A 144,179-nucleotide genomic window follows, 5' to 3' on the forward strand; every position below is an offset into this window, starting at 1 on the left:
TTGTCTTGCACTATCTTGTGTTGTCTTTGCACTGTCTTGTGTTGTCTTTGCACTGTCTTGTGTTGTCTTGCACTGTCTTGTGTTGTCTTTGCACTGTCTTGTGTTGTCTTTGCACTGTTTGCACCACGTTGCACACATGCACTTTATGTGGCGAGGACACATAATAGTCCTCAGTTTTCTGTTTCTGTGATTGTTGTATGTATGTTGCATCAGGGTTCTGGAGGAATGTTGTTTCATTTCACTGTGTACTGCGTCAGCTATATATGGTTGAAATGACAATAAAAGCATCTTGACTTGACTAAAAGATCCCACATATATCGATACATAACATGTACCAGTGTACCACTATTAGCATGAAATTATTTCAAAGCATGTCCACATAGTTAAGCTACATTTCAAGTTACTGCTAGAAGAATCATTTAATTTGCCATTTAGCTGTGATTTTTATTCATCATTCCATACTGAATAAAAATATATATAGAATTATTTACAAATTAGAAACATTTGGAATTTTATTTTCGATTTTATTTTCAATTTTCACATTTTTTTCTTCACAATAATACATTAATTATATAATGTAATGCAGCTGAACATCTTAACAGGTCTATTTCTCTTCATGTGTTATGCTAGATTATGTTGATCATTTTTGTGTATAAGATTGTTTTTATAGTATATATTAAACTATTTTATAGTGTAAATAGTCTATGTATAGTGTATGTATAGTGTAACTAAATCAATGCATTGATGCCATAAATAATAATGCATATATTAAATTAATTTTAACCTGTCACTGTGTATAATCACATCCTCAATTATCAACCATACCATTAAAAATCATTTACATTTTTTTTGGGACAAAAGGGTAAACCATCACTCCTTAGGACAAGAAAGAAACATTTTTCTTTTTATAGTATCTTGTGTTGAGCTATTCTATTCATATTATATAATTATTTTTATCTTTAGTATTATTATCCTTTCTTCTTAGAGAGAAAGAAAGAAAGAAAGAAAGAAAGAAAGAAAGAAAGAAAGAAAGAAAGAAAGAAAGAAAGAAAGAAAGGCATTTGCTTGTCACATATACATTATAGCACAATAAAAATTATGGACATTTTTGGGAAATGTTTGGGTCAGAGCATAGGGTCAGCCATAATACAGCACCCCTGAAGCAGAAAGATTAAAGAGCCTTAATGTACAACAATAGCAGCTTGGCAATGCTAAGGCTTGAACCCCGGCCTTCCAATTAGTAACCCTGAGCCTTAACCATTGTAGGTGACCATTTAAGTATTTATATCCTATACAGTAGTCACTTATGCTTTCATTTCATTTAATTTAACATTTTCCACTACAGCTGTAGACTTTTTAACTTCTTGTTTTTTGTTTCTTGTTCCTGAATGTAGCTCATCTTAAGAACATGTTATCAACCAATTCAATATCACATCAGTCAGTTGGAATAGTGTGACATATAACCACAACTGAGAAGAGAATATTTTGGTGGTAAAACATCCTCAGCCAAGCACTGTGATCCTGAAATAATAAAAGTATGATGACTGTGGTGCTGGTATTAGCAGATCAGGCTCAGCTGGGTTGCTGGCATATATAATTAGCTCATTGTTGGGTAGAAATATATTCAGCCAAAAGCTAAATTTGAAACAGTTTCTGCAAGATGATGAGGAACACAACCAGATCTACAATGGTCTACAAGGTTGACTAACAAGTTGGGTGTGTTTAGCAAAGACAGACGGGATCAATGAAACCCAAAAATGATGTGGTTAGTGTTAGTCCTGTGTTCTTTTTGAATTGAATAGGATACATTTTTATAAAGAACAACATCTGGGCTACAAAATATATAGTGTACTCATGATAGTCAATGCTGACAAAACAGGCCACTGAGCTCGTACACTAGGCATAGGCAGGCGTGTGTGTACATGATACGCATGCGCAATTAATCTCGGCGAGGCACGCTGGCGTGGAGGTTTGTGCGCATGCGCGGTGTGGAGCTGCCGGGAGACGCTGCTCAGGTTGAGAGCGAAGAGTTCCTTCATCCTGTGGGGATTTTTTCCGCTGTAATATACGTGATACGGGCGTGTCATCGCAGCCGATATGTTGTCCCGTTCCCGGTGTCTCACAAGCTCTGTCGGTCGCTCTATCGTTGCCCTCCGACAGGTACGTAGCGACCATGCTAACGTCCCCGGTGAAAGCTGCAGGCGGATTCAGTCCAGAGTCATGCTAAGCTAACGTTCAGGGCTGTATCCTAAATCAGGTTAAACTAAACATGTAGTCTACTAGGTCTGTTTTAGGGGCAGGTATCTATGTAGTGCACCTATATAGGAAGCACCGGGTGACTTGAGAGTAAGCTCTTACTTCTACAGCGCTGTTTAGGCCTCAGTGCCAGACCAAGGACAGCATGTTACCCTGCTTTAATAAACCGGGCTAATACTTTTATTATTATATCATTTAACCCAAAAGTACACCTCCTGAAAATGCCACAAATATTTCATTGCTTAAAAAAACAGTTGTTATGCATATTTTTGAGGTTTAATTAGCCCAGAGAAGGGGACTGTTGGAGGGGACTTTGGTACGAGGTCATTCCATTGCTAGCCATTCACTAGCTACTTATTAGCTTGTTAGCATCATGAAATGTGCCTGTTGCTCGCAGTACGTCAAGGGGACTGGCTCACTTACATTTATTTTACTTAAATTATATTTGTATAGTAATTGTAACAATGAACATTGTACCAAGGCAGCTTTACAGTTTAGAAAATATGACACTTGTGTATTATTGCATGTTAGTCTATCCCTAATATGTCAGTGATGACAGTTGCCAACTCCCTGAGATGATATGAGGAAGAAACTTTTAGAGGAACCAGACTCAGAAAGGAGCCCATCATCATCTGGGTGACACAGAATATCCATTTATTTTAATTAGATTATGTGCAGTAATGGACACTTAAATACTGAACAGTTCATGCATGTTGTAACCCTAAGCCATTGTAGTAGTTTATATTAATTACTGCCACTTCCATTCTTGAGTTGCTCAGTAACGTTATAAGTTTTATTGCAGTTTAAAGCAATAACACTAAGAGAGGCAGAAGCAACAGGCCTGCTCCTTTTAGATCCCTCGACCGCTGATTCCCAACAGGCCTAAAATGGGAACATAACAAATCTAGGTAGAAGTCATCGTCATCCTCATGTGACGTTAGATTTTTCAGACCTAGTCAAATGTATAGCTGGTGGTTTTAAGGTTAATGTTTTGACCTGTTGATCAGAAGGTTATGAGTTCAAACCCCAGCTTGGAGAGACTTCTTGACCTTTGAGCAAGACTCTCTATGTCTCGGTTGCTCAGCTCTGTGGAATCCCTTTGGATAAGTCATTTGAAATGTGATCAAGTAAATGATCAGATGTAAATGTTATTTAAAAAGGTGAACGATTGGTGCTATTGAGGCTTCCTGTTGGTGTCAGTGATTTTATTTTATATATTGTTTTGATTTAAGTGTGTCATGATGCTGATCAATATAAGGACTGCAGAAGTTTGCAGGGCTGCTTTGAATACAGTAGTGGAAAGGGTGGTAATCGGTCGACAAATAGATCCTCGTCACCTCAAACTCAACGTGGAGAATGTCTGTATCTCACTGTTTAATGGCAAACGTAATAATTCTTGAATCGTAATGGGTGAGAGATCTGCTCACCAGAATGGTGTATTTGTTTCCTGATCACATGATTTATTTAACCAAGGCACCACTTCTCTATAAGAAGTAATCAGAAAAAAGGAAATTTTTTATGCATTTTTATTTGGATATGAGCAGAATTATAGCACAGGAAATTATTAGAGATCCGTAAGAAAGCATGGCTGAGAGAGGTTTTCTGGTTCCACAATGTTTTTTTTTTTTTATCGTTAAAATAGAAAGCACCAGAGCAGTTGAAAACAGGAATTTCGTTGGCAACCGTAACCTCTGAACATATTATTAGAGTGCCTTTCATTTGCATAAGGCAGATGTAAAAGTCCTACAGTGTTTGAGAACATATATATTTGTATTGAAATTGTACATTGCTTTGGAAGTGGCTGGATTTGTTACAAGACAATGACCTTGTTAATGTTAAGAAAAATGTATTGTGAATTTTTTTTCTTCACTAGCAATAGCAGTGGTTGCATTTCAGCTGAGCAGGTTAAATATAGTCTTGTGGCTTTAAGTGTTCATTTCCCAATAATCAACAGTGGTAAATGATTCTAGCTGTGTCTAGATCTAGGTTTTGGCATAGGCCTTTAAATCCTAAAATGTTTCTTCAATACACACAAATTTGAGTATGAATAGTTTGACTACTTATACCCTTTATAACCCTCTAACCCCCCCCTGTATTTCTTGAAAATGTGTTGTGTTTTATTGGACAATAATTTATGGTTGTTTTGTTTTTATAGAGTAACAATGTTCTAGCAAGACGAGCTGCTTCAGGTAAGTTTGCGTTAACTTGCATTTAGTGTATAGTATTATTCCAAATAAATATAAAACTTTCAAAGTTAATCGTAACCTCCGGTAGCTGATTGTTTTTCGACATTGTAAGCAAATTAATGTTCTTGGTTCTTCAGGCATATCGGCTTCTCAGTGTCTCACAATCAGGAACAATCTGTAAGTATTGCTTTAGGACATAGATATTAAACGCTGAAATATCTTTTGATTGCGTCCTTAATAATGAACACACATTTTTTTGGTTTCCTGCCATTGAATTGCAGGAAATATGAGACGAGGGCCAGTATTTTCCAGATTAGATACTTCAAGACCACTGCACCCCACAGTATGTATCTTCGTGCGCATACAGTTCTGGTGCCGATTTTATACTTTGTATCTGTAACATGTAGCCTGTTGGGAAGTTATTTAAAAGCAAATGATCCTACAACATCTGTTTAAGAAACAAGGAGCTGATCATATCTTTTGGCACCACATGAGACTGCTCTTTCCAGGCCAAAAGGATCTGACTTTATTATTTAGCTTCTCAGATCTTTTAAAGAGCTAAGAAGCTGTTTAAAGGTTGTTTAGCATATTTGAAATTAACACAATAAGTGGATCCATTTTTGTTTTTACACTATATCTTTTGTTAATCAGTGTATACATTATTGGCCTCCTGGTGTGAACTAACAGTGAGGAAGGGGGTGGGGTGGGGATCTGGAGAGGAAGCAGATATGGTGCAATGTCCAATATTGCAAAAGGGGCAGAGGATATGGATTGTCTTTATGTTGTATGAAAATCCACATTTGTTGACTCCTTCCCCCACCCCCCTCTAAGACCTAGGATATAAAGGTGTTTTAGTACTTCTTGTGCTTGCTGTAACACTGGCAGTGACTCATTTACAGAATAGTCAGAAAAGTAATAATATAAATTATGTGGTTATTATAAACTGTGTTAGTGTAATGGATACTTTCTCAAAGTATTTTGTGTACATGAAATGTAACAATAAAGGCAAACAGATATAGCTGAGTAGTCAAGCGTGTCTTCCTGCTGGTTTCTGTGTGGAAAAGGAAATGTTACTCTATTTAAAAAAATCAAGATATTAAAAAAAAAAGTCTGCAGTAAGACATCTAAAAAGTAATACACAATTCTAGGGCTGAGCTGATCCTTCGAGAAATTCCAATACATAAAAAAAAAAATCACCTTGATGCTTCGTTTAGTCCATTTAACTACAAACGGTGCACCGTGTTTCCCCACGAACCATTATTACTGACGCACCACCCGCAAAACTCTGGACCGCTCTGGGGGTCTCATATAAACTTTCCATGCAAAGGTTGAGATTTATAATAAAAAAAATTAAAAAAACACCTGATTATCTCTTCTTCATGGCACCTGTTAGTGGGTGGGATATTAGGCAGCAAGTGAACATTTTAGAAATAGGAAAAATGGAAGGGTTTGGAGTGAGTTTGACAAGGGCCAAATTGTGATGGCTAGACGACTGGGTCAACTGGGATGTGATTATACATTTAAAGCAATAAAATAATAGTGTATTGCATTAATTTGATTTATTCTGAAATTTTATATATATTATATATTATATATTTTATATATATTATTATTTTTTTATTTATTTAAACCAGCAGGCTTATTCTTTAATTGTTTCAAAATTTTTAATTAATTATTATTTTTCACTCTCCAGTAAGAGTGATGCTGTGCTCATGATTCTTGTTCTTACCTGACAAGTGTAGAACCCAAGTGTGGCCTTCTGCTGTTGTAATCCACCCACCCACCTCAAGTGCACTAAGATGCTTTTTTGCTCACCATGGTTGTCAAGAGTGATTGAGTTACTATATCCTTTCTGGAAACTAGTACCAGTCTGACCATTTTCCAGTCTAAGCACTGAAGAAATATTATTTGTCTTTTGCAGGGAATGAAGTTATTACTATTAACACCCCAGCATTTGCTGAGTCGGTCACGGAGGGGGATGTGAGGTGGGAGAAAGGTATGTGTGTGTGTTCTCTGTTGACCTCAAATCATTACCCTATTTACATTGTCAACGTGTCCACTAAATATTAACGTCTGTGTTTTGTTTTGTCTTATAGCTGTGGGAGACACCGTCAAAGAGGATGAGGTGGTTTGTGAAATTGAGACCGATAAGGTATAAAAGAAAAAGTACTTTAAGGGATATCACAACATTTCTAAAATTCCACACTGTGGTGTTAAGCGTTTTGCCGTGTGTACGTTCAGACGTCAGTCCAGGTGCCCTCTCCAGCTGCAGGAGTGATCGAGGAGCTCCTGGTTCCTGACGGAGGCAGAGTAGAGGGAGGCAATCCCCTGTTCAAACTGAGAAAAGGAGGTTGGTGCATAAAAGTCAACATGACATTTAAAGGGTTTTCCTGGAACAAAAGCACGATTATACTGAATATCACACAGCTAGTCACTGTGCTCATATCGAGTATTACAGCATGAATTCAAGCTTGATGTTGCTTTTGTATTACAGGTCTATCATATAACAGTTGTATAACAGTTCTATAGATCCTGAAGAAACCACTTATACTGCTAGGCCACTGCTTGTTAGACCCAAATAGATTTTCCAGATCCAAATTGATTGTACGTTACTCTTTAAGGTGCAGCAGGTTTTGCTTTATTTTTTTCCTTTACATTGATTATTTTTTATATTTAAAATCATACGCATACATAAATGATATATCCTTGGTTATTGACTGATGTTGTTGACTGTACAGATGGTAGTGATATTTTCATGCACACGTTAACACATCCAGTGCAGTTTGCTTGGAACTCTGCTTGCCAAGTCAAGTTACTGAACCAGAATTAATTGTTGTATAAATATGCAGTTAAATAATTAAGATAGAAAGGCAAATTGTTACAGATTTCAGAAGAGACTATATTCCCAATAATTCCATCTGATGAGAGCTATTTGTTTTTCTCTTTACCATTGGAAGGATGCACATGAAGTGCAAAGTACGATTTTGATTCAGCCCTCAGTGTGGTTATTAGCCCAGGATCTTAACTAAGCTGCCTTTAGCTCCTTGTCTCTTCTGATACATTTACAGAGGGATAAGATAATCAAAAGTATCTGGTACAGAATATAGCACTTACTGAAAATACTGTATCCTTTTCCTGGTAAAGGTTGAGCCTTGTTTTGTGGTTTCATGCTGTCCTCAGCCGGCGCTCCCAAGGCAGCTGTTGCACCCGCTCCAGCAGCTGAGGCCCCTGCGGCTGCAGCACCTCCTCCACCTCCTCCTCCTCCTGCTGCTACAGTGGGACCCATCCCAACCACCATGCCCCCAGTGCCACCTGTGCCAGCACAGCCTGCCACTTCCAAACCAGGTGAGTGGCCCTACATTCATCAACCATGCACTCACAGTCGAGAGTTCTTTTTGTTTTAATGAAACATGGAATGCAGCATGCTGACATGCTATAAATGTTTGTCAATTTGATAAAGTTTCAGACATCAAAGCCACTGCAGCCCCTGTTGCCCCTTCTACAGATGCCGGAGCAAAGGGAGCACGCTCAGAGCACAGGGTAAATACCTACAGAGGGTTGCATTTATTACCAAGCATGAGCATCACATTTTTAAAGAGATGTACACAAAACAGAGGGATAATGTAAGAGCAAAAAGAATATAGACATGCCCTCTAAAATGCATTATATATGAGGAACTGTTTCTAAACAGTGGGCAATTCTGATATTTTGCTTTCTTTTCATTCTGCAGGTTAAAATGAATCGTATGAGGCTGAGGATTGCTCAGAGGCTTAAAGAAGCTCAGACCACCTGTGCCATGTTGACAACTTTTAACGAGGTGGACATGAGGTCAGATTAGTCACCACTTTCTTTTTTTTTTTTTTTTCTTTTTTTTTTTTGTCGTCTAATTTCTCTAAAGGGACAGGCCCCGTTCTTTTTAGGAGTCATACATTGAGATCAGGTCAATAATAATGAGAAAGCAAAGTCTTGTAATGGTGGGGCAAAAGTCCTGTTTGTTTCCTAAACTTGATTAGAACCTCAGCAATGCTAACACAAATGGTTATAGATTGGAATCTGGCCTACAGGAAGAGCTTTTTGAAACCCGATGCCCATTTAAAGCCTGGAATGTAAATATTTGGTACTAATGTCGGTAAAAACAAAGATAAGATTTGGGTAAAACGTGCTTTATTAATTTAGAAGGAAACGTTAATGTCCTCAGACCCCCACCCTCACTTCAGAAGATGACACTTTGAGGATTTCTCCCCGGAGCAAATGGTGGTGTCGGCTTTCGGTTTCGCAGAGGTTTCGTACTCGCACAAATCTAGTTGGTATCGACGGAATGGAGCAAGACTCCGCAGGCCAGGGTTCGTACGGAGACGAAGTAGCACGGCCAGTCAGGGGCCGAGAGCATCTGCCCAGCTCTCCCCCGAGAGCAGCCCTCAGAGAGCAGACTGCCTGCAATGTTATGGGCTTTTATGACAAGCCAATAAGATTTGAAAGGTTTAGAAAGTGAAGATTTTTATCTCGTCTTCTCTCCTTTCTCGGAGAGTGTGTCTTGGGACGGTGCTAATTCCGTTAGCGGAGAAACCCTAGAGCTTAAGCGGAGTTGGAGACAGGAAAACAGACAATTAAAAAGCGCTGGGCAAGTGCACCATTTTTATCATACACGCAAAGCTTTGTCAATAAAATCCCTGATGTAGCACTTCAAGGTTGTTGTTTCTGGAAGAGATTTTGTTTTGCAGTCTGCAGCAACTATTCCAGCTGTGTATTAAAAGAATATTTCCCCCGGAACGTTTCTGTGAAATGTATGCCACCATGCAAATTTATAGTCAAATGAAAATTGGGTATCACTTTGAGTAAAGGACTGCTGCTTATTTTTTTCTCTCTTTTTTGTCCCTGACCGCAGCAACATCTCACAGATGAGGAACGCCTACAAAGATGCTTTCCTCAAGAAGCACGGCATCAAACTAGGCTTCATGTCTGCTTTCGTTAAAGCAGCAGCCTACGCTTTGGTAGACCAGCCAGCCGTCAACGCAGGTACGTCCCTCCAACCCCAGCTAGTCGTGCTTTTAATGCCTCCACCTCACAAACGACTACTAGCAGGCATCTGTGGTTATTGAGGTTGTGTGTTCTGCGTCTAAGATCACGATTTATAGACTATTTTTCCCCTCGGCTTCCTTCAGAACCACAGAAACCTGACCTACAAAAACACTTAGATTTTATATTTAAGTAGTGAGCCACAACCCAATGAAATGAAAGACACTAAAGCAGCAGCTGACTTTATTTTTCCATTTTCGTAAATATGGTATGTATGAGCGTGTTTTGGAAGCATAAAAAAATTTATATTAGAAATACATTCAAATACAGTCACTGTTACATGATTTATTCAGTTTGTCAAAGCTAATAAATCCTATACCAGGTCCCAAGTGATTTATTTTATTTATTCATACATTTATTTATTTATTTGTTTACTGTGTGTGTGTGTGTGTGTGTGTGTGTGTGTGTGTGTGTGTGTGTGTGTGTGTGTGTGTGAGTGAGTGTGAGAAAGTTTCATAAAGATCACAATTTGACCATTTGTCCCTAGTAATTGATGACATAACCAAAGAGATTGTATACCGAGATTATGTGGACATCAGCGTGGCTGTAGCGACACCAAAGGTGATTTTTGGATCTATTTCTCTCTTTCTCTCTCTCTCGCTCTCTCTCTCCCTCTCTTTAATAATTAGGTAAAATAGATAACATTAGCACACTTTGCCACCTCTAATATTGTAAAGTGTCACGTGAATAAGTGCATTTAGTCAAAAAGTGTAATGTAACTCCTGTAAATGAGCGTGAACATGATGCATTTCTGCAGTAATGTATTATAACCACTTTAGTACAAATGAGACCCAGTTTGGTCCGAGACCTGCAGTGACTGACACACTGGGAGATAAAGTGCTCTCATGTGCTAGCAGTTTTAGTTTAGTAAGCAGTGAATATAGAAATGTATTTGTGTAAACTGGATTCTGATTCATCCATGTTTTCATTTCATCCTTGCAGGGATTAGTGGTGCCAGTAATCAGAGGTGTGGAAGGAATGAACTTTGCAGACATTGAAAAGACTATAAACGAGCTGGGAGAAAAGGTAAGAGCCATTTTTCCTCTCTGGAACAGACTGAAAATATGAATCATTATCTTTTTATACTTCTAGTATGGGTTGTATAATCCGACTAGCTGTTTACAGTGCACTGTGAGAATACAAACCGTTCTTAGACCCTGCTATGCTTTAAATGGAACAACAAACACAAACTCCGCTTTTAGACAAATTTGTGAAATGACCTGATTAATCGGAGGGTTAAGCAGATGGTTAAAGTGGGAACCTCAGACCCACAGTATCTGAAAAACAAGTGGTTTATCCTTTGGTGGTGTTAGCTTTGCCCTTTAGAGTCCTAGAACGGTGCTTTAAATATGTCACTTTTTTTAAATATATATATTGGGTCACAGGCACGTAAGAACGAGCTCGCAGTGGAGGATATGGATGGTGGCACGTTCACCATAAGTAACGGAGGAGTGTTCGGCTCACTCTTCGGCACACCCATCATCAACCCACCGCAGTCTGCCATTCTGGGCATGCACGGTATCTTTGACAGGCCAGTGGCTGTTGGTGGCAAGGTTAGTTATTAATTTGCTGCATGTGACTAGTCAGTAAACGTACATGCTTTTTGACTTTTCTTTGTCTCATAATGTCTCTGGTTTTCAGGTTGAGGTCAGACCCATGATGTACGTGGCTCTGACATACGACCATCGTTTGATTGATGGCAGAGGCAGTTACCTTCCTGCGTAAGATCAAGTCTGTGGTTGAGGACCCCAGGGTGCTCCTCTTGGATATGTGAGATGTCATAATGCACAGATTAATGGCTGAATTTCTCAGACTCTCACACAGTGGTTATTCCCCCCTCCAGAAAAAAAATCCTTACTGTGTGGTCAATGACTAAGGAAAGAAGCCTTTGAATGTTCATTTACTCTACAATAATAAGAAGGTAAACTTTGAAATTGCATGGATTAGACAGGAGAAAGGCTGATTCTTGTACAGGTGTCTGTCGGCATCTTTTTTTTTTTTCCTTCAAGAAGGTGCTCATGCCATTCATAAGTGATTTTTTTTGCCCATTGTTTAACTTGATATGTATTCAGTCAAATGTATAAGTTAATCAGAATATGTCCAAATAGTTTTCTGACTGGTATAAAAAGCACACAGTAGTACACAGAATCTCATATTACACACTTTGTGTTTTCAAGAGGTAGTGATCCACCAGCTGACCAGCAAACTGTTGTACTGTACTGTTCACAATGTCAGCATACCTTTTTCTTTTTAACACACACTTTGGTACATACTTGTGTTTACAGTATGGCCCTTAAACAACGTCAAGATCAGTCAAACTCATTGGGAAAACTATTCTGTCTATGCCGTGTAAAGAAAGAACTATTTAAAGAGGAAAAAGCTTTTAAACAATAAATGGATGAAAATCACAGGTTTTTTTTTTTTGTCGTGTTCTGGTGCTTATTCTCGTTCTAATATTTAATCTTAGACATCAACCAGTTATAGGTTAATAGCTGATAAACTGAAGTGACCGTACTGACTAGAGAGAGTTAAGGATCGGCCACATTGCTGCTGCTTCTTCAGCTACTCTGATGATCAACTTTAAGCAGACATGCTTGCGGTTTAAACAGATGCATGTGGGCGCTGGGGCTGTTGAACACTTGAATCTAAAAGGAAAAAACTCAAAATTCATAAACCAATGTCTCATCTATGACTTCAGTGGCAAGACAGGATGTGGTAGTTGTGCTATTAGCTTGGGCACATGCTATGACTGAGGTAAAATAAGTGCTTCATTTTCAACTTTGTGCCAACTGCATGTATGGCACATTCACTTGACTGTGAACAAAGACTTTGCAAACGCACACTCATTTGCATACAGTGATCAAGGAAACACAGGCACTTGGAGACATTGTTTTTTATTATTATTTTTTGCTTTGGTTAAAAATGTGGGTAGCTCATCCTGAGCATAAAAATGTTTCTTAATGCAGATCATTTGAGGCACAAATGTATGACACCACTGTCCAATATATCATTAAAATCTGTACTGACAATTTGGATTGATATTACAGTGCTTGCTTGATTGATAGTCAGATGTAATGATGATATTGCATATCACTTGTACATCTGTCATACAGAAGTGCAGCAATAGTTTAATGCCTGAGATGTCGGTATATACTTACAATAAACCCTGTACATGTACTGTAGGGTCCTGGAATAAGTTCCTTTGATAGCAACTGAAATGAGTGATTTTGTTTATAGTGTAGCACAATGTCAGAAGAGTTTAAAATGGGAAATGGTCTAAATTAATTGGATTTCTGTGTATTTTCAGCTGTTCAGCTGTTGATGCATTGTTGGAGATAATCGTTTTCTACACCACCAGGGGGCAGCAAAGGCATTTCTTTCAGCTTTGACTTCTCATAAATCACAGCTGTTAGGTCTTTAGAACCAGACACCCTGGATCCATTAACTGGCAAGTGTGTGCCAAGGAACAGAGTTAAAAAAGGGGTGGTACTTAATGTCACTAACCCCTCCACCTCCAGAGCCCAGTCGATAGCCAGCATCATACTGAAGGAGCTGTATGGAAAAAAAAAAAGAAAAAACAGCTTTATTTACAAAGCTAGACAAATGTTTTCAGGTTCACTGTGTGCTTTAGATGTACCTCAGTGAGAAGAGAGGCAGCTGCAGTGCTCAGGTGATCTGGAATACGTAGTTGTGTGTGTGGATGCACACCTGTAGGATGACACTGCCACAGGGGCTAAGAGAAAAGGTAGAAAATTTAGTTTTTTTGCTAATCTCACAAACTAATGGTTCATTTAGAATGCACATTTGTCCACTAAAGGAACATTTACATGTACGATTTTGATTTTACGTATTTGAATACGAGGTGGTATCACGGTTTATGACTAGTTTTGCAACACACCAACAGATGGCAGCACAACTCTGCATGCACAGTCACAGGGAGCACTGATGTTCAAGTTATTGTGCCAAAAGACATCGTCCTGTGTACATGGGGAGATGTGCAACTGGTGCTATTCTGACCACGTGTGTTACCATGTCTGCGATTTCATCATGGACAGCAAGTTAGAATAAATGACAATGCACCATCATTGAGCTCTCCTCACACATGAGTCTCTCGCCGGAAAAAACATGATCTCACTTCCGCACCCACCCTATTCACCAGATTTGGCTCCTGCAGACTTCGCACTCATCCCGGAGATAAAGAACCAGCTCAAAGGTCACCTTTGGACACTATTGCAGAGATAGGGCACGAATAGGAGAAGGTGCTTGACAAGCTTTGAAAAAAGACTTTCAGGACATATTTAAGAAGTGGCAGGAACACTGTGAGTGCTGTATTGCTGTGCGAGGGACTATTTTGGAAATGATAGTGTGTAAACGTAGTTAAATAATGTACTTTTTTGTTAACAGAGCTAGTCTTGAAACCTTTTTGATATCACCTTTTATGACCCTGAGCTCCCCATAGAACTAGTGTTTTTAGTGTAATATAAATTTTGTATTATATTAGATTTAATATACAGAGATTTGAAGCTATATCTATATATGTGCTTACCATTCCAGTAAGAAGTTCAAACAATAAGGCTCCCAGACTCCACCAGTCGCACGCCTCTGTGATTTTGGATACTCCACCAATCTCTGTTTCCAAAAGATTAAACACACAGTTACAACCTCTAAATCAAAGTAAAAGGTTGCTGATGTGTTTTTTTTTTTAAACACAGAATTGCTCCCTGATTTATTTATTTAATTAATTCCTTCCTTCACATGTGAGAATTGGGACGTAATCAAGTAACAACTTGTGCTATTTTGTTTTCAATGTGCAATTATTACAAATACAACATAAACTCTACAGTAAATAATGATACTATAATAACAACTGAATCATTAAAAACGTTGGACAAATATTTCCAACCAATATTCAGAACCATATTTATTACATTTTGAAAGATCAGAATGTTAGGCATGAATGCTTTAACTTAACCTTAACCTGTGTTTTGTCATTTTATTTGTTACAGTATTGTTTTGATAGTTACTCTGCAAAAAACAGTATATTCTGGATTAGTTATGGTAAGATTCACCTAATAACCCTAATAAATGCATTGGCATTTTTATGGCGATGCATCGTTTTTACCATATTTGTATCTGTGTAAAAAAAAAAATTATTTATATATAAATAGTAGTCAATGCACTGTACTTTTATTTCGAAAGTGACCCATAACTTTATTTTATATGTAGATTGATTTCTCCTCACTAAACTCTTTCTTAAGCATGTTCTCGCATTACTGCTGCTACGTGAATATGACGTATCACAACACTATGAAGACTCAGGCGTGTCCAGAGAGTCACATAGAATACAGATTAACATGGCAGAGGTAGAGCTGCATCTTCCTGGAGACAGAAATGGAAACCTTTTTTTTTGCACTACAAAGGCCTGTTTGTGAAAGAGCCATGCGTTACAAGTCAGAAGGCACTTAAGTAAATTTATGATTTGCTGTCTGTTTGAACCAAAAACATGAAGCTAATTATCTGTACCAGACTGAATTGCACAGCGTTGTATTTTTTCATTGCATCATATTGCACTGAATGGCATTGTGTTGGATCGCATTGCATCGTGATGGGATGAATTGCATCGCATTGGCAGAGGTGGCAAAAGTACACACGATTTAAAAGACTGGTAAAAGTACTGACTACACTTTTTTACTTAAGTTATAGAAAAGAAGTATGAGCTCTAACATACCTAAGTAAAGCCATTAACACTATTGTCACACTGGTAACTGAATCTCACATCATTTTAATATTAGGGCTGTCAATCGAATCAAATATTTAATCGTGAATAATCCCATGATTCTCATGCGTTATCTAATGACATTTCTTATCTGTTCTAAATGTACCTTAAATGAATACATATTTACTGAGATTCGGGATGTTTTATTTAAGTGTGTGTAAAGAGAGATGACAGAGTCGGCAGAGAGCGCCCCCTGTCTTTTATTTTCATTTTACAAAAGCACAGCGTTTTGTTGTTCTTATGAGACTTGGTGCGTCAGTAAAAACAAATGTTTACCGATTCAAAATAATTTTTTATGATATTTTTTATATCTGAGTAAAGAAAGGATGCCGTGAATAAACGTGTGTTGCGCTGAAGGTTTTGATTTCACCTCATATATATTTATTTATATTTTTTTTATAAAAATGGTCAAAAAGAAATGCGCGCTTTGCAATGGCATGCGAATCGCAACAGCCTTACTTATGATGCATATGCATATAATGTATAGATGGACTGAATTATCCATACTTTTTATACATTTGTCGGCATTAGGACTGACCCCTTGCAGCACTGGCAGACATGAACTGGTACATAACAGGTATTAGAATTGTCATACTGATTCATCACTAATAATAAAGTTAAAAATTTTTTATGCATCCTCACCTGGTGCACAGTACATTTCATCCATAGCTTTGTGAATAATTTCCGTCTGAACCTCCGTCCACTGACCAAAGTAAGTCAGGCACACATTACCTGTTTAGAATACATCTCATTATTTAGTTGTAAAAAGAACAAAGAAATACGAAGCTTATTTCAATATTAAGTATTTAAGAGCATGCAATAATATTATATAACTTTGTGTGGATGTTGGTGTTACAGAAGAGTCACTCACTCACCATTGCTATCAAGCAGGATGTTCCTGGGGTTGAGGTCCTGGCACACGATGCCTTGCTCATGAAGGCTCTCTAGAGCTAACAGGATCTGCGCTCCCCATATTCGCACGTCCTCTTCAGGAAGACCCCATCGACCAGGCTGTTGGTTCACGCTACGGCTCCTCGCTCTAAGCTGAGGCAAGTGACACCAGCCATCAACTTCTATAAGCTGCTCTTCCTGAGAAGCGTGAGGAGTAAAGAACGGATTCTGAATTTTATCTGAGCACAGTGGACTAAGGAGTTCCCAGGTTTCTTCTCCAACCTCCACAGACTCTCTTTCCCTATCTTTACTTGTATTGTTCACCTGAGGAGCTGCTGTCATGATGTCTAAGGCGAAAGGTCTCACAAGTTTGCTTTCCACAGCAAACCGTGTTCCATTGCAGTGTTCTGTGCCTGGTTGGGAAATTCCTGAGCTTAAGTTAGTCATATACTGGTTCTCCAAATTACTTGTTTTTCTGTTGGTAATTTCATCTAGTTTTTGGTTCTGTGAGGATAAAGGCAGGGTGTTGGGAACGATCCGAACTTTCTGTGGAAGGATATTGACTGTGCTACACAGGGTTGGCTGTGTGGTATCAAATAAAGAGCTCAGTGTGAGCTGAGGTGCACAACTGATTCCAAGTTTGTCTGGATTTGACTTGGTTCCTGTTAAACACTGTTCCTGAGCTGGTACAGCAGTCCAGACTTTATCAAAATCCAAGCTCGAGTCTATCCTTTCGATGTGTACGTCATTTCCTAAAAGATCGGTCGTGACACTGAGAGGATCCCGAGTATCCACGATGACACAGGGACGAACAGGAAGTGGAAAACTTTCCTGAGATATAAGACGATCTCGCTGACCAATGGAATAGGAATCTGTCCTTATTGCATAAGAGTTATAGGATTGCTCTAGCTGGAATTCAGCTTTTTCCGACCGGGAAATCTGCAGGCATCCTGTTTCCTCACAGTATGAGTGTGTGCCATAACTGTCAAGCTGATGCTCAGTCTCATTCCAAAAAGAGAGTTTGTCCGTTTCCAGGCTTTCCAGTTTCTTACTCTCAGGAAATATGAATGTTCTCTGATGGTTCTCTCCATTAAGCTGGTATAGCTGAGTAAGAGCAGGTGAGGTGTAGCTGTTCTTTAGCTGGAACTTGTGCTGGCTGGGGGTGGAGCAGTCTGGATGTTCTCTCGCTACTTCACTTTTGATCCGGTGCAATTTGGAGAAGAGCTTCCCACCTGAACAAAAGTATTCATGTTGCTTTAAGTCCTTGAAACATTTGTTTTGCATCTACTTGTTGTTCTAGACATATAAAGTATATGATGTTTCATCTGAGCATCAGTTCAATGGCTAATGGTAATAAACTGTTATGCTATTGCTGTATTAGATATAAGCACTTATTTGTCCTTTGACAGTTATAGAACAAAATCCATAAAACTACAGAATTACTCACTTTAATATTATAATTCAATGAATGTAATGATTGGAATTATAAAATACATAGCATTGGTGAACAGACTTGACAAAAAAAGAGACAAAAAGAGACCAATGACAAAAAGGATCAATGACAGAAACTTTACAGTGGATACTTCTGATTTGAATTACTTCAATTAAACCAGACAGATTTCACTTTTCACATTAATATCTGATCTGCAGATATCTGCAATTTAAATTAGATTGTATTTTAAATATTAAAAAAATCATTTATTTTATGTGTAATGTACTAAAGGAGAGCAAGTACTACAGAACCCCTGTGCTACATATTATATCTGTCAAATAAACTTAAAATGTGAACTCATATGTAAATTTCCCTCTGGGATATTAAAGTGCTCAATCAATCAATCAATCAATCAATCAATCAATCAATCAACCAGTCTATCTATCTATCTATCTATCTATCTATCTATCTATCTATCTATCTATCTATCTATCTATCTATCTCTTGATTGAAAATAATAAACCATCTAATTTACAAGTCAAGTTTATTTCTATAGCGCTTTTAACAACAGGCATTGTCTCAAAGCAGCTTTGTAGAATTTCAGGTGGAAGATCAGGTGAAGATCAGGTGAAGTGAAGGAGATAGAGAAGATCAGGTGGAGAGAAGGAGAAGTTCAGGTGAAGAGAAGGAGAAGATCAGGTGGAGAGAAGGAGAAGATCAGGTGGAGATAAGGAGAAGGAGAAGGTCAGGTGGAGAGAAGGAGAAGATCAGGTGAAGTAAAGGAGATGGAGAAGATCAGGTAGAGAGAAGGAGAAGGAGAAGATCAGGTGAAGTGAAGGAGAAGATCAGGTGGAGCTTACTTAATTTACAGTAAGACTTGAGTACAAATGTAGGTGTATATTTCTAAATTTTCAGTACTTCACAGATTCCCAGTAAATTAACACCCTGCTCTGTGTATTAAATTGTCTCTGGCTTAATGTGACACTTTTGTCAGCTCACCTTGAACATGTTCTAAATGCAGGAACACAGAGTCCTCGCTGACATAGTACCTAAGTAACTTAACCATAAACGGGACACCCTGAGGGATGATGGTGGAACGCTCTCGATTCTCCCAGCTGGACTTGGGTAGGCTCTGCAGTTCAGGAGGAAGTATGCAGGTATTTAGAGTGATATATATGTACAGTACAAAGCTATAAAAAATTTTTTTAACAATTAATATAAAGAACTAAAACACATGAGAAATGCATTCATTTCATGAAAGTTGTTCATTAAACATATTTTGATCATTATTAATTCTGCTTGGTCAGAAGGTATTGATTCTTTTTCTATAACAGCAATAGATCTTGTTGCAAGGAAACTCTCAGGTATATAAATACATAATCCTAATAGTAAAACAGGGATTTATATGACAGAAAGGGGAAAGTCTTCAGATTTCACATGGCAACATATTGCTGCTATGACAATAGCAACTACCTTGCTTATAGTTCCACAACAGTGAACATCACTACACACAGAAACATACGCATAATGTGTCTTTAATTAATTATTATAAAACACTTTAGGATCAGGAGGACAACAAACTGTTTTCCTATAAGAACTAGTCCCATTATGTTTTATGGCATGCTTGTATACACCATGTCTGCTTACTCTGCCTACTTTCGAAATCTTGTTCCTGGTTTTAGAAACATGAGCTGGTTTGGAGTAAGGTGCACTTGTGCTTTTAACTGGATCAATGATGGCTTAATGAGCCAAGACAAGAACTGAGAGTTTTTCCCCCACTGATATAAGCGTTTTAGCGAGACAGCTATTCTGCTTGTAGGCTATTGTAGTTATAGCATCAGCATATGGCAGGACACCTACCTTAATCACAAATGTCTCCTTACTTATCAGGTTTTGCACAGTCAAAACCTACAAACACAAGCACAAATGAGCATCTGGAGTGCGATTCATTGGTACGTGATGGAGTATATGACACAACATAGAAACATCATAGCTGATCCTGATACTGTTCATGCCCTTTTCTTCCACTTTATCAGTTCATTTTTGTTGTGCTATGATTAAACATAACATGTGAGCAGAGCAGCGCAAATTTCCTTACACAATGTATTTCAAATTATTTCTGATATTAAAAAACAGCATGTTTTTGTAGTGTTTAGTTGGGTTCATATGGGTTTATACTGTATGTTTGCTGGCTAAAGCTAGCACAGTACAGATGATCACCTCAGCATGAAGCAGGATTTTAGCATGTTTTAGTTTCTGAATATTGCACATCAACCACATAAAAAATAGAGAAAATGCAATTCTCATTTTATCATTTTTGGTCATGTAACTTAAAAAAAATATTTATTAATTAAAATGTTACATATTTTGGGATTAGCCAGTTACATGCTGTAGTTCATATACTGTATAATATATTATGGGATTGAACTCTAACCTTGAAAATCTGTTCTGTGTATCTATACTTGACTGGAATTATTAGTTGTAATGAAAGATCTGATTAATACTTGTTTATGCATTTCATGCTGGTAATGACTCAAGCAGCTCAGTTTTGGTGTAAAATTCAGTTGTTAAAATTAGCATTTATAAACTGTACTGAGAAAAAACAGAACAAACCCCTGTTTCACACCTGCTTTACTTCTGCTTTCATCATACAGCCCATGTAGAACATTGTTAGAAAAAATAACGTTTCATGGGTTTCACTCCACACCACAAATTTGCCAGGTGTTTTACTCACACAGCACACTATGACTAACACTTAAGTTCTTACCTTATCAATAATCCCCACCACTTTACACATCTCCAGGTCCTCCACAGGCGAGCTCAGATGTCTGATAGACCTGAATCTCAGGCTGCTGTAACCCTGCTGACCAGAAATAGAGCCATCAGTGATTCAGAGGAAGCAGTTCTAGCTTCATGCATGTGCTCAAAGCCACTGAAAGGATTATGAAGATTACACAACAACTGAGAGCACAGAATTGAGTATATTTGTGTTTCCCCACATTCTTGTCCATGTGGACGTAAAGAAAATACAAAAAGACCAGCCAGAATTTGTACAGCGTTAAGCCATTTCACACTGCATCTACCAGATTTTGCTGTTACACACAAACCATTCATTAAAAATAATCATTGGGTTATTAGTTGAAATCAGTTCTAGTAGTCTATTTAGTGTCACTATTTGACTTCTGCCACAAAACTCTCAATATTCTAAAAGCCACCAATGGCAGTACAGCAGAGGATGATACATAACTCACAGGACAACTACTAATACTGTACAATAGTGGCAATTTGCTAAAATAAATATAGAACTTAAACATTTTATTTAAATTATGTATTTTGTATTACATAGATGTATATTAATATATTATATTAGCCTGTTTTCATTTAAATTCATCCATAGTGACTTATAATTATCTTATTTATTCAAGTTGGCAGTTGCTTGGCAGGGATTCAATCTAACAAGTTTCTCTAACAGAATTCCAACATCTTAACCAATGAGCTCCACTTCCTACATTACATTTGTAACACAATACAATTACATTTGGTAAATGCCCTTATCCAGAGAAACATACAAATAGTTTATTTATATTATTTAATTTTAAACCTGGACTGAGTTAGATCCACTGCTTATCTCTAAATAACAAGCAATGTTAAAGAGGGAAATGGAGAGATGATAGCTCATAAAAACAGGAACATGGTGTCAGTGTGTGAAACATGCAGAGGAAATATGAGCAAGAATCTGTAGTTCAAAAACTCCAGCCAGTTTTCCTAAGCTAAGCTGATTTCATCTATCAATGTCATGTCATTTACCCCTAATTGTGTGGTGTCTTTGCAAAAGTTGTACTGTAGATGAGAGTTAAAGATCTCCTCCGCCCTCTTGAGATACTGAGTGGTTTTCCGCTTCACAGCCTCACGCCTCTCTTTATTTGGATCCACTAAATGACAGAAGATAGAAGTTCATTCAGTCTTATAAATCCTATACATGAATATCATTGCTTTTAAAATCATCGTGTTGCATTGTGCATCTGCTTATTTATAAATTGTTATGTCAAGATTGACCTTCTGGTATCTCAGAAGCCTGCAAAATGCAAATAAACAGTATAAAGTGCAAATGAACACTATATATATATATATATATATATATATATATATATATATATATATATATATATATATATAATAATATTATAATATAATATCAGATAATATCAGTGGTGGGCAGTCAGGGCCAGCAAAGCCTTCTCTGCTGGCCACATCAGAAGCACTTTTACAATTTACAACATAAATTCTAATAATTGTGAAAATGAAATTGTATTAATTTATTCCTAACAGTTTATTCTCTTATTTGGTAGCGTTTCTCTTGGCTGCACTGCTTCAAGTGTATGTGGCTGTTAGCCTCTATGTGCTGCCATGTCAATCTAATCTGCCCAGGGCCTTCAAATTCTGTACTGCTGGCCTTTTTACTATAGTCTCTTTTAGAAATGAGTCTGTTTCTTTAACCAATCAGATTTCATATTCGCTAGCTGGCCCAGAACAGCATTTTTCCGTCCTCTGATTGGTTGGTCAGAGGGAAACTGTTACAGCCAAGTTCAACTAACAAAACACGGCTGTAGCGCTCTGCATACATTAATACATCTAAATTAGATTTTTTTATGCCTACGGAGGAAGAGAAATTGATTTGGTCTTGGACATACTTAAAAATACATTTTCAAGAAAAGCTAGACATCAGAGTCGGCATCTCTGATGAGTCGGTTGTATTTTATTTACATTTTATGTTTTTGTCATGTTATTATACAAATATTGATTCTGAACTGCTCCAGATGATGTAGGTGTCTTAACTGGGTTTCTTCCTTTAGTAAAACAGTATTCATATAATATATATATATATTAGGAGTGGCACGGTACATGGAAAAACACCCAAACCGTTCGGTTCGCTTGTCTCAGTTCGGTTCGTGTGTGTGTCGCACGGTTCGCCGCACGGGTCGCCAGTGCTCAGTTTCGCCTCAGACAGTTTCGCACGAACATACATACAGACAGTAAAAGTTGAGTAAGGAGTGCTGCAGAAATGGCAAGTGGAGGAGATAATGAAGGCTGCCCGGAGTTGGCAGATGCGCCCGCGTCGTTCAAATCCGGTGTGTGGGAACATTTTGGATTTCATGGTACTTACGATGACAACAGAAATGAAACAGTAGATAGAACTGCGACTGTGTGCAAGCATTGTGCAAAATGCATTCAATATGCTAATTGCAACACTTCTAATATGACAGTTCATTTGAGAAGACATCAGGAAACAACTTCTACTGTCCGCAGCATTTAAGCAGCCTCTCAGTGATAAGTCGTACAGGGCAATAGCCATAACTAAAGCATTGGGGATGTTTATAGCAAAAGATATGCAACCATGCAGCGTTTTCGTCAGCTGATGAATGTACTCGAGCCGCGGTTTAATATTCCCTTTTGCCGACACTTTTTTTTTTTGCCAAATAAACGAAAAGCATGTCATCATCAATGTCTTCTCTCTTGCTGTATCAAAATCTCACCTAGCTTTTACTCAGAGATGGTCCCAGTAATGTGCTTAAAGTCAAGTAAAATTCAGTTAGTGCATGATTACATTACAAAAATGTTAATACTGTATCCTAAATTGTGGATAATTAAGCTAATAAGCTATATATCAAATGATGAAGGAAATTTCTGGAGTGTTAATTAACTGTTAAGATTAAAAGAAAAAATAACAACAAGAACCGAAAACCGTGACCCTAAAACCGTGATACGAACCGAACTGTGGGGTTTGTGAACCGTGCCACCCCTAATATATATATATATATATATATATATATATATATATATATATATATATATATATATATATATATATATATATATATATAAAGAGACTTTTTTGTAAATTTAGTGCTCAAATCAAAGTCTAATTCTGGTCAAATGACTGATATTTAGCCAGAATTGTCAAAAACTATTACAATCACAATGACCAGTATTCATCAAAAAAAGTGAAGAACTAAGTGCAGATTTGACCCCAATGAATGACCTCTATACAATTCTGCATCTGATACATGCAACAGTTACCTTTACATCAATTGTATGCCCAACTGTGCTCCAGGCATTCTCTTATACGGTACACATGGAAATTAAACTTGTCCTAACATTAGTCTTGATCATCTAAGCAAGTCAATCTATCCAGTATAAATAAATGTTTGGGAAGAAAAAGCGGTGTTTGTCGCAAATATATTTTTTGAGTGGGTGAAGCATCAAAAACATAAAATGAGCTCAGCAGAGGAAAAATTATAGTAGAATAGTGTGTTTTTGCTTGAATTAATCATATTAAACAGTCAAATGTGGGAAGTTGGATGTGGGTTTTTTTTTAACCATTGAGTGGTATAATATCAAAATCCAGTAGGAAACTGAGACATTTTTCAACCTTATGATTATGCAATTATTATTTATAGCTACATTTTAATTCAATGTATTAATGAAATATAGATTTAAGATTTAATTTAAACGTAAGAATATAGGTGAACAAATGTGCAGTGTTGAATTATGTTCGAGAATTATAAAATTGAGAATACGAATTATGAAATCGAGAATACTACCTTGAACGCCATTCAGCAGCAGATCCACACCATTTTTATAATAGCTAAATGCAGCTTCGTAGTCCTCATTGACTTCCCTGTCCAGGGCCATGCGAATCTGCTTGGCTGCATCCACCAGATAGTCTCTTTTAGCCATGTCTGCCTAGGGTTAACTCTGCTCAAGTCCTGATGTAACGAGAGTCCACAGAGACCATTCAATAGCAGCACAACTACAGGGATGAGCTGCATGTCTGGGATGTGACCATTCCTCTAGTAATTTCATCAGTTTTGTTCACACACCAGGGTTTCACTGACAGCTTGATCCGCATGTTTCGCTCTGTAAATGGAGTAAATGTGGATATTACTGCTTATGAAGATATAATGCAAAGAAAGATAGCTTATATGATAGATTAATAATAGCTTAGTGTTCGTTTCCATCACTCTTACTAAGAATATCACCATAATCAGCTACAACACTTTCAATTTCATATAACGCTACAATGAGTGAATCATTCATGTGCCAAGTCTAGGAAACTAGACTTTGGCTTTAACCAACTTTGATGAGCTACAAAATGTCAACTTTTCTTAGCTAGACATGACCAAAAATAAGCCTTTTAAACTTACCTGCATGACTCATGTTTGTAGTTCAGTGCAATCAGATAAAAATATCATGCTGTAGCAAAGTCATCTAACCCCTCTCTCAGCTCAGGCTGGCCATATCTGAGTCACCTAAACACATCAAAATGGTTAATATTCAACAAAAGCCCAGCATTTGCACATTGCACTGCAGATCAGAGTGAAAATCAAATCAGATTAGATCTCCCATGCATAATGCATTTCCTATAAATAATGAATACAAATAATGCTGATCAAATTAGTATGTGCTCTTTTCCCACATACTGATAATAAGTATAATGTAAACATAATATTTTCGAAACCAATTAAAGGTAGGGTCAGTGAACAGCCATTCTCAAAACCATGTCAATCATACACTGATCAGGCCAACTTTATGGCCTACGTGCATCAATAAGCCTTGGCCACCCATGGGCCTGTCACAGATTCACCACCGTACCTCCCTTGTACCACTTTTGATAGATACTGTCTACTGCAGACCAGGAACACCCCACAAAAACAGTCAGTTTTGGAGATGCTCTGACCCAGTCGTCTAGACATCACAATTTGGCCCTCGTCAAACTCGCTCCAATCCTTACGCTTGCCCATTTTTCCTGCTTATAACACATCAACTTTGAGGACTAAATGTTCACTTGCTGCCTAATAAATCCCACCCACTAACAGGTGCCATGATGAAGAGATAATCAGTGTTAATTACTTCACCGCTCATAATGTTATAATGTCATAATGTTATGTCTGGTCGATGTATAACACATTTTGCTACACAATACAGTGATTATTCAAACAAAATGGGTCTACTTTCTGTAATATTAATTGTGTTTTCTTCCTGGAAGTGACGTGAAGATGAGGAGGATATTTAGAACGTACTCATTAATTAGTACGTCATTAAAGTCTAAATTTGTGGAATTAAATAGAAAATTATATTTGTATGCTTTAAATGGATAATCTTTTATATAAATCTGAAAATTCGAATGTTTGAAATTTGGTTATGCATCGGCTACTGAAAATGTTGTACATTTTCATTTTAGAAACCAATCAATTCACCGATAAAAAGCTAAATCTCAGAGCTCCGTTTATAGAATTAAGCATTTATTTCTTTGTTAAGAAAGGAAGAAAGTTCTTACGGCTTCTTACAGCTTCTTAGATTTGTAAAAACTGTGACATGGCAATAAATTGTGCAAGCAACGAATACCGATATACCGCATGTCCCTCCTCTGCAAATGTCCAATCATCTCAATCTCCGCCTCTCTCACTTTGTCTCCAAAACGTCCTACATGTGTGGTTCCTTAAATAAACTTGTTTCTAATCCTGTCCATCCTCATCACTCCCAATGAAAATCTCAGCATCTTCAACTCTGCTACCTACTGTCTTTTAGTCAATGTCACTGTCTCTAAATCATACAACATCGCAGGTCTCACCACAGTCCTATAAACTTTCCCTTTCACTCTCGCAGATACTCTTCTATCACAAATCACTCCTGCCACTCTTCTCCACCCACTCCACCCTGCCTGCACTCTTTTCTTCACTTCTCTAACACACTCTACATTACTTTGCACTGTTGACCCCAGGTACTTAAACTCCTCCACCTTCTCCATCTCTTCCCCCTGCAACCCCACCACTCCACTGCCCTCCCTCTCATTCACACACATGCACATTTCTTACTCCTACTGACTTTCATTCCCCTTTTCTTCAGCACGTACCTCCACATCTCCAGGCTCTTCTCAACCTGCTCTCTACTCTCACCACAAATCACAATATCATCCGCAAACATCATAGTCCATGGAGACTCCTGTCTGTCAACCTGTCCATCACCACTGCAAACAGGAAAGGGCTCAGAGCTGATCCTTGATGCAGTCCAACCTCTACCTTGAACCAGTCTGTCGTTCCTACTGCACATTTCCCTGCTGTCACACATGATCTGCACCACCCTCACATACTTCTCTGACTCACCTGACCTCCTCATACAATTCACTAGCAGCTAAGTGGAAAACATAAAAACAGCAAATATACAAACTTTTAACTATTATTTTATTAACATTTTCTTGACTTTCGCGGTCTATGGGGTTTGTGAAAAGAAAGAATAAACATTTCCGCCTGTGCCAATTTCCTTCACTTGTTTCAGTCGCAGTTTATTTTTACATGCTTTGATAAATGAAGCTCGCGCTGCTTCTGCATTATGGTGAGGTGAGTTACATTGTCACTATATATTCTATAATTGCATTAATAATCATAGGTCTAATAGTAATATAATATCTACGTTACAACCCCTAAAACAACCCTAAACCCACCCCCGGTCTGTGGAGAAACTGTCCTGAGTAAAACTGGTTGTTGATGTAAAAAAGGATTGGGGAGCGCTGTGTTAGAGCACTGGGCGAATGGGGAAAGGGAGGGACCGCAATGCAGCGTTTAAGACCAATAACACAGTTCAAACACACACACACACACATACACATTACATTATCTATACAACAGTAGCATCATTTTAAAAAAACCCAACCTGCCACAGCATTATTAAATATAAATAAAAACCCGACCCGAGGTTTTTTATTATAAGTAGTATTATAATCTAAAGCGCCTTCACGGCGCCTTCATCTCCTGTAGGCTGTAATTTAAACTACATCGTTACACAGTGTCAAAATGTATGCCCGACTGTGTCCGAATCAAACGAAGATGAAATTAAAATGCACTGCATTGCGCTTTTACCTAGTGCAAACGCGTTTCCTTGCCGTGCGCGCGCGCCTCCGCAATGGTCGGGCCCGTGTGTGAAGCGGGGGCTCGTGCAGAAAACACGGGCAGGACGAGAGGAAGTGCGCGCGCACTGCGCCTTTCCATTGGCTGCCAATGACGTCACGACAGCCTCTATTATATATTTATTATAGAGCCCCCCCCACATCCTAAACCCCTGACTATTGTTCGCGCATGCACGTACCGTCCACTTTATTAGGAATACCTGTATCCCTCCTGCCCAGTGAAATGTCTATCCAATCAGTCCACCATTTAGCAATAATAAAAGATGCATATACGGGTCAAGGAGACCAAGAGCATCAGTTCATGTTCACATCAAATATCAGTTGGTTGGCACTAGAGTTCATACAATGTGGTGCAAAAAACATCCCCTGAGCAGCAGTTCAGAAGACTGAAATGACTTAAAAGCAGGTTAGTCCAACTCTTTCGAGCATGAGGAAAGTCAATGGATTTAAATTATGTCCATGATGAACAGAAATGCATTTAGAAATGCATCTGAATGACCAGATGTACAGGTGCCCCTATGTGGCCTATAAGTGTAACTAGTGGCGGGCCGTGCATTTGGTACCTGGGCCTTCGGTGGGGATTTACCTGACTAATCCACCTCTTAATACTAATATTATCACGTCGCAATTATAGAAACCATCAATACTATACACAAACGCAATATAACAGTGCATGCTATTGTAGAGAGAGAGGCAATTCACATATGAAGGGTGAATACCATTTTACTAAAGCAAGAAACCCAGTAAAGACAACTCCAAACCTCTAAACTACAACCACAACTGTGCCACCTACATCATCTGGAGCAGTTCAGAATCAATATTTGTCTAATAACATGGCAAAATGTAAATAAAATACAACCTACTCACCAGAGATGCAGACTCATAATTTGCACCGCTCCTCAGAGGCTGTAATGCAGTGGTACTGCTCGTATTCACTGGTCTGGAAGTGGTGAACAAACTCTTTCCCGGGCTGAGACACGCTAGCTAGCTTCGGGGTTGGCCGACAATTTCAATTTTTTCTTCCCCCGAAGGCATAAAAAAGTGTATCTCTGATGTATTAATGTGTGCAGAGTGCTACATAAGTGTTTTGCCAGTCGAACTTGGCTGTAACAGTTTCCCTCTGAACAACCAATCAGAGGACGGAAAAATGCTGACGCTATTCTGGGCCAGCTTGCTGGTGAATATGAAATCTGATTGGTTAAAGAAACAGAGTCATTGATAATATTCTCTATGGTAAAAAGGCCAGCAGTACAGACTATGAAGGCCCTGGACAGATTAAATTGACATGGCAGCACATAGAGGCTGAAATCTGATTGGACAAAAAATCTAACGTACTGGAAGCAGTGCAGCCAAGAAAACGCTACGAAATGAAGAGAATAAACTGTTGGGAATAAATTCATACAATTTCATGAAACAAATATTAGAATTTTGGTAGTAAATGTAGGACAGTGCTTCTGATAGTGTTTAGGCCAGCAGAGAAGGATTTGCTGGTCCTGACTGCCCACCACTGAGTGTAACCATTAGATCAAGAATCACTGCTACAAAATAAATGCTGTTATATGTATAGATGCTGTTATATATATATATATATGTGAAACCAGTCATTATGTGGCATTTCCTTTCACACTTAGGAACAAAATCTGCAAAAGCAACATCTTTCTATACATAATTAATGGTGTTTCCCACCCAATTAATGTGCGCCCCTTCGCTATCTCTGCACATGCCACACCTTATACCTCAATAAGCATTCGTCTCACATGATAATAAAATAAGACAGTGTGATGTAATATTACAGACTGTGAGGGAGGTGCAGGAGCTTGTGGGTAATTAGTGTATTTTCAGAGAGCAGCTGGGTCGAGAAGCTCAAGAGCAGAGAAAGGAGGAGAGGTGATGTGGGCACAGAGGGGCTCAGGGGGATCAGGTTACATAAAATGGAACCTAGATTGTAAGAGTATCACATCACTTTCCATGATCCACTCTGTCGTCAGTGCCTCAGGGCTTACTAAATGTAAACCATTACTTAAATTAAAGAACGAGTTAGACGTAAAAAAATATAAAGAAATTAATTTAATATTACTTAACCTCAAATATTTTAGATATTACACAACTTCTTATAATAATTGTTATGCTAATTGAGTTTATGTATTGTATGTCCTGTGTCTGTATGTTTGGACTTTTTGAAATGTTGGATTGGATACTCTGTGAAATTGTGATTACTGTGATTAGTGTGAAATTGATTTCTTTATCAATTCATCCTTGTCTTGATCAGGGTCACAGGTATTCATTCACACACCCGTTCACACGTACCCAAACATAACAAAAGTAATTAAAGAAAACACCCTTATTATTGCTTAAATTGATTTTATTCATTTCCAAAACAGAACATCGAACATGTCCATTTAATTAAACAGAGAATTACCTTCACATCTTTAGATTTTTCTGTGTATTTGGTCTTTGTCTAGGCACCCTTAAACTTGACATTATAAGAGACATAATAGCCATTGTTGAACATGTAGAGTTTCTGATCTCTAGGGTTATAGTCCAAGTTGACATAAAAATCTTGGAACTTTTCAAACTGAATACTAACATAGTTTTCCTGTCTCGTGTGTGTGTTGTACGTGTAAAAGATCTCTTCCTTTTGGGCATCAATAGATCGTGTAGCATAAAGAACACCACATATCATGAAAGCATTCGTGACAGATTGTTTGAAAATGCCAGTTTCCCAAACCTCTGACAGCGCAAATGCTGCCTCATCTATTTTGCCCAGCACAAGTTTGCCCTTTGCTTTCTCTGTAGCGTACGTCACCCACAACCCATTCTCATCAGCTGCAAAGTCTAAGTTCTGATTGTCGGAATATTGGTAAGAGAATCTGTTACTGGCACTCGGCACCACCCGGTACTCAGCTGTCTGACTGGTCATGTTGTATTTGCCCATGCTGAAAGGTTCTCTGAACTGATAGTACAGGTTGTTCCCATGAATAATGTAGTTATTACCGAGACCTCTCCAGTCACGACTGGTATAAAGCTCATGAGTTTTCATTGGCTGTCTCATGATTAACCTGTAGTAGTCGGCATAAACATGAATTCTACTCAGCAGTGTGTTAGTGAATGCAGAGTACCAGTACATGTTTTCATAACCAGGCACAGGGCTAGAGTCTTTGCCCCATCCTCCATATAAATAGCTTCCACTCAAATCTGCATTCAACTGGCTAACTACAGGCTTGCTGATTCTCAGAATACCTCCATGCTTGCAGGAACCTGACAAGAGAAAACAGTGTTTAGCGATATGCATTTGCAAAGAAAAAAGGTTTGAAAGCGCTTCATTTTATAGCATGACTTCCTAGCATAAAATCAGTTAATACAGGGTTTTATAGGCAAAACTTAGTACATCCTCTGCATGTTGTATATTAAAAATGTGTCTTTTCAGGGCATAGCTGGTTTACTGGTAATTATTTAGTTCCTACAAATGCTTGCAAAATGTATCCATACTTATTGCTTTATATTTCATACATTCTGTTAAATGTTTGAAAACATGTTAAAGCACTATTTTTTATTACTTGTGCATGCTTATACTTTTCACTAGCTATACATGTATTGAATGAAGAAGATTGATAGTACCTACAATATTTCTTAGAATTATATGCTTAACTATACACTTTATTATTAATTGTCATATACTATGCACCAATTATTAAATGAATTAATTCACTATTGACCAAGCTAAACAAATATTTTGACATGCTCAAACGATTAATGAGAATAATGGAGCATCACATCTTAGACATTTCAATGTAAATAATTCAAGAACATTACCAATGGCTGCATTGGAGAAGTTATCTTGTTCATCTCTGCATTTCTCCAGCTTCTTCTGAAGTTTGATAAACTCAAGGCGGATTACTTCTAAGTTGCTCTTGTCATAGCTTTCTAGCAGGTCTACAGTCAGGCTCATATTGCGGATCTTAAAAAAAAGATGTATAAGGTTGTCAAAATGACCTACAATTGGCACTAATTCAGAAAAGATTTCATGAGATATGAACACACAGTCACTCATAATCAATAATGTGAACTGATGTTTCACCAGTATTCAAATAATTTATCACTTACCTCATTATAAAGACTGTCAAAGATTGGTGAGGAGGAATTAAGGGATGTTTTCAGGTGTGTGACCAGGGACTCAAACTCACGCAGCTCGACTCTTAGGAGGTCAAACTCCAGTTTGATGTACTTGTCAGGTCCGCTCTCCAGTATATCCAAACGACTGGTTAAGTTGGTGAGTTCCGAGAGAAGAATAACCAGCTGGGCTTTTATATAAACCACCTGAGGAAGAGGGGAAAACATTTTGTAGGGTAATCACTGTTTTCTCCAATATGTTTGTGACAACATCACAAAGGATTTCTGTCACCCTGCCCACAAACTGTTTGCAGTCCTGCTCTTTGAAAGGTGCTACAGGAGCCTCCGGACCAATACAAGTAGGTTCTGGAACAGCCTTTTCCCCACAGCTGCTACCATGCTAAACTTTGCAACCCGGTAGCACCACCTACCCTCCACCCCTCACTACCATGCCCCCCCAACCAAGACTCACACAACTGAATACTATACACTGTTTGCACTCTCCATATCATTTTGCACATATGTATAAAACCCAATAAAACCCCTTTCTGTGTACAGTTTATTTATATTCATATTATTTATATATTATTCATTCATTTATCATTATTATTCATATCTATCATATATCAGAGCCTTACCAACCTGTACATATGTAAATTGTATACCAATGCACTTCTGGATAGATGCTTACTGTATTTCTTTGCCTTGTACTGTAACATGACAAAAAAAGTTGAATCTAATCTAATCCAATCTTATAAAAACGAAGCATCAGCATGTAGTAGAATGTATTGTACCTTGTTGATATGGATCTCCACATCAACACTCAGCTTATTCGAAGTAATCTGCACAATATCCACACGATCTGCTGGGAATGTTGTGTCAGGAAGATATACTTTGCAGATACACTGCCCAGATTCTCCCACAGTGCCCGTGACATTTCCAGAGCCCCACTGCTCCACTGGCTGCAAAAAAATAGGAGAATAAAATAAGATGACAGACAGTACTTTTATAATTTTGAAGAATCAGATTCAAAGACAATGCCCACCAGCCAACCGTATGTTGAGCCAGCCAACAAGAGCAGCAGAAGAATGTGATGCATCATGTCTTAGGCTTTCTTTGTTGAGTGACTATTGCCTGTCCAAGTCATTGGCTTTTAAAGACAGAGGTATCCTTGAGATATCCTGAACAGCTTTTCAAATTCTCATGGTTATTGTAGGTTGATTTTAAAATAACTTATGGGAGACAACTTATGTTTACAGCCATGTTTGTTTTAGATGTTATGAACTAATGAGGCAATAGAAAGTCATGATTTATTGGGTTGCAAAGGAAGTTGTTAAATTACACGGAGATGATGTGAGAAAATATATTGCTGGTAACATCTGAAACAATAACCAAATCATAGTCATTTCCAGAGTGTAAGCAGAGTTTTCAGTTAATGCTATTTAGAGTGGTCTTCATTATAAAATATATTTTGGAAGCTGGGCCTTGACAGATAATATCTGAGAACATTTTTATTATAACCACTCTTGTTTATGTGTTTATTAAAAAACAAAATACCTGATAATGTCTGATAATGTTGACAAATACTGTAAATATACTTACTGTACTTAAGTCTGGTTTAATTAGTAATTATACTGTAAGTACAAAAAACACAGTCGCTAAGACAGGAATTCCTACTTCTTTGCTTAGATAAACTCTAAGCTGTAATAAATATATCATCCTACATTTCATTGTTTTTCTTAGCTATATTATATGCCTATACTTTTTAAAAATACATTGTTGGTAAGAGTAAAATGATCACTGAAATATCAGGTCAGGACATTTAATCAGATTTCTGAATCTAATTGTTTTATTTAATTATAAATTTCATGCAAGTTTTAAGAAATAATAGATGATTTATAAATGATAAAGAAAATATTAAGTAAAAACAAATATTTTATTTAATTAATATTTATAGCAGCATTCTTACCCAGAGCAATAATAGTAGTAATGCTTAAACAAAGCAAGATTTGTGTTCATTTGTTTCTGGCATTTCCTATTAATCTGCATTCGTTCGTTTGTTCGTTCATTCATTTGTTTGTTTGTTTATTCTTTCATTCAGGACAATATCCCAATGAACTTATTCATTTCCACTATATTTCTCTATAATACTCAAAGCTGGAGGCACACAAGTGTATAGGATGCATTTGAATTGTGTAAGCATGACATTTTTGGACTTGGAAATACATGAAATACATGAAAAAATAGGACAGTGTGCAGTGGTAACTGCTGTATATCTTCTAAATAAACGAATACAAGCTGCAATTATTTACTGAGATCTGATCAAACATTGACCCACATTTATGGCCTATTTTCTGTTAAATATATGCAACCAGCACTACATTATTTTTAAGATTTACATGTGTTAAAACCAAGAATAAGAAAACATTACTTTTTATTATGTAATTGCAATAAACAGTCCAGTGTGATGTACAGAAAAAATACAAAGATTGTACCAATATGTCTAAAAGTTATTTTTTAATTTTTTAAGAAAAAATTATTTATATCTATTAAAATTGTTACAGTTACTAGGAAGAGGTTAAAAGAGTTCTTACTAAGTTCCAAAGAAAAATAGCAGATTTTAAGAAAATAAATAATAAAATCATCATCCAAATTAATTCTCCGCTATTGTAAACCTTGTGCTTTACAAAAACAATATTAAGATCAGATATGCTAGCTTTTATTTTTTTAAATGATGGGTCATTTTTAAATGCACAGCAGTTATGCATCTGAATTAAAATAATACATCTTGTAGAAAATAAAACAATAACATAGGCTTTATTGATTTATGTTTTTACTGACGGTAAAATTAGGAAAATGTATCAAAGTGTTATTTGTCATTATGGTATAGAGATCTACATTAATTTGGGATTTTGTTGAATGTTAATAAAAATATGTATCTTAGAGTATAGACTTAGAATTAACCACAATTTAATTTCTGCAGACTCATTTAATATTTTATAATATCTATATATGTTTAAGGGGGTTTTACATATAAAAACTCATATTAGATGCAATAGTACAGTAGTATTGTTGCATTTTGCATTCTTTTTTTTTCCATAGATAAAATTATTTAAAAATGTGCAGCTATGTTTTTATAATTTTTTAAGTAAATGTGTGGAAATGGAGCAATGTGACGTTTTGAGTGAGCATTTAAAAATTTTTTTTTTATTTTTATTTTGCATGTTTGTTTTGTGAAAATATCAAACTGTATTGTAAAAGACAAAAAATAAAATAAAATTAAGAAATGAATGTGTGTATATGCACGTGTGTGAGCATATGTGTGTGTGTGTGTGTGCATTATGGACTAATAAAAACATTCATTCATGAAATACTGCTCAGAATATTTTATTAATAAGACGTGAAATGCAGTACAGGACATTTCAGGTTTGTGCACATTTCAGCATTATTCAAATTAGAACCTGTGCCTTGTTCTTATTCTGGTGGAACCACACATGATAGCTGACAAAATATCCATCATTATACATGTAAAGTTTCTGGTCGATGGGATTGTAATCAAGGTAAACATACATTTCTTGAAACTTTTCAAACGGAATGCTAACATAACTCTCCTGTCTTGTGTGTGTGTTATAAATGTAAAAGATTTCCTCCGTCTTAATATCTACAGATCTGGTAGCATAAAGGACTCCACAGACCATAAAGGAATTGCCTACTGATGGTTTGTAGATATTCATTTCATAAACTTCCTTTAAAGCAAATGCTGCCTCATCTATCTTTCCCAGACTCATTTTGCCCTTCGATTCGTCTGTAGCATATGTAACCCACAACCCATTTTCATCAGCTGCAAAATCTAGGTTTTGGTTTCCTGAATAAAAGTAAGAGAATCTGTTACTGGCGCTTGGTACCACCCTGTACTCTGCACTCTGACTGGTCATGTTGTATTTGCCCATGCTGAAAGGTTCTCTGAACTGATAGTACAGGGTGTTACCACGCACAATGTAGTTATTACCAAGACCTCTCCAGTCACGACTGGTATAAAGCTCATGGGTTTTCATTGGCTGTCTCATGATTAATCTGTAGTAGTCTGCATAAATATTAACTTGGCTAACCAGAGTATTAGAAAAACCTGAGTACCAGTACATATTTTCAGAGCCAGACACAGGGTTTGAATCTTTGCCCCATCCTCCATATTTGTGACCTGCATTCAGATGTGCGTTCAGGTGGCTAATCAATGGTTTACTGAGTCTTGATATGAAACCGTGCTCACAAGAACCTAGAGAGGAAAAAAGTCAAAAGTATGAGCCATTTATGTTTCTACAAAGACAACAATTGTGTCCATGTACTGAGGCTTACCGATGCTGGGATTAAAGATCTCATTGTGGCGCCTCTCACATTCCTCCAGTTTCTGCTGAAGCTTGATGTATTCTCTCCGTGTCAACAGTACCAAGTTCTTGTCATAGGTCATCTCCAGTTGAGTCAAGATAACAATCATGGCAGTGACCTGTATGATGAACATTATATGGTATAAAATATCACATATATTTGTGGTGGTTTGAGTAAACTCTTATCATGTGGTTCTGACAACTACATGCTTTTCTGAACTGAAATGTGTTTCTCGATGGCATGTATATATATATATATATATATAGGGAACAATCTGATTTCAATTGCATTAATCAGGCAGCTTAATTAAAATGTGATTTTCGCTTTAAAACGTTCACATAATTTGGGTTGATGAAGAAATATGTCATATGTCACTCCAACAATTCAGCAACAGCAACACCTGACACAGGATAAAACATTATACCTCAATACATCTGGTGTGTTTTACCTCTTTGCGAATGCTGACAAGTACTGTAGAAGAAACCTCAATGGATGTCTGAAGCTCCACAATTAGAGCTTCTATTTGCTTTATCTGAATCTTCACTTCCTGTATTTGGATCTCAGTATAAGAATCAGGGTCATGCTCCATGATCCCAACCAGAGCTGTGAGATTCACAATCTTCTCCATGTAAATCGTAAGCTTACTCTCAAATATCTCAATCTGTAAAAAAAACAACAACAAAGAAAATAATGAAAGAAAGAAAGATCGTGCACGAGTTCATTATTTTGTTGATGTTTGTCTGATACCTTGATGATCTCAAGCTCTAACTTGTGAGTGATCTGCACTGAGGACCTTTCCAGCAGCTCCAGCTCCCCCATGGGGAATATTGTATCTGGTAGCCAAGCCTCACAGGTGCATGGCTGGTTTGGAGTCAGAGTCCCATTCTTCCCAAGCCAGGTATCTACAGACTTTGTTAAATAAAAGGATGACATTGTACATTCCAGACCACTTTTGCAATAACACAATGAAAACAGACAACTGACTAACAACTTACCCCAAAGGCAAGAGTGTCCCTGAGGAAGATGAGAAAGCAGAGTATGGTGATCATTGTGAATCATGTAGATTGCTTCTGCTTCAGAAGTCAATGCTCTCTTGCTTTTTAAAGGATGATTATCATAACAGTAATAAGTTATCAGCTGGCATCTTCTCACAGTTACTTTTTAACAGCTGAAACAGCTGTTTGCTATAATATCGGTGTAATAAACCGTTCTGTAAACATCACACTTACAATTATGACTACTGGATACAGGCGTATTTATATATGATACATTATGCATCTTTCCAATCTGGTATGATCACACTCATGATCTAGAGTCGAGGAATTGTCACTTGAAAACTTGAAAACAAAGACCAGCACAAAACTTGAAATGAAGGCATCCTATGTGGCTTTTTATATCCCAAGATATTAAATATAAGCCATTAAATGTGCATTTTTTTTGTTTTGTTGAGACATCATCATATAGTATCTAGCTTGTATAAGGCATGTCTTTAAAATAGGGGAGGGAACCTTGAAGGCAGGTCAAGCTTCACACACAAAAGGCTAAGGCAGGATGCTTGTATGCAATAATTCAGTATTTTATATTTTTATTTTATTTTTTTTTTACATTTCTTTACTGATGTACTGTAAAATATATTTTATATTCTGACCTATCAGAGCAATAAAGAAATTCAGGCTGGATAAATCTTTATAATCTGCTTCTTCCATTGATGAATTTATTGATGAATTTATTTTCAGTATTTTTATTTTCAGGTTAGTCAGGCTCTGATTCTACTAAGAGCCCCAGGTGTGAGGCAGGAATGCAAGGTTATGGTTTTTCACTATATATATATGGACAATTCAATGTAGCCAATCTAACTACTTGCATGTTTTTTAAGAGAGAGTAATGAACCATGTGGATGAGAATGAGGAACTCATATGAAGAGTATTCCAACCTTCACTTAAAGAGCAATACTCAGGATTAAACTGGAGACTCTGTGGTAACAAGATCATCCACTGCACCACTGTTCTGCCCCCCAAGTCTACTACTATGTCATAGAAAAAAATAAGCATATGAAGAAAAGTTTATTTAATGTCATAATTTATACTTGTACACAATTATATCTATATAGCATTGTACATTTGTGTCACTTATTACACTATTACATATCTTGATACAGCTATACAGGCAAGATTCAGAAAAATACATGCATTTGTATATTAATCTCACTATATCTTTCTAAATGTAACATTCACATTACATTCTGTTGCGTAAATAACTTCTCAGCTTTTTATTTTTTTTTACTTTTCTTTTTCTTCCTATTGGAAACTTTTACAGTGAGTTGCTCAGGGTGTAATGCCGGTCTTGATCTGGTCAGGTTGTTGTCAGTGGGACTAAGTTTGTTGGTTGTTTCAGTTGGATTGGATATAGTGTTCATGCCCTGGGCTGATGCAGGTTTGGTTAGAGAAGGCAGAGAGCTGTGATTGATGATTAAGTTAGGTTGTGAGTAAGAGCGCATGGCTGGGGAACTCAGGGGCCTGGAGGATGCACAATTCCCTATTAAAGGAAATTGAACTTGCCCGCTGCTCATGTTGGTGACGGAGTAATGACTGCTGTTGGAAATTATGATGTGGTGCCAGGAACTAAGGGGGGTGGCTGAGAAGCGCTGTGGGCCGCTGCTGGAATTGTCTTTAATCCCTCCTGGTGACATGACTATGGAGGTACGAGGAGTAACTGCCTCGACAGCGGACTGAAAGGTCTTTAGGATGCGATCACTTTTCTGCTTCTCCTTCTTCTGCCGGGACTCTACTTTGCGCAGCTGGCGCCGGTGGTCCCGCATCATCTGCTTTCTTGTGTCTGCCAAGCCTCTGTAGGATGCCAACAAGAGGTGCTAATTAAGACAGTAGAGTTTCTTTTTCTGCATTATAACACAGTACTATTAAAATAAAAATAAAAATAAGGTAACATGTTATTTATCCTGGATAAAACCCATGAAACATTTCTATCGGTAGATATGATATTGCAAATATTGCTAACTATGACTAGGCAAATGTTAAAACTAGAGCAAACATAAATAAAGAAATATGAAGTTTAAAAGGTAATAGGTTTGATTTGTATTAATAAACTGATTGCCTTGAAGAAATCATCGCACCTATAATCTACCATGCCTGTTCCTTCCCGGTCTAGTTTTTGGATGAGCTGTTCAAGCTGGATGCGATCCAGTGGAATGTTAGATTGCTGTAACAGAAAGTAACACCCTGAAAATAACCTTATAGTTATCCTTATAAGACCCTTACACACAAACAAGCAACTGGCAAATACATATTTATAATAATTTTACTCTGAATAAGGAATTACGAGAAAGTTTACTGATAGCTGATAGCACTGATAGCAAAACAGTCTAAAGATGCCAAGATTATATGCTGAAATACTTTATGTATATGTTACGTATGTCATATTTTACATACGTTTTATATTTTATGAATACCAAACCTTTTTTAACACCCCAAAGGTCTTTGGGTTTTTTGTTCAGATTTATACATGTACATAATCGATGCATGCAGAGATCAAAATATCGAATCAACTGTGAGTTTGATTCAGTTGTCCAAAACACTGCAAATGCATCAGCAAAATGCAATAACATGGACATGGTGTCATGCCTGCACAGCCTTTCTGAATTCTGAGACAGGAACATGCATTGTCCCATCTTTATCAATGTTGCGGAAGAAATCCCACAGGCGAAGCTTGCGCTGATCAAGATAATCCTGCAAAATAACACATACATGACATTTATAGTATATTTGTCTCATTTTTATAACTGCTTTCACAGTCATTGCTGCATAAATAAACATTCCTTATGTACCTGAATGACTTTCATCGGGTCTAGCCTCTTCGGAGGCTTTTTGGCAAGAAATCCTCCAACGCCACCATAATGCACCTCTAAACCAAGGTGTTCTTGACATGTCAACTCCAGCAGCTGTACAAATATTTCATTCACCAGCACATTCTAGCACACAAACAGAGCCATAAAGAGGTGTTTTAGTAGCATTGGTTATATGTGTGACAAACAGAACCGATGCATATTCTATCTAATAACCGTTTACATTGTGAAATGTTTAAAGAAACAAGAGATATAATAAAGGGCTGGGGTGTGTTTTCTGGGTTGTAACTGTGTTTAATGTCATACATGAGACTCACACATATGTTGATCTCCTCGAGAGCTGTTTTCAGAGAGTTCTTTATGACACGTATCAAAGCCAAGGCCCCTTCTACTGTTACAGAATTATAAGCCAGCTGCAAGAAGGCACAACATTTACTTTTCAAACTGTATGGGACAAGTCAAATGAGTCATGTTAAACAGCAAGTGCCTGATGGCTTTATGTATATATTATTATTATATATACTCACGTCACATTTAACAGCAAGTGCCTGACGGCTTATAGCTTATATATATATATTTAAGGATTTATAAATAAAAATCTTGTCAAAGTGCAGGATTCTGCTTTGGATGTCTTCTTAATGAGTTTAGTGATACATAAAATCAACACAGAAAATGTATGATGTAGTATTTGTGTGTAACAGTATATTTTGTTAAGATCGCCATGTCACAATTATTTAACCCCTATATAATATTGTTGAGAGAGATTTATTTAATTTGTATTACATATTTAAAAAGAAACACAGTCATTTGCTCTGCTATGACAATTTCTATTTTACTTATTTCTTTCGGCTTCTCCCGTTAGGGGTCGCCACAGCAGATCCTCCGCATGTTTGATTTGGTACATGTTTTTACGCTGGATGCCCTTCCTAACACAACCCTCCCCATTTATCCGGGCTTGGGACCGGCGCTGAGAGTGGCTGGGGTTGGTCCCTGACCGTGGATTGAACGCGGGCTGTAGAGGTGAGAGCGCAGCATCCTAACCACTAGACCACCAGGGACCCTTATTTAATTTCACTACTATTTTAGAATGATGGTAAAAAAAAGAAATGGTAATTTCTATCATTAGTTTTTCTTACTTTCTGCTTTTTCCCATACAGTTTTTTTCCCCTTTTATACAGTGAACTTATATGGAACACACTTTGAACTGCTTTTTCGTCTTCCTATGATGATGTTGATGACGATGATGATGATTATTATTATTATTAAGTTTACTGTGATTTGATTATTTTGTTAACAAAGTGTGTTTGTTTTTTTACAACTTTAATTATAAATGTTTTTTTTTCTGCTGTTTCCCATGATGTGTTTATTCCCTCTTTCCAGCACTTTATACTATATTTTAATTTATGAATTGGCCTATATATAAAACATTGTTGTTGCTGTTTTTATTATTAGTTTAACTTTTTTCTTTTTGCTTTGCTTCTGCTTCTTCTTGTATTATTCTATTTCTTCTATTAATATTATTTTTTATTATTTTAAAACTTAAACTGCTTCACACCCACCTTCAGTGTTCTGAGTGTGTCGTTGGTCTCAAGGCCTCTGCAAAGCATTCCTACTCCTTCATCGTTGATGCGGTTGTTACTGAGGTCAAGGTACACTAATGTGTTGTTGAATTTAAGAGCTTCACCCAAAGCCAGAGCACCTTCATTGCCAAAGCCGTTCCAGGAGAGGTCTAAGTGTTTTAAAAACACATTAACCTGATGGAAAAAAAGTTAAAATGAAGACACTTTTTGTCTTACAGCATGAATTCCATTTCTCTATGAATAAGTGTGTCTGAGGTCTACATCTGAGACAGCTGATGAAGCCTTTTGAATACAATGCATTTTAGACTAAAATACAGAGTATATCAAACTATGTTAACTTTATTTTAATAAAATACATTGTTAGATATCGCTCTTATTAGTTCTTATTAGGTAATTATTATACCATCAATTCTATAAGTATTTGGACAGTGACACAATTTTTTTACTTTTGCCTCCAAACACCACCACAATGAAGAATGAAGATGTGACTAAACAACCAAGCTTCAACTGGAACTATGAATTAGAAAATAAAAATTGCAGTAACTATTTGCAATTCACAAATATTTTTTTAAACAGTCTCTTCATTGTCACAGGCTCAACAGTAATTAGACAAACTACCATAATGATATAGATGCATATTTTACATACTTTAAGGCCAGCACAGAAAGCCACAGCACCCTTCATTCGCAGGTGATTCCAACTCAGATTAAGGACTTCCACACCCTCATTATTAGCTGCATCAATATAAAAAGCATTGTTTTTATCACATATATAATTTGTTTAATACACACCTCACACTTTTCCTGCATTTTATCTACCTAGCATTTGGCCGAAGTATTCACCCGCTCTTCCACAGAATTTATTGTTACTCAGGTCTAACTCTTTCACTCTGTAGTTGGTCTAAATAAAGAGATCAAAATTAGGACATTTGAAAGGAACAAGAATAATCTTTTTTTACTTACTTTTATATCAGCGGATTATGTTTCAACTTACTGTAAAAGCTTCTGCAAACCATTTGGCATCATCCTCTGAGAATTCATTTCCTATTAAGAAAGAAACAAAAGATCTGGTTTTAAAAAAATCTTATAAAAAGATATTGGATGTATAATTAGTAAATGAGCAACCATGATCATGATGCCATCTGTGTCTCACTGATTTTACATGTATAAATATGTACAAATATGGAAATCTGAAAAAAACACATTTATTTTGTCCCTCACTGCAATCTATATTTGGGATCAATTTTATAATAAGTATAATATTAATATAAATCTTCAGCACAGTTGAGCACATCCTAGCCCTATATAACTAAATTTAACCAGAAATATTTAAATGAGTTCCCAATTACTGGTTATGCAAAATCTAAAAATCTAAAAATTAGCATCCCACTACTCATCTGTGGTACCAGAACACTTTCTGTCAGGGGACCACCTGCGACGCCCCCCCCTCGGCAACTCGCAGCGCCTCGCCTTCATACAAATCACCTTCACCTGTATCCAATCTACATCCTCCCTTTATAATACGGTGGCCGAGAAGTGCAAAACAAATCCAAAAACAATTTAACACATTAAAAAAAATAGTTAGTAAATGAAAACTTACAGATCATTGGATGAGACACCTGTCATTCAAGATATACAGGTGAATGACAGGAGTCTCGTCCAATGATCGGTAAGTTTCCATTTACCAACAATACCTACCTTTTCCGGTTTGTCTGAATTTTGTCGTTGTGTTTTCAGATTTGTTCATTTGTTTTCGGATTTGTTGTTTTGTTTTCGGATTTGTTGTTTTGTTTTCGGATTTGTTGTTTTGTTTTTGAATTTGTTCATTTTTTTTCGGATTTGTTATTTTGGTTTTGCATTTGTTATTTTGTTTTCGGATTTGTTAATGTGTTTTGCACTTCTCGGCCACCGTATGTTATATAGCTTAATTAAAGATCATAGAAGAAAAATGTCATCTCATTCTTTTGCTTTATTTTCAATAATATTATCATACTAATTAAGGTGGTCATATTAAAATTACTAAACAGTTATTCATATTATAGATTCGACAAAAATGAGTGTTCCCTAATTCTTGGTGTCCTCAAATTTATTAGCATGGATGCTGGCTAAATAGTAGTTAACAATTTGTGTATTTTCTGAAATATTCCTCAAAAATAAAAAATAAAAAGGCCAGGGGATGAGTTAATACATTACAAATAAATATTTATTATGTATTTAATATTTAAAAATGATTATTATTACTTAATTGATTTGGTACACCATTTATGAAATCATGGTTTTAGAAAGTACCAGAAAGCCTGATTGATTTGATGGACACGTTTTCCAACAGCATCTTTGTGACATGTTCAGCTCCTGCAGATTGAAGGTGATTATCAGAGAGATCCTACAGGAGAAAGTGAGGATCATTAAATCTGCAAACTCTACTGACCTCTAGTGCACAAACATGCATCCTGCACTCAAATACTATGCATCATCTGACAAACCTTAATAATAATTATTTAAAACAAATAACAAAAATAGATATATAAGTATTAATGGATGCTCCTAAATTACTATGATTATCAATTCTAAACAATGAAATGTTTTAAACCAGACCATAAAGTATGTGATTTTTAATAATGATAGTAATAACCATGAATGTTACCAAATTCTGAATAGTAAAATTGGCTTTCAGCATCTGCACAATATATCTTGCTCCCTCGGCCAGGAGAAAATTATCAGCCAATCCAAGCGTTGTTGTGTGCGTGTCAGTCTATTTAAAATACAAAGACACTTTTAGTAAATATGAATGGGTTTAGGACAGTTGCATTGCGTCATTTTTGTTTAGAAGCCTCATGCATCCAATATATTAGATTGTTTGTGCTCAACACCTGTTAACACTGGAGTAATCAAGTAATCATCTTCCTTACCACAAGAGCAATAGCTAGAGCTTTTCCCCCTAATGGGCCAAGGCCGTGGTGGTTGAGGTTAATGGTGACACAGCCAAGGTTTCTCAGGAAGTAGCTGACAGGAACAACACCTATCAGTTTACATGCTTGAAGGTACACCTCAGCTGTGGACATGTCTTTCACAACACTCTTTTCCTCTACTGAAAGTGAAAAGTTGTCTCATCATCTCATGAATATGTTTCAAATTTAGAAAAAAAACTGAATAGTTAAGTTTGTTTACCTTCAGTATCCGTATCCCACTCATCCTCTACTTCAGCTTCATAAGTGTCAGCTCTCTCAACCAGGCTAAGAGAATTCAGTGCCAAGATGGACTCCTCCATATTACAATCTTCTAACCATATCCTCTATACATACAGTATACTCACTTATAAAAAATAAACTTGCTCAAATACCTCATTCAAATACTGATAGATTTTTCTCACTGCACAGAACCACATCTGATGATGTGTTAATGTCTTCTATGTTTCCTTAAGTGTAAGTTCAGAGTCTGCCTTAGCAGCGGGGATACATCTGATATCTGTGCTACTTGTAGAATACCTTTCAATGCGAAGCCTATTGGCCCATGCTGTCATAAATTATTCATCATCTAAGCACAACGCAATCAATCATCAGATATCTAGAGGTGCAGTATTGCACAAGTAATTCTATCTATGTACAAGTCAGTTAATATGTGCATCTAAACTATTCAAATGATCTAATCACATCTTATGAATAAATCTGAAATGAAATGGTATTAATTTTATACATTGTATTCTGCTAGAAACAAAAGATATACAGCTGATAACAATCCTGTAGTACAGAAACTGTCACCGATAAACACAAAGTGTGTGATTAACACAGACTGCATGAAATAAAAAGATGTTGATCGTAAACTGTTGACTTGAAATGAAGTAGTGCATCACTGCTAAAGCTGATGCCATTGTTTATCAACACACCGTCATGTCAGTGCAATACTTATAATACTTATAATGATCCAATTTCCAAACAGTACCTGAGGGCTGTTGAAAGCGAATCGCTCCTACATGTTATGAGTTATAGCTAAAAGCTGGGTGTTAAAATTCAGTTAAGAAAAAGTTCTTTAAAAAAGCAAGGGGTATTGAAATTTTAATAAAAGTGTCAAGGCAATGAAACGAGAAAAGGGTTCTTATTCTCGGGCTTATTCTCGGGTTGTTGGTGATTGCTGTGAGAGAGACAGACTGTAAGAAGATGCAGACTAAATGTATTTACTTAAGAGTACATAAAGGTTCCTTAAGTTCTCCTTCCGTGAATTTTATATAAACTAGCTGCTTCTGTTCATGTTCAAGCCGACAATGTCATGAAAAAAAAAAGAAATAACACGTAAATTACACATACAAAGACACAGACAGACAGACAGACAGACAGACAGACAGACAGACAGACAGACAGACAGACAGATAGATAGATAGATAGATAGATAGATAGATAGATAGATAGATAGTAGATAGAAAGATAGATAGGTAGTATTAGCTATTGGAGTGATTAATCTGTCAGTGTAAGATATGATAGACCTCCTAGAAGACACGCTATTTTATTCCCAGGTGTTCTGAGGTGTTACTTTTTTTTTGTTTGTTTGTTTTGTTTACTGAAACAGTAATGAATAGCACATCATGCTAATGGATTGATGCAGTATATAGTATGCTGTAGTATAGCAAATAACATGAACGCATAATAATGTAATTATAGTAAGTAAAATACTATAATTATAAAATATGAATAATAACTAATAGAATATGGAAGAATGCAGGCAATAACATTTTTAATCAAATAGTGTGTTGTGAATAGCAAAATAATATAGCATCAAAAATACTAGATTGATTATAGCAAATTGTACAATAATATTAATAATAATAATAATAATAAAGGCTATATAATCTATCAATCATCTATTATTGTTAATCTATTAAATAATGAAATTTAATCTATTAAATTATATTTTTAATAGTCTCACTGTCGAGATTTTAAGTAACTGGAGATTTTTTAACACATAAAATAAACCTCTAACGTCTTATGGAAGTCATAAGAGGCTATGCATTATACATTTATTTTTTATTTTTTTGTTTTCGACATGAGATTTTAATTTTTCTTGTTAGCAGGTCTTAATTTTCTCTTGCTCTCGACATAACACAGTTTATTTTTTTTCTTATCCACATCTTAATTTTCTCGTGATCTCGACATTGTTTTAATGTGGTCACGAATTAATCTTCTCGTCCTCTCGACAAAACAAAACAAAACAAATTATGTTTTTCGTCATCACGACTTGATCTTCGCGTGGACGTGACAGCCTTAAACGGTTATGTCGAGATCAAGAGAAAACAATGAAAATAAAATATTAGAATGACATATTCTCCTAGGACTTTTGTACTTTTCTGTGTATTATGCATAAAAACATGTTCTAAAGGCAGCATCCTGTTTATTTGCCTTTGTTTACAGTGGACTCTCCAAGATGGCGGACACGTTGACGTCCGATCCAGCGACCAATGAGACGTCACAGGATTTTCTATGTCTATGGTCTGAAGGCCCTGTGTGTGGCTGTGTTATAAACGCAATGTGAATAGAAACTAGAAGTGTGCACTTTAATGAGCTGCGCCATAACAATCAGGACAGGGACATCATTAAAGTATTTTTTCCCCTGAAATGGTAGTTGAACCATGATCGGGAGCCTTATTTATTATGGGCTCTACCCGCTCTCTCAGCTCTTCATTAAGCTCTCAGGTAAGCTCCGAGCTCCTCTGCGTGTCCGTGTCCGTGTGTCCCGGTCCTCACAGCTAGCTAGCTATAGCTCTGCATCACTCAGCTAGCAACACTGCTAACTTCCTTAAAGCTCGCACATTCCACAAAAAAACATTGCCATTTACTAAATACGTATGAAAGGAAATCACTTTATATAATGTCACAGTTTTATTAGTATTAGTATTTTTCCCCACGCGCTTCGTCTCTCAGTAAAACAAGCGCTGAGCTCCATGCTAGTTTCATATCCATATAAGACATACTGTAGGGCTGTGTTCCAAAATGGCGTCCTGTTTTCTTTGTCTGAGTGCACTCGGTATTGAATAAAATAACACCTGGACGCACTCGTTAGTGCACTACATGGCCAGAAGGGGGCGGATTTGTGATTCAGCCCAAGTCTTGAGTAGCCACGAGTTGTTCTGCTTCTGCAGTGTTTAAATCAGAGCTCCAACTTTTCCCTATTTAAATCCCCTCAAATCAAAGTTGCCTGCAACTATAAATGCGTTCTTCTAAGGATTATATGAAAATAAAACTTGCACTGTTTTCGCTCATTTATGATTTCATGCTATTCAACAATAAATATAAGAATAAATAGAAAACATGACTGTAATCTTTTTTAACTAGTGCAGGTGTATCTTTAGTATAATCTGAATATAAATATGAATTTTAGTGAAATTTATTTTACAATTGAGTTTGACGACTAATACAGCTATTCCGTAACCTCTAATCTGAGACATGAAGCTGGGCCTCATTTCGTTCAAAAGTTTTTCCATAGGCAATTTTTCCTATTTTTTTCCCCCCTCTTTTATATATATATATATATATATATATATATATATATATATATATATATATATATATATATATATATATATATATATATATATGGCATGGCGGGTCAAATCAAAAGTCATCTTGGGGGAACATTTGCCCACGGGCCCTAGTCTGGGCATCTCTGATTTGATATGTCTTGTGCTCATGTTCAAGTTTTTAGTGGGGTTTTTTTATGCTATATTAAAATACAATACAAAGAGACTGAACTGACACACACGTACACAAACAATTTACTATTTGCACAAAATTGCTTTTGTGGCAAAAAAACAAAACAAAAAAAAAACTGTTTGTGTACAATATATATTAATATATGGACAATTCATTCGCACTAAAAACATCCGCTGTACTGCAGTGTCACAGTGTCTACTAATGATTCATTCATTTTAAATGAGTCTTTAATGTGACTCGTAGGAACAGTAGTCTCATAGAGAAATGTGTTCATTTTCTACTAGACGCGCATGAGTCAAGCAAAATCTCTAAGTTATGTACAGTAAACAGAATTGAGTTTTTTACTACTTGACTCTTCTGGTCTGAGTCGCTCGTTCTTTTGTCAAACGACTCTCATAGATGCTATGCAGTGAATCAGAATTGAGTAGTTTATTTCATGAGTCCTCTGGTCTGAGTCGCTAGTCCTTTTGTCACGTGACTCCCATACACACTGTGAAAGGATTAAAGGAACGAAATTAACTAAATAACTCAAAAAATGATTTCCAAGAATCATCTTCCCATCGTTAGTGTCTGCCATCTCACTGTCTTAGGTTGATTTTTTGATTTTTTTAATTTTTGTAAATGTGTGTGACTAAATGTCACACACATGCACATTTTCCTGTCGTGCCCAGTTATTTTAGTGTAGTTCTGTGTCTTGTGTTACTGTTTGTTCATTTATGTCTTGTGTAGATCCTTGGTCCTGGGGGAAGAGTGTTTGGTTTTATTGTGTACTGTACTGTGTAGGAATGGAATGACAATAAAAGCTGACTTGACTTGACAGGCAGAAACAGGGTCAATTAAAGCGAAATGACACACCTAGAAGACACTCTATTACATTCTAGTATTTTTTTGGGAACCTTATCTATTATGTAAAACATGCATATCATAATTTCCATTATTTATAAAAAAAAAAAATTATTATTTGCATGCATTACAGTGTGTGTGTGTGTGTGTGTGTGTGTGTGTGTGTGTGTGTGTATATATATACACATACACACACAAGCTTTTATGTATAAAATAGATATTTATAATATAAATATGAATAATTTACATGAACCCCAGTTTAAAGCTTTTTTTTGATGTGTTATTTCCCTGGTTTATTTCTATTAAACAATTTACATTTAAATTTAAATGTTACATCTTGATAAAAAAAATACAAATAAAAAAAAACAATGTAGACATGCATTACAAGTATCTATAATACATATTTTCTTGGTTTTCAAAGTTAACAATGAGGATCTGATGAAATGCCCATGGATTACATAGAACATTTTGTTTAAGAAAATATCTTTTCCAATAAAATATATTTCCAGACTCAAAACAGTGAACAAATTAGTATGTACTATTTTTTGCTAAGCATTGGACTGAAAGTCATATGTGTATCTGTGATTATCAGTTTATTTACCTATCTGAAGCAAAGAAAAGATTCTTGATGGAAACCGACTGCAATTGTCTCTTTTCTACAGAATCTTGGTGGAAGCATCGTCCAGTGATCATTAATGGCACAACAGTGTGTGACGGTGGTGCAAATTCTTGCAGAAGGCTTACTGAACAACAGACTGCTTTGTTGGATCAGTGGTGCAATCCTGGAAATGAAGTTTCAGAAACCCCTACACACACTTGTCAAGAACGAAGAGAAGCTGAAGGACTGGTGGATAGCAGATCCCTTCTGCAGATCAGGGAGGTGGTAGTGGTGCAAAAGCGTGAGATAAAGGAGGACAAAGAGAAGATTCATTCAGTAGACCTGATGGAACAAGAATCAGAGCTGGAATGGGAGCTAGAATCAGAAAGGGCTAAAATCCAGGCTGATGACTGCCATTGGAGGTCTAGTTCTGAGGATGAAAGTCAGGGATTGCAAGTGATGGCAACAGACACTGGAAGGGCCTGTTCAGCCAAGCCAGGAGGTGGGTTCTCGGGTCTTAAACCATCTCCATCTAACGCACTGCCACGTGCTGGCTCTGATAACCATGACCTTCTAAACCGTCCACAAGAATCTCAAGTTTGCAGCAAAGGAAAAGAGTCATTTGAACCAACAGCAGGTAGCGCTGAAGAAAGTGGTAGTTATACAATACCAGGGCCATTGAATTATGGTCTGTTTACCAGTGAGAATGCGTATGGTGATGACTCTGGCATGAGAGGAAGTGAAGCTCAGGTCAGCAGTGACAGTCTTTTGTATGACCTGAGTGCAATGCTATCAGACAACCCTGCACAGTCCTTTACTAATCACACATGGCTCCAGCCTGCGCCTGCTGGTTGGCATTTTCCAGTAGGACAAGAATTGTCAGAGATAGTATATCATCCTGTACCGTTCCCAGGCACAAGCTACTACCATGGGTTAAAAAACAATACAAATTTCGAAGGTAATATTTCCATTTTATTCTTTCCTGCTAATTATTTATGCACTTAATTTCAATCTTCTATTTTAGCTTTTGACATTTTGACTTAAATGTCGAATTCAATACTGGACTTATTCAGTGTTGCAGACCTGAATGGACCCTGATTTTTTATTTTATTTGTTATATTTTGTCATTGGTAACATTAATCTTTAAATGCAGCCTACATATCGAACCAGTACATACTTTCCAATTATCCCAGTACATTTGTAGCATGACTAATGTTGTATTTTGTATCCTAGTGATATGGCGGGTATGGGAGGACTTCTGTCAATCCTCCATCCCCTGTACATCTTCCCACACAGCCTGTGTAGATTCTGGGACGAAGTTTGATTTTACAATTATGTCCTACAACATCTTGGCCCAGGATCTGCTTGAAGCTAACATAGAGCTGTATACACACTGCTCAGAGGATGTCCTAGCATGGGAAAACCGTTTCCAGAACATTTTCAAAGAGCTGCAGTCCTGGGAACCTGATGTGAGTTAAAGCTTAACAATGATGATTCTTTTAAATGACAGATATATTATGGTATATAAAATATAATCCCAAACGAAGGTTGAAATAAGTTATTTCTCAAAATGAATAAAAAAAATAATGAATTAGTCAAGACAGAAAAACTAGACAACTTTTTTTTTTTTCTGTTTCACCCACAGATTATTTGTTTTCAAGAGGCACAAGAGAATCACTTTCATGAGCAGATATATCCAGCCCTGATTGAGATGGGTGAGAGTTTTTCCTTTCACATCATTTCCCATCATGCTGAATTTAATTTACTGTATTTAAATTATTATAAAAAACATATCAACAAGCGAAGCATTAGTATATATTTTGTATAGATTTTTTAAGATAACTACTATAATTCTTTTGATCTTAAGTGGTTTGCTATATAGTTGTGATAAACACTATTAAACACATTTGGGATGAATTGGAACACTGACCGCACCCCAGACCTCCTCACCCTTCACCAGTACCTGACTTTACTAACACCCTTGTGGCCGAATGATCACAAAAAATCTTTCCTGAAGAGTGGAGTTTATTTTGACAGCAAATGGGGACTAAGTGTTAAATGGGATGTTCAAAAACCACATATGAATCTTATGGTGTGGTGTCCACAAACTTTTGTCCATACACTGTATATAGAAACCTGTAAGTATTCATTTCTGCTAATAAACAGCGTTCATAGAAGTTTGGTGTATAGTGTTTTGGAAATCAAGTCAACATGATGATTACATCACTAATCTCTCACGCTTTGCTCCCCAGGATATCACTGTATGTACAAGCGGCGCACAGGCAGCAAAACGGACGGCTGTGCGGTGTGTTACAAAGCTAATCGCTTTAAAATGCTCTCTGTGCGCCTGCTCGAATTCCAGCGTCACGACTCTGAACTGTTGGACCGGGACAATGTGGGCATAGTGCTGCTACTTCAGCCAACCACAGCACATGGTGAAGACACTAATTTCCCGCCCATCTGTGTGGCCAACACACACCTGCTGTTCAACCCCAGGAGGGGAGATGTGAAACTGGCCCAGCTAGCCATAGTGCTGGCAGAGATTGACAGCTTGGTCAAGCAATGTAAGCTCAAAGGGCTTGAGTGCGAGATCATTCTGTGTGGAGACTTCAACTCCTTACCCAATATGCCCCTGTATCAGCTGATTGTCACGGGCAAACTCTACTACCACGGATTACCAAACTGGATGGTGCGTCTGAGTCCTTACACTTCCAGCTTTATCTCATTGTTCTAGCTTACAGTCTGTTCACATTAGGTACTGTGACTGAAAGTGTAAAAACAAACACAATTCCCAACCTTCACTTCATCCTTTTTCTTGAAACACTCTTATTGAAGCCATGCCTCAATAACCAATCATTTTGCTATATGATTTAATACATGCTCCAGAACAGGAAGTTATTTTAATTACTTAATTCTGCCATGCATTGCACTTATATGGATCTATCCTTACTTGTTCAATTTCTCTTTTATTTATCCAGACTTTACCTATACATACAGAATAGCAAATTATATAACAAAGTGCAAGTCCAAATTTGTTAGGAGTGATATATACACTTCTCTACCAAGAATAGATTCAGAAAACAAAAGCTGTTGAACAACTGGGCATAATAATAATAACAATAATAATAATAATTGTCATTTATTTGCAGGTGTCTGGTCAGGAGGACCTGTCCAACAAATCCCATCACAGGCGTCTCTATGCACCTTTGTGGCCTAACAGCTTGGGCATCAATGATAACTGTCAGTACTATGATGTCTGTGAGCCTCAAAGCAAAGATACAGGTCAGCAAATTTATATGTTTATATCTATATATGTTGTATATCGTCTTTGTGAACACTATTTTTGCTGTTCGTCCCTGTTATTCATTTAAACCACTGGGATGTGAAGTGAATAACATTGATTATCTTGTCACAATGGTACCTGTCAAGAGGTAGGATATATTAGATAGCAAGTAAACAGGCAGTTTCCAATGTTGATGTGTTGGAAGCAGGACAAATGGGAAAGGAGAAGGTTCTAAGTAACTGACAATTGCCAAAGATTGCCTGTCTGAGGTGATCGCATGGAAGAGCAACTAGAGCATAACCTGCTGGAAAAGTAAATGCTGGCACTGAAAGACTGCTGTCAGAACATGCGGGGCATCTCAGCTTGATGGGTAGCTTTGGTGGCACATTGGAGACCTATAAAATATTAAGAAGTTTGGTCACATATACAACGACCAGGCATAACAGTATGAGCGGTGAAGTGAATAACACTGATTATCTCTTTATCATGGCACCTGTTAGTTGGTGGGATTTATTAGGCAGCAAGTGAGCATTTTGTCCTCAAAGTTGATGTGTTAGAAGCAGGAAAAGTGGAGAGTTTGACAAGGGATAATTTGTGATGGCTAGTAGACTGGGTCAGAGCATCTCCAAAACTGCAACTCTTGTGAGGATTCTTGGTCTACAGTGCTCAGTATCTATCAAACAGAGTCCAAGGAAGGAACAGTGGTGAACTGGTGACAGGGTCATGAACTCAATGAGCCCAAGGCTCACTGATGCACGTGGGGACTGAAGGCTGAACTGTGTGGTCTGATCCAACAGACGAGCTACTGTAGATCAAATTGCTGAAGAAGTTAATGCTGTTAATGCTGTTAATACTCAACAGGTCAGGCACTGTTTTGTACTGTTTGGCAGCAAAAGGGGGACCACCACAATATTAGGCAGATGGTCATAATGTTATGCCTGATTGTTGGCCATAAAATTTAGCCTGATGTGTACATTATAGATAATTTGTTTTAGAATAGAATAGAATTCTTTATTGTCATTGCACAGGATAGAACAAAATTAAGTTTCAGTCCTTACAGTGCATAAAACAAAATATAATAAAGTATTAAAAATTTAAACATTAGTGATAAATTTATGAAGGTATTGCACATTGAAATATTCAGGTATTTTACATTCAAAGTCTATTATTGTATGAGGAAGTCAGGTGAGTCAGAGATGTGTGAGGGTGGTGCAGGACATGTATGAGGACAGTGTGACATCAGTAAAGTTTGCAGTAGGAACGACAGACTGGTTCAAGGTGGAGGTTGGACTGCATCAAGGATCAGCTTTAAGCCCGTTCTGGTTTGCAGTGGTGATGGACAAGTTGACGGATGAGGTCAGATAGGAGCCTCCGTGGACTATGATGTTTGCGGATGATATTGTGATTTGTGGTGAGAGTAGGGAGCAGGTTGAGAAGAGCCTGGAGAGGTGGGGGTATGCTCTGGAGAGAAGGGGAATGAAAGTCAATAGGAGTAAAACAGAGTACATGTGGGTGAATGAGAGGGAGGGCAGTGGAGTGGTGCGGTTGCAGGGAGAAGAGGTCAACAGTGCAGAGTAATAGAGAGTGTGTTAGAGAAGTAAAGAAAAGAGTGCAGGCAGGGTGGAGTGGGTGGAGCAGGGTGGCAGGACTGATTTGTGATAGAAGAGTATCTGCAAGAGTGAAAGGAAAAGTTTATATGACTGTTTATATGGTTATATAGTTTATGTGACTGCTATGTTGTATGGTTTAGAGACAGTTACATTGAGGAAAAGACAGGAGATGGAGCTGGAGGTAGCAGAGCTGAAGATGTTGAGGTTTTCGTTGGGAGTGACGAGGATAGACAGGATTAGAAATTAGTTTATTAGTATTAGTAGAGGAGGTTTATGGATGTGGTGAGGGAAGACATGCAGGTGGTTGGTTTGAAAGAGGCAGATGTAGAAGACAGGGGATATGGATGATCTGCTGTGGTGACCCCTAATGGGAGCAGCCAAAAGAAGAAGAAGAAGACATTTAAAGTTTTTATATAGATTGTGGCTGGGAATAAATAAATATAAGGTAGAGGTCTGTGAAGTGTAAAGCAAATATGTGTAGTGCAAATAGTTCCAAGCATTCACTGAGGGTGATTCTTGATGTTTAGCTTTCTAATGACTCTGGGGTAAAAATTGTTCTTGTGTCTGTTTGTGCATGATGTGATGGATCTAAAGCATTTACCCCAGGGTAGAAGGTCAACAGATGTTGTCCAGGGTGGGTTTGGTTTTTCAGGATGTTTGCTCTGCTGTCGCAGCGAGGGCTAATTAGTTCTACCAGGAAGGGTAATAAGCAGCCTATGATTTTTTGGGAGGCGTTGATGATCCTTTAAAGGCCTTTCCTGTCTGCTGCGAAGCAACTGGTGTACCACACAGTGATACAGTACATCAGAATGCTCTCAATAGAGAAGGGATAGTAAGACAACAGCAGATCCTCTTGTAAGTTGTTTTTCTTAAGAATCTTTATAAAGTGAAGCCGCTGTGGTGCCCTATGTTACCTATGCTGTAAAGTTCGCAGTCTAGGTAAGATCATAAGCAATATGTGTACCCAAGAACCTGAAAGTGAAGACCTTTTTCACACAGTCACCATTGATGTAGATCGGATCAGAAAAAGTGCTGTCTATGATAATTCCCTTTTTTCTGATTTCTGAATGTTTTCTGAACACCACTCTGACAGTTCTTGGACTTAATACCTGTATGCTGTTTCATCATCCTCTGAGATGAGACCAATCACAGTTGTGTCATCTGCAAACTTGATGTTGGTGGGATGTGTTGATGCACAGTCCTGAGTGTAAATGGTATTAAGAATAGGACTCAACACACACCCCTGTAATTGTGGAGAGGTAGTGGCCTAGTCTAACAGACTGTTGGTGATCTCTTAGAAAGTCTTTAATCCAGTGGCACATGGGTTGGGAAAGTCCATCAAGTTTTGCAACTAATCTATTTGGAAAGACAGTATTGAAGTCAGAGCTGAAGTCTAGGAAAAGCATTCTCAAAAGGTTCTCCTGATGTTCAAGGTAGCTTAGTGCACTTAGTGTACTGGAGTGAGTGCGACTGGGCGGTAGTCACCGAGGCCACAGGCAGTGGGATGATAGTGGCAGACTTGAGGCAGGGTGGTATGCTGGATGAGGACAAGGATAGGTTAAAGATCTGGGTAAAAACAGCAGAGAGCTGGTTTGCACATTCCTTCAGAACCCGTACTGTCACGCCGTCAGGGCAACCAGCATTCTTTGGGTTTACTGCTTTGAGCACACGCCTAACTTCCTGTTCCTGCACTATGAGGATGTGGTTGTTGGAGACTGATGGAGATGTCATAACAGTCTCTGCTGTTATTACTTCATAGCTCACAAAAAAACAATTCCTGTGTCCTATTCGGAAGTACCAGGTCTTGTAGTTGGTTATGTGCTGAATACCTTGCCACACCTGTCCAGGTGTTTATCTGTGAAGATGTCCCCATTTGTCCTCTCAAAACAGGCCTGCAACTGTGAGGATCCTCCTTCAGGCCAGATTTTAACAGTCATTGTGGTAGGTTAAAATTTTCTTCAGAGGTAGTTGTATGTTGGAGTTAGAGGCATGGAGAGGTGGTCTGACTGGCCTAGATGCAGTGATTGTATTGTTCTAAAACCATTTTTGATGTTTGAATAGACTTTGTCCAGTGTGATTTTCCTTCGAGTGGCACATTTAATGCTATGATATAGACTGCTTTTGGATGGTTACTCTGCTGTAAACTTATAGCACTAAATAAGTAGGCTAATGTTATTCTGGCATTGCCATCTGGTGAGATGTTAACAGCTGTAACTATACAACGGTAAACTCGCACGGAAGGTAAAAGGGCCTGCGTTTAACAGTCATGTTTTACAAATTTGAGGAACAATGCGTGTCTATAATTTTGGTGTCGTTACACCAGCTGTTATAAACATAAAGACACACACCCCCACCTTTCCTCTTACTGGAGTCTTTGTTTCTATCTCAATGAAATGCGGCCCGCTAGCTCAATAGCTACATCTGGAATAAATGAGTGTAGCCATGTCTCTGTTATCAGCAGGATGCAACAATCCTCAAAAAGCTTGTTCGCAGTAATTTATAGCTTTATTTTGCACTTTTTGTTATTCATTGATCTGGCGTTGGTGAGAAAAAAAAAGAGCAAGATGGGCATGATAGGATGTTTTGGAGCGCGGGGTCAGCTATAACACAGCACCCCTGGAGCACAAAGGGCCTTGCTCAAAGGCCCAAAAGTGGCATGTTGGCAATACTGGGGCTTGAACCCCTTACGTTCCAATCAGTAACCCAGAGCCCTAACCTCTGAGGTACCACATCCCTGGCAGGTAGGCAGATTTTTGTCGAAGTATTAGCTCAAAGTATGATGAGTGATGAATTTTCTGATGTCTGTGTGCAGCTCCATTTAAAGGCATATGTGCTGTTGTGTGTGAGTGCAGCTATATTTATTCTCTCTACAGGGAAATTGCACTACAATCATGACTTCCTGCGGCAGCTGCGTTACTGTCCGGCAGCCTGTGTGCGGCCCCCTGACCTGGAGTTCATACCAGGTGTCACTGACAACACTCCAAGTAAATACAGAACCTATTTTTAATCCTTTTGATGCCAAGCGCCAAATGTGGAAGATGAGTAGTGTGACACTGACTGTTTTCTCAGCTTAGCTGAGTCATGAGACTCTACAATGGGTTCATCCGAGTTCAGTACAGTGATGTATAGAGCTACTCATTGGATGTGGTTATGCTTCTGCAAAACTTTCATGAGTCAACGTCTAAAGATAAATTACTGTAAAGCCCCTCTAGGATTGCAACATCATCATCTGAGAGAGACACGGATAACATAATATTAGCTAAAAAGCATATATGGATTATGATTTTTATTTGTTTTTCCCAGAACAGACTCCACTTTTCTTAGAAGGCTTTCCATTAGATTTTGGAGCATTTTGCCCAATCACACACAAGGGCATTAAAGGTTGGGTGCTAATTCTTGACAAAATGTTCATGGCAACAAAGGTTCTTCCACACAGACATTCCAAACAATGTTGTTCTTTTTTTATCTTACTTTGTGCACAGGTTTGAGCCTTTTAGTTCCACTGATACTACAGTGTATAAAGGCATTCTTTGGTACTTTGTGGCAACAGTTTGTGGAAGATGCAGTATATGTAATATAATCTAGTATAAGCACTTGGCCATAAAATGTTGCACTTGATCGATTTTGAGTGAAATTGTAAAGCAGAATTTAACACATTTCTCTCTACTTTCACATTTCTCTCTACTTTCATTATTGACTGTTTTTTTTTGTTAAGTAATTAAGTAGAAAGTGTGCAATATTAACAAGATTTTATGCCCCAATGATCCACAAGAGGTTAAATAGTTCACTGTGCAAAACATTATTCAGATAAAGTCAGTGAATCTAATGTAGGTCTTTCCTGGTGTCCCTCAGTGAATTGCCTTTCATTCCTGAGGAATTTCATGTCAGGGCTTTTTATTTTTTATTTTTTTTATAACAATAAATTGTTTCATACATATTGCAGAAATATGAGCATATAATATACTGGATAGTTATCAGTCTTTTTATATTTTAGTGCACATTTTTCCATTTTGTAAACTTTATGTAAAGAGCATTTGCTTCAGTCATTTAAAGCCTTAATACTTATGCTTCATATGTAAAACTTATCCATACATGTGCTCTGTTCCAGCTCCTGAAGAAACCCAGCCGTATCCCCCAAGGTGAAATTTTAATATCTTAAACTGGGATTGTTACGAGTAATATTATTTAATGTAGGGACACTGCATACGGAGGAAAAAAAAGACTTTAATTAGTAACAGATGTTTTTGGTTCTGGTTTGACAGGCATTTCAGAAACACTATATGTCATGGCTTGAACCTGAGCTCTGTGTACAGCCAAAACATATCAGACACTGACCACTGTGCAGTCACCACTCTGCACTCACATGGAGCTACCATGGTCGACTACATCTTCTACTCCACAAGAAAAGGGCCTGCTTGGGCTTGTGCTGGTAAGTCACAGGAAGCTCGATTATAATCTCATTTTAAATCAGTGAAGTGGAATGTTCACACAGATGATTCATATGAAGACAAATGATCCATTTATTAGTTAGCATATCAAATAAGTTACAGTTTGCTTCAGTCTTTGCATTACATTTGCTAATTTAAGGAATTTAAAACTGCTAGTGAATGTAATCATTTATGGTGAAATATTCTGCTTGTTAAGCATATTAATACGGGCAAAGGGAAATAAACTAATTTACAAATTCCCAGTGTGTGGAAAACAGTGTGCCCATTGACTTTATTCTTTCCTGCTCAGAAGAAGGTTTCAGAAGAAGCATCAGTTCTTTTAATGTGTTTACTCTATGATTTGCATGTCCCTGATTCTAAAAATGGCCCACTCCTGCTAAAAAAAAAAAAAAGGGCCTACTTTGCCCAATCTTTAGATCTTCAATCTTTGGATATAGACTACAGCCTTGTAAAGCTTGGAGCTTTCTAGGTGAGATGTGAAGCCTGCCAATCAAAGAAACACTTGTGTGGGGGGAAACCTGAACACACACACACACACACACACACACACACACACACACACACACACACAAATAATGTTAAAAAAATGTCCAGGCTACTCATTTGTCCACACTGGTGTATATGTGTGAGTTTGTTTGATGGACTTTCTTATTCTTTGCCTATCTGCAGTCGAAGAAAAGAGAGGTCTCACGTTGCTTGGACGTCTTGCTCTGCTGTCTGAAGCTGACCTTTGGTTGCTGAATGGACTCCCAAATGAAGTATTCCCATCTGACCACCTCAGTCTGCTGGCCAAGTTTCAGCTCCGTTAAGCATTCAGGGTTCTAGCAAGTGTGACGAGTTCAAGTTACAAATTTTTAGACGTTGCTGCAAAACAGTGCACTTTGTTCCAAGCCTATGCTTTGCTGTAATTTCCTTCAGGCCTTAATTAATAGATTTCATATTTTTAATTTTCTGAGATAGGTGGTATAACAGGTATAAGTTTGGTTTTTTTCCCCGTCAAAGATAATGGTTCTGAGAGTATTTTAAACCTTTCTTCCTGTTGATTAGTGACATTTCTAAAGCACATTTTAGGCACAAGGCATTTTTTTTAATGTTTGCTGTTCATGACTCATAGGTTTGTAAACACCTTGTGTTCTTCAGGTTGTTTTAAAGCTTGAGTTACATTTACATACGGGGCATTATGTGAAATAATCCGTATTGAGAAATTAAGCTGTGCACTTTTGTTGCCTAAACATTTTTTTTTTTAAACATGTTGAATGTACCTCAGTTTTGAGTTTTGATTTATATTTGAAATAATCTTTTGTTTGGAGCGGCTTTATATTCGTACAGTGGAAGGGAAAAAAAATAAATATGTTGCTATTAAAACGTATTATTGCTTGGCAGTGTTTTGTAAGCTTAAATAAAAAGTTTTATAGTTTTTTTGTCTTTTTTTTTTCAAATAGATAGCAGTGATGACAGTTTTCTATTCAACAGATTAACTTCCTGTTAATGTATTGATCTAGTAGATAGTTGCATAACCACAGGTTTTGATAACTGCTGTACATCCATGGTGCATAAAGCCCATCAACTTCTGGCACCTAGAAACAGGTATTTCAGACACTGAATGATCAATTTTTATGGCAAAATTTAAAAAGGTTTTGATGATCTGACTGTAACAGTACATACAGGTCATTTTAGATCATCTTTAGACTTTTTGGAGTTGGTAGTTTGCAGAAGCCCTTATCCAAATCAACTTACATTTATCTCAATGATACAGCTGAGCAGTTGTGGGGTTAAGGGTCTTGCCCAGGGGCCCAGAAGTGGCAGCTTGGTGTGGCTGGGATTTGAACTTATTGAACTCATTTTCTCAACACCCTCTCCTCACTAGTCAACACATTTCCATCTCCATCCTTTATTGCTCTAACTTTGTTGCATCTTTATAGCACATCCTTCCCAGCTCGGTCCTTCTGCCTGGCCAATCAGTACAAATCCTTTTCTCCTTCCTGTGTCCAACTTCTCATACAGCTCCTCATATGCCTTTTGCTTTGCTTTAGCCACATCCCTCTTTACCTGCTGCCGCATCTCCTTGTACTTCTGCCTACTTTTATTATCTCTCTGCTGATCCCAATTCTGTTTCACCAACCTCTTTCTCCTTATGCTCTCCTGCACTTTCTCATTCCACCATCACGTCTTTGTCTTCCTTTCTAGCTGTCTCCCTCATCACTTCTGCAGTAGTTGCCCAATCATCCAGCACCTCTTCACCACCACCGAGCCTCTGTCTGACCTGTTCCCTGAATCTCTCACTAGTCTTCCTCCTTCAGTTTCCACCATATTATTCTTCTTTCAGTTCTCACTCTACTCCTTATCTTCTTTAGCTCCAAAACCATCCTTCAGACCACCATCCGATGCTGTCTAGCTACACTGTCCCCTGCCAACACCTTACAATCTCCAATCACTCTATGCTCCTTATTCTTCTTAAAGTATGTATTCACCACTGCCATTTGCATCCTTTTAGCAAAATCTACCACCATCTGCCCTTCCACATTCCTCTCCTTAAGGCCAAAGCGTCCGGTCACCTCCTCATCACCTCTGTTCCCTTCACCTACATGCCCATTTAAATCTGCCCCAATCAGCAATCTTTCATTCCTAGGTACACCTTCTATCACTTCATCTAATTCACTCCAGAATAACCCACTTGTACATGCCTTCCTCCTCTCTTACTCCTCCTCCTTCGGCCAACAGTAGCCCAATTTCCACTGGTACCCTGTTGGCTAACGATACCTGTGGTGGTTGTTGGTAACCCGGGCCTCGACCGATCCGGTATGTATTTCTGATTCATGATCCATATATTTGATTTGGCACATGTTTTTACGCTGGATGCCCTTCCTAACGCAACCCTCCCCATTTAACCGTGCTTGGGACCGGCACTAAGAGTGCACTGGCTTGTGCAACCCTAATGGCTGGGTTTACAACCTTTAAGTGTAAGTGCAATAAAACAGACCTCTGTTCAAAAACAAATCTCTGAAAGTGTTTACATTTCCTTTATAAAAACTCAGGCAAATTTATTTATATAAAATAAAACAAGAAAAAAAAAAAATCTTTGGTACCTCAGTGAACCTGATTTCTCACTGCTTTTCAAACATGAGAGCTGTTTCAAAGCACATTCAGAAGATGGTATTGACTGGGAATTATGTAGTCGTCCTCTGCTGCAGGCTGGAATATGTGGAGTTAAACAGCTGCTACCACATGCTCAAAATCTACTACAAAAACTATCCTAAAAGAGGGACTACACAAAACCAGGTATTGGTCTTAATATCTTCTACATAATGCCGATTAAATAAAAAAAAAAAGAAATGCTCAGAGCAAAGTTTGGCAACTTTTTTTTTTTAAGCTAAAACAGATTTTAAAAAAAGAGTTTAGTACAAAATTGTAAATTTTTATCACTAGTGTGAGGCCCAACTTGGTATTAAGAAAAATAAAATCACTTAACGGTTGCTCCAAAAGTATGTGTAAGCAGATATTTCCCAAATGAGAGCACATGTTCAAGTAGGTCAACAATTTATCAGGTTAGTCCTCATGACACACACACACACACACACACACACACACACACACACACACACACACACACACTTTGGCATTCTATTTCCTTCCCAAACTATTAATTACTAATGGAGAAAGAATTCCCCCATTTTTTGTTCTCATATCAGTTTCACAGTGTGTCACATTCATATATTTTTCTTTTCCCCAAAGGTTTTTTGCTTTTAACCTGTATATAAGAATTAATTTCTCTCCTGCAGAGAATAGATTTAATTTATGACACAAAACTCTACAGGTCTATAAAAGTTCAGGATCAACATTACTCCATTCATTTCTGATTTACTTTTATTCAGCTGAAAAGACTATTTCAGGCATTGTAAATATTTCACTTGAAACTGTTTCCTGAAAAGGAAACCCTACTGAAGAACATTTATTCGCTCCATTAGAGGCCAAGGGTCTGTGTCAGAAGATCTGTAGAGACAATGGAGTTGTACTGCCTTTTCACCAAAATATTTCCCAACAAGAAAATCTCATCTTGAAACTTTTTTTCTCTAATTTTGTACAATACTTAGATTTGTTTCATTATTATAGTTTTTTGTTCATATTTAAAAGCTTTGTCATAAATACCAAACTATGGATCCTTAACAATAGTACACTGGCATAAAGCTTCTTACAGGCTTCCACAATAAATCCTTCGAGTTTTAAATCCAGCTCAAGACATCAATATAATCTGTTTTCTTTTTTCCTTTGAGCTGATGAGTTTGTCAGTTATGCAACATCTGGTCTGTATATTGTCTAAATTCAAATGTTCCTTATTGAGCCATTTCAGTGTTATGGTATGTCTGTGGATCTCAAGGTTTTCTTTGATCTTAAGAACTGCAAACAGCTTTTATTGTGGAAAAGAAAAAAAAAACGCCCAGCATTCAGCTACTTTTCCACAGCTTTTCTTACAAGTTTGTGAGAGAGAAATACTTTGGCGACTCTCTGATCATTGTTGCATGTTTGAACAATGCTTGTTGCAGCCTCACACAATGGTGCAAGCAGGTGCTGAATGACTGAACACTTATGTGTCACAATTGTGAAATCCTAAATTGAGTTGTTAGCTCATGACTTGATTAAAGGTTTGTTAATCTTCTTGAAGCTCTGGTCTAAATACAGTTTATTAAGCTTAGCTGTGGCGGAAATGTCTTTCAGTAGTGATTTGTGTTTTTCACTCCCACCACCAGCACAACCAAACATTCGGTGGCAATGACTTACATTTAAAGATCATTAAAAATGAGCATCTAAATGACAGTTTGTCTGATTCTTTAACAAAAACAGATGCTAATTCATATTCCGCAAACTGATTCCATCCACATTTACTTTCCTATAGGGAAATCAAATCTCTTTATCTTGACAAATCTGCTAGGTATATTCAACTGCATTTGAAAATGGTTAAAATGTCAACGTTTAATAATAATGATAATAATTAAAAAAAGACCCACAATCTGCATTCAATGCTCCAAATAACACATCTATTATAAAAGTAAGAAAAAAAAAAAAAACCCTCAGTCAAATGTGGCTGTTTAAATAGTGGAAATAGATAAGGCTAATGCTTGGCCACACTGGGATTTTCAGTCCGATTCTAAAACCTTTCTGTCCACAATTAAATGGTAAACTGATGAAAAAGATGGCATGCGGAGAGTCGGACTCGACACCTTCATATCAGTTCAGTCACTTTTTGAGGCTTCTTGATAACTGTGGAGTACATCCACTGGACTGTGACAGTTAAAAACAAACACGGAGCACGGTGTTGCTTGTGTACTATACAAAGCACTCATACATGTTAAAAAAAAGATAATACAGAAAACAGCATCGTAACACGTCCCACCATCTCAGAACTGAAGAGATCACAAGACAGTTACGCATCAGCTTTTCCAAAAAAAAAAAAAAAAGCTCAGTTTCATCATTCTCTGTTCACACTGTGGCATTTTTATGTTTGTCCATGTTGCAGAGTTGATTCAAAAGGCAGTCTGAAACAGATTAATGTTAATGTGGTCTAGTTCTAAATAATATTCAATCTCTGATCAGAGTTCAGCAGAGAGACAATACACTGGATTTGCCTCTTCTACACATTACATTTTGTATATTTGGTTCACAGAGGCAACAAGGACATGTGTTTTAGATTGTTGGTGTAACCAGCAACTGTCTGCCTTCAGCTGATCTGAAAGATGCGTTGACTGTTGAGCAAATCAGACCCTGCGAGCCGCGCTACCAGAAGAGTGGCTTGATTGTGAGGCTTTTGCAAGGCACCTGACAAGTGAATTAAAAAATAGTCGGTAAAAAAAAAAGAAAAAAGATCAAGATAATCAGGTACACACACACTGCCGTATATACACAGTCCGGAACTCGGTGTAAAAGTGGTTCCTTGAAATGGAGCTGCTCAGCTGACTTATTAAAAGTGACATGGCATCACTGGTTTGGAAAATTTGACTTTACTACTGCTTCGCACAGTTTGTCCATGGTATATAGTCTGGCGGGTTTAAAAACATTTTGTCCTTAAAAATGTCTTTTTTTTTTTTTTTTTTTTTCGTCGTCCTGGTCAGTTTATCTACCAAAAACAGTTTGGCTGCAAGACTGGTTCTTGGGAACTGTATGGTTCATATGCAAGAGACCTCGCTCACACCCTGATCTGGTATCCATTCATATCAGCTGAGGCTTTCGAATCCAGAGCCTTCTTGTCACCCGATAGCCTAGAACAAGACAGAGAAGCAGGCAAAAATTTAATTACCGTTTAAAAATTAAACTTGTCTTTCATCAAACCAAAGCAACAATGTTTTCTGGATTTTTACAGTTCTCCTTGTTAACATTTATTAACATTCCTTCAATACACTTTTCATTACATTAAGGAACATTCTAAAATTCTAAACGTGAAAAACGCAATGTGCCTTCTTCTAAAACCCCAACTCAGTAAACACATTAATAAAAAACATGCTATGCACATGAGTCCAGAATACGACCTGTTAATCATTCTTCTGTTTAGGAAAAACCTGTTTAGGGGTGGCCCACATTGGATCATCTGTCTCCATACCCCCTGTCCTCCACATCTGCCTCTTTCAACCCAACTACCTGCATGTCTTCCTTCACCACATCCATAAACCGCCTCCTTGGTCTTCCTCTTTTCCTCTTTCCTGATGGCTCCATCCTCAGCATTCTCCTACAGATATACCCCATGTCCCTCCGCTGCACATGTTCAAACCTTCTCAATCCCTCCTCCCTCACCTTGTCTACAAAATGTCCTACATGCACTGTCTCTCTAATAAACTCATTTCTAATCCTTTCCATCCTCATCACTCCCAACGAAAACCCTAACATCTTCAGCTCTGCTACCTCCAGCTCCACCTCCTGTCTTTTACTCAATGCCACTGTCTCTAAACCCTACAACATCGCAGGTCTCACAACAGCCCTAGAGTATGCTTTATTATTAATGTGTAAGCGTTTTTCATGTTAAGCATTTTAGAATGTCCCTCACATGAATGTTCCATTAACATATGTTTCTTTTAATTTGCTTCTTCTATGTAAACATTTTAACTGATGTCATTTACAGTCAGAAATGTGTCAGAAAAAAATAAATGACGTACACTATATTTCCAAAAGTTTGCGGACACCTGGTCATAAGTATTGTATCTGCTTTTTCAGCATCGCATTCCAAATTTAGTCCCAATTTGCTTTTATAAATCTCTCCAATCTTTTGGGAAGATGTTCCACTAGATTTTGGAGTGTAATTGTGGAGACACACTCAGACACTGTGTTAGTAAAGTCAGGTACTGATACAGGTGAGGTGAGGAGGCCTGGGGTACAGTCAGCATTGCAATTCATTCCAAAGGTATTCAATAAGGTCTCTCTAGCAGGAGAACTTTCACTCCAACCCATGTGAACTTCATGGAGTTTGCTTTGTGTATGTCGACATTGTCATGCTGGAACAGATTTGGGTCTCCTAGTTCAAGTGAAGAGAACATTTTATACTACCGCATCCGAAAACCCTGTACAATTGTCTGTCTTCAAGCATTGCAATAACAGTTTGGGGAAAAACAACTATGGCTGGAAAAAACAGGTGTCCCAATAACTTTGTCCATATAGTGTTTGATGTGTGTACTCATGTCATATCATATACGGCCAAATGTACATGGACACTAGATTTTGTAATGCACTCATGAAGATTTGTGTCTATTCAGCTGAAAGAGCATTACTGACGCCAGGCTTTGATGTTGGGCGAGGAGGCCTGAGGTGCAGGGCTCAATGTCAGGGTTCTGTGCAGAACACTAAATTTGGTCTACTCCAAATAGGCAGGACATTTGTCTTTGTGAAGCTCACTTTGTGCACAAGGGCACAGTCATGCTGGAACAGTTCTGGCCTCAAGTGAAGGGAAATTGTAATGCTACAGCACAGAAAGATATTCTGTACAATTATGTGCTTTCAGTTTAGTGACCGTTTGGGGAAGGGTGGTGGTCAGATGTCCACAAACTTTTGGCTATATAGTGTACATCATATACCAGATGATACACTGATCAGACATTTTTTTTTATCCAGATGTCAGACTCCAGTGTGACAGATGAGAGCCATCAACTAATCAGGGTTGAGAGTGAAAAGAAAAACAAGCCAAACCAAATTTAGAGTCCAATATGATTAATAAGAGGAAAAATGGGTCCAGGAACAATTGTGATAGCATTTATACTGATCAGGCATAACATTTTGACTACCTGTCTAACATTGTGTTGGTCCGCCTTTTGCAGCCAAAACAGTCCTGACCTGTTGAGCATTTAAACCATTAACTTCTTCTGAATTGTGTTGGATCGGACCACACAATTCAGCCTTTGCTTCCAACGTGCATCAGTGAACCTCGGCTGCCCATGACCCTGTCGCTGGTTCACCACTGTTCCTTCCTTGGACCACTTTTGATAGATACTGACCATTGCAGACCAGGAAAATCCCACAAGAGCTGCAGGTTTGGAGAAGTTCTGACCCAATCCATGTTATTCACTTCACCGGTCATAATGTTATGTCATAATGTTATGCCTGATTGGTGTTTTTATTACCCCTAAAAAAAAATAGGGGGAACTACATGATAGCTAATTTGATCATTAACCCTTGTCGTTGAATTGGTTTCTTTGCTCTGTTGCAAATGTCTTTCACAGAACAATAGTCATGCAATGGCTGACAAACGTGGTGCGTTTCTTTGTATTATTGTACTGAAGTGTGCTGCATGTCTATTTGAGTGGATAACACCCATATCCCCGCCCTCTTGTTTGACGGACAGCTAAAGTCCTCATACGGTTCAGAAAGACTAGGAAAGCTCTGGGGCTTTCGAAACCGCACTCAGCTCTCATGAGCAGTTCTAATTAAAGAGAACAAATTCTTTGGAGCATAATACCTCCTCTCGTTTCGGCTGGTCTTGCGCATGGGACTGCCTGGGTTTCGCAGCGGGGATCCCATGTCTTTCTTTCGGTCCTTAGTGGGTGAAACAGGTGCAGGCTTGCCAATCTGCAACACATTCATTACCCTCGGTTAATACATTTTTTTCAAAATGAACATGAACAGATGCACTTGTGCCCGAGTTCAGATGCCATACTAACAAGTGGAGCATAATCACTCAGTATTTTAGACCATCTAATGGAGGAAGGCATTACTGTGTTCACTTGATACCACTCCTCCGGCCATCCACACCACGCACATTAATCACTTGGAAGTGATGAAGAGCATGCAAGCTCAGTTATACACAATCATATCATAAGAGCAGGAGCAGGAAAGTGCTAAAGGTGGCACCAGGAGAAGAGCAGACAAAAAACCCTTCTCTCATTAACGTTTAGCGTTCAAATTAGGACAATTCAGTGAGATTTCCTTCGTATTTAAACCAATTGATGTTGCCGTGTGTGATGCACACAGAGGAAATGCAATTATGTGTGCAATTATGTATGATGCAAAACAGAGGAAATGCAATTCAATTAAGGACGTTATGTCGGAGTACAATGTTTTCCTATTGCTACCTAGTCTTATTGTGTAGTAGGAAGTACTGCTAGGAAATGATGAGTGCATTAATGGCAAAATGTCAGCATGCATTTAGATCATATGTATTCACTGTACAAGCACACACACTGGATAGCACATTTATGACGTATGTGATTGAGCAATCTACTGAGTGCATATACAATATGTAAATGCACATGTGGTTGCTGTCGTGACTACGATATGAAACTACGATATGTAGTTTGTTGTAGATGTGTTATTTTGCGCATGCATGAGATCGCCGTTTAGTGCCGAGATTCAGCGTTTTATGTCCAACTCCAAGAATTTCTCTTAAATGGAGAAAATCTTGACAATTCCACATATCTAATGAATGAAGAATGAAAATAATTAATACATTGTTACAGTATGCTGAAAAAAGTAAAACAGTTAAGTGGAACATATCTTTAGCAAATTTTATATAATATGTAAAACCACACACACAATTATACATACATCTTTATTACCCAAATGGGGTCTAACAAATGTAAACTATTTAATGACATTTTTCCATTTATTTAATTTTATTTAATCAATTTCATTTGTGCCAATTTAATCAATCACTTAATTGAATCAATATGATAAGAAATGTATTAATTAGATTTTATTTATTTATATATATATATATATATATATATATATATATATATATATATATATATATATATATATATATATATATATATATATATATATATAATTTAACCAAGCAGACATTTTTATTAAAATTGATGTTCACAAATGTTGATTTTAATAAACTGTGATGATAAAAAAACTATTAATCTTTCGTTCAGTGATCACTAATCTTCATTTCTATATTCAGCAATCAACTGCCAGTGTTGTGCATCTCTATTACATACACAGTAAAAGAGATGAACCCCAAATGTAAAGCCACAGCCTGATAAAAGCCATTTCTGTGACAGAGATAAACGTTAGTGCACTTTTAAGTACACCACAGGCGTTCCTGCTGCACTGACGGTTTAATTTCCAGCTTTCTAAGCCACTGACAAGGCTGACAATGCTGTGTTTACACTGTGACTGAGGCAACCGCAACTCAAGCCAGGTTTGTTCCTCCCTCTAATAGATACTGTAGCAAGCACGCCTCCGGGCTGTCATGCTGTCACAGTGCTACACTTATCCACCACATCTGTGTTTATACTTTGGCTGAAGCAGCTGATCACACTCTGGTTTGCAGTGTTCTAAAATAAACAGTGTTGAACATTGCTTTGTTATTTATGTATTTTAGCAAATGTAAATATACACCTGTAGACTTGTATACCACAAGGAATGAAGAATCATGCCTCAAAGAAACCTGTTCCTCACCTTGAGCCTCATGTCACGTGTATGCCTCTCCAGCTCCTTCCTCAGCTCCTCTTTTGACAGCTTTTCTACATCCAGCACCGAGTGTTTCCATTCGATCTGTTCTACGCTGTGCGGGTCGTGCGACACGTACTGACCAATTTTCACTTTGCGCAGTGTGTGCCAGTAACCCTTATAGGCGGTATGAAACTCCTGCAGCAGGTCGGCGAGGGTGCGGTACTCCAGCGGCTTGTACATCAGATCCGCGCGGCGGCTGATCCCGAGGGCCCCGAATCGGCCGCCGCTGTGAATCCCCAACACGATGTGGCGGAAGTGGCTCCCTGAGAACTGAGTTTTAAAGCTAATGGGGAAGCGTTCCACAGCTGACATACTGTTGGTGAGGTAACTGTAGGTCAGGGTAAGAAATAAAAGGTTCAATAGTCTTTTAGTGGCTTAAGGTTTTGTCTGGTTTTGGTCGGAATGCAAGTCCAATCAAAAGCAGATTTCTGACATAAATCCGTCTTAATATCACTGCCTTTTGTGTCGCTCAACATTTTGTGACTACAATATCCATCATGCGTTACATAAAACATCATTAGTCCCCATCATGAGCAACCGATCAGGAATTAAAAGAACAGTATACACTGATCAGGAACAACATTATGACCACCTGCCTAATATTGTGTTGGTCTCCCTTTTGCCTCTGAAACAGTCCTGACCCATCGAGCATTAACAGCATTAACTTCTTTAACAATTTGAGCTACAGTAGCTCGTCTGTTGGATCGGACCACACGTGCATTAGTGAGCCTCGGCTGCCCATGACCATGTCGCCGGTTCACCACTGTTCCTTCCTTGGATTACTTTTGATAGATACTGACCACTACAGACCGGGAACAGCCCACAAGAGCTGCAGTATTGGAGATGCTCTGATCCAGTCGTCTAGACCAGTGTTTTTTGAGCCAAGGTACACTTTTTTTCAATAGAAAAAAAAATCACAAGGCACACTACCAACCAAAAATATAAAAAATGACACTCTGTAGCCTAATATATAATGACAATATAGTCTCGCAATTTATTTATACCCACTCAGTGTGACAGAGCTGATATCCTGGTGGGAATTGAAGAAAGCTCTCAGTCTCTCTCCGTTTTTAGTTTTTATAGCAGTCAGGCTCGAAAAGCTTACCTCACACAGATATGTCGTGGAAAATAGGAGCAATGTTAAAATAGCTTTGTTTGACAGAATGGGGAACTCCTTAGCAGTAGTTGGCTAAAAACTGTCTAAAAGGTAGATCACCAAAGCTTAGCTTTAAACCATGATTTTGTCTCAGTTCAGTTAGTTCCTCCTGCTCCTGCAAAGTCATGTCCTTTCCAAAAGCTGTTGATGAGCTATATGGATCCCGAACCCAGTCAAGGCATTCAGTAGAGGCTGAAGAGAAATAAAAGAACATCTTCTCCTCAAGAATTTCTAAATGTTCACCTATTATCTTGCAGAATGTAGCAGTGTTGACATCTTGCCATTTCTTGGTGAGTGGGAACATTTCAAGGTTGGCAGTTTCCACATGTAGTTGCCAGAGGTGCACCTTTGAGCGGAATCCATTAATTTCATCTGTACTTGTAAGCAGGTTTTCATTTTGACCTTGCATTCGTGTGTTAAATTTATTTAGATGAGGAAAAATATCTGCCAGGTATGCCAGCCTTGCACACCAATCATCATTTGCAAGCAGCTTTGCGTAATCGGACCCCCGTTTGTCAGAAACACTTGAAGTTTCTCCCGCAGCTCATACACATGGGCCAGCACCCTAATGCACGACAACCATCGGACCTCCGTATGCAACAAGGCTTTATGTTCCGCTCCCATTTCCTCACACAAGAAGGCAAGAAGGTCATGTCTTCACAAGGTTCGCACAACATCTTTTAACACAGGAAATAGGTCTGCTGGTAAAGTATTGGCAACGAGGGACTCACGGTGTAAAAAACAGTGCATAACAATCACATTTGGGTTTCTTTCCTTCACTATGCTTACAAAGCCCTTGGTGCGTCCGACCATGGCTGCGGCTGCGGTGCAGACACTCATGCAGTTTTCCCACTTAAGTCCTCCTTTTTCAAGATATTCTGATGTGACCTGAAAAATTTCCTCGTGTTGTTTTTTTCTGGCAATGCCTTGCAAAATAGGTGCACGCCATCAAAGTTTCATATGCATGCATCACTAATTCTCTTGTCTCAAAATACAATCAACACAGTACAGTCAATTAGCTTACCCATTGCCGCCTACTGATATGGAAGAGTAATACATAATTACTCAGACATGACACAGACACTCGAATTCGTTTTAAAAATTTTCCCACCAATTAGGTAAAACTGTATAATTTCCCATGGTACACCAGACAATCTCTCACTAGTGTGCCGCGGTACAGTCGTTGAAAAACACTGGTCTAGACATCACAATTGGGTCCTCGTCAAACTCGCTCAAATCCTTACCCTTGTTTCTAACACATCAACTCTGAGGACAAAATGTTCACTTGCAGCATAATGTATCCCACCCACTAACCGGTGCCATGATGGAGAAATAATCAGTGTTATTCACTTCACAGATCATAATGTTATGACTGGTCGGTGTAGATAGAGAAGCAAATATTTACTACAAAGTGGTTATAATTCCATACAATCTATTCTGTACTCCAAGATGAATCATATACTACAAGATCTTGCCAATTACAGTTAAATTTAATCTTAGCAATTCAGTTAGACCAAACTACTTAAATAATTTGTATAGTATTTTCTATGCTGCTTTGTTTTAAAAAGCTAGACACATTTTTGCATTCACATTAAACATAAGGTTTGGCAAGCAGATCCGCTTTTGCCTTCAAGGTTTGTTTTACATCTTAGATCTCCAAGTTTACACTCATGTGGTATTAAAAACCATATGGAAAGAGTCTTTTCCCAGTGATGCAGCTGACAAATTGTGATGACTATGGGTTTGTGTTTCCCTCCCAAAATCTTCACCTTATCTCACAGCCATAAAACATTTCTATTTATCTGTATTATCCATGTGTTAGGCCAATGCTGTTCCACTGAATCTATATGCTGATATAAGAATGTGTGTAGAAGTCTGTGTGGAAGGATACATTCCAAGGATTACAGCCTCCAAACACTTGATCGGTAGACATTCTCTGGTCATTTCTTTTGCTTTGTCCATTAACCTGTGGCAGAAACAGACAGTGATCTCAAATATCAACATGCTCAGCTTTATCTATTGTTACCCGGAACAAAGGTTTCTGCTTGAGTTATCTCCTGTACTCAGTTTTCCCCTCGATAACACATTCATTTGCTCCAAAGTGTGTTTGTGTGCCGTGTCCTGTTTTTGGGGCGGCATCTAGTCAAGGGTGTATTTCTGTATTGTTCCCAATGATAAGACTTTACATTTTAAATACCTCTGACCTGAATGAAGCAGTTGCTCATGATGAATGAAAGGTAAATAAACATATAAAAATGCTGAATGTGGAACTGAGACAGAGCTCTCAGCAAAGGTCTTTAAAATCCCCCCCAAAAAAAACCCTCAAAACATCTTGCATTAAAAATAAAACACTGACATTTACAGCGGATGACACACATCTAGTGTAATATGATGCTGAAATCGAATTTCCTTCAGCTGATGTCATTGGCCATGTAAGAATTATCAGCCAATCCTTAAACATCCTCAGCTGTTTCCTTTGCATGTTTCTCAGCAGGCCAGAAACAGCAACAGGAACAAGACTCTTGCAAAGATATGAAACCTCATGTGAAAATAAAACCTATTCACATGCTTGTAATTTCCTTCCTAAAAACAGCTCGGATGAGTGTTTCCAGAATAATGCAAGCATTATAACACAACCATCCTGTTTCTACCAGGAAGACCAACTGTACCAGCAATAATGATGAGCACGGTCTATGCTGGGGCCTAAAGTAACCAGAAGACCACAAACCAGCATAAACCAGCTTGGGCCACTATGGGATTTAAATTTATGCTGTTAATTTATTTATAGCGGATTTGTACACTCTCCAGCCACATTATTAGGAACAGTTGTACATTCATGCAATTATTTATACAGGTCAAAAGCTTTTTCATGTTATTCTTTTTAAACATCAGACAGGAAAAAAGTGTGATCTATGTGGCTTTAATGTGGCCATTTGCATACAGAATAATGTAAAAAAGCACAAAAACATCCAGCAAGCTCATACTATTGGTCAGAATAAAACGACCAGAATAGTTCAAGTTAATAGAAATGTAAACAACCACCCTTTACAACTATGGTCATGAGAAAAGCATTTTAGAATGCACAACACTTTGAAAATATACTACTAGTGGTCATTGGCTGCCACTGCCTTTTGCCAAAAACGTAAATCTGAAGCTACACTGGGCACAAATTTGCCTAAATTGGGCAGAGAAAAGACCCAAAGTCCTTGTCATCACCTCTAATCTCTGCTAAGCTGCTGTGGGACAAGGGCCATTGTTAAAAATGCTATACAAATAAAACTGAATTAAACTGGAATGTATACATGATGCTGTGTATTTGGAAAATTCTACGGGAGTACGGGATCTTCGTAACAGTAGGTTTTGAATAACAAAGAATGGAAAAAACGAAAAGGAAAGATACTCACGCTGTGAGAGGTCTGCTCTTTTTGATCTCGAAAAATTGGGTTCCAGTATGATTGTATCTGTTTAAATACTGTTAAGTTAAATACACTTTAACGAAACAGACACACACATCCAGAAACCACAGATTTATGTGGAACAAAATTAAACTCAAAGCACTCAAGATGTTTTAGGTCTAAATCTACAGCTGCAAGATCAATGGGTGCCATTAAATGTGTCGAGTTGAATATTGGAAGAAGGATACTGCAAGTCCCTGATGTATTTCTGTATGGCTTCCAAGCGATGTGGAATACTGGTGGTTGGCTGGTATGTAGGCACAGTAGGTACAGGAATCTGAGGGATTAAAAAGATAAGGCACGCCATTAACACGGGGGTGTAGTGAGTGCAGCTGCAGAACATCTCATTCGCTCTGACAGCAAATCCGCTCTTCAGGGCAAAACTCATGGCCAGAATCCTAATTGCTCACTTGCAAAGGAATGACATTAACAAAGAGACGTTGAGTACGTGCACAGAGCCAGCATTTAAAAGGAAGTGGATCTGTCACATTGGCTACGTGTTTAACCTTCTGGCCCTTTTTTTTTGTCAAAATCACAGTACGTATCTGTTTAAACATAAAACCTGGAATGAAACAAAACATTGGTGCATTTGACAGAAAAGATATGTTCTATTATTGTTGTATTAATCGCAATTGGTCTAGACGGTACACTCTCTGTAAATCTATACTGAAAACTGAATTACAAAGGAGCCAGGAAGTCTGGCACAGGATACTTCATTTTTCCAAACTCAGCAATATTTAAAGCGTATCTTTTTTTAGAGCTCTTGAATAAATAACGTGTCCTTAGGGGTTAAAGTTGTTACTCAGGATTCAAGACTATTCGCTATGTGCAGTAAAAGTTTATACGTGTTAAATGTGAAACCCTCTACTCAGGATTTCGTGTCTTTTGAGAGAAGGGCATGTAAAAAGCATGATGTCATGATGTTCCAACCGCTCACATCATACCCGTCTCTCTGCATAGTCAGCAGTCTGTCATCTGACTCCCAGGACGCTCATGTGATGTACTGTGTGTTAATTTGTTAATGGACAGTACATTTTCCTGACCCTGGTACTGAATCATCTTATCCATTTTAAAGCAGTGGCTTGCTATGCACTGCTGTAATGTATTCAATTCTTGATTGGATACGTCTACATTTTCATTCATTTAGATCTGTGCAGCTTGTGGGTGAGGGTGAGCAATGTGCAGATAATCAAATAATTTTCCCTTCGAGATCAATAAAGTGTGCCGATTCTGATCATGTGGAAATGGATACAGCAATGTGTATGTGAGTGATAGTCAAATCAATATCAATATAGATGTTTTTGGAAGTTCATGTCATCGGAGACTAAAAGTAGGCAAAGACCAGAACAACATCTTTATATTCTCACAGATTTTGAGTGAATATTAAGAAACTAGATATTCAGACTTGGGTTTTTTTTTTCTGTAACTCGCTCATGCCCAAACATTACATGATGATACCGTCTTTGCATTATCATGTTTAAGAATCTCTAATAATGCCAAAAGGCTGAGAATATAAAAGGACAACAGATAAAAGGCGCATACAAAAGGTATAGCTGAAAGAAGAATAGATGACAAATACAACGAAATATATGCAATCGACATAGAGGAGAGACTGTCAAAGACTACAGGACTAAAATGAATACGGTGTGGGACTGAATAGAGAAAGAAGCAGGATAAGTTATAAATGAAAATAAGAATAGAAAACTAAACATTGAAAATTGAGACTATATAAGGATTATATCATTGGTGAAGATCCATGGGCAACCTGGAAGGGATGCCAGTTCATCACTGGGCACACACACACACACACACACACACACACACACACACACACACACTCACACTCAGGAGCATGTGTTTTAGAGGTGGAAGGAAACTGGAGAACCTGAAGGAAACCCATTTGGACACTCTGAGAACATGAAAAAATACAGAGCCCAGATATTCAAGCTCAAGCTCAAGCTCAAAACAGGAAAGTATAAAATAAAAAAAAAAAAAAAAAGCACTGTGAAACAAACTGTGGCTTATATAAATAATAAAGTAGATGTAGAAAAGAGAAGAAAAAAATATATACAGGAAGGTATAAGGAGATTAAGGGACCTTGGGCAGGTCAGTGGCTCCCCTGATCCTCTTCTCCACTTCCTCTCCTCTGGGATGAATCCGGGTCACGTGCCTCCACATCTGCTCCCACGTTTCTTCATTGACAGGTAAGCCTCCCCGGTTTACTATGAACAGAATCCCTCCATCACGCAGATCTTCCTCTCCGTCGTCCTCCTGCTCTTCGTCCCTCTCCTCCACCTCGTCCAGACTGAGGGCAGGCCGCAGCATTGCGATCCCCGGAACCTTTGACTTGGGTTGATTTTGGCAGATGCCAATTCCTGCTTTGTCTATCTGTCTCCTTGGAGACGCGCAGGGATGGACACGCCCACAACACGTGACTGGCATCTAGGGCTCATAGCAACACACCTGGAGGAGTTACCTGCATCATTATCCACTCACAGCAAGGGGGGGAAAGACTACACATTTGTGGAAACGCAGTCTGAAAAAATAATAATAAAAAAAAAATAGAGATTCAATGGAATTATATTTTTGTAATGAGGGAAAAAAACCGGATATTCCGAGTTTCTTTAAGGAAAGATACACGACAGGTAGCAGAGGTTCTGCTTTTATTCCGCCCCCTTACGAAAAGCACCATAAATAAAACAAAAAAACGAATAAAATCGTGTTGTTCTTAGACAAAAAGCATAAAGTGTCCGAAAGCCAGGACAAAACGCGAGCCCATAGGCGACAATAACACGCTCAGTCTCTCCCCGAGGTCCATCACTTCGAGCTCCAAGCGGAATAAATCACACGTTGGAATTCCTCTTACTTACAAACACGTTTTAAACCAGTCCCATATTTCCTTTATCTTTCCCCCAGTCATGTGTTATTAAAGCCGCGAGTCCTTCCTTCACTGGAACACCGTTATCCAGACACTGGTGCGGTTTTAACGCCGGTTACAGTCAACGCCGCCTCGACCCTCCCAGAACTCGCTCCACTGCGCATGCGCCGCTTAAACGGATTACACCAGGCTGAATCCTAAATCCCCTAACTACTCCCTTGTTAGGTGCACTATCTAGGGTGTAAAATAACGCCATGTGTACCCTGAATAGTGCATTACAAATCGAATCCAGCTCTTTTTAGAGTTCAGCCAGGGTTTGGCCAGATCCTGCAGCCTGGGCTCTTAATTGAGCCTGCACTGTGACTAAGAGCAGTGTATTATTATTATTATTAAATCTAAAAATAAGCAGTCATGACAATCTTTTGAAATACCTTATTGACAATAATAATAATTATTAAAGGTTTTTAAATTCTCAGCCTTATTTGTTGTGCTTACTCTACAGCTTCTGTACATTTTTCACTACAATTGCCTTTATATTTATTTGTTGTACATATATATTGTATGCTGTACACACATTTATATATTTATCTGCACTTGTCAATTTGCACAACTGCTATTTGCACTTCTGCTAGATGCTAAACTGCAATTCGTTGCTGTGTACCTGTACTATGCGGTCTCTCTCTCTGAATCAATCAATCAATTAATCAATCATTGGAACACCTGACTTTCCCATCCATATGTTGTTCTTTCCCAAACGGTTATGGCAAAGCTGAAGGCACACAATTGTACAAGGTGTCATTGGATGCAGTGTCATGACATTTTCCCTTCACTTGAACTTGATGACCCAAACCTGTTCCAGCATGACAATGCCACTGTGCACAAAGCAAACTTCATGAAGATATGCATTACATGTGTTGGAGTGAAAGTTCTGAGCTCAACCCTATTGAACATCTTTAGGATTAATTAAAATGCTGAATGCACCCCAGGCCTCCTCACCTACATTAGTAGCTAACTTTACTATCACCCCTGTGTCTGAATAAGCACAAATCTCCACAAGCACACCCCAAAATCTAGTGGAACATCTTCCCAGAGGAATGGAGGGAATTATAAGAGCAAATTGGGACGTGTGGAATGTGACGCTCAAAAAGCACATACCACACTTATGACCAGGTGTCTGCAAACTTTTGGTAATATAGCAAATCTATCTATTCATCTATAAAGATTTAGATACCACACCCAATTACTAAATGCTACTAAATGGTCATCAGCATATGTTCCCTTACGTGAGGGTCCTTTGTTATTGTAGAACAAAAAGTGAAATGAAAATTAAAGCAATATGGCCAAAAAGAAACAACCCCCCAGAACCTTTGTACTTGTATTTAAACTCAAAAAAAATCTGCAAACCAACTAATGCATATTAAACCTTTTGTAAAATCATAACATTGTGGCAGTTAATAAAAAAGTGCACTTTTCCGAAACAGCCTTTATTGTGAAGTCTAAAAGGAATCAGTAATGGTAAGCTTTTTATTAATACTGTCTGCATTTCATGTTGAAAATCACACCACGATATTTAATTACTATTAAATGCACGAGCAGTTTCATTGCTGCTTCACTGTACAAATGTTCTCCAGGTCATTAGGTTGAAGTGGCTTATTAATGTCACAGTGTTCAATTTCCTCCTGGGCTCAGACAGTGAGCTAAACACAGCATGCCAGTATAAATTTCACAAGCAGACAACAGATAATCCACATATTCATACTACTTTAATAAACCCATATAATTGGCAAAAAAAAAAAAAAGACAAGAGAAAAACTAACAAATGTGCAAGATGTTGAGAATACAACGCTCTGATTTATTACAGAATCCAAAACAAGATTGAATAGTTATATATTCCATCATTGCTGTACTATAATCTTGGTGCACCGTAATCATCTGGCATGCGTTCGATGTTATACCTGTTGAATAAACAAATGTAAAAAGGATTTAATATTCGCAATCATTTTCTGTACAAACAGCACTGCTGCATCCTGAGAGTTTCCTTGTATCTACTGAATGTTTGACAGTGTGTATAGAATAGGAAATGGAAAAACTTTACTGATTGGATTCAACAATGCAGTCAGAATTAATACAACTTCTTATTGCACTCTTTATATTTTCCCAAAAGTGCGTTTGTAAAATTTTATTTATCAATGCTCTGAATGATTTTATACGAACTATGCGCCCTCTAGTGTCCAATTGCAACAAGTGCTTCAAAAGATGCATCGGTTTTCTCAGATAAATTGCAAATAAACAATGCAGACGTTTGTTTGCTTGGTTACCTGTGATTGGATATGTACATAATTGGGACTCCTGGAATCTTCCGAATTCTCCTTTTGAGGTCTCTGTCCACTGTGGCCACGATGTAACACTTATGCTAATTAGGAAGATGAAGAAAGAATATTAAATGCTTCTCTTAATTTATTTAATGTCTTTTGTAACAGGAGATGAAGATCAACTGACAGAAGGTGATGCCTCCTTACCTGAGTTACCCTTTGGACTAAACAGTCATCAGCATATGTTCCCTTATGTGAGCATGGCAAGCGTTCAAAACGTGGGTCCTTGGCTATTCTACAAAGAAAAGACAAAGGAAAATGAAAGCCATACGGTGAAACAGAATATATCCACGATATCCTTGCAGTTGTACTAAAAATCAGGTGAAATAATGCATATTACACCTTTCTAAAAAACACAGCATTGTGGCAGTTCAATTTAATCAAATAGGGGGATTTACAGAAGCAGCCTTCATACTGAAGTCTAAAAGGAATCAATAATGGCAACCTTATTATTCATATTGTTCACAGTTCGTGTTAAAAATCACACTGTGTTACGTACAGAATAAAATAACAAAAAATAAATAAAAATAAAAGATGCAGCCGGTGCAAAAACAGTCAGACTCATCACACAAAACTCCCAATAAATACATTTCCCTAAATGAGCTCCTATTATGAGTTTCCATTGTAGCAGCTATAAACAGCTTTGAATCCGACTAAAAAAACTAATAAAACATAACTTTGAAGTCCTTAATATTCCATATATTTGAAATAAGCATCTTCTTAAAGAAAACTTCAGATTTTTTTTATTTCAAAAGTATAATCTATAACAAAGCAAGCGCATTTATCATTAGTCTTGGATTAGGCAGGGCAGCCACCATACAAACCCCTGTGAACGTTACTATAATGATGATAATGAACTACAACGATAATAATATAAACCTGTAATTTAAATGAAAGATGGCACTGTTAAATACACTGAATCAGCACCTCTTGAACAATCCGAAATGAGAATTCACGAGCCCTGTGGTCAGGGTTGGTCAAAGATACATCAAAATGCATTTTAAAATAAAATACCAAATACCTTCACATTAAGTGTATCAAACTACGAAATACAGCAGCCACATTGTGTATTAAGATAAACTACTGTATTTTAAAAACAATAAAAAACTTTTACAAGGGAGCATGAAATTTCTACGCAAACCTTCTATTAATTGGCCTATTTGATCTACTGTATCGATTCACCATTACACCCACTCAGCTGATTAAGTAAACAATGTTGGATAGCGACAGCTTTTCTCTGGTTAAATTACACAAGAAACCTGACACATGCAACCAATTAAAAAATATTATTTTCACATACATGTCACAGGGACATGTATGTGAAAATAATATTTTTTAATTAGGGTACAATATTCTGCAATAAAATATTAATTCAGCAATCGCTGGACACCTATTTGGAAGTAAAAAAAAACTTTTAGCATTTCAACAATTATCATTTCTTTCTTACCGTAGACTCCTTCTTACATATGGATAGATTTTCTGGGTAAACTGCTGAGTAGGCACCAATCAGAGGCTGCATTTTTATGCTGTCATCATGTACACTTCTTACAAAAGTATTTTACAGTATTTTTTTAACTACAAAAAACTATAGGATTTTGATACAAAATATAAAGCCATTTTCATCAACCCTATAAAATACAAATTACAAAATACTTATATTTGAAATACGTATTTGAAAATATCAAATACATCTCTGCCTGTGGTATAATAAAATGTCATTTATATACGAACAATTCAACAAAATATTATGTCAAGAAGTAACATTTCCATACAATAAAAAAATATACATATACAGTATACCGACAGTATGATTGACTGCATATTCCTTGCACTATTCAAACATGTTTTCATGCCCACCTAGGAGACAATTCTTGACTGCAGCTCATTTGATCTCATCTCCATGATCTTATACAATGATCTAGGATGACGCTACCTAGTCGGCATTTTTCTCATTAAGGTAGATTTGATTAAATGGCTGGTGAATGAAGATGTGAATGTGTACACATTATTAATAGTAAAGTTGCCACAGCATTTACAAGTGAATATTAAACATACATTTTATAAAACACGATCACAATATTTTGTATTTTCACAATAATATATTCTGTAAAAGAATTTAAGAATGTGTATCTGCATGTAGTTACCTTAGTGCAACTCTGTATTTCATCCCAAGTTTCTCAAGCTCAGCCATAACACAGTCTGTGATGCAGGGAATACCTGAAGAACACAAACCCAACGTAATGCACATACAGTGCGAGTTTAGAGCGGCCACTGATTCAAAACCAGGCAGTTAGTGAGATAAAAAAGACAGCGATCACTCACATTTAGCATAAAGGCAGTCCATCATCGACTGAACCACATCCAGTTTAGCTTTAATGGAGAAGTTGATGAAGTTTGTGTCTACGAGAACGTGATAAGGAGGGCCAAGTTGCGTGTTGTACTGGAAGAACATACACGAGGGATACTTTGGCCTGCCGTGATAAAAATAGTCACTCATCAAGTCAAGTAACTAATCCAACTGATTACAAGATATATTGGAAAAAAATGTATTTCTTCTTCCATGAAAAGAAATAAACCGCAAATGTTATTCTTACACTTCTTGCTCTTTGATTGCTGCAGGATCTTCTTTCTTCTTTTTCTGTATTTTTTGCCGATCTTTCTCTTGTCTTGTTAATAGAAAATGCAGAAATGTTAGAACTGGCATGCACCGTATGCTTACGTGTCATTTTTACTATTCTGCAAATAGCTATATATGGTATTTTGAATATTTTGTCAGGAAATAGGGTTTTAATGAAATTGACTTACATTCTTTGGTCCTTCAAACTTATCATCCTTTTCATTGAAGCATATTTTTGCTTCTTCTGTTTCCCCTAATAAGATGGAAACACAGCACAAATCTTAACACATTTCACCATATACAATAGAGTTGACTGTTCCTTCATAAATCACATCCTTTTTGAAATCCTTCTAATCACAAAGAGCAAATTCCTGGGCAGGTCACTTCAGTGGGTACTGACAACCACCATCACCATCATCATCATCAAGATAAACCACAGCTACTTTCCAGGTGCGGTTGCAAACCTCTGTCTTTTACAGACTTTTGTGTTGTACACAATATATTCATTTGCTAAAGCTGCACTCTTTACTCGGAAGATATTTGCTGTTACACGTCACTACTGCTGCTGTTCTGTGCAGCTGTACAATTTCAACACATCCTCTCCTTTGCATTTCCAGTACTATTTTTGCACATTTACTTTACTATTTGCTGCCTTTTTACTGCTGATCGTTTAGCCATACTTAACTACAAACATTACAGTGAAATCAGAAATGTATATTAACGATGTAAGTTCAGATGGGAAACCAACAGCAGTAATAGTGATAGAATAAAAATGGGACACCAATCACATTACAAACAGCGCATATCAGATCCCTGAATCGTTTTGCCATATATTTTCTGGAACCATGCAGCAAACACAGATAGCTTAGCAACATTTAGTGCTAATTTCTTTTTGAAAGCAATGTCAAAAAACGTATCATGACGCGAAACAAACATTTACGTAAATATGTTTCATGATTAACGAATGAAAAACGGAAATAACCTCTCACCATGTCGGATTTATCTCTAAAAATAAAATACAGCAGCGCAAAATAAGAAGGAAACCTCGTGTATGTTGACGAAGGCGCGTCTGCGAGTGCGTCATCAAGACGCGACGGCGGGGCACTTCCTCCGCTTGTCAACGGAGTGCTAACGGCTATTAGCGAGACATGGCGAGTTGTGCCGCTCTGTTGTCGGGTATTAAATAGAAATAGACAGGACTTGCTCTTTCGGGTGGGTTCACAGCTCCAGACGGTAAAATATTATGATTTCCTGTGCTATTTCTTTTACATTCAGCTATGTTTTCTTTTCTACTCGGGTTAGCTAGCTGCACGGCTAAGTTGTCTTCTTAAGCATTGGCTTTTTTGCCTAATTAACCGTGACCCGAATTATACGAGAGTATCTATCAGGAATTCATTTATAGCTATTGTTCATTAGCTTTTAAGTTTACTCGTTGTTCAGGGTTTAATATGGCTGACAGTGTGGTGTTAATACTGCTGGGCGAGCAGGTGAAGTGCCACCATGGTTTTGTTCAGCCAGCCATATAACCAGACCCACCTGACTCCTGCCACTCACTGCAATACTTTACTATCTGCACTTGTTATCAGTAGGACTGAACTTGATTTTCAGAAATGCTCCATACTTGAAACCAGCAAGTATAAGTATGGATCTGAGTATGTACTGGTCTGATCCTGGTCTGCAATGCAGGATTAGATTTGACTTTTTTTTTTCTCTTGTATGCAGACCGACCCAGTCCAGATCATAAACGAGAGTAAAGGACACTACCTGTCTTTTTCCTCTCTGCCCTTGTGTTTCAGATGTTTTGCATAAAATTTGCAGTAAAAGCCGACACCAGTATGTCACACCATGTATCAACCAGATATTTAGAAAGAAGTTAAAACGGTTTGTCATCAGCGAGAGAGCTTTTAACACACAAGTTTGTCCAGACTTAAAGCCACAATTTGAATCAAATTTTTTTTTTTTAAAGAAACTAATGCGATCTCCAGTTCCAGTGCCTGGTTGTATTTATGATGTGAAGTAACTGTGCCCTGGCGTGATGGCAGATAATTATAACTAAGTATTCTGCTCATTGGGGTAGCTCATGCATAATGAATACATCTGGATTACACCATCCACCCACCTCGGTGTGCTTTTAAAATATTTACATTACTTTACAAGATACTGTGGTTGCCTCTCACAGACTTGGATTTAGATTTGATAATATTTTCTATCTCTGAACAGAATGTGTGTCGGGATAAATCGGGAAATTGTGTTCCTCCGACAGATTCCAAGTACTGAAGACATCATGTGAGGAAGCCTGAGAAGAAAACAAGTCTTCTGATAATAGCGATATAAGAGAGAGAGAGGGGCTCTGATATGATGTCCACTGTTAATCTCTGAGCCACGCAGAGGTCTGATCGAGGCTGAAGATGGTCTGATGGACCGGCGCTTCTTACTGACATTAGTCTTCTGTTCAATCTCATGGATTTTCTTTTGGGAACTGCGCTGGAAGAAGAGCAAAGAAAGTCAGATTGAAGAATGGCTGCAAGGCCATAGTCTGTCCGAATACAAGCATTTATTTGAAGGTGAGGAATGGTTGGTTTCGGATGGTATGTATCGAAAATGCAGTTACCAAACACTGCTCCTTCCTTTTAGCTGGCATGGTATGGTACAGTATCATTATGACTACATTCTCTGTATCGGTAGATACATCATTATACCAGAAAGTGCATATTATATAAATGTGCATAATTGGATTTTAAGGACTAGTGATGTACAGTAAAGGTACACCACATGCACTAGGGACAAGTAAAGTTTGGTACCTTTATGTCTAAAGAGCTTGTTTGTTGACATCATATCAAAATACATCACATCAGAATTGAATAGAAGTTCCTGGCACTTGTACAGCATGAGATTATAAAAAAAAAAAAGCGAAAAAATCATCCTTAAATAAATTTCAGCCGGAGTCGAATAGTATAGTACTATTGCTCCTCTAATTCTTGCTCTGTATTTGTGTGGATATTTAATTGTGCAGATGTGCAGTCTCTGGAAGAGTTGAGTCTGAGTGTGCTGACTCGCCTGGAGGAGGTGGTAAAGGAAAAGTGGCGCTGGAGGGACATAGCTGAAGCCGACGTCCGCCTGCTGAGAGACTTCGCCTTTCAGGAGTGGCTGTGCTCGCAGAGCCTCGAACACTACTACCACACGTGAGACCAACCATATGTTCAGATTAGTGATTCAAGACGCGCCGGTCCTTATGAATCACAGGAAAGTGACAAGGAAGTATCATTTGTTTGGCGCTCCATGTTGTTGTTGTTCGCATTTAATTCCACAAGAGGGCAGTAGTGCCTGCACAGCCCTTCTTTAGCTGAATGACATTGAGCTCTGCCGGCTGCAGTGTACAGGGTCACTGCAGCAGAGACTGTTCGAGCATTGTTTCACTCATACCAGCTCTGCAGTGCTGCAGCGAGTGCCGCAACCTTCTCTCACACACTCATTGGATACACCATACGTCTTTATTCGACTAATAGTGTAAATTTGTGGATATTTTAGCCACAGGGAACACAGCAGTGGTAGTGCTTATGTATAATCTTACTCTGGTTATATTATGTTTGAGATTATGCGTAATGTTGTGTTTAGATGTGAGTAAATGAGGAATCTAACGCCTAAGACTGTTTGTATTCAGGTTTGTTCAGGGTGCTGTGCTGGTTGTCACTGCCTGCTCCTGTCTTTCCTGTTTGCTCAGTGTACAGTTCTGCTACAATTATGTTACATACGGTGTGACATGAGCCATTTCACCACATTGAGCACATAATGTCGTCCCACACCAGAGTGAGTCGTTAGAAAGTATTTTTCCAAAGATAAACCGTAACGAAGTCTGGAAGCGACACTGTGTGACACAGTGAGTGAACTATGCAGCAGTTTCTGGTGGAATCATTTGATTTGATGGTATATACTGAAGGAAGAAAGAAAAAAAGCACTGGATTGTAAGCCTGCTACGAATGTAAGCCAATCAGTGAGTACCTACGCTGTCATCCTGCTTTGTTTTAAAGTGTCTCCTGAGCATGCTGTCTATGTGCAGATAGAAACGCTATTGTATTGGGTTATTCCTCTTCTGGTTCATAATGGTTTTGCTACATAGATACTGGTATGTTCACTTTTATAGACACATTTAGAAGAGGGGAGTTTTCTTAAAACTCATATCTAAACCCCTCTGGACTACGCTGAAAACCCCTTGGCCGTGTACTTTGCTACAGCTGTGAACACATTAAGATGAATATCTGAAAATCTATGAATCTGTAGTTGTAGGTGCTGAACTGGTTAAATATGAACTTATGTAGATCTTAAATGATAATCGCTTATCTTCTCCCTCTTGAAATGTCATTGAGTGTAACATAATGATAATGTATAACAGGAACACTGAGCATTTAAGTGTTAAAAAGCGGTCGGCCATTTTGCCAGATGTACACTTTGTAACTAAGCATTGCTTCACTCTCTTTCCTTGATAGTCTGAAGACCCTGGGGTGCACTAATCTGGATGACCTTGCTCAGTTTGACAGCCAGCTTCAGCTCTCCCTGGCAGCCTGGGGCTATTACTATGAGGACTACATCAAGCTGTCCACAGGCATAAAGGTCCTCCAAGCATCCCGGGGTAGCAGAGACCAGGACTATGAGATTCAGCTGGTGCACAGCCTTGCTGAGAGGCGCCTAAATGAGAAGTGGTCCATCGGTGAGTTCACTGGCGTCAGAAAGACTCTGTTAGCCTCAGGTCATTCTGATGTAATATTACATCGATGGCTTTGTGTTAGAAAGTTATGTCAGTTATGTGAGGTCACCACACCCTGACGCCTGAACGTGTGTAGGATGCTAATCTTTAGCTTGGCGCCGTTCCTCTCGGCTGCTCACACCCACTTTACTTCTTTCAGGGGAGTGAACTTGATGATTTTAGGTGTGAATGAGGCCAGTGTTCATGATTATTGTGTCACAGGATTACATCGTCTTTATGGTTTCTTCTTTCAGCTGGAGCGCTGATATTCGGCTGTACTGTTGCACTGTGCTTTCTGATAAGGGACCTCATGTTTTACGTGATTGGTGAGTTTTTGCCTTGAAGGAACACCAATAAAATAAAGTGCCTAGAACGTTCGAAATTCACAAAGGCGTATGATGTTATTTCTGCAAGGTGTATTCTGCCTAAACAAACAAACAGCTGAATCATTGTCAGCCTTTATGATGCATTGTAAATAATTTTTTAGCACTTATTGTCTTAGTAAGATCTCAAAGTGTTTATTCATTATTTTTTTTTTTTTATATATGAATTTGTTCCTATTGAACGTAATGTGACTGAAGCGCTCTACCATTTTTAGGTGGAATAACCGTTTCCATCATCGCATTCGTCTTTACCATTAAGTTCCTATGTGAGCTCGCAGCACGTGTGGTCAGCTTCCTGCAGAATGAGGACCCTGGGCGTCGTGGCGACCGTAGCATTTACGACTATGTGCGAGGGAACTACCTGGACCCACGCTCCTGCAAAGTCTCCTGGGACTGGAAGGAGCCACAGGAAGTTGGCCAGACCATGAGCTTCCGTGTGCAGGTATCATCAGCACTGCTACGTCATTATGTTAAAAGTGAGCAGGCATTGTGGATTCAATTTAGTTTTTCAACTGCTAATGCAAAAAACTATTAGTTCATGACACGAACAGATTCTTTGCGAAGAAGACACATTGGTTTGACTACATTTGTAAAGAATGTGTTCAGGTCATCAATAATTTATACGATTATTTACATTAGCATTGAATTGGGAATCTCTCCCTATTCGTTACAAAAGGGTTATTAAACAAAGGAAGAATCTTGTGGTTGCTTAAGTATTCACCCTTCTGGTTTAATACTTGGTATGTAGTTACAGCTAAAATTTTTCAGGACTGTTTTTATCAGCTTTGCACATCTGGATACTGAGAACTTTGGCAACATGCTCAGCACAGACAGACTGGAGAGAGATTGTTGGTTGAACAGAAATGTTTACGCTTTTAATCCACACCATGCTGTAAATACGGCCACCTCTCCCACCATATACACGCTTTTTTTCCACTTGAGCTAAGAGCTGCTTTGTATTATATCAAATAGTCTATAAGTCAAAATCAGCAGGGGAGTTTTCATTTTGCGAACAATACACGGCATAAACCCCAAAATAAAATATTCCCACTAGGCCATAAAACACAAACAGAATAAACTTGGACAGTTAAAAAAAACAGGGTATTTATATTAGCGAGGGTTGGGTAGGCATGCTCTTGTTTGTTCAAAATTATTGTTGAATATGTAGAAGAGGAAAGCCAAACAGCCCCAACAGCGTAGAATAGATGTTCGTATTGCGAAATCAATGTCTAGGGATAAGCATAAGACATAAGTCTTCATCAAGTAAAGTCAAGAGGCTTTTATTGTCATTTCTACTATACACAATGGTACACAGTAAAAACGAGACAACGTTCCTCCGGAACCCTGGTGCTACACTAAACAACAACATAGAGCTACAACACAACACAAGCTACATAAAGTGCATAGAGTGTAACCTAGTGCAAACAGTGCAGACAGACAACACAAGACAACACACAAACCCAATATAACGCTGTACAGTTCTTAGATAGTTTTTAGAAAGTATCTTATAATATGTTAATTTTCTGTCTTTCCTCCTAGCTCTTCTATAAAAATGGCCAGCCATTTCCAGCTCACAGACCCGTGGGTTTGAGAGTGAACATCACTCACATAGAGCTGGCTCTGGACATCCCTGTCACCCAGGAGATCCTTCAGGAACCCGAGTCCAACGTGGTGAAAGTGACCTTCACTGTGCGCAAGGCAGGCCGCTATGAGGTGGCTGTTAAACTGGGGGGGCTCAATGTGGCATACAGCCCCTATTATAAAATATTTCAACCAGGTACCGTGACTCAAACACAACATGCAGTTCTAATCATGCCTATTATCTAGTTTAGCTCTGATTAAGTTTCCCTTCAGATGAAAACATTATGTAATAGAGCTGATGTTCATTTTCCCCCATTTAGTCAAGTGTTTGTATGAGTTCTACAGAGTTTCCAGAACTTTCATCTTGTTAGTCAATTGTGTTTATGGACATGGTGTACTAGAGTGCTAAAGCCAGTTTTAAATTCAGCTCTATTCCATATTATTTAAAGAAAAGATTGTTGCTGTCTGTCATTTTGACTGATGTGCTTGCTTTGTTTGTATATAATTGCACTTTTGGGCTTGTTTCTTTCTGTCCTTCATTGATTGTTTTGTCCTGAATCAAATTTCATGTTGTGTGTTTGTTACAGGCACGGTGGTGCCATCCAAAACAAAGATTGCATACCACTTTTCAACTCTGGTGCTGACATATGGTCAACAGCACACACTGCAGATCGAACCTCGAGACGAGTATGGCAACCCTACCAGTAACTCTGTGTCTCTCGTGGATGAGGTCAACTACAGTGTGCATATACACTCGGTAAGAGCTCTACAGGATAAATCACAGCGAGCGGTTAAATCATGATTAGAACCTGCTTTTTGTTGTAAATTATAAATGTGAGAGTTTCACAAAAATGGCAATAGAAAAGCTACAAAAACATGCACAAGCATCAGTCATAAAGAATACTGATTCTACAGGGTTATTCAAAAAGAATTGAACCGATTTTATTATGCCATATTTTATTAACAATAATACACAACTCCAGCCAAGTCACAAGTATTATACTCACAATCAACTTGGATAACTCCTTTTTCAAATAGTCAATGACTCAAGCACTCATTCACTGACGATGCTTGAGAACTGAAGCAATGAGTCATGATATTGGTTCATTCTTTTTGAATAACCTTCTATAACCCTGTAATTCAAACTGACCCAACTCTATACCCACTCACCAACTTTTACTGTAGACAGTGGACGCGGTGGACGAAGTGAACAAACCATGTACTTCAGTTAAATTAGAGATACACTTACTTACAAACGTATTTTCTCTCAAATGTACTCAAAATGTATCCAATGGCTGATTGATATCTAGTAAAATGATCATGAGCCCAAAAATGCATTTTCGACTACTTCAGAAAAATCACGCAAATAATGCCAGGAGATTCTTCCATCATTTATTCCTCTCAAAATGTTCTGCTTACTGTTGAACTGATGCTGAACTGATGTTCATGCTAAGTAGATACCACCAAGAGGCAATCGAAAATAAGTTCAAAACAGAGCGCGCTCTACTCTGATTGGAGCCTCAGTTTTTATCCACTCATAAATAAAAAGGAACGACTGATTTTGCAAAATGTAGATGAGTAAAAAGTAAGATATTTGATTTTTGAAGTGTAGTGAAGTTAAAAGTCTCCCCAAATGGAAATATTTCAGTAAAGTACCGATAAGCATAAAAGCTTCTTATGTACAGTAACGAATTACATTAACTCCATTACTGTACATCACTGACTGTAATTATGTGATGTTTGATGCAATAGAATCAGAAACAGGTAGGTAGCACACTTTCTTTTTTCAGTATCATGTATTTTTTTGACTATTTAGTTGGGGACTACGGAGGAGGACAGTTCTGAAGATTTCTACAGCACAACCGTTTGTTGTAATAAGCCACAGTGTCAGGTTCTGCTGCGCCTCACTCTGAAGAAAAAGGGCTGCTTCAGGGCACGAATTACTTACAGGGACCAGCCTCTCAGTAATGGAGAGTTTGACATCATTGTGCTAAGTGGTAAGTTTTTCTAATATCTTCCTTTTACTTCTGCCATTTAACAGCAATACCTTATACTGTTTTATATCAGTAATATTTGCACACGCCTCCTTTTATTGAATCCCAAAAAGCATGGGTGTTGTCTTTGTTCTCACGGTTCGGTTTTTTACTGCCGAGAACACAATTTTAGTTTCACTTGGACTATAAAAAATGTTTGTTACTGTGAAATTGATTTTGATTATTATTATTGAAATTTACTTTGACATTTGGCAGAAAAAAAACTGCCTGTTCTGAAGTGTAGATCATCGCTTATGTGTTCGGTTTTCTTTAAGCATTTATTAAGCAATAGTGCATTATAAGAAAATAAATTGTCATCCAACAATAAAACTAGCAATATAACTGTGTGTAGAATTGGCATTCTATCATCTTTTTAATATTAGTGATATTTAAATGAAAGGATTGTATGCATCAAGGAACACCTTTCCAAATTCCTGACCAATCAAAAAAGCTTCTACTTATAAAATAAAATAAAATAAAATAAAATAAAATAATAATTGGGTCCATGAGAATGAAACTAACTAATTAAAATATATCATATAAAATATTTGATCCAGACTTAAACAAACACACTAAGCCATCAAAGTTTTGCTAGCATTGATCTGGATTTATGCTAGTGCTTGTTATCTTGTTTCAAATTGTGTGTGTGGTCATTATTACATCATTACATGTACAGTATATCTTAAGGTTATCTGTGCTATACTTAATGGGACAGAAAAGGCCTTTTGCAATGCCACTTTTTATTTAATCTTTCGGTAGAGTTAGTAATTCCTAATGAACTATTGAATAAAGAATGCAGCCAGGAGCAGACTTTCAACTACAAGTTATGGAAAAGATGCATCTAATCATTTGTTTGTCTTTTATAAAGTTTACTTGATGTCCTTGTTTGCCATCACCTCAGAGAACGAGAAGAACTGTGTGGAGAAGAACGTATCCACTCCAGGAATTAGTATCTATTTTGAGGCCTACCTCTATGGTACAGGGAACTATAGCAGTTCCACCTGGCAGTTCCCAGCGTCCTCTCTGCTCACGCCACCACGACGGCCATCGATGGGCGACGATGAGGAAGAACACGACTCTCCAGTGGAGGGCCAACCTGAGAAAGTCAAGAAACCAAAAAAGGTCTACTGCTACATATCACCAAAGGTCAGTGATTAATATTAAGGTTGGCAATGATGGTAATTTTCTTATATTTTTTTATTCTCACATTTAATTTTTTATATTGCAGCAATTCTCTGTTAAGGAGTTTTACCTGAAGATTATTCCATGGCGCCTTTTTACTTTTCGTGTGTGCCCAGGAACAAAGGTAATGTTGTACTAGCAGCAAATACACAATAATAATAACAACAAATATTTAAAAAAGGACGCTCATCACTTATACACTTTCCTTTTAGTTTACGTACCATGGGCCTGACCCAATCCATAAGTTCCTGACGCTGGTGGTGGATGATGGGATCCAGCCTCCTGTAGAACTTAGCTGCAAAGACAGGAACATTATGGCAGCCACATTTATTCGCTTCCTGCACAAGAACATTGGTGAGTTTTTGAAAAAAAAAAATATGCAGCTGAATCTGCTCAAGTGATGTGGATGAATTGCTCTTGAACGTTTATTTTCTCTGGATGTTAGGAGGCTCTGAAACATTTCAGGACAAGGTGAGCTTTTTCCAGCGAGAGCTCCGGCACATTCACTCCAAGAGACCTCGTATTAAAACCTGCCTGAAGATCAGCCGCCATTCCATCCTCGAGTCTGTGAGTGGCCTGAGCTGCTGGAGCTTTTCAGCGCTTGATGTGTTCCTGTAAATATTCAAAACTGTCTTTTTTTTTTTTTGCAGTCTCTAAAGGCCACCAGAAATTTCTCTGTGTCAGACTGGAGTAAGAACTTTGAGGTGGTGTTTCAGGACGAAGAAGGTTTGTTTTTGTAAATCAAGCACTATTATGTTTCATGAATGTTATAATCCTGTACTTTGTAGTTCGTATTTTTGTAAAGAATATATAAATTACTTTTCTTTTTTTACTTAAGCTCTGGACTGGGGCGGGCCGAGGCGCGAGTGGTTTGAACTCATCTGTAAGAACCTGTTTGACACTAACAACCAGCTCTTTACCGGTTCAGTGACAATAACCAGGGTCTGGTAAGCATCAGTTCTTATTACCTCACTGTTTTCTTGTTTGCTTAATTTTTTGGTGCAAGTTGCTATTCTAGTGTGCTGCTCAGCTCCATGATTTGTTTGCCCAGTAATTACAATAAAACATTAAAGACAGCGTAATGTAATGAATTCTTCACAGCAATATTTTTTTATTGTTTTTTTTTTTGTGTCCATATGTATAAATAGCACTCTAGAAGAAAAATGTATTTCCTAAGAATTTAATTGCATAACAATAAAATAAAAATGACGTATTTATATGATATGGTCATGTGACTTCCAAATGGTCTACAACAAGCTCAATCTTAAAATAAGGTGTATGTGGTAGGGATGAATTTTTTTAATTTTTTTTATATGCCTTCATCATGAGAAAACTCCCTGTGATATATAAAGATTGCTTACAACTTATGACTAAAGATTACTCTGTGTGTGTGTGTGTGTGTGTGTGTGTGTGTGTGTGTGTGTGTGTGTGTGTGTGTGTGTGTATGGCAGGTCCACCCTAATGCAGATCGTCCTGCTCACCTGAGGTTGAAGATGTACGAGTTTGCAGGGCGCGTGGTGGGGAAATGTTTGTACGAGTCAGCTTTAGGAGGAGCCTACAAGCAGCTGGTGCGAGCCAGGTTTACTCGCTCGTTTCTGGCCCAAATCATCGGCCTGCGCATGAACTACAAGGTGCTACATATCTCTTATTCTGCAACGTTTATACATTTGAAATAATATTATTGGTAATTCACAATTTTCTGTAATGTGAAGGTATTTAATATATATTTGAAAGGAGTCTCTAGTGTCAGTATTGTGTAACAGTTAGAGATTTTCTATTAGGTGTTTACATTTTTTGTAGTAACATGTTTACAAGTAACATATTTAGAGTTGTTAACATAAGTAAAATCAGGAACTGACATACACGCACACACACACACACAACACATATGTATGTATGTATGTGTGTGTGTGTGTATGTGTGTATGTACTGTATGTATATTTATGTATGTAGATATAGATTTTTTTATTTTTTTGTTTGGACACAAAGTTTTTGTCATGGTGTTTATTTAATTCGTATTAAAGTGCACAGTGGATCAGTCCTGGATCAACTCGTTTATTGTTTCAGAACTAAAGCATGTTTGTTTTATTTTGTATTATGCAGCTGACTGTTTTTAATTACTGTTTGTAATGGCAGTATTTTGAGACGGACGATCCAGAGTTCTACAAAACAAAAGTCTGCTTTATCCTAAAAAATGACGTGAGCGAGATGGACCTTGTATTTGCCGAAGAAAAGTACAAGTCAGGACAACTGGAAAAGGTGATACATACTCAATTATATGACTGCATTATGACATTGCTATGTTGTTCCAGCTTACAAAACAACAGGCAAATGTTTTTACTTAAAACATAACTGATCGTTTTGACCCTACTGGTGTGAAGGCAAAATCAAAGTTGTATGGGTGAGAAACAGAATTGGATTGATGTTCTATAGACATGTATATTTTGGAGATGTGATTATAGCTCTGTTTATTTTTGACATTTGAACATATTTTCTATCTTCCCAGGTGGTGGAGTTGATATCAGGTGGTGCTCAAATCGCTGTGACTAATGAGAATAAGATGCATTACTTGAATCTGCTGGCTCAGTATAGACTGGCCAGTCAGGTGAGAGATGAAGTAGAGCACTTCCTCAAAGGTATGAGCTCTTCAAGCTGTGGAGTGTGTTACATGAATTTGTTCAGATCTAACTGAGGTGTTTTGTCATTCTTAGGATTAAATGAACTTGTTCCTGAGAACCTTTTAGCCATATTTGATGAAAATGAGTTGGAGGTAAGCCCTGGCTAGCTTTCTGAAAGAGTAAAAGTTTCTAACTTTTAAAAAAAATTTTATTGCATGTTAAAGCTACACAAAGACCTGTAACTGTAGTATATGTTCCAGACCACCAGAGTACACATTTTGTTTCACTGATATTATTTAAATGGTGTCTATAATTTACATTTATTTGAGCCATAAAGCATTTCAGAATGAGTATGCATTCTTTTGAGTTATTGATTAATAATGATAAAACCCAGCTATATTTAAAAAAAAAAAAAACACATCTCGTGGCCACTATAAGAACACCTGCATTGTTGAGCTGATTCACTTTTATTTAACTGTGCATGATTTATCCATGTGTTTTGCTTTCACAGTTGCTGATGTGTGGTACTGGAGATATCAATGTGCAGGATTTCAAAGCCCATGCTGTTATTGTTGGAGGTTCATGGCATTTCAGAGAGAAGGTGCGTTGCTAAACATGTATTTGTGCTCTCAAATATGCAGCATTCAGTCCCTGGTGCGTTTCCCCCTTGTGGTGAGTTCACATTGAAGTGCAGAACAAAACAATCTGCGAGTGGTGGTCTCTTTGTGCTTCCAAACAAACCCTGGTGCAGTTTTAATGCCTTGATTCAGTACATCAAACCTGCTGTGGATTTTGGGTTGTGGGAAACGTTTTTTTGATATGCAAGCTGCAAAAGTTAGGCAGAATGGTAAAAACGTGTGCCAGAGGATAGAACTGAAGAACAGAGGTACATTGTCTTCTAGCTGTCTCAGCCAAAGTGTAGAAATAATTAATGATATATTTAAAATATATATTATATTATATTAATTGTTACATGTTAAATGTTACATATATATTTCCCTTTATTACATATAATGGTTTTCATCATACAGTAAATTTTTTGTCAGAAAATTCATCATAAATGAAAGCCTTGAGTCCAGGACTCCTTTTTCCACATTCACATCAATAATATTTAGGCTTTGGTTTATTTACATATGCGAGAGACCTAAACATGTACTCGAGACTAAACAACACGTGAAAAACACATAAAAATGACTTTCATGGTGCATGTCTAAATTTGATAAAGTTATAAAATAAGATATTGAACATTTGAAAATATGTATTTACAATTACATTTCAACAGCCATTTATTTACCGCATACTTCATTTTAAATGCGTAAACATTTCCCGGTGGTCTAGTGGTTAAGATGCAGCGCTCTCACCGCTGCGACCAGGGTTCGATCCCCGGTCAGGGAACCATCCCCAGCCACTTTCAGTCCCAAGCCCGGATAAATTGGGGAGGGTTGCGTTAGGAAGGGCATCCAGCGTAAAAACGTGCCAAATCAAACGTGTGGAGGATCCGCTGTGGCGACCCCTAACGGGAGAAGCCGAAAGAAAGTTTATTACAAGCAGAGATTAATTTGGGCTGTGTGTGTGCAGGTGATGAAGTGGTTCTGGGCTGTGGTGTCCTCCTTCACTCAGGAAGAGCTTGCACGTCTCCTCCAGTTCACCACCGGCTCTTCTCAGCTTCCTCCTGGTGGCTTTAACACACTCTGCCCCTCCTTCCAGATTATAGCAGCTCCAACACAGAGCACGCTGCCAACTGCACACACCTGGTGAGTAAACACAAATACACATGCACATATACACTGATCAGGCATAACATTATGACCACCTGCCTAACATTGTGGTGGTCCCCCTTTTGCTGCCAAAACAGTCCTGTTGAGCATTAACAGCATTAACTTCTTCAGCAATTTGAGCTATTGCAGACCGGGAACATCCAACAAGAGCTGCAGTTTTGGAGATGCTCTGACCCAGTCGTCTAGCCATCACAATTTGGCTCTTGTCAAACTCGCTCAAATCCTTACGTTTCCCATTTTCCTGCTTTTAACACGTCAATTTTGAGGACAAAATTTTCACTTGCTGCCTAATAAATCCCACCCAGTAACAGGTGCCATGACAGAAATAACCAGAGGTTGTAATGTTATGACTGAACAGTGTACATATAAATCATCCAATTGACATGTAATGAGAATGGCGATTTAATTGCAGGTCTGTGACTGAAGTATTACAAATTTAAACACCCACATTATTCAAGTCTGCTTAGTGTCTTCATTTTGTTTTTTTGTGCTGCACTGCACTGTATTTTACTCAGTTTTCACTCTTTCCACATCTTGTTTCTGGACATTTTTTAAACATTCATTTAAAGAAATAAAAAAATTACTATTATGTAGTAGTTTTTTTTTTTTTTTTACGAACAGCCAGACCATGCCCCTGGTTCATGTGCCTTGTGCAGCAGGTGGCGTAATTTTAAAAAGTTTAAACAATTTCCCAGCTCCTGTGAGTATTACATGAATCTTTTTGCTTTCCTTCAACATGTAGTAATTCCCATCTAATGTCTTATTACCTCCTCTAGTTTTAACCAGCTGTGCCTCCCTACCTATGACTCCTATGAGGAGCTGCACAAACTGTTGAAGCTGGCCATCAGTGAGGGCAGTGAGGGCTTCGGCATGCTCTGACCACACACTGGCTATGACTTTTGGATCCGTTGAATGAATTCCTTTTCTTTTCTGTGTCTTCTCTCCAACGAGTGAGCTGCATTATATGAGCCAACGCACCTTTTTATCCTCCAATAACAGCCATTTTAAACCGAAGCCCACACAGATGTCCAGATTTTTTCTCTTTCAAGCAGGACCTTCACATGATCTTGAGTTGCCTTTGGCTTATTCCACTGGATGCTGGAGCTATGTAAATATGTAAATCTTCAACTTTTTTGTACTGTTAAAAAAAGGAAAAATGAATGAAGGGAGAATTCTGTTGCATTTTATTCTCAATGGTACATTTGTTACATTTTATGTTAGTTTGTCCAGTCAATAAAATGTGTAACACTATTATCACATTTGGCATTAACGGACCTGGGAACATCCACATGGAGTGTAGCAGCCTATAAGATGTGTGGATCTACCACACACACTGCACTTTGGCCTTAACCATTCAGGGAAGGTTGCACACACACACACATACACACACATATATTAAGTTGTAAATGCCTTGTGAAATTTAAAGTTGAGATGCTTTTTGAGTCTCAGTTGACAATTTTTTTGGTATGTTAATATTTCACATGTATCACGTAGCCTGTTGTAACACTGTTCAAATGTGTGTGACTCGAAGAATCTGCATTGTAAAATATGAGGATGATGAAGAAGAAATGGGGGAGGAGCTCTGGGTTAAACAGCTCATTGCTAATTACAAATCTCTGGGCAACATCTATGCATTTTACTGTGAACCTAATTTACAGAGCAGCATCAGAGTTATGTAAAGTTTTTGTTAGCTGTATGACAAACATTCTCATTAGGGTGAGAGAAAATGTGTCTGTTTTTGTAATATTTTGTTTTGTTTTTTGTTATATCTGACCTTAATTTATTTGTAACTCATTCCCGTTTACCCAAAGGCTCTGTAATATTATATTTGTCTTTGTTAAAACGAGTGTTATACAAACCATAGAAGTTAAAAGTCAGATGACTGAATTTTGTCTTTAGTGTTTCTCATATTGCAACTAATCCTCACCTAACCCTCACTGTTTCCAGTAACCTGGACTGGGAAAAAATGCTTATTTAATGTGTAATATTCATAACCTCAACCCATGTATTTAAACAATTATCAAACTTTATATCACAGAGATGAATGCTTATTGAAGAAAAGTGCTGTTGCAACGTTTGGAAGGTTCCAGTGAGTATATAGGTGCAGTTTCTCACATAAGTAGAACTTCTAATGAGTGCTTTATCCATTGCATCTTGAGATTTCATGTTAATGTGGGTGCTCATTTACAAAGTCTGCTGTCAAAATGTGTCTTAACATGGACTGTCCATTTGCTCATCCTATGTAACTAGGCTTCAAGTAAAAACACAGCTGCTGTTAACGTTGGCGCTAACGTCCGCTTGAATAATTCATAAAGAATTGTGCCGCACAGGATGCATTTTAACTACGGATGCTGTCCGTTTTCAACTCTGAGTCACCCTCCACCCTTTAATGGCACAATGAAACTTTTCATATGGTCTCGTTTTAGATATCGTGTCCTTTGACCTTGGATGAACAACACAGCCGTGGAAACTACAGGGTGTGTCCTGACTGAGAATGAAATCACTGCATATGGGTCTGGCTGCATATGTTGGCCGTGGCTTACGGTGATGACCTCAGTCGTCATCTCATTAAAGCAAAGTGGCTGTGATTCTGTCCTTCATGCCAGTAGACCTGCAGGGGCAAAAACGAGACACAAGCGTGACCTTTACCTTCGTTTAGGGTTATGCTGCATCCTGCTGTTTTTAGCTACCTTTAGGTGCAGGGCATTTGAGTTTTCTTACTGGTTTAAAGATGTGAAATGATTCATTATAAATGTCATGTGTACATAATGTAATATAGATGCCAATGGCTTGGGATTGATTTATTCTGGGTTTTTCTTGTGTGTGAAAAGGCCAATCTGCTCTCACCTGCAGTACTGCCGTACAAATGTCTGTTTTCCTGCACTGTTTCGATGGCTTATTCGTTTGTTCTTTCGCAATTTTTTCTTATTTATGTGAAAAAATTAAAAAAAGTGGGACAGTCATTCACTCCTGGATAGCTTTTTCTCATTTTTATTGTGGTGTTTGCATATATTTTACATTTGCATTACAGTGTAGATTAATGTTCTATGTATATACACTGATCAGGCATAACATTTATGACCACCTGCCTAATATTGTGTTGGTCCCCCTTTTGCTGCCAAAACAGTCCTGATCCGTCAATCATTAATCGCAATCTAAGCTACAGATGCTCGTCTCTGGGATCCAATCATACAGTTCAGCCTTCACTTTCAATGTGCATCAATGAACCTCGGCCACCCATGAACCTGTCGCTGGTTCACCACTGTACCTTCCTTGGACCACTTTTAATAGATACTGACCACTGCAGACCGGAACATCCCGCAAGAGCTGCAGTTTTGGAGATGCTCTGATCCAGTCATGTAGCCGTCACAATTTGGCTCTTGTCAAACTCACTCAAATCCTTACACTTGCCCATTTTTCCTGCTTTGAACACATCAACTCTGAGGACAAAATGTTCACTTCCTGCCTAAACTATCCCACCCATTTACAGGTTCCATGATGAAGAGATAATAATAAAGAGTTCTCACAAGGTCAAGAAAATATGACCATATAACTCTAATCTTATCATCTCTAAACTGTCTACTTGTTAAGTTTCGAATTGACTACAAACTTTTGTCACTTACCTACAAAGCCCTAAATGGTTTGGCTCAGCTGTATCTATCCAGTCTTCTAACATGCTACAATCCTCCATGCTCCTTGAGATCCCAAAACTCTGAACTTCTAGTAGTTCCTTGAATAGCAAAGTCCACTAAAGGTGGTAGAGCATTCTCACATTTAGCTCCGAAACTTTGGAATAGTCTTCCTGACAGTGTTTGTGGCTCTGACACACTTCTCCCAATTTAAGTGCAGATTAGCAAGTCCTACACATAACACACATCACATATCATAACATTGTGCTCCAGTACATCTGACCGAACCCATTATAAACTTGTGCTTGTTGATATGAACAGCAGCTACGCTAATTCCACCAGCTCCAGTCGTGTCCCACCTCATAAATATTGTGGACCTTTAATGTAGATGCTGACCCCGCAAACATCCAAAACCTTCTACGAGATGTACCAGCCCCATTTGGATTTCACTTCATGTAGAGTTTGGACATAAGCCCTCTTTGAGACTTTAAAGACTCTGGCATGGAGAAGCTGGTGTTGGATCTATAATGATCTCAAATCTGCTCACGTTAGTTTTCACTCTCCAGTGTTCCGTATTGTTTAAAGACTATAATCACACTCTTTATCAACCAAATGAGGATGGGTTCCCCTTTTGGGTCTGGTTCCTCTCAAGGTTTTTTTCTCATAACATCTAAGAGAGTTTTTCCCTGCCACAGTCGCTACGGCTGCTCATCAGGGATAATTACACCTCGCTCACCTTAACTGTTAAATTCTGTAAAGCTGCTTTGAGACAATGTCCGTTGTAAAAAGCGCTATAAAAATAAACTTGACTATTCACTTTGCAGGTCACAATGTTGTGCCTGGTCAGTGTATACAGTATGTATGTTGCCATTGGAACCAACATGGACATGGTCAAAGCTGTGGGATTTCAAGATTTGCTTGTTACAGTATAATTAATGGAAAGTGTTTTTTCTTAAATTATTCCTTCCTTCCTTCATTCATCTTCATGCTTAATGCCTGGTCAGGATCATAGTGGATCTGGAACTTATTCCAGGAACACTGGGTGTGAGGTGGAACAGGGCACTGTACACACTCATTCATGCTGTGTTTTCCTTGAGGTGGAAGGAAACCAACAAGGATGTTAGAAGACCATGCATGGAAACTCCAATCATTTGTACTCAGGATTGAAGCTGGGACGAGTTGTTGAGATGATTTAGCAACTGTGCCACCTTTACTTTACATAATGTAGTATTTATTGTATTACACCATAACCTGATGACCCAGCAGGTGTTTTTATATCACTATGTGGAGTTTGCATGTTTTACCAAAGCCGTTCAGATATAAAAAAAAAATAAAAAATACGCACTGTGTATCAAAACATAAAATATGTGTAGTAAGAAAATACAATGGAAAGAAAAAAATAAGACACTACTATAGAGAGTTTCAGCCTCTAAAACAGATTGGTTGTAGGACGTGTAATACTTCAGCCGTACTCATGGGGGCAGCTGTAACTTAGCAAAGCCAGAGATGAAGGACTGGAGCTTCCACTTCCACTGACCTCACAGTTCACACACCGTTAACTTAAGTCATAATGATGGTACATTCCCTGATGTTGACAACGTTCCTAACCCACACAACTATACCGACAATTCACGCTGCTAACAGTAAAACACTGACTCATTCATCAGTTGGAGTAAACAGTGATTTCCTATTACTCATTCCCTAAATTAGATTCACTTGAAAAAAGGCATCTATTGGTTGATAGCATAATGTGTTCTCTCAAAAATTCCTTGGAATGTTTTTTTCACCAGTGCAGATCTGGTCGGTTTGTATCAGTTACACATTATGCTAAATTATGACAAGATGGGACGAGCATGTGATTCATCCACATTCTAGTATATAGTGCTTTGTAGTTAAATAATTTGTGTGTGGCGTTTTTTCTTTTCTTGTGAAGTATGTGCACATGATAGAGCGTTAAACTCATTTGCTGATGTACTAAAAGCATGGGCTCTCCATTCCTACTCCTTCTCTCTCACACACACACACACACACACACACACACACACACACAGGCTTTTATCTTCATATTTCTTTTTCTTGCTTGTTTAAGCACTTTTCTGGCTCTTGCCTGAGTGTGTAACTGATGGAATGTTCACCTGGCCAGGAAATAAGGTGTGTGTCTCATGTCCGCTGTCAGTCATCACCCAGCCTGTGCGCCAGTTCGGTCATGCTGCAAGCATTAGAAACAGTAGTGCTCACAATCTAATATTTCTTCAAATAGGTATCCTATCTGAAAGAAAAAAAATCCTACATGAGCACATGTTCTTTTCCTGGCTGTTACTATATAAGGCAATGTGTCAGTTCACCTTATAAATTTGTTATCCAATATCCAACTACTATCAGAATAAATCATTTCTTCTCACGTTTAGTCTTTGAGAACTGCACTGGGTTTAATTGAGTACAAAGTTCATTCATGATCTGGTCTTACACAGTTATTACAGTAGATCACTAAAGTATTACCATTTATTGTTCTTTTTTCTTTGAGGTCTTAACAATACAATACAGAGGATCAATGCATATGATAAATAATTTAGACAGACAGACACAGACCGACAGACCGACAGCCCGACAGACAGACAGATAGATAGATAGATAGATAGATAGATAGATAGATAGATAGATAGATAGATAGATAGATAGATAGAATTATTTATTGACTAGAGGTTGGAGATGTTTATGATTAGTGTCTGCATAGTAGTGTCTGTCAGGCCTTATAACAGACAATTCATTTGCTGTAGACACAAATCTACATAGTATAGATAGAAGGACGGACAGATGGATAGATAGAATTTTCTGTGAATTTGAATCAAGATTCAAATCATGGTTGGATTTTGTGAGGTATTCAGTAAATAGAGATGTGTAAAAAAAGATAAGGAGGTACCTTTACTGTAACTTGTATAAATGTTTGATGTAAGATTTGTGAAATAAATGTTATGCTAATAGTAGTGTTTCAGTTTAGAAATTTATTTCTACTTTAAAGCCTGGTAAATCTATTTTAAGCTGTGATCTGATGAAATTTGAATAAAATGTTTTTACAATTTATAATCACCACATTTTGTTCTTGTAAAGAAAATGGGGCTGCTTAAACACAAACAGATCTTCATAATAACAATGGCAACAGTATACCTGCAGATAACATCGTTTAAAAGGAAAAGAAGAAGAGTTGAAAGCTATACATGTCTGGGTGAAAGAAAACAACATGCAATGCATATTCTTCAAAACAGACTTGATAGATTTATTTTTCTTCTAAACACTTTTAAAGGATAATGGAGTGGTAACAAAAAAGATATTCAAACAATATAAATGATATAATATAATGATATAATACCTATAAAGTGAACACTTAATACTCAGAAAGGAAGAGCCATATAAACACATACTGTAACAATATAACAGATATGAGTATTGATAGCATAATATTGTCCTGTGTTTGTATGTAAGTGTTTTAGACGGACTTGTTCACTTGCCTCCATTGTTGTTTAAAGCAGTGCAGGATTAGAGCGAGGCATCTTGAAGATCTTGAAACATTTGGCAGCACAGTCAGTCTAGTCCTTCCTGCTTGGCAGCATTCTGGCTATTTGTATAATGGCCCCTCTCTCAGTTTCCTCTTAGGAATGTGCAGTGGGCAAAGAGCAGACCTCAGAGCTACAAACCACAAAATCCATTGCTGGCGCCCTTTCCTGAGGTACCCGGTTTATTTGTTAGTCCCTCTAAGTTCCTATTTTATGTGATTCCAGGAAAATTCCACAGTTTGCTCTCAGCTGGTGATGCAGTTTGTCTGATCTCGGGCATATCTGAATGATTGGTGCTTTGATGCGACATTGTCTCAGTGGGACAACGAAGGCACGGTACAGCCAAGTCTGAGATCACGCAACATTACGGATCTTTCGTGCATCGCGAACAGAGAAACCGAGGTCGACATGTCAAATGAAAATCATATCCCAGGTTTTTTAAACATATTCGAAATAATCCTTTGATTACCTTTAATTACACTGATATTTACTAGACTGTATTACACAGCCTGATGTTTAGCAAATGACTTGAATCAGTTCCACCTGAATCTGACTATGACAACTTCTTATGCAAAGTCAGTGCTCCCAGACTTTTCTAGAAAACAACTATGATAATAGACTAAAGCATGCCTTGTTAGACATAGCCTCAAGGATGTGTTCATGACAACTTGACACAAGGACAAGCAGCAACATGCATGTCCAGCTCTCCCTACAGCAATGTTCTTAAATTGTGTAATTTGGCACTTGTAGCATGTTTTTGGGCAGCAGAAGTGTGAAAGAACATGTACAACATGCCTGACCTTTCACACTGTTGAATACCCGCAAGGCCTGGATTCTCTATCAGTGTTCTTGTAAGAAATTAGCAGGCTAATGGGTAAATTGATCTCCCAGCACCTGCTAACTATCTGAACAACCCAAACAGCAATACTTTTCTAAGTTTTGTTCAATATACATCTCCAATTCTCCTTGTACAAATTACTGTCTCTTTCATGGGCAAGTGACTTCACATGGCGTGTGACCATTCTTTTAGGCTAAATGCCAAAACCTGGCTCAATGCATAAGAATAAATATTCTTACAGTGTGTAATAGCTGGCCAGGATGTTTGGCTCTGAGTAGGTGATGGATGAACCAAACCAAACAAGTGAATTTTGTAACATATGTTCGTTTCAATTTTTAGTATTATAAGACTCATAGATCCACCACATGACATTATACAGCTATGACATAGTAGTTGTATCAGATAAGTCTTCTGGAAATAAGTGTGACTAACACTGATAAATGTTGAAGATGGGCAATGCGCACTGCCGAAAGACCTGCTTCCTGTAAAACCTTGGCGAATGATCCAGGACCGGTTCCTGATCCCGTGCAGCTTATCCCAAATCATTGTGAGCAAAATAAGTAAACTGTCCTTGGTGGTAAATGGGGCGATGAAGGGAGCTGGCAGCTTGGAGTAAGAAGAATGAGGCTGGGGGATGCTGCTGATTAACGGAGTCTTTGCTCATTCTGAGCTGGAACTCATCACCAGTTGAGGTACAGTCTGAGTAGACGTTCTTCCATGAGACCCTAAGAAAGATCCCCTCAGCTTACAGTCGACCCTGGAACTTCATCACAGGCCTGGGTCTTGTCTTGTTGCCTGGAGCCGAAATAGTCCCTTGTCCATATTTCATTACTGCTGATCTGAAATGACTGAAGTATGTGATCATTCAAAATATGGTTGGCGCAGAAAGAACAGATCACCAAAGTGATAGATGATGCAGAAAGTTTAAAATTTGTTTTTGGCTGATTTTGTGTCTCGCATGCTTTTGCTCTAAGGATATCTAATGTTTTCTCAGACAGAGTCAGTATCTTACCTTAGATATCTTGTTTCTGCTTCAAGAACTTGCTTCAAGCTAGTGTGAAGTACATTAAACAGTCTCAAGGTTTACATCACATTCCCTGAGCGAGCCAAAACCCTTCTGTTTATGAATAAAACAAAGCTGATGAAATACACATTCTACATCTCATTAAAAAGTAGAAAGACATGCACATGCTGCAGCCCTGTTTTGGACGTTTTATAAAGAAACAGTGCTTATGTAGCCCAGACTGAGGTCAAGTACACAGCAAATCTTTCACGCTGTTCGGTCCACAGTTCAGAATAAAAATGTCATTGTAAATAAATGTTTTGCAGAAACATTGCAATTCTCCCTTGTCTGAGCCTGTCTGATTTATATATGGTCTTAGAAATGACTACACTGATTCATGGCCTTAATGGTCCTGCAGGGACGTGCAAACATCTACGCCTTTTTGTTCATCAGGAAACACTTGCACTGCTTGTGTATCCACCATGCAAACCACTGGCCTCAAGATAGCTCAGTTAGGCTCGGAAACCATTTTCAGCTAGGGTCATATCTAGAACTGTAGTAAAACGGAATGTCATGAGGATAAAAGTATGTGAAGCCATCATGGTGTAACTTGGTGTAATGTGACCCAGGTCAATTTTTGTTCTTACACAAGTCCATTTGAATATTTGAAATCTGCTTGTGTGGGCTAAATAACACACCTTTAGGATGTTCAGATGTGACTTTCAACAATATTGTGTGTAAGAATTTTAAAAAGGGAGGGATAGCGAACAAAACAAGGTCAAGCTGGCATGCAGTTATCCTTGTGGGTAAATACTGATGCCAAAACCCGACTGTTCCCCAAGGCCATGAATGAGCCTGGCATTCGGAGCTCTTCCTTTTTCCAGCTGCAGCTGCCACAGATTTCAAACTATACTCCAACGCTCCCACACTTATCCAGGCTCTTAAATGCTGTATGTTTTGTCTTATACATTAATATGTACACAGAAGCTACAATAATACACACAAGCTCACTGCAAAACAATAAAGTTATTCTGACTGATCATCTCATGCCTAAGAAGAATCAGGGTGGGATTGTTCTCTTCCAGGATGACTCCACAAGACATGAATACTCACTAAATGGATTTATGAGTATGAAAAATATGTAACTCACATGTAATGGTCTCTACAACCACCACATCTCAACCCAGATATTGAACTGTACCCTTCATCACCATTAGCAAAATTACTTCAAATTACTACATGACTTGGTTAAAGATTTCATGTTGATTTTTTGGTTTCATTTATTATAAATAAACTTTTACTACATACACTAAATGTTGTACTTTACATACGGTAAAACGTGATGTAAAAATGATACTTTTGCACATCTTTATTTTGCGGTCACCCAAAATACACTGATATATAAATGTGTTTTTACAACTCATACCATTTACATTTGGAGACATTTGCACTGCTGAACTCCATCCTGACTGGGAATGTGCCTGACTTTTACAGTTGTGCTGAGTTATATTTAATGTGATGTACACTCACAGAACACTTTATTAGGAACACTACACTAATATAGGGTCGGGCCTCCTTTTTCTCTCCAAACAGCCTAAATTCTTCATGACCTAGATTCCACAATTCATATGAAACATTCCATTGAGATTCTGGTCAATGCTGACATGACTGCGTCATGCAGTTCCTGCAAACGTTATGGTTCATTTTTATGCTACAAATCCCCTGTTCTACCACATCCCAAATGATTTCTAATGGATTCGGATCCAGTGACTAAAGAGGCCACTAAAAAACAGTGAACTTATTGTCATGTTCATGAAAACAGTACGAGATGACTTTTGCTTTTCGACATGGTGCATTTGTTGTGCTGCCATTAGAAGCCATTAGAAGGTAGGTAATTTGTGGTAATGACGGGATGCACATGGTACACAACAATACTTAAATAGGCTGACAAATAGGCTTATTAGCAATCATGACATTCAAGTAATTACTGATATTAAGGAGTCAAAAGTGTACCAGAAAAACATTTTTCACACTGTTACACCCTCTCCACCAGCCTGGACTGTTGACACAAGACCCATGGTTTGGACCACAGATTCTGTTGGTACCCTACGAGCTCAGCAGAAATTGAGAGTTAGAACAGGCTGCATTTTCCAAGTCTTCAACTGTACAGTTTTGGTGAGTCTGTGCCCAATACAGCCACAGCTTTCTGTTCCTGGCTGACAGACATGGACCTGATTTGGCCCAACTGCACAGAGAAAGACAGCTCCAAGACATTCTCTACTGACATCTCTCATTAGCAAGGCATTTCAGCAACTGTATGTTTTTTCCATATTGGACCATTGTAATTTCTATACTGTTGTGTATGAAAATCCCAGGAGACAAGCAGTTATACAAATACTCAAAACAGCCCATCTGGCAATCGTACCATGGACAAAATGACTGAGATCACATTTTCCACAATTCTGATGGTTGAAGTGAGCCTTACCCAAGAGCTTCTGGCCTGTAATGGCTTAATTTATTGCACTGTACTGCTGCCACATGATAGGCTGATTAGATAATTGTATGAACAAATAGATGTACAGGGGTTCCTAATAAAATGTTTTGCAAGTGAATACTAAGAAAAAAATTTTTAACCGGCCAATTTCGTAACACGGATATTTAAACAAAATAAAAAAAATCTTAAGGACGCATTTACACAGATTCAAGTTGTAGCAGTCTGGAGGTCTTTAATGAGAAACAACAACAATTTACCAAAGCTCAACATCTGGCTGCCAAATGCATGGTGGACCCCCCACTGCAAAATGGCCAGGTGGAGGTCATCAGACGCTGGCAGTGTGTGGTTAGCGCTATGGCACACACACTGCTTTTCTCACAAGGTGGTATGACTGTGGTAAAAGTTTATGGGCGATGTCTAGGAGGTGACATAGCGTAGATGGCATATTTTAAGTTCTAATTTTAACCAATACCAGTACATTCTTTCTTTACTGCACGCCTCATGAAATTCATGAGCGCTGGTGATGCAGGGATAGTGCCAACCGTGATAGACTGAATAATGTGAAAGCAGTTGCGGACGTATCAGCAGCAGTAGGCTAGGTACCACACCTTCTGGAAACTGCTGAGGCCAGACAATTGACTTTCCATCTGGTTTAAATTCCTGCATCCCACTCCCTGCCTCAGTGAAAGAATGAACGAGAATAACATCAAGCCTTTTAATAAAAGAGATACTTTACCTATAATTCGGTCAATTATGACAAAATCAAATGTCCTTAACGTGAGGTCATCTGGCATTTCTTCAAGTTGTTTGGATGTGAATCAATGTCTGAATGGAAATCCCTGCTGGATTAAGAGTAATTTTGAAGGCTTTGTGTTTTTGTTGCAAGAAATTACCAAAAAAATCTCAAACATGCCTGTGAAGGGGCCAATTTTAGTTGTCAGCTTTGTTTTCTCCAAGTTCCATCAAACTTTCTAATATTTTTTAACCAAAATGACTGATGAAATTATAAACCTTTTTAAACCATTTTTGTTTTATTGGCATGTTTGTAACACTCATACTGTACATAATGTACATATCTAGTAGTCAGAAAGTAGTGGAAGTATACTAGTGTAAAGAAAACAATACACACTGTGATCTATTAATGGAACTGAAAGCCTTATAAGACATAAGGAGCCACTAGTTGTTGTTAGCTCAACATGCAGCTACCGAAGACATCATATTTCCTAAATAATTGATCACCTACCCTGGGTAGGGATGATAATAAAATATACTCTAATGTAAGCACATAACAGGCACTCAACATGAAGCTGCATCAGAAGACATCGCATGCATTTTGACTTATTGGTGAAAGTGAAAATACAGACGACCATATTTCTTCATAATGTAGGAACAACTCTCACTATTACCTTGTTAAGGGTTTTGCAACAGAACTAATTCTTAAGCATCTGCTTGTTTTTTCAGGAATTCAACTTCAAAAGCCACCACAGCTGGCCACAGATGTTTTCATTTCCACAAAGCTCATCCTTATTACTCAAAGACACAAAATGATGTTTCCAGTCATATTTACTTACAAGTGGTTACATCATGATCTTGTCCCAGCAAAGCCATATGACATAGCAGTTGCTCCACTCCTCCCTCTCTCCCTGGATTGCAATTTTCATTCTCTCTCTCTCTCTCTCTCTCTCTCTCTCTCTCTCTCTCTCTCTCTCTCTCTCTCTCTCTCTGCAAAATCCCAATTAGTGATGATAATTAGGGAAATATACAGAATGCTTGTGGCAGAAATATCATCTCATTGCATGCAACTTACTGCTCCCTGCCAAAAGATTTTGAGGTTAATCTTGAAAATACAACATTTGAATAGTTCTGGGGTCGAAAAAACACAATAATGATTTGGTCAAGCATTGCCTCATCAGTAAGGATTATGGCCATGAAATTCTTTTTCATAGCAATCGTTCTAGTATTTCAATTCCCTTAAAGTATCTTTCCATTTTCCATTTATATAATAGCAGATATATGGATTTGGTGGTAGTGTTATTCTTATACCCTGCATATCAAGAAGAAATTTAGACCGCAGTGCTGCTGAATGCTCAGTTATTTCTCGGAAGGTGTTGGTCAGACAGTAGGCCACCTGCATGAAATTTGGTAAAGTGTGCTGCAGGTTTATGTGAGGAGATTTTTATTTAAAATTTATAGAAGGAGTCTCCAGTGTGTGCACTCTGTTACAGAGGTAATTGTGCAAAGCAGTTTTCTGACATGGGACTGACAACATTTAAACATAACTAGAAATGGAGCCAAAACCACTTGATAGCCTGTTAACTAGCTGGATTAAATAAAACTTTAAATAATAATAATAGGAATACAATTTGCATCACTTTTCAGTTTTCATCTTTATTTAAAAACATTAATATTCATAGTATTTAAGTCCAGAGTTATATTTTTGAAAAAAGTATGGCAATTTCATTTGGCAATGATGTTGCTAAAACTACTGTAGTAAAAGAGACATGCGGTGATGTGATACACACACTAAAACCTTTAATGTGTGGTTGTAGGAAATATATATAATATACATTTGACCAGTAAAATGAATGGACTGGAATTATGTGTTGTACAATCTGATTTATAATAGTTTTGTTAACTACAATTTAAGTAAATACCTACATTATTTTAGCTGGGTAATTATCAGCATTTCAAAGTAAACATGTCTAAAATTGCAACAGAAGAAAAAAAAAAACGATAATCTGATAAATCCTTCGTGAAAAAATTTTAAACAGAAATTTGTGCCTAGATAAATTTGGTCCTTTGTGGGTTTATTGTGCTGTGCTACTTAGTGAAGGATTGCCATGTTACTTAAGGCTATTTTCAGTGATTGTTAAACATCAGCGTGGTGCTGCTGCCACTCGGCTATAAAACTGAAGGAAGGGGTGAGAAGTGTGGCGCCCCTCTCATATTTCTAAACAGAGTTCCAGATGCAGCCTGCAGTAGTCACTAACCGCTGAAGATATATGATTTCTGCTGTAATTGTTGGACATTGTTTGCAACAAAGAAAAAAACACCACCAAAACATTTTGTGCACATTATAAAAACTGGATTATCTGAAATAATATTTCATTCATCAAAGTTTTTTAGTAAATATGGACGATCTTCTTGTCTTTTATTTAAAATATGTTTTATTTGCCAAAATGACAATCCGCTTGGATACTTTCACAAAAACAGAAGCAATATGGACAACCTGGGCTGCGGAAATACTTTTCTGCATGTATTTTTCCCAGAGGCTCTTACAGTTTAAGAACCAGGTGTGTGAGAGTTTTTTCTCATCCCATATTAAGAGAGAAAGCACATCAGGACTGCAGTCTGGTACGGGCGACTTGTCCTTATTCTGACCATAAACAGAGTTTTGACAGCCACACGTAAAAAAAGAAAAAAGAATCACTGCCATTTTGTGACATAAATTACTGTCCAGAGTTCACTTTCAGAGGCTACCTACTCATTAAGAACCATAAACCAGAGGCCTTTAGGTCTGTGGACCAAATTACAGTTCCTGCAGACGTGCTGCTCAGCAGTATGCACTGCTGGAGGGACGCATTCCACAAAGTCCAGTTTTCCTGACTTAGTCTTAGACCTTCGTTATCCTTGCAATTGAGCTGGTAAAAGTGACTACAGTTTTGCTCGTTTATCCCAAAATGTCTATGTAGAAATAGATAATATCGTACATGACATTTATACAGTGATCTTGTTCACATACTCAGATTAAAACTGTCCAAATTTGACAGCATTCTAAAAATAATATTATAAAAATATTTAAATTCAATTAATTAAAATAATTTAGCATGAATAAAAGCTAATAGATTATTTTAAGATCGTATTGCATCATATATACTTATGATTATAAGCACTTTATTTTCCAGTCTCTCAGATAAAAAAGGGATGAGCGTTTTTTCCCCCCACCATTTGTCTTAATTTTTTTTTTGCTGTTACTCTTAGCTTTGTATTTCCTTATTTGGTGTTCTAATTTGCTTTTGTGTCTTTAGTTTTGCTTGCTGCTGTGTTTTTATCCTTCTGTTTTCAGATGAGCTTTTTACTTGTTTAGTTTTTCTTTCTGTTTAGTTTTCTAATTGTGTTTCAGTGTATTCATGTACATTTATCTGGCATCTGCTGTTAAACTAAGCACAACACTAAATGATTTCTAATGTACATGTCTGAGGCAAACTCAAATCTTTCTATTTGTATTTTCTTTCTAATTTACCTGCTGTGTTTACATGCATTGATTTTAAGTCATGTTAACATTTCCTTTCCTCACTGCAGTTACTGTGTTTAGCAGTCGGATCATGGGAGAGAGAGACGACAGGTCATCTGCTGCTTTCCAGATGATGTTCATGAAGTACGTCATGTATAATGAAAGCACCCTAATGTCCTGTTGATGTAAAAAGTGGCTGACATACAAAAAGGCCACAGAAGTGCGAGGATACTGAAATATTTCCGGCCTGCTAGTGGCTGTAGAAAGACTTTTCGAGGTCAGATGTTGTCATGCGCTTCATGGTCAGCATTATACGGAGCACAGGGGCTGAAGGCTGAACTTTTTCCTGGCAGTAGCGCAGCATGACTATTCACAGGCTTTTTACAACTGCTTAGTGAAACAAGAGCACTCTCTCCTTAGATGCCAGTGCACACTACAGACTGTCGACCAGCACAGTTTGAGGCCTAGCTGTCCTGGCCTTCCACCAGCTCCTCACCTCACTGAGGAAATGGTTTTAACCACAGTGGCTGGGCAAACATGATTTAACCTGATTGTGTAACGGCATTTGCAGTCAGCGGAGAAAGAATAAATCGAATTTCCGTCTGTTTGCATGCAGACAATGAGCAGAGTACAGGACAAGATTACAACTGGTGAATTGTTTTTGCATTATGATGCTCCAGAGCTTTGCCTTTGTAATCAACAGCTAACATGGTGTCTCAGTAAATAAAAATAATTTTGGTAAAGAAATATATGCTTGCTACAGCTAACATGTTTTATTGACAAGATAATCTTTACTAAAGCTAAGCCTGTTTGCAAAAACAGCACGAAGCAAGATGCAACTGATCATCCGAATCATTGCTGTAACATGGCGGGCTCAGATATGGGATGAAAATATCCAGAAGGTTTAAGAAAAACAAGCCGACAAACAAGGTCCAAAATCGGACAGTATTATAATATCAACAATCAATCCAGGCTAGAGTATAATTCAAAGAAAAAAACTACAATTTGCAAGATTCTAAACTTTTAAAACAGTTTAAAACCATGACCCAGATCTTACTCAACCAAATGCCAAAGTGAGTTGCTATATGACCTGTTTTTATAGTGTAGAACCAGTGTGTAAAAACTAATTTAAAAGCAAGGAGGCAGAGGTTTGGTGAGTATGACCTCTGCTGGAAGGGAGGGCTTTAGTCTTCATAAAAGAATTTTCTTTATATTTTTATAGCAATTCCACAAAACATAGCATTGTCCAATGAGTTTTGTGTCTTTAGGTCTGAGTTTCACGAAATGTGTTGCCAATGGGTCAATTATGGCTACTGACAGACATGTGAGATTAGTATGTTCAGATTATGGGATTACTATCAACTCATCCTAAATTTGCATGTCAGGATCTCATGCCCACAAGCACACCCAGGGGTGATCTACCGGCCTGTTTTTGGGAAGTGTGAAGAAAGCCAAAAAAATGTGTGTGTGTGTCTGTAACTCGATACAGATGGTAACTCAAGCTGGGGATCAATCCTTAGACCATGAGGCTGTGAAACATTACCTGCTGTGCCCCCATGCCACCCACTCTCAAATCCCTTTCAAATCTTTGTAAGAGATATAGGGTTTTTTTTAAGTGACTGGATATGGAAGCCAAATAATGTTTTGGTAGATGTTATCCTTGAACATGTTGAACAGCAATGTGACCGCCCATTTGTCAGTTCTTTCTTTTTATGTTCGCTCTCTTTTTATGAACTGTGAGAAAATGTAACACAAGATTTTATTTCCAGCATTATGGAAAACTGTGTGATTAAATACAAGTTAAATGTAAGGGGGATTAGGTAATTAAATGTGCAAAATATCCAGCAACCACATCCATTACACCAGTGTGGTAAAAGAAGAACCGCATCATGTTATGGAAAAGGACAGACTTCAACTTAATCACGATAATGTGTGATCCAGCATTAAAGCTCAATCTGTATTTGGATGAGCCCTGGCTCCAGTAAAGACTGTTTTATTATTATTTTATTAAATGATTTTGAAATTGAACTCAAAGCCTGAACGTAGTCAGTTGCTGTAATCAGGATCATAAAAACAGTACATAATAAATTTATTATGGCTAGCATTTGACATGTACGGATTCGTACGCTTAGTAGTCCTTAAAGCCTCATATTTATAGAAATACTTTACTGGCAACTGCTCTGCTTTGACTATTCAACCATCTTTGAGACGTTTAGAAAACAAACTTTTTAGATCACATTTAATTACAGGTCTCTGTGCATTTAATGTAATTGTAGTTTGCTTGAATTTGACAGAATAGTGATAGGGGACTGCATTAAGTGCAATACCCTTTTGTGATTTAACTGATTGCTCACAGAAGATTTTTATGTGTTTAGTCACACCGATTTGAGCATGCACTGAAAATTCCTGTGATTGATTAGTTTGCTTGTTTGATGTTCAGGATAAATGCTGTTTTCTAAGAAGAAATGCATCGGTGAAAATAAATGGCCATGCTGAATGAATTGTATTGGTTTTAGACTTTCATCATGAATTTATTTGCAGCTGGGTGGCTCAGCTTCACAGCAATCATAATGATCATAGTGCAAAATAATTTACATACTTTTGGGGGGAAAAAATTATTTTCTAAATAATTGGTGCATAGTTATATTTATGTTTTCTATCAGAATATTATGGTATATCCATAATACTGTTTTTTTGTGTCCAGAAATCATGTGTGGTTAATATAAATGAGAGAGCAGGACAAAGCCTTTCCTATTTTTAAAATAAACATATATAGATTGAAATATTTTCCACTGGGATAAATTTAAGAACAAACGTATACGCACTAAACTTATATATTCCAACTTCATAAATTCTATATCTATGTAAAGCTGCTTTGGGGAAATATCCATTGTTTAAAGGACTATATAAATAAATATATTGTATCTAATTAATTTGAAATAAGGTTTCCAAAGTTTTTTTAGCCTTAAAGTGCACCATTTCATTCTTTTTGTAACTCCACCAATGGTCACAATAATTATACAGAATGAACTTGTAAAACACCTCGCTTGTTTTGATCACCATTTGGGCTGATATATCTCAGCTCGCTTTTCTGACACATCTGTAACATGTCATCAACAGGAAATGCAGATGATCTTATAATAATACACAATAAATGAGAGCTGCATGATATTATTGCTTAATCCTAACAGTTTTGTTGTCTGGCTATTGACAGAGATGATATTTTACCCCACAACTAAGATCATAATGAAACATCACTAGATATCAGTACCTTATCCAAAGGTATGCTGAAAGATGCAGATGTGATGTAATTGAAGTGAAGGTGGGATAAGGTTCACCTAGGTACTAAGAAAAACACACTCACAGAAAACAGAGCAGGTGATCAATGAAAAGTGACACGAAGGGCCTGATCAATGATATTGTGTTGTTGCCAATTTTGTCATAATCTTGAAACTGGATCAAGAGAAAAAATCTTGTCAATATGTTGTTTTTTTGTTCTTGGTGTCACTGTGAATCAGCATTTTTTTCATTACATCAGATCTTGCTTGCCTAGAGATCAAGAAGTGGTCTTCTGATTTACAGATATTAATATGTAAAACTGGATGTCATACTTAAGCATTTTCTTGAACACTATCTTATAATTGCTGCATGAATAATAAGTGAGTAACATAGTGTCCTTACTGTGAAAAAATCTGCTGACAGTGCTTTAAGCCACATTTAATCTCAAATTCTAGAATCCTTTCTCATGAGAAACCTGGCAAGCATGAGTACACTGCAAAATAATACAACTGAGCAATATGCTGCCAAGCATAAAAATATCTGTATTTATAATATATTTGTGGCAACAATTTGGTTTGACGTTTTCTTTCATTGGATGGAACTGGGGTGTGTTCTTGAATAGTATTAGAATTAAACATGACATCATGAGTTTTGTGAACAAAGGTTATTGTGCTGTGAGAATAAGTTGTTGTGCAACTGAAATCTTCACGTGAACATTCATGTGCATTTGTATTTAAATTTGTCATATAACTATTTGGGGTAATACGATAGTTTACCGTAATTTCCGGGCTATAAAGCGCACCCATATATAAGCCGCACCCACTGAATTTTACAAATATTTTTATTTTTAACATAAATAAGCCGCACCTGTCTATAAGCCAGGTGTACTTTATGTATGTACTTTACACAGGCTTTAACGAAAGACACGTTACACACAGTGTAACGGGTGAAATATGTTGCGCTTCCTTTAGAAGCAAAGCAGTATTTTGGGAATAGCATGTCACTGCATTTTTTTCCGCTATTACTGCATGTGTGCAAGACGAGGAATATGTCCTTATTATTTTCTGATGCTCATTTCTAAGTTTCTTTGACTAACCCGTAATGCTGCCAAGAAAAATAAAAAAGCACGAGTTTTGGAAACCTGTCTGTGCTTATATGATTTCTGTTGCAACTGGAGTTAGCGAGCTATCCCATGACCCAGACTCAACGCGTTACTACGGCTTGTATCTAAACAGTAGCCGACCAAGCAAGTCAATGTTCACTGTCTTCCTCCTTTCTTTCACAACTATTTCTCTCAGGAGTTTAGCTCAGAACACAGGTGAGGTGCGTTTATTCGTTTCCGTTGCAAATTTCATTGATCTAATGTAATGGGGTTCAGTTTTTTGGCTTGAAGTTTGTGAAACCGGGAAAAACCCAGGAAAAATTTATAAATTAGCTGCTTCGCTGTTTAAGCCACGTGGTTCAAAACGTGGGAAAAAAGTAGCGGCTTATAGTCCGAAAAATACGGTAAGTATTTTACATATAGTGTCAGAAGCTTCAAGTAAGATCTAGCAGTCTGAGAGGGACATTTACTGGACATTCATAAGACATGAGTAATTTTGTGCTGTTTTTGTGCAGTGATTGGGTTAAAATCAATGACACAGACACTCCTTCTACACATGAGTTCCCTGCAAGAAGGTGCATAGATGGACAAACAAAGCTTTTTCAAGGATTTAAGCAATATTTGAGTTTAGTCTTTAGTCATTTAGATTGCATGGATTTACAGGTTTGGCATGACATATAAAGCATTCAGGAGACAGCATTTTATGTTATTAATACTGCATTGTATAGGACAAACTGTGGAAAAGCTATGGCTGCTCAGGTCCCAGTCAGTCTAGACACTGTGTTAGATACATTCGATTATTCTTGTCATCTTCCGTGAGTTTGCCAAAGTATATGAATTGTGCAATCTCTTCAAGCAATTACATTTCTTTCATCTTCACTCTGCTGTCCAGGTCCCTCACAAGAGAGAGTAGGTTGTCATCATGGTGAAATTCTGTTTTTTTCTCTTCACAGAGCTGTAACAAAGTTCAGTGTGATGGGAGAAAAATAGTACTTTTGTGTTTAGTCTGTTCATCCAATTCTACATGATAATATAGGGCAATGAAGTACAAATTTGGGAGAATACAGAAAATTATATATTCAGATGAATAAATGCAGAATTTGTAGCAGTGTAACAAACATTATGTGACTAGATGGAGTTTTTGTTTCAGCTTACAGAATGCAGATGTGGTTTCAAATATTAAAGCGTTGACAAAAACTCGGCTGTATAAAGCTGTACTTGCCGTACAACTGGCATATTTTTACAGTTAATTTCTTACAGCAAATTGGAATTTATGAAGAGAAAATTGGCTTAATATAGAGGTATAAACCTAATCACAGTGTCCTGGGGTTAGACCATCACTGCTGGCCTAATCGACCCTGCAGGGAAGCTCATTCTTTAATATCTACTTAACTGTCAATACAGAAAGGCACATGGCCCTGAGAGCACAGTTAATTGAGCATGTGACCTTTAACAGGAAATAACGCACCAGGCTGGATCAGCTAACCAGGGCAATCTGTGCCAAATATTGTCGGTGCCTGAGAGTGCGGGTGTAACTGTATAACCTGAATGAATTAAAGTTTGTTGCTCGCTGCTCCTTACTGGGTAATGACTGTTTCCAGATGCACAATGGTGGTTACATGGGAATCATTATCTTAGGATCTGCATGAGGTAGTAAGAGAATCTGGCAGTCGTTCTGTGTGGTATTTGTAATAGCATTTCAACAAAGTACTCCTTTTTCTAATAATATATCCAGATTTTAGTTTGTTTCAGTTCTCATTTGTCTGTACTTAATTTGAAAGGACAGAAGATAGACTTCCTGCTTATGGCAATGAATTTTTTAATATTTCATTTTTGTTCCTAGCTCCTTACCTTTACTATTAACAGTTATAACTAATTAATGGGACATATCATACTATATGTTACTCACCTACCTTGTATAATGTTCATAACCAGGACATTTTTTATAACATAAATTCTGCATCAAATTAACACTTTAACTTAAGATTTGGTAATAAACTATTTCTAAACAAGCAGATTGTAATTTACATGAATACTGTAAGTTTGTTTTAATATAACACCAAAGAATAGCAAATACACTCATTACACATATTTTATGAATATACAATCATTAAATATGCAAAGTTTTATCCTATATTTATAAACTAATACCTACATATTTTTTCTTTATTTCTTTTTATTATACACAATCTTCTCATTGAGGCTTGAATGTTTAGGCAAACATTTCTCCTGAAATATGAAATTTGATTATGAAAGAACAGAATGTTCAGGAAGTATTTGCAGTAGGTTGTTTAACAAACACATATGTAAGTCATGGTCAGGTGTCCATGTACTTTTGGCCATACAGGGTATTTATAGTTTTTTTGTTCATACAATGTACCAAATGGTACAATACATAAAAAGTTTGGTTACGAGGTAACTGTCTGTCTGCACCTGACTCTGACAGAAGGGGAAATATGTATAGTTTCTGGACACGAACTGTGTTCCTCTATACAATCAGCTTTATATTCATGGAATGTTCATCTAGTATTATTGCACAGCCATTTAGCTATGCCCAGAAAGATTGTTTTATTATTGAAAAATGACTAGACATTCCTAGTTTATACAACTTACACATGCAGTCTGCTGGGAACACCTTTTTTCAATAAAAAAGGCACTAGCTTAAATAAGAAGGAGAAAACAAATCACAAAAGTTAATGTAAAGGCTATCCAAAAAGTTCATTAAAAAATACATAATTGTTGAATTACATCCATATAAATTTACCTATCTATGATTAAGTGATTTATGTGGGATCAGTGGTTAAATTTTTGGTGAGCATTTATCATCATATTCAGTATAAATAATTAATAGAAGTAAAATATTAAATATTATTAGTCCATTTTTTTACATTAGCTGGAAAAAATGCACCATCAGTGCCTGTAATTTCTAAATTTTTAATTTTTTACAGTCACATCAAATTATGTGTCTTTAACAATGATTTTTAGGTGAGTGAATTTGATGTATTTTGCCTTATCTTTTCAATCCCTCAATAAGACCTCATAATATAATACATAGTTTGTCCATTTGTGTTGCCATTGAGCCAATGCCAACTACTAGCAACTTTGTGGAGTGTTGGACTCTATCAACTGAGCTAGCTAGGCATAATGCATAATGTCTAACTATATCAGTTTTTGGATTTGGATTTTTTACCCTCCCAGGTAATATTACAACTGTTAACTGACTGGTTAAAACCACAGCAAAGAAAGTAACACCATGTATAAATGCATGCAATGGAAGCAGCATTCTCATGAACAGTAACACTTACATTAACTGAATTCCCATAAGCCACTCGTTGCTCGTCAGTATGGATAGTGTCCCTGGTTGTAGTCTCCTGAGTTTTTAAATGAATGTAGTGTAATAACAGAAAAAATATAGAATGTGTTCTAATATACGCTATATTTCAAAAGTATTGGGCCACCTGACCTTTCCTGCTATATGTGGTTCTTTTCCAAACTGTTACCACAAAGATGGAGGCACTCAACTGCTATAGAGCTCTGATTTCATCTCTACTGAAGACCTTTGGGATGAATTGGAACGCTGACTGCACCCCAGGCCTCCTCAACTACATCAGTACCTGCCTTCCATAATACTCTTGTGGCTGATGAACACAAAAATCTATAAGCACACTTAAAAATCTAGTGGAACAGCTTTCCAGAAGAGTTGAGGAAATTTTAAGAGCAAATTGTGACTAAATAAGGAATGCAATGCTCAAAAATCACATACCAAACTTATGGCCAGGTGACCCAATACTTTTGGAAATATAGTGTGTGTATATACAGTATATATATTTGTTTTGTGTTTGATGCAGTACCACAGCAGAACTGTGTGTCTTACAAGACCGACTCGAAATAATTGTTTCAAGCCCAGATAAATACACAGGTCTGCCTTGTTCTCTTTGGGATGATTAAGTCTGACACATCATTGCACTGAAAATATGTGGAATTTCATATCCCACTGCTAAACAAAAAGAGTAATTATGTAGCAACAAGGGATGAATTGAAATGTAAATGTAAATGATTGCATGTCAAGGCAAAAAAACATAACTTGAAAAGAGTTCAAGATTGTGCTCTTATGATTCCTTTGAGTTGTTCCTAAGGGTCAGAAATTAAATTAGGTGAAGAAAAGTCAGCTCTTTTACATTTAGTGTAGGAGTCACAGGATTTGGTATAATTTTAGCAAAGTTTTTTTACACACTCGTCTTCACTGTTTATTCCTAAAGCAAGATTTACAGTGAACCCTGATTATGATTTTATATTAATTTTGTCTCTCTGGCATGCTGACATATGGCTTTTTCAGAAGCTTTTCGAAACTTAGTCACAGTTCTGTGTCATATGCACCTCTATCAACCAGTTCCAAACTGTAAATATCTATTTCAGTCCTCTTGCGTAGTAAAGTGGCTAATGTGGAAAATGTTGGACCCTGATTTTTCCATGCTGTTCTGGTGGAGCCACTGTTGAGCAGAGCCGAATGCCGGGCATGGCCACAGTTCATCTGAGGAGTGCTGAAACATGGGTGGTAAGTGGAAGCAGAAGGGCAGTTAGGCCAAGGACAAGCAGCTGGGGGAAACAGAGATGGAAGGACTGACACGAGATTTGCACAGAATGACTGTACAAAAATACATATGTATATTTGTACATTTAAACGATATTGTAATTTACATTATTCATTCAATAGATGTGATTGAAAGACTTATATTTAGTGAACTAATATATGTATTGGGATTTAAACCCAAAGTAGGCTTAGTAGTTACCTAAACCAGAATTTGATTTGGTCTGTGAATTCTTTCTCAGCTCAATCACTCGAGTTCATGAGTGGTTTAGTCGATGTGCGGGGGACTGGAATTTTATCTCACAGAAGTAATTATTGGTAATTGGTAATAAAAAAAGTGACCAGGCAGTTACTAAGGATGAATAAAAGAACAATGTATGTTCATGGTAATGAATGTGCTCTTTGTTTGCCCAGTGAGCTTTATATTTGACTGCATACTCAAATCAAATTACATACACATACACATACACATTCATACGGAGTATAGCATGCAGTGAAATGTTTTTTGCGACTGTCCTACCTGTAAACATGACAAATAGAAATAGAATATAAGGGTAAATAAATAAAATAAGTATTAAGTATAGTTTAACTACAAAGTATGAAACTAAACTTTCTTTCGGCTTCTCCCATTAGGGGTCGGCACAGCGGATCATCCGCATGTTTGATTTGGCACATGTTTTTACGCTGGATGCCCTTTCTATATATATATATATATATATATATATATATATATATATATATATATATATATATATATACTGTACACCCTAGAAAAAAAAAGTGTGTTAATTGCCAGAAAGGGATTTGTGTGATTTGTCCTTAAAACTGTACGTGTGCAGTATAATGTGGCATAAAGTGGCACTGTGCTGTGCAAGTCCAGAGTTTAAGTAACAGTCCATGCAAAAATAATTGTGCAGAAATCATTGTGCATTGAAGAAAAAATTAGACGGCGAAAGAAGTCCAGGTACTAGTTCCTGGGTTTAGAAACCGAATGGCCTGCGGAAAGAAGCTCCTTCTCAATCTTTCTGTGTTTGCTTTCAAGAAGCGAAGCGATTCCCTGAACGTAACAGAGAAAAGTGTCCATTGTTGGGATGGCTGAGGTCCTTGACAATCTTCCTGGCCCTGGACCGGCACTGCGTGCTCTAGATGTCCTGCAGTTTAGGGAGCTCGGTGCGGATGGTATGTTCAGCTGAACACAGCACTTTCTGGATGTCTGTCCTGCATGGTGCTGTTCCCGAACCAGGAAGTGATGCTACCCATCAGGACGCTCTCAATGGTCAAGTGTAAAATGTCCTTATCACCTGAGAGGGAAGTTGAGAGTCCCTCAGGCATCTCCGATGGTAAAGACGCTGCCGGGCCTTCTTCACCAGGGTGTTAATGTGACAGGACCAAGACAAGTTCTGTGTGGTGTGAACACCTAGGTACCAGATACTGTCCACTCTCTCCACTGGGGTACCGTTGGTATTTAGTGTTTGGTATGACCTGCTTCGTGCTAAAGTCCACTATCAACTCTTTAGTCTTGCTGACGTTCAGGAGAAGTTTTACTCACACCTGCATCTAAGTAATAAGTTGCTGTGCACATGATTTTTCAGATATTAGATTCCTGACCTGATTGTCAACAAGATGACCGTTTCTGACAGGTTTTCAAAGAAGATATTTAGCTCACTTTCTACTCAACTGTTTTTGTGTCTTTTAGAACACGTATTCTGTTCAGCCTAAATAATGCATTAATATTCAGTTACATCTTTTTCATTCAACTACATTCTTTGGAAATGCCCAGTACATGCCCTTATTTTCATTCTCCATATTTAAGGCAAATTAGGGAGCATGCTTTTCATAGCCTCATTAGTCACCCTGCACCAATTTAAGTCAACACTGTTTAAATTCGAAGCAATGAATTGCAAAGCCTCTCATGTTAGCAATATGAGTGCTTACTGGAAACTCATGGCAGCCTTCCCCTTATTGGCAGTCTGCATTCTTTGCCCTTTGACGCTGGCCAAGTAGCTAGGCCTGACATCATGCAGCGCATTTTCCACAAAGACTACTTCCTAATCATAGTGGCTGGGAAGTCAGCTCATGGACAAACTTTGGGTGGCGACTTAGGAAATAGCGATAAAGTTACATGAATGAGGTTTCTGTCTCTAAGCCAGATGCAAACACAAAGCAGGGGGTTACTGAGCAGTACTGCCTCGATAAATGCGTAACTGTGCTGCAGTGATTAAAAATTCTGTGTTCAAAGCTATAAACTTGATTACAGTGGTCTTCTACTGGATAGCAAAAAGGCTTAAATGAGGTAAATGTATGGAAAAAGCGAAAGATGAGGAAGGCAAGGAGCACAATTAAATTCTAGGCACCTTATCATTGTGATTTATGCTAATTCGAGGCAGCTGTGTGGATCACGCTCCAAGCCATTAGATGCTTACTACTCACTTTGAATGTGAAATGTGGCATGGCGTCATTCACAGGTTTATATACAGTGCATCAAATGTAGCTGTTTGTGCATTTGCTAAAAGGTCAATATTTGTCAATAAAATTTCAGGAGTCGTAGAGCAGCAGGGAGCTCTGTCAATGCCATGGCCTGAATTCCAGAGCAGTTCCTTCTCAGCAGGTTTCCCTTAAAGGACACCAATTTAGCAAACAGGGCACTTTCATTCCTTGTATATCCTCATAATTTTGCCCTGTTCAGTACCAAACACCTCTTTTCCATCCTCCAAACAGATGTGCCAACAACAGCAAACCTAAGCAGGAGAACCATACAATACAATAATACAGCAATATTCAATATTCGTCTCAAGAATGTACTATTTATAAAGGAGAAGGACCATAAGAGGCACATAAAAGCTATCAGACTTCGACTAAACAATCTCTTACTGTGTGGAGCAGCTCTGAGCAGCAAGTCCAAGGAGAAAAAAGTTAATATAATAAACACAAAGAGATAGAAACCTCCAATGTCTAAACTGTGGACTTCCATCTTCACACGCTTGACTATATATATATATGCAAAGGAGTCTGAGAGTGTTAATGTTCTAAAACAAGACAAATAAAAGACAAATAAATCAGTTCATGGGCCTGTTTAGAAGAGAACATTTGTCTAAATGTGTAGCCATGCCAAATATGTTAAACTAGACATGTGTAAGCTAGAAAGAACACGTGCATGAAACACTGGTATTCTATTTACAGAGAAGACAGAATTAAAAGAAAACAGAAAAGCAAACATTTATCATCGTCAAAAGACAAGACCCACCACGATGCAGTTTTCAAATTCAAGTTGAAAGATCTGCACATTGCTGTTACATAACGCAGATAAAGCTATCATATCATAATGATGAATCATGGAAAGACTGTGTGCCAGAGAATAAACATCAAATACCATGAGTCCCTAAAGGCTGTGGAATGTTTCACTTATTTGACCTCTGCCAGTTGAAAAGCTCATTTTTCTAGTGAATAGTGAACATTACCTAACTGTTCTAGTCACACTAGGCATCAAGGCCTTGTTAAATAAATGTAGATTATGCATCTGCTAATAGCAAGAAAAGGACAAACAAAATTTTGAGTCAAACACTAATGTGGTAGACTTTGCTTTGTTTGCCAGCTGGTAAGTTATTTTCCATCTTCCTTAATACTTGTCTAAATGGACCAAAATGTTTGAGATAAACAATTAACATTTACCAGATGACAAACATGGTCTACCACAACAGTGTTCGAATCAAACTCTGCCTGGGCCTCAGTAACATATTTGTGTGCCCATAATGAGCCATAATTCAGTCATCTTTTTTTAAACATATTATTTTATCATATTATTCAAAATCAATATATTAGGCTCTAAAATAGAATAGGATGTTTCTAGAAAAAGCCACAGGCTAACAGAAATTAATAAACTGTATTTAATATCATCTAGATGATAACAGTTGTATTTGTTTTTAAACTATCAATAATATATCACATAAAAAAGTAGATTTATGTAAACCTCACAGTAGATTCATTCTTCTAAGAACATGTACTTAGTTTACTATCCCACTATTTTTGCTCTCCATCAATATTTTTTCTCATACCGATCATAACGCCTGTTGCGTTTTGAATATTTGTTTCATCACAGGTCTGACTTGCATCATGTGTCCGATATGAACTACAGTGTCATTCCTTTCAGATTTAAGACATGACTTCTGTACAGTTGTGTGGTAACTTGCTATGCTATGGGTATGCTGTTTAATTTTAGATAAGAAATAACATTTTTCATTTATTTCAGTATTATTTGTTGCAACCACACACAAGCTGAGAGATATTAGGCAGTGTGTGGTGTGTATCCCTCAGGCCTTAAGGCTGACACCTGTAGGCTACCAGTTTGACCTGTGTTTTGGCAGCTGTTAGCTTAATGGGCCAAGCTGTTTTTTTTCAGCAGGGGCTTAATAAGATTTTGCTACTTTTTCAGAAGCCAGAGCATTTATATTCTCTAACATAATCAAATCAATCATATGGAAAGGAAGCCTTTTGTAGAAAGTAGTGGATGATAATCCGAATTCTACTAAACTGAAGACATTTTTCTTCACACTCATAATGATTTATGAATAGAAACGTTAGACCCATTAGCTAACCAAAAATAAATCACATTTTTAAATGAATAAAGCAATCATTCAGTTGGACGCCATTGGAGTCCATGAGCAGTGCCAATGCTGAATGATAAGTATGACTAAAGAAATTGTAGTACTGGAGAACCCTTTTCATTGAGATATTTTGCATATAGTATATTTTGAAAATGTGCTTCTTAACAGCTACAGACAGAACATTTCCACATAAATCACACACCGGCACAAGTCCCATGTAAGCAATGCTTGAAGTAAACACATGCAATACATCATGCTAAAGTGGCGATGAAGACTGTGGGAATGTGCAAGTGTAATTGACTACAACATGGTGAAAGTTTTCCGGTGTCTCCTCTACTGACAACACGAACATATAATGAGCCAACAGGGTTAGTGCTAGTTTATTCTTTAAAGTCTGCAGGCTGCTTCAGTTCAGTGCATATCTGCTTTATGTACAGCTGCCCTTTAATGCACAGTGAGTACAGTGGGACTCTTTCCTAATATCCTCAAGCAGCCATATTCAGGGAGAAAAAATGTTAATAGAATACAAAGAAAACATCCTCTGCTATCCAAAAGTGATTTCGAGTGATGGGTCTGAAGTCTCATTTCCTATGTTTTATATTCCTTCCTCTACACTCACAGGTTTTAACTGCCGTCCCAGCCGGAACACTATCAGTATGTTGCATGCAGTTGGGCACAAAAGTGAAACATCTAAGGACCTGGATTTAAAAAAGGCAAAAGGTAAGTGACTTACAGTAGTTAACTGATTCGACTCCAGAAGAAAAAAAAAACCTCAAAAGGGGTTTGATTCAATAGAACACTTAAGATTCTGTGGCCATTGCTTTAGTCTGTACCACTGATACTTCATCTCAATGAAGGGCCTACATTCTTAGTGCAATGATCCTGTTTGGGTTTCTAATGGGTACACATGAAGTTTGACCCCTCAGTCCACTCTCTTGTGGATAGGGGGCTGGGCATTCAATCATTGTACCTCTGACGAAATAAATGCAAATGAGTTCCTCCTGGGAAATTTAGTGTTGGCTGGGCCATCCATTGATATTTGTAATCCAATTAAATCTGACTACAAAGTGACCGAAAAAAAGAGAATGTAGTGACTGAAGGCTGAACAATGCTGTTCATTTGCATGAATGTTGTCTGAATTGTTGGAAGGAAATCAGAAGCAGGTTCTTTAACACACACAAAAAATGAGCTGAGAAAAATCATAGTTTCCATAGCAATGAATCCACATGTTGCCTACTTTACAAAATATGGTAATATATGTAAAATATCAATTTACATATATAAAAAAATGCAAATGTTATTCAAGGGCTTTAATCAAGAACCCAGAGTCTTTTGGTAAGGGAATGTGTGTGTGCGTGTGTGCGTGTGTGTGTGCGTGTGTGTGTGCGTGTGTGTGTGTGTGTGTGTGGTGGGGTTACAGGAAAATAAGTAATAGTGCTGTGTTGTGACCCATGAGGTACTAATTTTACAACGTATGAAGTGTTTCATTCCTCTTACAGCATTTATAGCAATTTGCCAACAATTCCACATTAGACATTAGTTTTAGTTACATTTAATGTGCCAAACTGCAAAAAACAAGTAAATTCCTGTTATTATTTACATTATAGAATTAATTCCCTCAATATCCTCACTTTTTTCCTCCCTTGAAGGTAATAAAAAAGAAAAAAATAACAGGTAATGAAATCGTAAAATCACAAAGTCCTGTGTCTCTGAGTCTCTGCCATGGAAGAAAATGTACACAAGACTGCTATAAATGTAATGACAAGGCTTTACTTGATTTATTCAGAATGTAAAAGCATTAACTAACCAGGTATAATATACAACAGGTTTGGCCCAGATCTCTAATAAAAAAAAAGATGGCTTGTTAGGAGGGGGGTTGGTTTCCAGACAATAATTTGTCTTTAAATGACACCAAAATGAAAGTGACCAAAATAAAAGTGGGCTACTGACCTCGGAAAGCAAATGGGAGATCCAAATTCACGCGTACATCAAAGGGGATGCTGTGGAGAAGGTCAGTTCCTTTGCATTCCTGCATGTCACCAACGTTGATGAGCTCAAGTGGAAACCAGAAGGTCCACCAGAAGTCTTTAATTTATTGTTTCGACTGACTGCAATCTGTAACCTGCATGTCATTTTAACCTACAATTAGATGAACTGATTGCAGGAAGGTGTGCGACTTTGGGTTTTGACAATAAGCTCTCCTTATGTTCTCCTAGTTTCTGGCTTCTCTCACCTTCCAAAAACCAGCAGTGTGCGTATATATGTGTGTGTGTGTGTGTGTGTGTGTGTGTGTGTGTGTGTGTGTGTGTGTGTGCGCACGTGTGGTGCTCTGCAATCAACTCTCCATGGGATGGACTCCGATTTAATCTCCTAAAAGATATAGTGTATAAAAATAAATAACCAAATCCAATGATATACTGATTTCCTTATGACAAGCAATTAACTAATATTCCATATGAAATATAATTTGCAATTTATTTGGTATCAAAATAACCGCTTTGTGAATTATAGCTTCGTTCAAGGATTCTTCCTAGGGCTTGCAGTTGTTTTTCCGTTCACTCGTGTCTGTAAAGCAGCTTAAACAATTTCAATTGTAATAAATTATATAAATATAAAACTTTATTTCAAGGAAGGAAGAGAAACCATGAATTTCTCATCAGTTCCAACAAGTGGACTTTGTCTATCCTTACAGGATGTTGGGCATTGTGGGACTGCAGCTGTTCAGCACAAGAACACTGGAGAGTGGAAATGATGGCTCAAAACATCATTTTATATTTCATATACACAGTTTTTTATTAAACAGTCCCACAAAGGACACTACACATATAGTTCTTTTAGATAGTTGCTTTCTATTGCGTTCTATGTAAACACTTTCAGGGGGAAAGAAAACCTTCTGTTATAGGTTTGACATAAAACCAATGTTTTGTTATAGTGGTGGAAATCACAAACCTTAAACTTATCATAGTGTACTTTTTTATTATTAATTTTCTATAGCTCTAATGGACAAAGTGAAGCTTCTCAATGCAACGTTTTTTCTAAAACTGTATTCAAAGACATCCTCACTTACTCTTCAAATAAATAGGGCATCATTCAGAGCTTTCTAAACCTACACTTTTGAATGTATACAATAACATTTGTAGTCATTCAGCTGATAATATTTGTCTTGCATATTCTTTAATACTGTGTAAATTTACTCATATATATGCTCTGGTTCATACATATTACATATATGACATACATATTCCACAATTAATGATGACAATCAAAGAAATTCAAAGAATGTAAAATGTGAACTGTGCTAAAATATGTTGAAAAGTGCAGACACACACTCACAACTATTTGCATGTATTGAGGAATAAGCATGAAAAATTATGCGCATGCACGGAAACTGTAACAAGTTAAAGAGAGTGGTTCAGTTCTACGAGACCCATGCATACCCCAGGGTCTACACATTGCTTATGGGTTAAGATATCAATGAAATGTAAAGCACCATGGAGTTTATTTTTCATGACTTGCTGATGCAGCTCCGCATTCACAGACTGATCACCCTCAATCTCACTATTAAAGATGAGGGATGGTACAGAGCATCTTGACCAGCTGTTATTGTTTGCTCTAAAGAATGCAGATTGTGAAAACAGTGGAAAATATCATTGATGTCTCTATTCCCGACATTGATAGCAATGACAGAACCCGTTCATCTGAAAATCCACCAGCAATGCAGAAGAATCCTCATTTTTACTCTCTTGCCATCTCCAAAAATGTACCAGAACATCTGGATGACCGCTAATGTCTGCACTTTATAGTCCTGCATTAGACACTTTCTATTCATAAAACTCTTACTTGTGCTTTATTGCTGCTACATTTATTGCTGCTACAATACTCAGTAGTTTATAGTCGAATACTTTTATTTCAGTGTATACAGGCTATAGAAAGGAAAAAAAAAAATAACCCTATTTGATGACTCAATCTTATTTAAAAAAAAAACTCAGCAAGAGGACGTCATTAGCAACAGCACACAAGCTGAATTAGTTATTAATTAAACATTCCCTGACAGGTAAGCACAGTATTCTGTTGTTTTTTTTTCCATAAAAATATTAAGCTACAAAACACATTATCGGTATGAAGCATTTTTTTTATTAACCTTCAGTGCTCACTATATTTATGTCTGAATACTACCTCATGATTTTTGCTGTACAGTCTGTGGGAAATGGACATGCAAGTCAAGAATTTCATTCTATGCTGCAAGTCTTGGCACGAAAACAGATATCTTGGGAGTTATGTTTCATCCTTTCCTAGTCTTCCGGTTGTTTATTCACTTAAATACTTTTGATTTTGTTGTCTGTGTGAATGTGCAGGAGTGGTCTTGCTGTCAGGCAAGGGTTTTCTAAGGACTCTTTGTGTGCAGTGGCAGCCAAAACATTTCTCCTGATACTCATTTTGTGTTGTTGCAGATGCTGCAATTTGTGTGAAACTGGACCAGATTAAAGCTTTGCTGCTGTAAATTATCATTCTGCAGCTACAAAATGTCTTCCACAGAAGTCTGCTGTGTAGACAGAAGTACGGACATGTCCCTGAGCTCAATGAACAAACAACAATAAGCCATAATATACACACTGCTGGAACTAATGTGGCTGCAAGGACAACAGTGAATACTGTTAGGAATGTACACTAATCTACCATCAACACACTTCCAAGTCTTCACCACTTTTGGCAGTGTGTTATGATATGGCTCTAATTACCCCCTCACAGTACAGATGACTTGACTGTGACTGTGTCTAACCCTGCCTAATTCTGTTTCCCATGAGAGGGGAGATCCATTAATCAGTGTGAGCATGTCTTATTACTGTGTGTACACTGTGTGTGTGTGTGTGTGTGTGTGTGTGTGTGTGTGTGTGTGTGTGTGTGTGTGTGTTTGTGTGGTATGGGAAGTACAGAGGAGTCCGAATATATGCAGAAGGCGAAGAGAAAATCTGTTATGGTATGTATAGCAGGTCCCTCACATGGCATTAGCTTCACTATTAAGGGATGTGTTTTTAACCTTTTGTGTGTGAGGGGCTTGCACTGGTGAGTTCAGCAATGCCAGACGATCTGAAAGACCATGAAAGGCAACTAAAGTGGATGATCGCACAATTCTTTCCTTGTTACAGAAAAACTTTTTCACAACATCTAGCCAAGTGAAGAACATTCTTGAGGATGTAGCAGATTAGTCAATCGTAGAAAGCATCCAAAAAAACTGGCCCAGTTCTGGAACAATATTGTTTGGAGAGATGAAACCAAGATTAACAAGTTCAAAAATGATGGGAAAAGAACATCAGAGAGAAAGAAAGGAACGGCTCATGATCCAAAGCATACCATATCATTTGTCAAAAATAGTGGAAGCAATGTTATGGCATGGGCATGCATTACTGCCAATGGAACTGGGTCACAGATGCTTACTGATAATGGAAAGAAGCATTACAATGAAGTTTATAGAGTTTATAATGGTATGATGGAGTAGTGTCATTATCTATTATTATTAGTGTCATTATCATTATCTTGAGCTATTTTATGAGTTGCTCAGTAGCTCCTAGTTTTATAACCATAAAGACTGTATAAGACTGTAGAAAGATCATTACTTATAATCACACACTCCAGTGCTCATGTTAGTTCTCACTCTCCAGTGTTCTGTATTGTTGAAAGACTATAATGACACTCTTGATGTCACCCAAATGAGGATGGGTTCCTCTTTTGAGTCTGGTTCCTCATAACTTTTAAGGGAATTTTTCCTTGCCACAGTCACCACGGCTGCTCATCAGGGATAAATACACACCATTCACCTTGACTGTTGATTTCTGTAAAGCTGCTTTGAGACAATGTCTGTTGTGAAAAGCGCTATAGAAATAAACTTGACTTGATTTTACATTTTTAAAATACTTATAATTCAATTGTAGCTAAACAGGTCTGTGTTTTTAATAAAGCAAGTTTGATTATCCAAATGGTGCAATGCAGTAAATTCATAGCTAACTTTAAAAACCAGTAGTAAACGTTTAACCTCTACATGGGTTTCTTCTTGATCGCCAGTCACTGGTGTACTCTCTAAAACCTCAGAGATTTACATTTGTCAGGCATTTCATTTGAAAGAAAACACAGTTGAGAAGAGTGTGTTGGCTTAAGGCACTCACTTCATTTCCAAAGATTCTGCACTTCTGAACTGAAGACATGCCGACTCTATGAACATACCTTTTTTCATTCTGTCTCCATTAGTGGTTTGGAACTGATGAACTGCCTCTAGTTCTGCTGGTTGCTGTAATAAATACTCTTCTTAGCCCATGCGGATCTGAACTGTAAAGTCCTGTCAAACATCTGATCAGCCTCCACTTTCCCTGAAGGTACAAAGATCTATTTCACTTAAAGTGATTATTAGCGGCTGGGACAATCAGCAGTTCAATGCAAGCTTATTTCTGTTGTGTGTTTGGAGAGAGTTTAATGGAATTGGACCCGATTTTCAGAGCAGTGCTAGAGAACCATGGGATGAGAAGTACAAATGTCTCCTTGCGGTTAGAGAGGGATGAGGTTGCCAATTCTCTTTGGATCGTTTAAACTCTTGAGGGAAAGTGGGAAAAGTTTTTCTTCCAGTCAGCGGAAGAAAACTGATGATATGGTAAAGAGGGATGAGGAAAGATGGATGTGATCTATTATATATTGCATGTTTTCCCAGAACTATGATATGCTAAGCAAGAATGTGTTGTAATTTCTAGATCACATGCAACATTAACGAGCATCAGATTTATTAAGTTTTGCCTTCAGTGTCCCAAGATAGTTGTTTCGGTGAGCAAATTGCTGCAGTAGGTGTGCATAAGTTCACTAGGGGTTTTATATGTTTGTAATAATCCTTTACATTAGCATCATCTTGCTTGCTGGTGTTGCAGGTTCAAGCATTTAAAGTGGCAGCTCCAAGTTTTTGGACTATTATGTACAGGAGGACATTTGCAAAATTTCTAACTTGTTCATTGCTCCATTGGTCCACTTATTATATCTCATATATTTACAAATATTTAAATGATCAACGATAAATGATACATTTCTGGGGGTTATAAATGCTAAATGTAAATCTACTTTAATCTTTAAATAAAAAGCAACTCTAAGAGACCCTCCATTTGATGCCTCACAATTACCCAACCTCCTTTGGAGTTCTCCATGTTGTCCTTGTGGTCATGTCAGTTTCCTCTGTTTTCACCAATCTAGATGGATTCGAGACTCTAAATTGTGTGTGAATAATAATCTTTCCATGGACTGGCACCCAATTTGATGTTTATGTTCAGAATGGCTTTAGAGTTCTCAATGATGGGTAGCGGGTAGCTTAATGTTTAGGATGTTGGACTTCTGAACAGAAGGTTGTGAGTTCAAATCCCACTACCACTACTGATGCACCCTTGATCAAGGCCCTTAACCCTTAAGTGCTCAGATGTATGAATGAGATAATAGTGAGTCACTTTGGATAAGGGTGTCTGCCAAGTACCATAAATGAAACTGATCACGAGGATTATTGACTGTTCATATGATGAATTTCCAAGACAAAAGAATAGTGTATTAAGAACCCTTACAGCACTCTTTAGTCCTTGACTGTAGGAACATCTGGATAATAGAAAAAAATCACTTCAAAATCTTGTTTTCACCTTCACTGAAAACTGAACAGTATCAAGTACAGGTCGATTCCAACACTAATAACTAAAAAAAACATTGATTTTTCAGGTTGTTTAATTGTTTACTTTAAAAGGTGTGTAAACGTTTGCACTCAACCGTGAAACGACAAGGTGTGTGATTATAAATGAAGGCGTTTGCGTGCAGTAGTAATTTGCGTTGATGGCAGGGAGAGTTTGAGTACGCAGAGGAGGAGTTCCCTCAGCCTCCTAAACCCTCCCGATGATTCGGAATTGAGAAGGAGCCGGGGAGGGAACGGAGCGCCATTCAATCTTCATACCACACACTACACACACCACAGCACAGCACACTACACATACCACCGCACACTACAGCACACTACAGCACAGGAGCAGAAGCGGCGCCTCCGCCACGCACATCAGCACCATGAGGCGTGAACGGGCGCGTGCACAGAGCGTCACATGCACGCTTAGTGGATAACAAGCACGCCGCGTTCAACACGCGTGTTTTTTTTCTCCCCTTTTTAATTAATTATTTTTCTGTTTTTTTTTTTTTTTTTTTTTTACATTTTTGTTCAGACTCTGGCTTGCATTATAATACGTGTTTGAAGATTTTTTTTCTTGTGGACGCGCGTGATTTCTCTTCACTGACAATCAAACTCTGGACAGCGACCGCAATACTTTTTTTTTCTTGGACTTGTTATCGCACTAAATAGACGTTAAAAAAACATGAACCGCGCGTGGGTTTTGCTCGTGCTGTCGGTCGGCATCTCGCTCGCGCGCACGTGCGACGCCTGGAAGGTTCGCGCAGGTGGCCGCGAGCGGAGAGACGCAGCCGCCGCCTCCGTGCACGCCGCCTTCGAGCAGCTGCGGGCAAGAAGCTTGAACGGAGTTCCTTTAGATCCGGGACGCATCATGTCCCATGCACTCGACTCGCAGGAAAGTCCCCGATCAGACACCGAGACCAAGACCGGCCCGGCGGATCATGCACCGCTGCAGGAGGGGGACACGGGAGAAGCCCGAGAGAAAGCCGGTAGAATCCCGAGGCAAACTGGCAGGAAGGTGGTTTCTGACAGAGCGAGGAGCATCAGCAAAATCAACACACCTGAGCGCGTGGACAGCATTCCTGCTCATCCAAAGCGCCTCACTGGGTAAGATTTACTCCCAGAATGTACAGTATGTACAGACTAACTTTTTTCCATTATGTGTTCAGAACACTGAATGTTCTACTACACTTTCAGATTCTGCAGAAGAACCAGTAGAAGCTTTCAGAAATGCATGCAAGCAGAACAACTTTAGAAATCTGGGCCCATTTTCCACTCAAGTACCCTTTAAGGAACACTTTCTATTCTGTAGGTTCTATTTGTTCATATGTGTTCAGAACAAAGAAATATTCCCCTCCAGTTTTAGATCCTATAGTAGAACCAGTGAATGCTTTCAGAAATGCTTGCATGCAGAACCATGTTAGAAAATTCGATACATTTCCCATTCAAATAACCCTTGAAGAACGCTTTTGTCAGTGTTGGCTTAAAATAATGAAGTTTTTTTTTTTTAAATGCAACACAACACAATGCAACAACATTTGAAAAGTAGGTAGAAAATGTTTCCCTATCAAATAACTCTTGAGGAGACCTTTCTTCCCAAAGTGTAGGAACCTTTGGAGGAGCTTACTGAATTTGTGCTTTTCTCAAATTAAGATTTCAATGTTGAAGGATTTCACCACACAGACAACCCAAAGAACACCAAATCCAGTCAACCTAAGGAGAACATTTTTGTAAGAATGAATAGTCAGAGAGTTACACATTCTTATGTGTACTCATGGTGCTCATTCTAATGCTGTAGATGCAAATTCAATTGTGTAGAGTGAAATCAAGACGTTTCAGCATTTCTTTGAGTATTTATTCATACACTAAAGGGTTAATCCAGTTCACTAGATGTTAGCATAGTCATGTGGGCACTACTGTTTATATACATAAGTACATTCATCTATAAATGGCCATAAACTCTGAGAATGAATGGTATGAATGGGATTCCTAACACAAGCTTAACTATAGCTACATAAATACTTGAACTTATCAGTGATGATAAATGCCCAGAAATCCCTTTCACAGCAAATCCAGATTCTTCAGTTCAACAGCAAATCCTTATTGTCAACTTATTACAGTGCTCACAGTGTCCAACTTGACTTATATAAACACCGTAAGCGTTAATTCAACACTGGGGATTATGCTGTGCACAGACAAGGAACGACAAGAATGTGATTCTCACCACAGCAGTAGTTCGGAATGGTTCTCAATTCACACGGATGCATTATTCAACGACCCTACCTACCATTAATGGATTTCCTGGGCTTTTTAGTACCACACTTACTTTAGAGTATTTGCCATCTGCACATGATAATTAATGCTAAATGGACAGTTGGTGATGTATGAGCAATCTGATGAAGTAGCCGTGTGATGAATTTCTTAAGAAGAGAGTAGTGGTGAAGGAATGTCTACACTGGGCCATGACTCATTTTAGGTAGAAGTTTGAGCGGTAAACTTGGTGGACGTGAGGAATGTATGTGTGGGTTCAGCTTGTGCTGTTCACTTGACGTCCACCTGTTATGGTTTGCTCTATAAAAGGCGTTAATTTCAGAGCAATCGCTAAGAAACAAGTGTAGTCATGTTATTATTACTATTGCTATTATTATAATAGAGGATATTTTCCTCTTTCATGAGCCAAACTGTTCTTGGGCAAAACGAGAGCATGCATACTTATTCAACCTGTTCCTGTTCTGAATTGCTCTCTGCAAAGAATAAATATATAAAAATTAATTCCTGTTTTATACAAACATTATGGCAGTTGCTAGTGGTGCCATTTGATCTTTCACATTTCCTATGAGTTGGCGAGACTCATGTTGGAGCCATTGTGCTGGTATATGTAGAGTGCTGCTGAAGTGTGTGCACATGTGCATATAGGTGTGTGTGTGTGTGCTACAGTCGATGCACACAGCCGGTCTACACGTGGTTCTTCCTTTAGAGCCCTGCCACCTTTTTGTAGATGCAGCTGGTTTTCAGAATCACCTGTTTCTCTCATGAAACATATTTGTATTTTTTTGCACTAAACAGACTTGTTAGACTGCATGGAAGTCCTTCTCTTCTAGCAAAGCCTCAAATTTCGACTCCATGTGCTTTGTTGCACAAATAAAGCATTGTACAGGGGGAATTGACAGAAATATGTGTATATAAGAATTATGGTGTTCTTTATAAATGCAGCTTTTGTTACCAAAGTCACATGCTCTGCATGCTATATCAGGACTTGGCATGAACACTCAAGAGTATCATATATTTTTAAAGTCTTATTTCTATAAGCTCATTTCTAAAAGAAAATAAACCTTAGTGCAATGCGTTCTCTGATATATGTTTGTAGGTTGTGGTTAGAAAATAGACTTGTTCTACTTTCTAAGTTCTTGTTCTTTCAACTCTACTGATAATAAAGTGTCGAATGTAAGCAATAAAACACAACAGGATGTGCAGTTATAGACAAATGAAAATGACAGGGAGGTGTGATCTGGACCAATGGTAAAGTTCTCAACACCACTTGGAAGCAGATTCTATATTTCCCTTGTTTTACAGCGATTTCCCAAAGATTTTATATTTTAAAAGGACATGAGATATTTTTTAAACTTTATCACTAATATCACCCTTTAATAATCATTTGCTCACCAGCCTCTATTTTTCTGCCAACTGAACTCAGTATTATCAAAAAAGAAAGCTTTGTCATGTCAATGATTAAACAAATGATAAAAATCTGTTTATGAGGAACGTCCAGCGTTCAAATCCCACTGTAGTGTATGATGTATTGTTAAAACAATAAAGTATTCGAAAAATGTCAATATATACAGCTATTTTAATTAACAGACACTTTCTGACCATTTAGATTGAAACATTCAACAGCACTGTGATGTGAAAATAAAATAATATTGTAGAAGAAATCTGACACTTCCTCTGTATTTGAGTCAAGAAATGTCTCTATATATGATTAGTTCAGCTTTATGAACTCATATGAATAAGTGAATGGTTAGGGTTGTGATATTGGGTGTGGTCAATGGATGTGGCTTTTCTCCCTCAGCTTGCAAGAATCCATATGGCTTATTTGTGACATCATGTTGGTGTAATAGTATGCAGCCCATTTAAACTACAATGGCCTTTGGTTTCTCTTTTTTTATGCATTCCACGGTGCTTTATACAGTATATGAGGTCAGTTAACCACCGATTCCATCATACAGCTCAGTGCGTTGAAAAATCTTTACATCCTTGTCTTTACCGTGTCTCAGTTTTCTTCTGCACAAAATACGAAATGGTTGTAAGCCTGCTATTGATACTTGATCTAGGGAACAGATTTTGTCTGTTTTTCAAAATGACACTAAACTTCTGTTTAAGGATTTTTTTCCCATGGGAATTGGAGTTCTCTTTTGTGTAATTACAAGAATACATTTCTGCCTGTGGTATGAAAAAAATAAAGAGGAGTAATGAATCCAGTGTCATAAATGATTGCTTACATATTGTTTTGCCTTTTCTTGTTTAATAATCTTTCATGTTATGATTTATTTTTGACCAGCATGTTCATGTTTTTTCATGATCATTCTTTATGGTGAGTGTATTGCATTCGATTTGCTCAATAGGTCCGGGTGTTATTTTGGTCTCTCAGGAAAACAGATAGTAGAGATGGGTACAAACGCTGTTATAACTCTTGAATAGAGAAGCAGGCAAACAAATCCAAATGTAAATCAGACTTAAAACAGGAAATAGGCAGTGATCAGGTGATCTACCAGTCACAAAAACCAGAGACATTCAAGAGAGACAAATCGAGAGTTGGAACAGGATTGACAAGAAGAGAACACCAAACCAAAACAACACCAAACAAACATGGCTCAGCATGGTCAGGGCGGGTAAACGCTAAACCATACTTTGTACAGAACACAGATTCACTAGGGTTTAAATATACAAACTAATCAAGGAGCAAACTGGAAGCAGGTGAGAGTATTCGCATACATGAGAGTGACAAACAATTTTGGGACATAGGTGGTGACAAGACAGGAATGAAAACAAAACATGTATACACAACATAGAGCACGGAATAGCATGCCATAGCACTGTGGGCTGTTATGAGGGGGAAATTTCTGACAGATGCCTACAAACACTCCTCTCCCTATGCTGTTCCCTTTGGGTAAGACATCCAAGCAAAGGCCAATGTGCCATTCTCCATTATGTTGACTGTTACCAGAGGAGCTGTGGAAAGTGACATGGGGCATATTGGCATAAGGCAGGCAGCCAGAAAACAACATCTGTGCTAGTGTTCGGTTGTTGGAACATTTGCATTCTAGCTGGGGTGTACATTGGAGGTCGGTCGCAAAACCTCAGGTATGAGTAAAGCGTGGGAGGCCTTTTGCCAGGCTCATTTTGTGGGGGGCATGGTAAAGGGAACTATCAAACCTATGCCTGCTCAGCATATGAGAAGCCATGTCACTGGCCTCAAGCACAAGCAGGGGTGGAAGTTTGTGTTGTCATCCTCAGGTGTGAGCAGGGGGTGGGATGCCTCTTTATCAGATTGTAGTAGCCATGTCATCTGCCTGAAGCAGGAGCAGGGGTGGGGAAACCATGCTGTCAATTTGAACCATGAGTAGGACTTTGTGAAACTGTACCATTGACCTCAAACAGAAGCAGGGTGTGGGAGGATGCAGCATCAGCTTTAGACTGGACCAGGGTGTGGGAGGATGCACTGTTGGCCTCATGCAAGAGCAGGACATGGGAGGAAACTGTTTAGGAAAGCCTGTATGCTTGGCATCTGAATGAAGCTTTGCTGGAGAGGCTGCTCTGATGGTCTTTGGTTCAAGTTTGTTAGAGGAGGCCCCCTCATAAGCCTCTGGAGGGAGCTCTGCAAGTGAGGCCATCCTCTGATCTCATCAGGGGAGGTCACTAGATGGAGCACAACTAGAGAAGCCACTTTGTCTGCTGTGGTCTTGGGCTCATCAGAGGAGGTCGCCTCATCGGGTAATCCACTCTCAAATTTAAATTGTGAAACATCCCCCACTTCACAATCTTTTATTCAGTGTTAAATTCAGGCCAACTGAAGATCACTCCAGGACCAGGCCTACAGTTTGTTTTCTGAAGTGAGCCGACAAATCAAAAAACGTAAATCAGATTTAAAACCGGAAACAGGCAGCGATCAGGTGATCTACAAAAAAATGCTACCAGGAAAATTAAAAAAACACAATATAATATACATAATCTAAATATGTAATACTATAATATTACATAATAATTGCATAAAATTCAAGATATAAGTAAATATTTTAAAATCATCAAACCATCATCGAATTTGGTTACAAGTTTTTTGTTAAATGAAAAATGGGGTCTCAGATCTTTGCACCCCACTGCAAGTCCAGGCAATATCAAATCATTACAACACAACGAATAATGTATTTTAAAGGAATTTTGGTGACTTACAGTTTTTTAAAATGAAGGTACAAATGAACCTCACATTATCATGCTTCCCATGTCTTACTGTTCAGAACATTTTACAAGGACTGTAATTTGCAATAAATGTTCTGCGTTTGAGAGAAAAGCCAACATTCCAGTAAAACTTTACAGTCTCTTTTAAAGCACCGGGTGATTTTCATACCCAGTGGTTGTTATCATCTGCCAAAATTTTCAGATATCCTCCATATTTATTTTCACACAGATCCCAATGTATAACACAGAGGCAGGCAGTGTGAATCCACAGCACTGGCTAGAGTTACACAACCAGCTTGAACATGTTACTGAATCACACACAATTTAAGTGTAATTATTTGACATATTTCTGTAGGGGCTCTTGCCATATTTGAACAAGATGAAACTATCGTGGCTTGCTTAATGAAAATCTCTGGAACATTAAAGTCTTTGCATGGGTCTTTAATTAGCATTACAGCCATGGCATGAGCTCCAAGTATTTTTTTTTTGAAGTGGTGCATGCTTCTAATACAAAGTTTGGTGCTAATAGAGATGGTGATTTTTGCTTCTGCAGGCCACATGTGTGTGGGGGTCAGCAGTGCTGTTCAGGATGGGCTGTTGCACCTGGAACAAACCGCTGCATCAAACGTGAGTCAATCACACTTTTTTTTCAGGATATGCCCTGTAGCACCATTCAGCAGAGCACATGCCTACATGAGACACACACACACACACACACACACACACACACACACACACACACACACACACACACACTCCGTCATAATCAGCACTGTAAGCGTGTTTTCAGAGTATCTCTATGACTTTTGCCAAATCTATATAAATATAATTTGTTAATGACACACTAAGCAGATAAAGCAGTGATCAGATCAATATATCAATATGTATACCGATATAAAGCTTATGTTGTTTTGAAACAACATACTTTTGCATATGTGATCCTGTAAACCTCGGTGTTGGCGAATTGCAACCTAGCGTGCATGCAAACATCCTGCTGGATTACGGTACCGAACAAGTATTTTTGCCATATTGTTCATCTTAAGGCACAAATTACCAGCCCACAGCATCTGGTTCACACAGTTCTCCTGACAGAGGTGCTTAATTATGGGTGTAGCTCTACTTTTATTTGGCCACAGCAATACTGGATACCTAAATGGCTACATAATTAAAAACAAAAAAAAAGGCAGATAAGGAGGAGTAATAAATAGCTGGTCACGTTTTGTAAAAAAACATCCAGCTGCAACATTTAGAAGTGCAACTATCTCTTTGTTATTGCATTCTTTTTTGTTTGTGGTTTGTGGAAAATGGCACATTCCTGGATGACAATCTGTTGCTATTTTAAGAACTTCTGAACATCTGCTTCAGAATCATTCAAGACTTTAACATATTTAATATTTAACAATATAAAGCAGAAAATGGCAAATCTGTATCAGATAGTTATATAGGTGTTAAGTATTTACTGTTCTAATATGTCATATCTGAAATTCAGGGCTTGGTATATAGCAAAAATGCCTTATTTGAGCTATGAGATGCATCAGTTACCACCTTTTTACTGTCCAACAGCTCTGAGCACCAAAATGAAAGGTTTCTGAAAAGTGTTGCCAAGCTTATCTTTAAGTTTTACAAGCACAGACATTTCTTGTAACTCACAAAAGGAAAGCCTCAATTATAACTGCCCTGTGTGCAGAGTTGGTGTGGGAGAGGAAATTTTTGCTTTGACATTTTTACATCATACAAATCTTACAGTTATATAGTATGCAAAATACTTTAACATTTTTAAATCGTTAATTAATAGATATGATATGAGACATGAGAACCACTTTATAAAGCTTAAACATTTAAGATGCGTAATTGTTCTAGTTAATATGTTGAAATGAGCAGGCTAACAGCATTTATAACACATTCTGATCGAGCGTCTGTATTTCTGCTGGTTTCCCAATTAAGAGTGAAGATGCAAACTCAAAATCAACACAAAAGCTTTTAAAAACCGTAGAAGAACATAACGTGTCAACTTGAAATCGGTTTGCACGGATGCGTTGACTATCAAGAGTGGCTTGCAAGATCATTCTTCTCTCTACATGTGGCCTCTCTTTAGTACATGGCTTTGATCCAGGTTGGAGCATAACACACCATGCCTGACTAAATGAGTAAAAACAAGTGCCACTGTGCCTGGCCTCAAACACGTCAGAGACCTTAACTCAGAGAGACACGCACACACGCAAACCCACCACAGATTGGCAACAAGGACAACTGTGAGGGGTTAGATCTGGAAGCAAAGCTACTAGAGAAAACATTCGTAGTGGGAGACGCATACTTTGTGCGTTACACACTTGCGTGTAGCTCCAAATTTAAACTGATGTATGCCATAGATGTGTGCCGTCAAGCATTTCATATGTTACATACTGTACATATACACACATGTACACACTACAGACTACGGGGGAAAGAAAACACACTCACAGTGGGGGAAAGAACAGACTGACCTGCGTGCCATTTGTAAAAACATTTAATACAACCTGCATCCCAGAATCCTCTGTTTCTCTATGACGGAATTGTAATCTTAAAGCTGTCAGTGGCAGCTTTTCTCATTAGGGAGGAACTGATGCCTAGAGCTATGGTTGAGTAACAGTGTCATACCTCCATAATTCATGTTGTGACTAAGCGCAGATTAACTACACACACACACACGCACGCACACAGAAACACACGCACACGCATACACACAGATGTAATAGTTTTACAGAAGAACGACTCTACATGCAGATGTGAAAGGGGCTCAATTTAGGATAGGATCACTGAAAGTCTTTCAGAGACAAGGTTGAAGAGCCGAAGCATGACAGACACCATCATTCTGGAGAACATGAGACATCCCTCAACTCAGTGTTGGACTTGTCCCAGAAAAATGCAGGTGTGAGAGTTATCTTAATTACCGTTCTTTTCCTTTTTACCCCCTCATCATGTTGAGAGAACATTCCCTCAAATACTTTTTTTTTCATCTAAGATTGTTTCCTCTTTGTAGTTGTGATAAATTCCTTTTTTTGGTTTACAATCTACAATAAACCCACAGCATCAATACCCTTACATACAAGAACCTCCTGATTTTATTTATTTGTTTGTTTACTTGAAGTCCATTTTAATCATATCCGGTATTTATACCGAACGTCTTTCTCTCTCTCACGCCTAATGTGAAGCACTTCCTAATAGTTCTTTTCAATTAAAACCAGACCAAACTCTTGGCTTCACTTGCACTCAATAAACTGTTTATCTTCATGCTTAATAATAAGCAACACCGAACAGTGTTGGACCAATCTGGAAAATTCAGGTCTTTCTGTGATGCCTAGTCTGATGCCGCACGATTTCCTCGTTCTGCTTGAGATTGGCGTCTATGTGTCTCAGTAGTGTGCGTTGACACACGGTTAGATAATAGCAAAACATTTCGCCTTCAGCAGCTTCCAAACACTTATAATAGATTACAGAGCGATGATCAGTACCTTCTGCTGCACTCGACATGGACCCACATGCATACCATGAAGATTTGCACTTCATAAAATACAGTTGAATGAGTTTGTGTCCTTACAAAAGCCTTGTGGACATTTACGACATGGGCAAATTCGTACCTAAATTTGTACCTGAGAGCTTTTCTATAATTCTAAACACCGTTGTGTGCTCATGTATATGATTTCTATTTACTCGAAACTCCCACCTTCCTTTTATATCCGCCTTTGTACTGTGACTGCTTTTACTTTTCTACATTTGCCTGCTGTAATGAATTATAATTCCACTAACTCACCCAGTAGAGAATGTGTTCCCTTCAAAATTTCATCTACATGTCCTTCAACTGTCCTTTTTGGCATGTTTAAATCCACATTTGTGTTTCTGTGCAGCTGCTTTGTAATAATATCTTTCAGTGTTGATGTGACGTGCCGATGTGACCTCGCTAAGATTTCTCTTTGGCTAAAAGTGCTTCATTTTTATTGGACATAATCTGTAGAAAAAATGTCT

The 144,179-nt window shown here is 37.8% G+C and overlaps 10 protein-coding genes across 12 annotated transcripts in view; 4 read left to right on the forward strand and 6 right to left on the reverse strand.

Moving 5' to 3' along the window:
• Nucleotides 1-1,954: 1,954 nt before the first annotated feature.
• On the forward strand, nucleotides 1,955-11,926 carry dlst (dihydrolipoamide S-succinyltransferase). The gene is made up of 15 exons (XM_046855541.1): nucleotides 1,955-2,160; nucleotides 4,412-4,445; nucleotides 4,580-4,619; nucleotides 4,724-4,785; nucleotides 6,364-6,438; nucleotides 6,539-6,594; nucleotides 6,684-6,792; nucleotides 7,623-7,787; nucleotides 7,903-7,982; nucleotides 8,173-8,270; nucleotides 9,328-9,458; nucleotides 10,006-10,079; nucleotides 10,461-10,544; nucleotides 10,904-11,071; nucleotides 11,160-11,926. Exons 1-15 carry the CDS (start codon nucleotides 2,098-2,100, stop codon nucleotides 11,241-11,243), a joined length of 1,323 nt encoding a protein of 440 aa, XP_046711497.1. The 5' UTR covers nucleotides 1,955-2,097; the 3' UTR covers nucleotides 11,244-11,926.
• A 470-nt stretch (nucleotides 11,927-12,396) lies between these two features.
• Nucleotides 12,397-27,639, reverse strand: rps6kl1 (ribosomal protein S6 kinase-like 1). 2 transcript variants are annotated; one of them, XM_046855540.1, is made up of 12 exons: nucleotides 27,535-27,639; nucleotides 24,823-24,927; nucleotides 24,220-24,535; nucleotides 21,425-21,549; nucleotides 20,385-20,477; nucleotides 19,478-19,525; nucleotides 18,617-18,749; nucleotides 16,170-17,417; nucleotides 15,937-16,026; nucleotides 14,065-14,147; nucleotides 13,156-13,251; nucleotides 12,397-13,070 (listed from the first exon to the last, which is right to left on the reverse strand). In XM_046855540.1, the coding sequence occupies exons 3-12, from the start codon at nucleotides 24,353-24,355 to the stop codon at nucleotides 12,960-12,962; spliced, it is 2,163 nt and encodes a 720-aa protein (XP_046711496.1). In that variant the 5' UTR covers nucleotides 24,356-24,535; nucleotides 24,823-24,927; nucleotides 27,535-27,639; the 3' UTR covers nucleotides 12,397-12,959. The 2 variants fall into 2 exon arrangements, with proteins under 2 accessions (XP_046711496.1, XP_046711495.1); XM_046855539.1 differs by having other exon boundaries at nucleotides 20,385-20,480.
• A 2,286-nt stretch (nucleotides 27,640-29,925) lies between these two features.
• olfm4.2 (olfactomedin 4, tandem duplicate 2) lies at nucleotides 29,926-32,808 on the reverse strand. The gene is made up of 5 exons (XM_046856258.1): nucleotides 32,737-32,808; nucleotides 32,486-32,653; nucleotides 31,686-31,898; nucleotides 31,395-31,539; nucleotides 29,926-30,839 (listed from the first exon to the last, which is right to left on the reverse strand). Exons 1-5 carry the CDS (start codon nucleotides 32,791-32,793, stop codon nucleotides 30,040-30,042), a joined length of 1,383 nt encoding a protein of 460 aa, XP_046712214.1. The 5' UTR covers nucleotides 32,794-32,808; the 3' UTR covers nucleotides 29,926-30,039.
• A 2,254-nt stretch (nucleotides 32,809-35,062) lies between these two features.
• On the reverse strand, nucleotides 35,063-37,119 carry olfm4.1 (olfactomedin 4, tandem duplicate 1). The gene is made up of 5 exons (XM_046856269.1): nucleotides 37,070-37,119; nucleotides 36,822-36,983; nucleotides 36,523-36,735; nucleotides 36,045-36,192; nucleotides 35,063-35,964 (listed from the first exon to the last, which is right to left on the reverse strand). The coding sequence occupies exons 2-5, from the start codon at nucleotides 36,891-36,893 to the stop codon at nucleotides 35,141-35,143; spliced, it is 1,257 nt and encodes a 418-aa protein (XP_046712225.1). The 5' UTR covers nucleotides 36,894-36,983; nucleotides 37,070-37,119; the 3' UTR covers nucleotides 35,063-35,140.
• Nucleotides 37,120-38,126: 1,007 nt separating this feature from the next.
• Nucleotides 38,127-44,780, reverse strand: LOC124390097 (leucine-rich repeat-containing protein 74A). The gene is made up of 13 exons (XM_046855809.1): nucleotides 44,681-44,780; nucleotides 44,422-44,600; nucleotides 44,157-44,264; nucleotides 43,802-43,895; nucleotides 42,507-42,556; nucleotides 42,332-42,413; nucleotides 42,162-42,247; nucleotides 41,493-41,687; nucleotides 40,251-40,346; nucleotides 39,916-40,059; nucleotides 39,713-39,817; nucleotides 39,205-39,290; nucleotides 38,127-38,920 (listed from the first exon to the last, which is right to left on the reverse strand). Exons 1-13 carry the CDS (start codon nucleotides 44,778-44,780, stop codon nucleotides 38,344-38,346), a joined length of 1,902 nt encoding a protein of 633 aa, XP_046711765.1. The 3' UTR covers nucleotides 38,127-38,343.
• A 1,780-nt stretch (nucleotides 44,781-46,560) lies between these two features.
• angel1 (angel homolog 1 (Drosophila)) lies at nucleotides 46,561-60,361 on the forward strand. Of its 2 annotated transcripts, XM_046856279.1 has the most exons (10): nucleotides 46,562-47,193; nucleotides 49,716-50,609; nucleotides 50,885-51,120; nucleotides 51,297-51,366; nucleotides 51,904-52,340; nucleotides 52,801-52,933; nucleotides 57,418-57,528; nucleotides 58,653-58,683; nucleotides 58,807-58,973; nucleotides 59,662-60,361. In XM_046856279.1, the coding sequence occupies exons 1-10, from the start codon at nucleotides 47,130-47,132 to the stop codon at nucleotides 59,799-59,801; spliced, it is 2,283 nt and encodes a 760-aa protein (XP_046712235.1). In that variant the 5' UTR covers nucleotides 46,562-47,129; the 3' UTR covers nucleotides 59,802-60,361. The 2 variants fall into 2 exon arrangements, with proteins under 2 accessions (XP_046712236.1, XP_046712235.1); XM_046856280.1 differs by lacking the exon at nucleotides 57,418-57,528 and having other exon boundaries at nucleotides 46,561-47,193.
• Nucleotides 60,362-63,945: 3,584 nt separating this feature from the next.
• On the reverse strand, nucleotides 63,946-77,711 carry vash1 (vasohibin 1). Its single transcript, XM_046856091.1, has 7 exons — nucleotides 76,636-77,711; nucleotides 74,727-74,815; nucleotides 74,488-74,544; nucleotides 72,975-73,049; nucleotides 69,874-70,255; nucleotides 67,922-68,031; nucleotides 63,946-65,243 (listed from the first exon to the last, which is right to left on the reverse strand). Exons 1-7 carry the CDS (start codon nucleotides 76,978-76,980, stop codon nucleotides 65,171-65,173), a joined length of 1,131 nt encoding a protein of 376 aa, XP_046712047.1. The 5' UTR covers nucleotides 76,981-77,711; the 3' UTR covers nucleotides 63,946-65,170.
• Nucleotides 77,712-79,247: 1,536 nt separating this feature from the next.
• On the reverse strand, nucleotides 79,248-83,536 carry fcf1 (FCF1 rRNA-processing protein). The gene is made up of 8 exons (XM_046855699.1): nucleotides 83,395-83,536; nucleotides 82,594-82,658; nucleotides 82,383-82,454; nucleotides 82,111-82,259; nucleotides 81,933-82,005; nucleotides 79,936-80,023; nucleotides 79,735-79,829; nucleotides 79,248-79,371 (listed from the first exon to the last, which is right to left on the reverse strand). Exons 1-8 carry the CDS (start codon nucleotides 83,395-83,397, stop codon nucleotides 79,323-79,325), a joined length of 594 nt encoding a protein of 197 aa, XP_046711655.1. The 5' UTR covers nucleotides 83,398-83,536; the 3' UTR covers nucleotides 79,248-79,322.
• On the forward strand, nucleotides 83,500-99,688 carry arel1 (apoptosis resistant E3 ubiquitin protein ligase 1). The gene is given in 23 exon segments (XM_046855698.1): nucleotides 83,500-83,638; nucleotides 84,669-84,969; nucleotides 85,419-85,587; nucleotides 86,890-87,110; nucleotides 87,401-87,472; nucleotides 87,745-87,971; nucleotides 89,069-89,306; nucleotides 89,698-89,867; nucleotides 90,927-91,107; nucleotides 92,045-92,289; nucleotides 92,372-92,449; nucleotides 92,538-92,679; nucleotides 92,771-92,892; nucleotides 92,976-93,051; nucleotides 93,164-93,241; nucleotides 93,244-93,272; nucleotides 93,777-93,956; nucleotides 94,462-94,584; nucleotides 94,832-94,961; nucleotides 95,037-95,095; nucleotides 95,455-95,544; nucleotides 96,522-96,697; nucleotides 97,498-99,688. Coding segments are annotated over 22 exon segments (3,057 nt in total). The 5' UTR covers nucleotides 83,500-83,638; nucleotides 84,669-84,821; the 3' UTR covers nucleotides 97,601-99,688.
• Nucleotides 99,689-133,961: 34,273 nt separating this feature from the next.
• The window catches only part of LOC124390099 (latent-transforming growth factor beta-binding protein 2-like), a 106,668-nt gene continuing 96,450 nt past the window's right edge, over nucleotides 133,962-144,179 (forward strand). Inside the window, 2 exon segments of the mRNA XM_046855810.1 lie at nucleotides 133,962-134,831; nucleotides 140,731-140,804. Of these exon segments, the coding sequence (XP_046711766.1) occupies nucleotides 134,410-134,831; nucleotides 140,731-140,804 (496 nt within the window). The 5' untranslated portion in view covers nucleotides 133,962-134,409.

The sequence above is a fragment of the Silurus meridionalis genome, chromosome 8, assembly GCF_014805685.1.
Source record: "Silurus meridionalis isolate SWU-2019-XX chromosome 8, ASM1480568v1, whole genome shotgun sequence".
NCBI classification, from domain to species: domain Eukaryota; kingdom Metazoa; phylum Chordata; class Actinopteri; order Siluriformes; family Siluridae; genus Silurus; species Silurus meridionalis.

Coding starts and splice junctions, on each gene's coding strand:
- dlst (XM_046855541.1), top strand. CDS start 2,098: ATGTTGTCCCGTTCCCGGTGTCTCACAAGCTCTGTCGGTCGCTCTATC. Junction 4,446..4,579: donor AGCAAGACGAGCTGCTTCAG/GTAAGTTTGCGT, acceptor TTGGTTCTTCAG/GCATATCGGCTTCTCAGTGT. Junction 7,983..8,172: donor GAGCACGCTCAGAGCACAGG/GTAAATACCTAC, acceptor TTCATTCTGCAG/GTTAAAATGAATCGTATGAG.
- rps6kl1 (XM_046855539.1), bottom strand. CDS start 24,355: ATGGCTAAAAGAGACTATCTGGTGGATGCAGCCAAGCAGATTCGCATG. Junction 20,481..21,424: donor AAGACACCACACAATTAGGG/GTAAATGACATG, acceptor ATTTCTGGTCAG/CAGGGTTACAGCAGCCTGAG. Junction 17,418..18,616: donor GCATTTAGAACATGTTCAAG/GTGAGCTGACAA, acceptor ACTTTTGTTCAG/GTGGGAAGCTCTTCTCCAAA.
- olfm4.2 (XM_046856258.1), bottom strand. CDS start 32,793: ATGATGCATCACATTCTTCTGCTGCTCTTGTTGGCTGGCTCAACATAC. Junction 31,899..32,485: donor TGGAGATCCATATCAACAAG/GTACAATACATT, acceptor CCTCTTCCTCAG/GTGGTTTATATAAAAGCCCA. Junction 30,840..31,394: donor CTTCTCCAATGCAGCCATTG/GTAATGTTCTTG, acceptor TTCTCTTGTCAG/GTTCCTGCAAGCATGGAGGT.
- olfm4.1 (XM_046856269.1), bottom strand. CDS start 36,893: ATGGGGGAGCTGGAGCTGCTGGAAAGGTCCTCAGTGCAGATCACTCAC. Junction 36,736..36,821: donor TAGAGCTTGAGATCATCAAG/GTATCAGACAAA, acceptor TTTTTTTTACAG/ATTGAGATATTTGAGAGTAA. Junction 36,193..36,522: donor TTGTCAGCATTCGCAAAGAG/GTAAAACACACC, acceptor TTCATCATACAG/GTCACTGCCATGATTGTTAT.
- LOC124390097 (XM_046855809.1), bottom strand. CDS start 44,780: ATGGAGGAGTCCATCTTGGCACTGAATTCTCTTAGCCTGGTTGAGAGA. Junction 43,896..44,156: donor ATTTTACTATTCAGAATTTG/GTAACATTCATG, acceptor TTTCTCCTGTAG/GATCTCTCTGATAATCACCT. Junction 38,921..39,204: donor ACAGGCATGGTAGATTATAG/GTGCGATGATTT, acceptor GGCATCCTACAG/AGGCTTGGCAGACACAAGAA.
- angel1 (XM_046856279.1), top strand. CDS start 47,130: ATGATCGGGAGCCTTATTTATTATGGGCTCTACCCGCTCTCTCAGCTC. Junction 47,194..49,715: donor GCTCTTCATTAAGCTCTCAG/GTAAGCTCCGAG, acceptor TCTTTTCTACAG/AATCTTGGTGGAAGCATCGT. Junction 50,610..50,884: donor AAACAATACAAATTTCGAAG/GTAATATTTCCA, acceptor TTTGTATCCTAG/TGATATGGCGGGTATGGGAG.
- vash1 (XM_046856091.1), bottom strand. CDS start 76,980: ATGCCAGTCACGTGTTGTGGGCGTGTCCATCCCTGCGCGTCTCCAAGG. Junction 74,816..76,635: donor GAGCCACTGACCTGCCCAAG/GTCCCTTAATCT, acceptor TTAATCCCTCAG/ATTCCTGTACCTACTGTGCC. Junction 68,032..69,873: donor CACGTGACATGAGGCTCAAG/GTGAGGAACAGG, acceptor AATGTGTTGCAG/ATTGGCAAGCCTGCACCTGT.
- fcf1 (XM_046855699.1), bottom strand. Junction 82,260..82,382: donor GCAATCAAAGAGCAAGAAGT/GTAAGAATAACA, acceptor TTATCACGGCAG/GCCAAAGTATCCCTCGTGTA. Junction 82,006..82,110: donor GGACTGCCTTTATGCTAAAT/GTGAGTGATCGC, acceptor TGTGTTCTTCAG/GTATTCCCTGCATCACAGAC.